The 135592-nt window shown below is 33.2% G+C and overlaps 7 protein-coding genes and 1 pseudogene across 15 annotated transcripts; 5 read left to right on the top strand and 3 right to left on the bottom strand.

Moving 5' to 3' along the window:
- Positions 1-5190: 5190 nt before the first annotated feature.
- On the top strand, positions 5191-6914 carry LOC102627691 (uncharacterized). Its single transcript, XM_006485729.4, has 4 exons — positions 5191-5359; positions 5627-5815; positions 5918-5972; positions 6110-6914. Exons 2-4 carry the CDS (start codon positions 5670-5672, stop codon positions 6392-6394), a joined length of 486 nt encoding a protein of 161 aa, XP_006485792.2. The 5' UTR covers positions 5191-5359; positions 5627-5669; the 3' UTR covers positions 6395-6914.
- Positions 6915-15487: 8573 nt separating this feature from the next.
- Positions 15488-84999, top strand: LOC102627390 (disease resistance-like protein DSC1). 5 transcript variants are annotated; one of them, XM_052436498.1, is made up of 7 exons: positions 15488-16223; positions 16518-17235; positions 80048-80422; positions 81180-81476; positions 83017-83236; positions 83333-84003; positions 84261-84999. In XM_052436498.1, the coding sequence occupies exons 1-7, from the start codon at positions 15727-15729 to the stop codon at positions 84708-84710; spliced, it is 3228 nt and encodes a 1075-aa protein (XP_052292458.1). In that variant the 5' UTR covers positions 15488-15726; the 3' UTR covers positions 84711-84999. The 5 variants fall into 5 exon arrangements, with proteins under 5 accessions (XP_052292458.1, XP_052292455.1, XP_052292456.1 ...); XM_052436495.1 differs by having other exon boundaries at positions 83017-84003; XM_052436497.1 differs by lacking the exons at positions 80048-80422; positions 81180-81476; positions 83017-83236 and adding exons at positions 18229-18525; positions 18645-19384 and having other exon boundaries at positions 15489-16223; positions 16518-17610; positions 83757-84003.
- On the bottom strand, positions 29311-68500 carry LOC102623191 (ribulose bisphosphate carboxylase small subunit, chloroplastic-like; annotated as a pseudogene).
- Positions 78467-80014, top strand: LOC127900967 (disease resistance protein RPV1-like). Its single transcript, XM_052436499.1, has 2 exons — positions 78467-79087; positions 79330-80014. The coding sequence occupies exons 1-2, from the start codon at positions 78594-78596 to the stop codon at positions 79868-79870; spliced, it is 1035 nt and encodes a 344-aa protein (XP_052292459.1). The 5' UTR covers positions 78467-78593; the 3' UTR covers positions 79871-80014.
- An 8946-nt stretch (positions 85000-93945) lies between the features above and the next one.
- On the bottom strand, positions 93946-103058 carry LOC102626520 (kinesin-like protein KIN-14K). Of its 5 annotated transcripts, XR_008053751.1 has the most exons (23): positions 102643-103058; positions 101256-101403; positions 101022-101179; positions 100830-100940; positions 100325-100544; positions 99865-99992; positions 99666-99764; positions 99435-99512; positions 99254-99346; positions 99144-99173; positions 98392-98733; positions 98231-98312; positions 98055-98150; positions 97801-97980; positions 97525-97631; positions 97261-97439; positions 96853-97017; positions 96513-96766; positions 96199-96362; positions 95386-95510; positions 95093-95160; positions 94509-94606; positions 93946-94380 (listed from the first exon to the last, which is right to left on the bottom strand). XR_008053751.1 is itself a non-coding variant. In XM_006485726.4 (21 exons), the coding sequence occupies exons 2-21, from the start codon at positions 101353-101355 to the stop codon at positions 95154-95156; spliced, it is 2718 nt and encodes a 905-aa protein (XP_006485789.2). In that variant the 5' UTR covers positions 101356-101403; positions 102643-103058; the 3' UTR covers positions 95091-95153. The 5 variants fall into 5 exon arrangements, 1 of the variants encoding a protein (XP_006485789.2); XR_008053750.1 differs by lacking the exon at positions 94509-94606; XR_008053753.1 differs by lacking the exon at positions 94509-94606 and having other exon boundaries at positions 99666-99749; positions 102643-103057.
- Positions 103059-108912: 5854 nt separating this feature from the next.
- LOC102626226 (LOB domain-containing protein 41) lies at positions 108913-109646 on the top strand. The gene has a single exon (XM_006485725.3). It carries the CDS (start codon positions 108999-109001, stop codon positions 109644-109646), a length of 648 nt encoding a protein of 215 aa, XP_006485788.2. The 5' UTR covers positions 108913-108998.
- A 2635-nt stretch (positions 109647-112281) lies between these two features.
- On the top strand, positions 112282-115564 carry LOC102625938 (NADH dehydrogenase [ubiquinone] 1 beta subcomplex subunit 10-B). The gene is made up of 3 exons (XM_006485724.4): positions 112282-112646; positions 112743-112801; positions 115295-115564. The coding sequence occupies exons 1-2, from the start codon at positions 112361-112363 to the stop codon at positions 112775-112777; spliced, it is 321 nt and encodes a 106-aa protein (XP_006485787.1). The 5' UTR covers positions 112282-112360; the 3' UTR covers positions 112778-112801; positions 115295-115564.
- An 8690-nt stretch (positions 115565-124254) lies between these two features.
- On the bottom strand, positions 124255-126194 carry LOC102625646 (zinc finger protein CONSTANS-LIKE 6). The gene is made up of 2 exons (XM_006485723.4): positions 125033-126194; positions 124255-124938 (listed from the first exon to the last, which is right to left on the bottom strand). Exons 1-2 carry the CDS (start codon positions 125984-125986, stop codon positions 124681-124683), a joined length of 1212 nt encoding a protein of 403 aa, XP_006485786.2. The 5' UTR covers positions 125987-126194; the 3' UTR covers positions 124255-124680.
- Between the last annotated feature and the right edge of the window lie 9398 nt (positions 126195-135592).

The raw sequence follows: 135592 nt of genomic DNA, 5'->3' as shown, positions 1-135592 counted from the left end.
AAGAGGAGAATTAGTACCCAACAAACGATATTAATTCTTTCGATATTCTCTGCTACCAACACTTCAAGAACAAGATCCGCATTGTGTGGGGGGAAACAAGAGCCCACAATATACGCAAAATGATTCTCCAATCTCCACTTGCATTTGCAAATTGCAATTCTTACTTTTATTTAATTTTTTTAAAATAATCCATCTCAACTTGAACCTTATCCTCTTGCTTTGATTGCAAAATTCCGAACTATAATCCAATAGAATAGTTATATTTTCTAAATTGTAGACTTATAGTTCTAAAGTATTTAGTAAACATTTGTTAATGTTGTTTGTAAGATAAGTTGATTTTGTCCTACACTTATTTAATAAAATATCTAAAATATCTTTATTATTTTTATTAAAATTATTATTTAAAATTCATAATTTATCATATACCCTCAACTCGTATTTTATAACTATAATTTTTTCTGCAATAATTATGATTTTTAAAGTACAGTGCCTCCAATCAAACATGACCTAATTCATTAAAGATCACTTATAGTCTATCTTATGAGTAATAAAAGTGCTATAAATGTGCAAAATTTTAGAATACTAATTACCAATTTTATTTTTTTTTTTGCTTAGGATTTTTCGTGAGGTTCACAAACTTGTACTTTATAACGTGAAACTTATTTATTAGTGGAATAAATAATTTAAGAAGTGCAACAAAATATTTGCGAGTTCAAAATGAGGAAACAACGACAGTAAGATGCACGGACAAAATATTTTCGAGTTGCACGTTCATTCGAATGCCGTTTCATAAACAGAAAATGTTTAAATTTAAGATTTTAGTCCATCTCCAATTAAACATTCTTAATTCTTTCATTCAAATTTAAGTTGAAAAATTGCAACTATTATATTAAGATCTAACTGAATACTACTAGAGTTAGATGCTGTTTTTTTTTAGTCTTAAGTTTGAATTTAATTTTTTTTATAAATTTATTTATTTTAGGTTTTTTTTTAACTTATCACTTATTGTCAGACAATTTTATCTGAATAGCAAAAATCCGCTTTTATCTTAAGTTTGAAGTTTAAATGGGAAATTTTAATTTCAAATCTAAAAAATAACATTAACAATTCATATATTTCCAATATTATGTATAAACATAATATTTTTGTATCATTCTTGAAGTTTTTTTTAATTGCTTTAAATTTTTATTCACATGATAACATTAATTAAACTGAAATATTGAACAGATCAAATTATGTTCATTGTGATAAATAAAAACAGTATTGACTTTATAATAAAAGTTGATGTTATAATTACATTTTTTATTACAAAATTAAAATTAAGATCAACAATGATAGTATTTTTTTTAATGCTACCAAACTAATCACTTGTGAAAATTATATTTTGTGAAGAACAAATATATACACCACTTAAAATAATATTTATGTCAAACTATTAGTTTTTAATTTTTTTTTTAGATGTTGAAAAAGAAAAAAAAAACTTGGCATTTAGACATTTTCATTCAGACTTCAGATAAATTCAGATTTATTCAAATTTCAGATAAAAAAACAAACGCAACCTTAGAGTTAAACAACCTAAATCAATGTGAATATATAAATATAGAGTAATTTTAATAAAGGAATCAATTAAAGGGAAAAATTAAAAAATAGACTGAAAAAAACACATTCTCTATTGTAGTGTATTTTATCTTTAACGTATTAAAATATGTTTTTTTGTTATATTTTAACTAATTCTTTACAAACATATTATTGTAAAAATACTCTACTATATATCATGCAACTAAATTCACAATTCTTTCATGAAATGTGACATTATTACTCCAATTATACAAAAGCTAAATCTGTGGGCTATGCCCAAGCATTTCCCACTTTTGATTCTTTAATTACGGCATCAACTTCCCAACCGTAAAAGCCTTGTGGGGGCTCTTTGCTACGGCTGCATGTGCAGGGATCAGGCAGGGCCAGCAACAAAAATAAATGAATTAAAATGGGCCTTATTTCTTTCCTAATAATAATAATAATAATAATGGGTCCACGTTTGCTTGATTGTCTCCCCACCTTTGAAATTTCGTTTCGTTTTGTCTTCGTTCAAACTCTAGGGTGGAGGCATGGATGCTCTTTTGCTTTTTCGCCATCGTTGCCCAAACAATTAAACAGAAGTCCATTAATTAATTCAATTGTTGCTTAATTCTAATTTATTGATAATATATAGGCAATCTCTATCTTACATGCATGTAAGATACACTCCTCTCACATGAATAGTATATGTGTGGGATCCATATACTATTCATGTGAGGGGAATGTATCTTACATGCATGTAAGATAAAGGGACCCTAATATATAACATATACGCGTCAATAGATATATGTTGATTGAATATAGTTTAGGATGTTGATGTGACGACGATGATTCATTGGGAACGTAACAACTTTTTTACATGGATCCCAATAGCAACACATCGAAATCGAATCGTTGCTGTTACCCGTACACGTTCATAGAATGATCACAGTCCATGTTTTTGTTTATAATATTATATTAGAAAATCGTACTTTTATAGTATTTATATATGGATCCTACATTCAATTGTCTCAAATTTATTAAATATTTTCCCAAATTTTCGTTAAATTTATTACTTGTGCGGTATAACATAAAATTGGAAGGGAAAAAAAAAGTTTAGTAAACAATTTATTAAATGTAAAGAATAAATACTTATGATATACGATAAAAACATATAATAGTTTAATATACAATTATTATAATGTGTTTATTTTCCTTGATTTCTTAGATTGGACTTCAATTATATATTTTGAGCTTTGATTGTAGTGTATTTGTGGACTTTGACATATTAGGTTTTGATTTTACACTATACTATATTAGACTTTGATTTTATTTATAGAATATTAAAAAAAATACAACAGTTATAATGTTGACAAATCCAGAATATTATAGGTTTTGATTTTACTCTCTATGTTCTATTTTCAAAAGTTGCAAATGATTGCTCAAGTAAGATTTATCATACATTTGGATGATTCATCAAATAAAATTATTAAAAAAAATATATATATATATATTAAGATAATTAAAAAAAGTTTTATTTATTTATTTATTTTACAAAATCCTAAAAAAAAAATTAATTTGCGGGTGCTAATGAGTTTAAATGATACAATATTTTTTAAGTGGTACAAAATATTTAAGATTCAAACGTATTTAAAACACAAAAGAGAGAATATATCACAAAATAATATAGATAATAATATTTTAACAATTGCATGGTGGATTGATTAAACCAATGCCGTAAACTTATATAAATTTCTTTTTCGAATATTTTGAAGGTAATGATCTCAATGTCTGGAAGAGGATAATCTCTAATCTAGGGAAGCTCCTTGTTCATATTACACACGCAACTCCAACTTAATCAGCAACCTAAGGTATGGACTAACAACTAATTAAAATTAAATATAAAATCTGTCTTCTTCAATCAAGCCAAGAACTGCTTAGTCTATTTCATTTTCCTACCAAATTATTTAGGTAAAAAATTACTCTTAATCGATGATGGACAACATGAACGGTTGGCGTACAAATTAAAGCTACGCACTTTTGTGTTCTGAATGAAAATGATTTTCAAACACGAAGTAGTTGTTTTAAATGGCCAATCGGTTCCGCCCTCCATGATTGGAGATTCCCGACGATTTTTGGAGTATCAAATAAAGTTACTCGTATTGATGCCTAATCGGCCTGCCTATTATCTTAATTCCATAAATTACAAACAAATTCTTCAGGAAAAAGTCCAAAATTCTCTCTACGCTATGAAACAAAAGAAAACTTTTGTTAGGGATAATCTAGAAATTTCACACTAATGAGCAGGGATAAATAAGTACGCCGGAGATACTTTCAACGAGTATCATTGGAGATGTTCTTAAACATTTTTATAAATAAAATATAATTACTTCTATTAATGTATTATGAGTTATAATAAAAAATCCGTGAGATGCGATTGCGAATAGATAAATTTTCTTTTTTTTTAACATGAGTAATTTATTGATATTATAATTAAAAATTTGTCACACCTTCTAATTTGTGGTGCGATTACCATCCTAACTATAATTCATATTATGCAATTTTTTAAACTGTAGTTGCCGAAAAGGGTAGGGAAAAAAAGAAGCAAATAATAAATACAATTTCTTTTATGGGAAAAGAATTAAGAAAAATCCTACTAGCAAAACTAAATATGGCAAAAGTAGATAATATGATGTATTTACCCTAAAACAAAATATTTAGCTTATATGACAAAATTATTACTTGCTAATTTTATACTTCTTCAATGTATCCGCATAAATCAATACAATTCTAATTCAATTATTTATATATATAGAGATAGAATAAAATATTTCCTTTTATTTCTATAACAAATTTTTATTCTTTCCTATAATTAAAAGATAATAATTCAATCTTGATATTTAAGCTCCGTTTGATGTAACTTTCAAAATAGAATTTATTTAAGTAGAGTTTTTGTTAGTAGAATTTATAAGTAGAACTTTCACAAAAAAAAAAAAAAGTATTTGTTTGGTTAACAATGAAATTTTTAATTAAAAATTATAAAATTACTTTTATAGGTAAGCTTTTAAAGTTACATTATAAAATAAATAAAATAAGATTATTAAATAAATAATAAAATAAATGATATTTTAATGTTTTAAAAAAAATTCAACCTCTATTTTTCAAAGTTTAAAATTTGAATTTTTATCAATAGAGATAAAACAACTTATTAATTTTTAAAAATTTTATTAAAATAATTAAATGATAATAAAAATTAAATTTTTTTATAAAATTAAATAAATACTTATAACAAGTTTATATGATTAATTAATTGTTATATATATATTTTGGGGAATGGGTGCCATTTTTGTACCAACGAAAAAAATATTTATTAAATGCACAGGGGCCAATGAAGAACGGCCATTTTCTTTTTCTTTTTTTTAATAAAAATATCCAAATAAAAGGACACGCGTGTAATGTGTATAATGCGGATAAAATCTTATCTTCACAGCAAGCGAATCCAAGTGCATACGGTTTCCGTTAAAATTTAAACAGTCAACGAGAGTAATCACATCAAACGGTTAAAAATGGTGGTCACTGGAAAAACAGATCAGAGTTGACCACATAGAAGCGGTCTTCAGACTCTGTTAAAAGCTAAAGCCAACCCCATCATCTTATCTCTCTCTCTGTTCTTTTCTCTTCTCTTTAAATTTTATTATTTTTAATTTTTCTTCGCACAAAAATCCCAGCATCAAGATTTGTTCTAAATCCTCTCTATTTTTCCTCCTTGAATCCCTCCTCCTCTTGGGAGGCATCATCCAAGGTCAAATCAAATCCCTCTTTCTCTCTTTGTTTTTCTTTTTATCTATAGATCTGATTTGATTTTTTGGAAGTATAAAGTATAAGTCCAGTTTCATTTTCCGTTTGTTTCCCGAGAAACCTTGGGAAAATACATAAAACAGACAAAAGAAAAGATTTTTCAATCTGGGTATTTTCTGTAATTTCATTTTGTGAGGAAAAAATCTTCACTTGGTTTGCCTTAAGCTGATTGTATTTTATTTTTTTTTCAAATTTTGTTTTTGGTGACTAGACGACGGCGTTTCCGGTAATTGATTCGTGAAAACGGAAAAAAAATGAACCGCTGCGCCGTTATGGGATTGGGAGGAGGCTGTGATGAAGAGAGGAGGATGGGTTCAATGATTTGCCCTAAGCCAAGGAGATTAGGCCTCATAAATCCTCCGATTAACGATTCCATTAGACATTTGAAAAGGCCAGCTAGGTAAGTTTTATTTTCCGTCGTAAGTTTTCAATTTTTCTTTTAATCCTTCACGCTTTATGTTCTAATTTTTATTTTATTTTATTTTATTTTTTATTTCTGTAGTGAGTTTGGAGATTCAAAAGCTGGGACTGAACTTCTGGATTTAATTCTCACCAAGGTCCATAAATTTTCTCTCAGCTCCCTCAATTTTGTTTTTTTTTTTTTAATATTCTGTCTATCTTGTTGGATGATTCTCACAGTTTCAGTTATTATTATTATTACTGCTACTAAATCCTTGCGGCTGTGTGATTTTAGGGAGGCTACGGTACAGAAAAGACTGGCAACCAAGTGGCGTCGTCGCCACCTTATTTCTCCGGATCTCCACCATCGAGGGCTTCAAATCCTCTAATACAGGATGCCCAATTCGGCAATGAGAAGTCAGCCCCGCTCACTGCAGCACCGCCATCTCCGTCCTCGCGGATGGGAGGCGGCGGATGCGTGAGGGTGAAATTCGGGCACAAGCCTGCTGCGGTGAGAATTGAAGGGTTTGATTGTCTCAGCCGAGATCGCCGCAATTGCAGCATCTCTGCTGTGGCTTAAGCAAACAATAATCCAAGGCGTTCACATAACAAACCCAATTTTTAGCCTAAAAAAAAATTTTGATTTGAGGAGAAAAAGGAGCAGCAGCTAAAATGGTACTAGTCCTACTATTATTGTATATACAAAGTCCCCAGTGGTGGTTGGTTGGGTGGTGTGGTATTGGTTTAGTCTTTTTCTTTTTTGTGTTGTTCTCATAATAATATTGTGCATTGTAATGAAGTGGGGTTATTATGAGAAGTTAATTTTGAAGAATAAAAATTGGGGAAGAAAAGGGGCAAGTCTCTTTTACCCTTTTATCAAGTTTTTTTTTAAATTTATATATATATATATATTTTGTATATAGAGAGAGAGAGTTGTTTAATCTTTTGTTGGGGGGATGGGGGTTTCAATTGGAAATTCTGTAATATAACAATATGGTGCTTAGTTTGTCAATCTTTAACCATCCTCCTCCGATTTGTAATTGTAATTTGGAGGAAAATTTGAGAGAAGAATGAATGAATGAAATCTTTTTGATTGATTATATTTTTGTTTAATTAATTACTTTTGTGCCTGTTGCTTTGGATGCTGCCTGGCGCCTGCTGCGCGCCTGCCTGCTTTGTGTATATCTTCTTTATTGATGTGGCTGTCTTTTTAATTATTTATCATCTCAATATTCTATTTGATTCATTCAAGCAGAAACAGTGAAGCCAAAAGCATAACAACAGATCGTGGTGGACACGAACATTGGGGCCCATCGTCCATGCTTTTGTTTGTGTGGTGTTTGTCCTCTCTGTCTCTAGTGGGGATACTAATGTTTCTTTTTATCAGCTAGATAACTTGTTTAACTCAGTTAAAATTGAAATTATAAAATCTAAGAGAAAACTAGTAGGATTCACAAAATTATTGTGTTGGCGATTTTGCCCTCCCTCCAACCACCTTATTGACTTTACCCAGAGGTTATGCTCCATTCACATCCAAAGTTTATAATTATTTGCAAACTATGGGTTATATAATTAGGTTCCATATACATCCAACATTTTAACATAACGATTGGAAATCTACACACTTAATCGTTTAATTGTGCGTTTATATTAATATTCTTGCTCATTTGTAAATAACCCTTTGGTTTTTAGTACAAAAAAATAAAGACGGATCCTAATAAAAGATTGTGAAAGGGACCAGGGTTGAAAAAAAAGAAAGAAAGAAGTGTGCCAGTCAGTGGATTGTCTGATTAATGAAATTGAATGATGAGAGCATATGTTGAATTGGGTGGCCTTCCGTTAGTGGTTGAAAGGTCTTAATGCTGCCGAGTGCTGACTAAGCTCTGAGCTTTCCGAAAGGGTGTGCTATCTCTACAAATTGACAGCAATTCTACTTAAATCGCATCAGCACTTTACGTGTGCGGCTTGTCTTTTGATTTGAACCAACAAACTTAGCTTGCCCATCTGCCATCTTCAATTTTCTCCGGAAAATCTTTATCTATTTCACTTTTCTTATCTATTTTTTCCCTTTATCTTTTCCTCGTGGATAGACATTGTTCAACTCAACTGAAAAAGATGACCGTCAAAACACCCAAAAAAAAAAAGGGACTTAATTTATATTATATTTGAAACTTGATAGAGAATACCGCTAAACACTATAATATAAGTTTGAAATGACTATTAACTTATGAGTTAGTTTTATTATCTCAAATGGGCTCGCAAGAGATGGGTGATAAAGAAAATGTAGTACGGAGTTGATATGGAAAATATCCACCTCCAATGGACTGTAAATAACGAACTCGAGAACCTTAATTCATGAACTAACTTTTGACCATGAGTTGATCTCATGTTCTTTGTACTAAGGCATTATAATTTTTGAGTTGATCCCATGAGCAACTCTGGTAGATTTGCAGCAAAATTTTAATTGGGTTTGATTATTGTCAGCAATTCTTGGTAGAGATGTAGCAAAATGCTGTAAAAATAAATGAACACGTTCATCTTTCTGCCAATTCCCATCAAACAATAAAGAGACCCACAGTTGATCTGTTCATTCTTCTTTTAAATTTTCTGTATTTGGTATCTGTTGGCAAGCCGCTTTGTTATTAGACAACCAACCCTTAGCCTCAATTGGGCTACACATCAAAAAGGTTTGGCTAAACCTAACCGAAATTTTTTACTTCTTTCACACAACCCAGCACCCACCTCATTCAATTGAACTGCATCCGTTTTTAAAGAAGATTTTTAATCTTTCTTTTTCTTTCTCGATCCTTGTTCCAATTTCATTGTGTTAGATTGTTGTTGGATAAAGTAAAGAACACTTAACTATCGAATTTTAGCGATCCAGCTCTGATCAAATAATTTTTGGGCATTAACGTTAGCTGAACTGATGATTTTTTTTTACCTAATATTCCTAATAAATAAAATTGGGTGATACTATTTTCCAATTTATTTTAAAAAAGGTTGAATTTTAATAGATTTTATCATGAAAACACCCAAAGGCCAAAACTGCTTCAAAATAAACAAATCATTCAATAAATAAACTATTACAATGTTAACTGATTTATTATGCTTATCACATAATCATACAAAATACTTAAAGCTATGCTAGTGCTGCAAGAGACACACATTGATTATACTTCTAAGAGTAATAATGGAGGTACATGTAATTTTAATTTTAGTTTGTGCAAATGGATATAACATGATTAAATTAGTTGAATTAAGTATTTCTTAACTTAAATAATTTATTTTTAATAATAGAACTATTTTTAAATGATGAATATTTTAATTTTTTTATTCCATTTAATATTAGTATATGGTTTGCTATCACCTGCGTAGGGGGAAAGATAATTTCAGATGTTGAAAAAATTTGTAGTTTAAAATTTTAATCATGGAGCAAATAATCCTACTCGAGAGATTATCATGAAATAATATGAAAATATTTATTAAAAAAAAAGAAATTTGCTCGATTCATATGTTATGAATTCCATCTTATCAAGCGACAAGCATAGAGTTTATGAGAATTAACTCACACATGATTATTGCTTTTCCATGTTCATAGCATGTGATAGGATGCATGAGACAAACCAAAAAAAGTTTACTTTTCAAGATTCTTTCTTACTTTAAGATATTGGAAGAAATTAATTAAAAAAATTGTTAATTATAATAGAACTTAGATTCTAAACTAGTAAAAGAAAGCCATGATGACAATAAAAGTAGTTGAAATGAAGATTGTTTATTCATTAGCTCAATGCAAATGAATATCGGAACGAAAGTCTGGAGTAAGAGAAAGCTTTGGAACAATATGGTCTTTCTAGTGTTAAGTGTGAAATGATACTCAGATAACTTCAGTTTTCACTTTATTATTTGAGTTGTCAGGAGAAATTATGTGGGTTTGGGGGTAACTTACTTCCAATTTTATCTTCTTCTAATTCAATTATATTGTTATAAATCTTGTTTGTAGAAAGATGAAGAAGGTTTTAAAATTTTGACATACAAGTACTTTTATTATTATTATTATTATTATTTTGTAAAACTATGGGTAGAATAATGATTTTTTGAAATAAACTGTTGTATGTGGATAATTATTAGAATCGTTAGTGGCTTTGATGATTGAGCTTGAGAAGTGTTGAGAAGCTTTTTGCACAGCAATTTGATTATAACTCACCAATTGACGTGTCACTAAGCTGCGTTGAAGAGTTGAAATTAGTTATATAAAATGTAATTGGTTGATTAAGTTTTTCTAAGAATCAATTAAAAGAATTCTCCGTATTGTTCCATTCAAGATTCTCTCTATTTTCTTTCATTTCCTACTTCACTTTCTCATTTCCCAAACACACTCAATTGCAAATTCTTAGTATAAGAGCCAAATATGGCGAGTTCGAATCTGAATAATCAATCAGCTGGATCCTTTAGCTTTGTTACTCCTATCAAGCTAGGTAACAAAAACTTCATTGTGCGGCGCGCACACATTTTAACTTTGATCAAAGGCAACTGTTTAGAAAGCTTTATTAATAGCAATCGCCCGTGTCCCGTGCAATTTCTTCCTCATGAAACTACTGGAGCTAGGTCCTCAACTGGATCCTACTACAATAGAGGTGAATCCAGACTTTATAACCTGGACGGAGGGAGATCAATTTTTTAAGCTGGATGATGTCATCGATTCAACAAAACTTACTCTGGACGGTGATCATTGCACTACCTCAAAAGAGCTATTGGACATGCTCACTGGCATGATTTTGGGCAGCATATCTCAAGATGCAACTTGAAACACTTAAGAAAGAAGTGATCTCGGTGGTGGATTATTTTCTATAATGAAAAATTGGCTAATAATCTTGCTTTAGCTGGAAAACATGTTAAGTTAAATGATTTTGTGCGGCATATTTTAAATGGACTTAATTCCTCTTATTATGAATCCTTCGTCACCATGTCTTAGCCAGAGGAGACTAAATTAGCTTAAATGAACTTTATCCTTTCTTTTTTAAGTCATGAGAACGGAATGGAACTGAAAAGAGGCAAAATTACTGGTGATGTTACACTTAACATGACAACAAATGTAGCTAAAAAAAAATCAAAATTATGGTAAAATTGTCAATGGCTTTCAAAAGAAAAATGGAGGTTCATATGGTGGTGGTTGTACATTTGGCTGTGGAGGTATCAACAATAGAGGTCAAGGTCAAGTCAATGGTGCTACTGCTCTTGATATCATTTGTCAAATTTGTTTTACACAAGGTCATAGGGCTAAGAAATGTAAAAGCACATATAATTCCTCTTTTGTTCCTAGAAGCTTTGGCAGAGGTGGCTTTGATGTTGGTTTAAGGATAGTATGGCAGAGGGCGTTTTGGTTTTCCTAATAATGGAGGCTATAAACCTTTTAATGGTTTTGGAAGAGGCTCTGATCTCTATTCTAATAACTTAGTGATGCTAAGGGTTTCAGTTTTTCAGGGTCATGACATCTATCCAGATCCTTCAGCTATTGCTTTCTATGCATGTCATGCTGCTGTTTTTAGTGCCTTTGCACCTAGCACTGGAAACGCTCTTCGTTTGGCTGGTTTTTCTAGTATAAATAGTGGTTTGTCATCCACTTCTTTAGCTTTAGCTCCTGTTCTTACTCCTGAGATTGTAGAAGATCCTTCTTGTACTGAGACAGTGGTGCAATAAATCATATTACAAATGATTCAGGGAAACTTCTTGATTTAAGAGTATATACTGGCGTTGAAAAGTTGCTTATTGGAAATGGTACAGCTTTAAGTATTGCTGATATTGGATCAGCATTATTTAATACTGAAACTTTGTTGCTAGATCATGTGTTACAACTTACATGTCCCTCTTATTACCAAAAACTCAATGTCAAAAACTGTTAAGTGATAATAATATAACCATTGAATTTAGTCCAGTAGTCCTCAATTGTCAGAATTTTCTTAAGCTTGGCTATCATAAACAGGTGGACACTTAGACAAGCTGATGTCAACAATGAATTTCTCAATGGTATCTTGGTTGGAGATGTATAAATGGCTCACAGGCTCAGCCTGAAGGTTTCATTGCCACTTCCAAGCCTCACCGCATTTGCAAGCTCAAGAAAAGTCTTTATGGCCTTAAACAAGCTTCTAGGGCCTAGTTTAACAAGTTTAAAGATGCAGTGGTTTCTCAATATGGGTTCCAAAACTCTAAATCTAACAATTCTCTACTGCACAAGTGGATAGGCGGTGATATTCTTAGGATTTTTTTGTCTATGTTGATGATATTATCACACTACATTTAGGAGAGCTAAATCCCTTTCTTGGCATTGAGGTTACAAAAATCTCAAATGGCATACATCTTTCTCAAGCAAAACAAATTGTAAAACTTCTAGCTAAGCACAACATGTTAGATTGTAGGAGTACTGCAGTGTGTAATACTCACATTAGATTACCAATTTAACCCAAAAATAAAATAATATATATTATTTTTTGTGGAAGTTCATTTATGTCCAAAAATAAATATTAAAAAAATTAAATTACCAATTTTTTGGACATAATAAAATAAGTTAAAAATTAGATTTATTCTTTTTGTTTCTATTTTATTTTTTGGAGTTAAATTGATAATTTAATTTTTTTCTTTTTATTAATGTCAAAAAAAGTTTTTTATTGTCCCAAAAAAAAAGAAACATTATTATAAGAGGGTAATATTTTAAAAGCAAGCTAAAAATAACAAAAAATAATAGTAGGGTGTCAATAGTTTAACGGTAGAGACGTTTTAAGGTATTTTTAAAAATTAAGAGACTAAACAAGTACTAACCTCAAAATATAAATAGTAAACGAGCTTCTACCTCTCAAAATATTTATTGTAAATTAAATAGATTTTATATAACAAAAAATTATCGTTGGGACATGCCAATTTTTCTTGTATTTTAGATTTTTTTGTGACATTACATTATTACCCTTACCATCACTGATTTGTTTTTGTTAGATTAAACAATTTTTTTAATAATAAATTTGTTTCAATATACAAATTGCAACAAATTCTTCAAATGTTGACAACTCCAGTAACATAATTTCAACTCCAATTTAAGATTGTTTCAATTCGATTGGTAATCAATATTTGTATTTTTGTTTTTAGATTCAGACACCTTTCGAAAATTAAGATTCTGTGATAACAGACTAATCAACGTCAAAAGTACTGGGTACTTTCAAATATCAAGGGGAGTGTGTAATAGCTCTAGTGAGCAGGAGGAGGAGAAAAGATTCCCATGGTACTCCAAGATTTGAAATGTCTTATTATTCTTATTTGCTTTTGGCTTTAACATGCCTACACATTATGTATTGCAGGTGTGTTTGTCACTAATGGAATTTTAGTGTGATTTGTGAGAAATAACGTATATACGCGTTTAAAAAGCTAAACAACGGTCAAATTTTGTGAAATATTTTTTCAGAAAACCTTAGTAATGTTATTAAAAGTTAGATTAATTGACTTCATTCGACTTACAACAAGACCGCTCAATATTTAAATTTCTCCAAATGTATCTCTCTTCAAGTTAGAGTCACAAAGCTCATCATGTTTTTTTTTTTTTTTTTTCACTTATATTCAGTGCATGATGAGGGGGAAGGTGGCGGCGGACTTTAGGCTGGTGAGCTGGTGGCCGCGGAGTCACCAAGGGGCAAGGCTTAGTCTCAAAATGACACCTTCTATCAAGTTATCTGCTTTCAAGAGAGCTTAAACGAGTGATTCTCAAATAATTTTATTTAACTGACTATCTAAGTTTAAGTCCTAAAGAGGTAGAGAATTAAAAAATTAATTTGGACTTCGCCCACTCTCCTACATTTAAAAAAAAAATACTAATTGAAATTACAAACTTAAATGCATCAAATTCAAGTTCAAATTTAATTTAAAATGCCAACTTAGTATTAAGAATCCATTAAAATTATATCTAACCTTATAAATCTTTACCCCCATTAATTTGATTTTCTTGATACGCCACCTTGCGCGACCATGCTTGTTTGAGCTACTGCGGTGGTTGTGGTAACATACAAACATTCTCCGTTGAAACCATTTGGGATGTAATTTTTGCTCTCTTCTTTCTAGTTAGTACAAAATATTCTGGCGAATTAATTTTCTTTCTCTACTCCCTTGTTATTTATATATACTTGTTGCTTCTGTCGGAGTTACATCCGACGGTTGGACTTTGATCAAGAGGAGATGCCACGTGGCAGATGATGTTCATCACCTTATCTAATGGGAAAGGAAAAGTGGCAGTGCATCACCTTCTCCTACGGTTGGACTTTGCCTGCAAATGGACCTCCAAATGTTGTAATTATCAAGCGAAGGCCCCAGTGACTAGTATTGCAACGGACACTCGGATCATTGACTCCTTGAATTATTTTCTTTCATTGATGGTGCAGGCTAATCCCTTTGCCCCATATTTCACAACAATAAGAATGCACTTCAATTTGCTTCATGAGATTTTGTATACAGTGCTGTTTGGGCGCCTGTATTGTTCTTCTATGATTCTGATATCTAAAATATTGGCCATGAGATTTTGTAATGTAACATTAAAAGTCATGTTTACAATTAAAAATTAAAAAAATGATGTAATAAATTCAAGAATTTATGTATTCTAAGTTATTGTAATAATTATTTTTATGAAAATATAAATTTTTACCAATTACTTAAAATTTAATTAAAAAAATTATAATGTAGGACAAAATGCTGTATAACAAGAATATAAATATTCAGCACAATATCAATGTAATACAATCAAATACAACATAATCCGTGTAAAATAATGTAATGTGTTGCAATATAATAGTGTATCGTACGCACATCCTTGATAACTTGATATACATTTTTATTATGTAATCCTTCAAGTATGGATTTGACACATTGTATTGTGCTATAATTTATTGTATTAGTTAATGTAAGATGTATTGTATTAGGTTATATTGCATTAGTATATTGCATCATCTAAATGTTACACCATATTGTATCATTATAATAATATTAAATATATATATCAAATTAATACTATATATATTATTAATGTTTTAACAATTTATATTATTAATTATATTTAATTTATTATCAAAACTTATTAAAAAAATAAAATAATTAACCAATGGTTGCCATTTGCCACAACTACTGTCGACCAAACATGAACTGTCGCTGGCCCAAGAGTAAGGCTTTATTTGACAATATTTTTGGTACCTTTAAAACCCTTATTGCTAGACCTTCATAACGATACATGTATTACTAGTAACGGACCTTTCCTTCGCTAAATACTCACTGTCAAAATTTTGAATCTCAAAACTCTTACCGCAGATTTTTGGCAAACAGATGGTCCTTTTCTGATGAAACATGTACGTTGCAACGCTCTATCGATAAGAATTTCAATCATACCAAATTTAACTCCAACGGATACATTAATCCAGGGGCTGGTGGCGTCTGATAATGGTGGTCGGTGGCCACAATGGTGCTTTGGAGTAGCTGCTGTTGAGTATTAATTTTCAAGATAATAATTTGTTTAAACAAATAACAACCCTAATTTAATAAAACTTAATGAAACAATAACTTAAAAGTTAGCGCGTTGCTGTTGAAACCCGAGGGAAAGACGTACGTGATTATATAATGAGGTAAAAATTGTATTAATTTGAATTTTAAAACACGCCCTAAGTGCACAAACCCGATACGTGCAGACAGTACGGCCATAATCTCCATCACAAAAAATGAAGCCATCACAGTTTTCGCCTTTTGTGTGGTCGGATTTAAACTTTCATTTCTTCTTTTAGCTGTCATCCATTATTTGTTTCTTCAGATGAAGTCAACAAATCAGCTCACCGAAGTTTTCCAAGGAATTAAGTAATTCACATCTGATCATCAAAATCTCTCATCAATCGAACTGTTATGGCTTCTTCTTCTTCTTCTTCTTCTCATCCATATGCTAGTTTGACTAATCCTGAAATCAAGTATGATGTGTTTCTAAGTTTCGGAGGAGAGGACACCCGCGAGAGCTTTACTAGCCATCTTTATTCAGCTTTGTCTCGGGAGACTATAGAAACTTTCATTGATGACGATCTGAGGAGGGGAGATGAAATTTCACAGTCTCTTTTGGACGCAATTGAGGCATCAAGCATCTCAATTATCATTTTCTCGGAAAGCTATGCTTCTTCCAGATGGTGCCTCGATGAACTCCTAAAGATCCTCGAATGCAAGAAAGAATATGCACAGATTGTGATACCAGTTTTCTATCGGGTTGATCCATCACACGTGAGAAAGCAAACCGGTAATTTTGGGGATTCATTTTTGAAGCTTGAAGAACGATTCCCGGACAAGATGCAAAGTTGGAGGAATGCTTTGACGGAAGCAGCCGATCTCTCTGGCTTTGATTCTCTTGTCGTTAGGTCAACAATAATTCTCACTCTTAAATTTGCATGCATATCTAGTTTTCAAATTATATATATTTTTTATAAAATGATCTTAACTCTCTTGTTATCTATTGAATTTAATCATTAATGAATGATTAATTTAATAAAATAACTATGATTAACTCAATAAAGGAACTTTGTATTCTGATCATTTTCCCTATTTGATTAGATATATGAGCAAAGTAACCACTACATTAAATTGGCTAAAAATACACGCTCTGATCCCCTCTCCTACATTTGAACTTATAAATATTGTTACTTTTTTGCTAGTCCTGAATCTGCACTTATAGAGGAAATTGTCAATGCAATTTTGAAGAGGCTGGATGACACATTTCACAGTGAAAACGAAGACCTGGTCGGAGTTAGATTACCCATGAAAGAAATTGAATCATTGTTACGCACTGGGTCAACGAATGTTTACAAACTTGGCATTTGGGGTATCGGTGGTATAGGCAAAACAACCATTGCGGGTGCCATTTTTAACAAAATCTCTAGACATTTTGCAGGTTCTTACTTTGCTCGTAATGTTAGAGAGGCAGAAGAAACTGGCAGATTAGGTGACTTGCGACAACAACTTCTTTCTACATTGTTGAATGATGGAAATGTGAAGAACTTTCTGAATACCGACCTCAATTTTCAGAGTAGGAGGCTTACTCGCAAGAAGGTTCTAATTGTTTTTGATGATGTGGATCATCCAAGACAAATAAAGATTTTAGTTGGACGTCTCGATTTGTTTGCTTCCGGGAGTCGAATAATAATAACAACGAGAGATAGACAAGTGCTTGCAAATTGTGGAGTTGATGAAGTATATCAGATGGAGGAATTGGTACATGATGACGCCCTTAGGCTTTTCAGTCGACATGCCTTTGGAGGAGATCATCCCCATGAAAGTCATACAGAGCTAGCATGCAAGACAATAAAATATGCTCGCGGAGTTCCATTAGCACTTGAAGTTTTGGGTCGCTATCTTTATGGAAAGAGAAGAGAGGTGTGGGAAAATGCAAAAAGTAAATGGGAAACGGCCCCCCCCAAAGGAATTCAGGACGCCTTAAAAATAAGTTATGATGGTTTGGATGACAAAGAGCAAAATATTTTTTTAGATATTGCATGTTTCTTTATCGATGAGGACAGAGACACTGCGACAAAATTCCTTGATGATTGTGAATTCTTTGCTACATCGGCAATAGAAGTTCTTGTTGATAAGCATCTTATCACTATATCAGTCCTTAATAAAATAGAAATGCATTATTTATTGCGAGCTATGGGCAGAGAAATTGTCCGACAAGAATCTACCAATGATCCTGGAAAACGCAGTCGGCTATGGCATCACAAAGAGGTTTATAAAATTTTATCAGAAAACAGGGTGAGCAACAATGGTTTTTCATTTCTACTTTTTTAATAGCCTTTTCATCAGTAATTTTCTTTGCACTCTTGATTACCACAACATTTCTTTCATCATTATTATGTAATGGTCTTTTCATTTATAAGATTCTTTAATTACAATTAAAATTTAAAAAAAAAAAGCTCGATTGGGGTTATAAGTACATTTCACCGTGTTAATAGTAATATATTCTGGGAAAATTGAAATTAATATCAGATTTTACATATTAAACATTTTCTTGAATTTTTCTATTTTCTATTTGCTAAAATAATTAGCCCCATAGTTCAATATAAGATAGAGAAAATGGATTCACTTGTCGAAAAGGTGACCTGGATGATTGTGAAAGTGTGTAGCAATATGTTATATCAACTTGTATGTAATAATTTGCATACAAATATGTTATGTCAATTTGTATATAATAATTTGTATACATACATACATATATACATATATAGTTTATATGTTTAGATTTTCTTGTATTAAATATGCTTCTTTCTACTTTTACAATTACGAGTTTGATTGCCATATAGTAACTACAACTTAAATTAGATATAAAAATTTGATATAACTTTATTTTTTTTTATTATTATTGATAATTAGGGGACTGAAGCAATCCAAGGCATCTCGTTGGATATGTCTAAAGTGAAAGATATCAATATGCATCCCAATACTTTCACAAAGATGCCTAACTTGAGGATTTTGAAATTTTATAGCTCGATGAATGAAGAGAACAAATGTAAGATGTCATATTTCCAAGGCCCTGGATTTACTGAAGTGAGGTACCTGCACTGGCATGGATATCCATTGAAATTATTGCCTTCAAATATTCATCCAGAGAAACTTGTTTTACTTGAAATGCCTCATAGCAATATTGAACAACTTTTTGATAGTGTGCAGGTATATATACATATATCTTAATTACAATATAGTTTTGGTAATAATTTTTAATTATCATACATGCTAATGATTTGTCTTGGTGGCATTTTTTTTTGTTTCTTCTCTTTTCGTCCGAGCAGGATTATGGTAAGTTAAACCAGATAATCACTGCTGCCTTCAATTTTTTTTCAAAAATTCCAACCCCCTCATTGACTCAACATCTGAACAATCTAGTTATCTTGAACCTAAGCGGTTGTAAAAACTTGCAAAGTCTTCCAGCAAGAATTCATTTGAAATTGCTTAAAGAACTCGATCTTTCGGGCTGCTCAAAACTGAAGAGGCTTCCAGAGATCTCACCCGGTAATATAACAACGATGCATTTAGATGGAACTGCACTGGAGGAACTGCCTTCGTCCATCGAGTGTCTATCTAAGCTTTCGCACTTGGGCCTTGCAGATTGTAAAAGTCTCAAGAGTCTCCCAAGCGGCCTGTGTAAGTTGAAATCTCTAGATGTTCTCATTATCGATGGTTGCTCGAATCTTCAGAGATTGCCCGAGGAACTTGGAAATTTAGAAGCTTTGGATATTTTGCACGCTATAGGAACTTCTATAACAGAAGTACCGCCATCCATCGTCCGTTTGAAAAGGGTTCGTGGAATATATTTCGGGAGAAACAAGGGTTTATCATTGCCAATCACATTCTCTGTAGATGGCTTGCAAAATCTAAGGGATTTAAATCTAAATGATTGCGGCATCATGGAGTTACCTGAAAGTCTTGGCCTGTTATCCTCAGTAACAACACTGCATCTAGAGGGAAACAATTTTGAGAGAATACCAGAAAGCATCATACAACTTTCTAATTTGGAAAGGCTCTTCATAAGGTATTGCGAGAGGCTTCAATCCTTACCAAAGCTTCCATGCAATCTACTTTCGTTGGATGCACATCATTGCACCGCACTGGAATCATTACCAGGTTTATTCCCAAGTAGTGATGAATCTTATTTACGGACTTTATACCTGAGCGATAATTTTAAATTGGATCGGAATGAGATTAGAGGAATTGTCAAAGGAGCTCTGCAGAAAATTCAACTTTTGGCAACCGCACGTCTAAGAGAAGCACGGGAAAAGGTATGTCGTTAATTAACTCTCCTTTTTATTTAGAAAAGAAGCTAAAGAAAAAGATGACAGAATGAACAATAACGCGGTGTGTGGTAATATAATGTTAATTGATTACTTTGTCCTCTTTCTTTGACGCCACATAATTTTACAGTTAATTCTAACTTTTTCCGATTAAATTTTTCTGTTTAAATATTAGTGATCTTTATTCTATTAAGTGTTGTTAACAATTTTTTATTTTTATTTTTTTAAAATTATGATTCGTGTGTATATATAGATATCCTATCCATCACTTCGAGGTCGCGGCTTTTTACCTTGGAATAAAATTCCAAAGTGGTTTAGCTTTCAAAGTGCTGGATCTTGTGTAACCTTGGAGATGCCTCCAGATTTCTTCAATAATAAAAGTGTACTCGGGCTTGCTTTTAGCGTTATTGTAAATTTTAGCAGAAAGTTTAACTTTTTCTACACTTCAAAAATAGAAAAACAGTTTTACGTGTACTGTGAATACATAGTGAGACCCAAAGATTATCATCCGCACTGCAGCACGAGCCGGATGACGTTACTTGGGGTAGGTGATTGTGTAGTGTCTGATCACTTATTTTTTGGGTACTATTTCTTTGATGGTGAGGAATTTAATGATTTTCGGAAATACAATTGCGTTCCTGTGGCTGTCCGGTTCAATTTTAGGGAAGCTAATGGTTTTGAATTTCTGGATTACCCGGTGAAAAAATGTGGGATCCGTTTATTTCACGCCCCAGATTCAAGAGAAAGTTTCAGCTGCGACTAATTCTTCACCCCAAAAGACTGAAAATATGCCTTGTTTTGATTGGTTTCTTTTTTCTTTTGTATGCTTTCAATTCTTTCTGTCCGTTGTGTTCAGTTGGTACTTAAGAATATGACCATTTGTCCTGTGTTTAGCATTGTAAAATTGTTGGCCATCATTTTTGTTTTTTGTTTTCCCTTTTCCTGCACATTGAATCTCTCTAATTGGTGTGTTTCTTTCTTCTATTTGTTTAAATGCTAGTGTTTCTTTCATGAAATTTCTTAATCTCTATCCATTATTTTTTAATATTCATTGGTTGAATGAAATTTCCTCGATGAGTAGTCTTAAGCTGCGTCAAGTCAACAAAACCTGAATTAGTCTCAAGCTCAGGTTACATTCAAATCTTAATATTTCTGAATCTCTTATCAATTTATACTCAATAAATTGATAGATTCAATCCTAACATTATTAATATATTATATGTGTTTTTACTGCATCCCATGGTAAGTCATGTTACTCATCTAAAATGTTGTCAATAAAACATCTATCCAAATATTTTGAGGTAATCATCTTAAAGACTTAATTGAGTGGTTTTCAAGTAACATTTTTTTGCTGGCTTCAGTAACATGACTTGGATAATAAGAAATAAAGAGATTCAAATAATTAGTAGGTCTCTAACATTCCCGGCCTTGTATTTGTGATTTTCAACCAACAGATTTTTAACTTGAGTATTTTATGCATAATTTTCCACATATTGATAAATTATACGTTGATAGCTTCTAAAGTCTAGTAACTGTTGTTGGTTTGGCAATCCAATTGAAGCGCATACATATCACATTAACTAAAAAATCATCCTATATATCTCTATTTGAACAACTATGTGCCTTGACTGAACCAAGCAGATTCATCTAGATGTAATTGTTCAAAAAGAGATATTTGTGGTAATTTTTTAATTAATAGTATAAATTAATTTTCTTAATACTATTATTAATTTGTTATTTAATAATAATAACAACAACAACATGAATTTTTTGTTGGAGTGATGAAAAAAATTCATGATCATTAATGAAAATATAGGGGATTTTCGTGACGGCCAAATTATGTTGTGTGTTGTCATCTTTTCCTATATTATTTACAATATTAAGGGAATAAGAATTGTAATGATAACTAGCAATGTTACTTAGTAATGACAAATCAAAATAAAAAAGAGGAGAGGAGAAAATAGGAGAGTGAAATTTAAATCTAATATTTAGTTTGCTATATAATTTTATAAGGAAATTTTGAAAGGAAATTACTTAATTTTTATTTGTACAACTTCGCTCTTTGGGGCCGTGCTTTCAATATTCATTATAAACAAAAATTAGAAAATCTAAGCTTTGATGTAATTTAATATCTTAAATATATAATAATAAATAAATTATTGTAAATTATACTTAAATTTATCAAAACTGACAACCGCAAACTACGTGACTTGACCCATAATTGGATTATGCATTGTCTATCGATTTTTCAGTAAACGACGGGACATCCATATACAAAACATAAAGATGACATGTAGGAAATTTTAATTTTTGTAATTGAAGGAGGTTGGAATTTACCTTCACATGTATTTGTAGTTTATGGAGAACTTGTCACGATCGTTGGCCTCGAATCCGAAGGGGTGAGTACCTAAAAAAGACACTCCGACGCATAAATTAGTGTTTAATCAAGATCAAAGAAAGAAAAAAGGAAAAAAGATGGAGAAGATGAGTTTCTCTCTCTAAGTATGAAAATTGCTTTTGGAGGCCAAAGACCCCTTTTTTATTAGAGATGGGTCTCTATTTATAGATGACGAGTTATGTGGATTTATGGTTTTGCTTTGAATTCTCAATTTAACGACATGTGTAACCCATCTTTTCTGTACACGTGGAGGTGGATTTGATCGAAGGAATTATTTCGCCCTTGTGTGTTTCCTTACTCGTATGACCTTTGGGCGTGATTTCCTTAGACTAATGGATTGTGGAACTAATTCCCCCCTCCTACCATTTTTATAAGTTCCGAGAGAATTTTTTCCTTAGGTGTTATTCCCCCGGAATAGCTTGGGTGTTATTTACCCCAGAATAACTTAAGTGTTATTTCCCCGGAATAGCTTCTGTTATCTGATAGGATGGATATATGGCATGGTTAGGTGCCTTTTGGAATATGGCACCTATAGTAACCGACAAGCGTAAATAGTATGTGTTTGCACATCTATATATGATAACATGTGGTTTATGTTTTACTTATAACCAATGGAACATTCGTATATTTAAAATTAGGACGACATGTTGATAGTATCGCATCCATTAGATGACAAGTTGTTTATCAACTTATTATTAAATGACATGACATTTCAATATTTGATGTATATGTTGTGGAAATGTGGGTTGAGCAATTATCAATATTAAAGTGACCGTGACTTCTGGATAAATATAAATGTGTTGATAAAAAAATACAAAGAAAAATTTAAACATAATAATTTACGTGGTTCAGTGTAAAGCCTACGTTCATGGGCAAAAACTGTAAGGTAATTTCACTAATAAATAGGAATTTACAAAATTGAAAAAAAAATCTTAAAACCCAAAATCTTAATGCACTCAATTGGATTCTCAATAGAATACTCAAGTAAAAGTTCTCTCAAATCTCTCAAATTACTTCACTTATAATTGCTCGTAAAGTGTGGACACGTTCAAATGATCAAATGACTTAGTATTTATAGCCAAAGATCATGCATGCTTTTAATCCTTGTGCCCAAAAGTCTTTGAAAAATGGCAACCAAAATCAACAATTTTCTCAAATTCAACCAGCATCTAGAAAATCGCCACATTTTTCTCCATGCATATGTTAATAAAAACATGGCACTGATTTTTGCATTTTGAAATTGGTAAGCCATTATTTGAGTTTCAACAGGGTAGACGACCTGTCGTCAATTTGCTTTGCCCGAAAACTGACAAACAGAATTATGAAGCCCGTAATCCATTATTGCTTCCAACAGCCGTAAAAGTGACCATAGTCTCTAGCATCCCTCCACCGTATATTGTGATTTTCATCAAAGAGATTCTTAACTTGAGTGTTTTATACGTAATTGTCCACTTATTGATAAATTCGTTATTAGAGAGTATATTATTATTAATATGATAATTAGACGATATTAATTAAATAATGACACATAAATTAGATCGGTTAAGATAGTAAGTTGATATCTTTGTAATTAATCATTCCAGTAAAGGACATGGTTACGTGAGTGTCGAAATAACACAACACCAGCCCATTATCATGAATTCAAGCCCAGCCCTTGAGAAGCTTCTAAGTTAGATTGTGGTGCTAACGTGTGAAGCATAGAATTTGTTTAATGAGAGTGGAAATCATGGTGTGAAAATAATATAGCTTTTTTAATATAAGCGGAAGACAATGGAAAGCCATGTGTAAGACAATGGTATTTTTTTTAATGTGTGGCCTGAAATGCATTTGTAAAGCTATAAATACCCCCTGCTTGTGTTTGTATTAATCATCTGAAGAAATAAAAACAAATAAGGCAATTAGCCTTTTGTGTCTTAGTTTGATAATTATTTAAAGAGTGTTTCATAAGTGTTTTATTCTTTAGATTTCTTCTTTGAATAATTAGAGTTTAGTACTCTATTTATTCTACAATTGGTATCAGAGCGGGACGGTCTCGGATTGTTCTTGGTGGAGCTATCTTGAGTCGTTAGCAGTATAGTCAAAATCTTGCCGACACGATGGGTGATATTCAAGTAGTTGGAGGTATCAAGAAACTCAACAACCAAAACTACAACACGTGGTCAACGTGTATAGAGTCCTACCTACAAGGTCAAGACCTTTGGGAGGTTGTTGGTGGTAGTAAGGCTACACAACCAATAATGGAAGCGGAAGTGGAAGATTAAAGCAGGCAAATCAATGTTTGCTTTAAAGACCATAATTGAAGAAGAAATGCTGGAGCACATTCGGGATGCCAAAACACCGAAGGAAGCATGGGACACTTTTGTTACACTATTTTCAAAGAAGAATGATACAAGGTTGCAACTTCTCTAGAACGAGCTGCTATCAATAGTGCAACATGACATGACGATTGCTCAGTACTTTAATAAAAGTAAAGTTGATATGCCACGAAATTTCAGAGCTAGATCCAACAGCTACTTTTGGGGATGCGAAAAAAAAAAGAATAAATGTCCACGGTTTGAGACCCGAATACCAAGGGTTTGTTGCTGATGTACAGGGATGGCAGACACAACCATCACTTGTTGATTTTGAAAATTTACTTGTCGGTCAAGAAGCTATAGCCAAACGGATAGTAGGAGTCTCACTAAAGGGTGAAGAGGAAGCACTCTATACCAACAAAAGCAAGGGCACTTCTAAGCGGCATACTGGTAATGGATCCAAAAAGGATGGTGACAAGGTAACAAATCACCATGGAAATGGAGGCTCTCGTCCATGGGGAGCTTCAAAGAATCATGGTAATACGAGAAAATTTGATGGTGAGTGTTAACTGCGAGAAGATGGGCCATATGGCGAAAGATTGTTGGTCTAAGAAAAAGCATGTTGAGAGTAATGTTGCTACTTCCAATCCTAAGGAGAATACCAAAGATGGTTGGGATGCCGAAGCAGCATTCGCTATGGAGGAAGAAGAATTAGCTCTCATGGTAACAACATCAGAACATATTAACTATGAGAATGATTGGATTGTAGATTCGGGTTGCTCAAATCATATAACGGGTGATAAACATAAGTTGCAAAACTTGACTGAGTACAAAGGAAGTTGTGTTGTGGTGACAGCTGACTACTCAAGGCTACCAATAATACACATCGGTAAGGCAATACTCACACCTCGATATAATTCTAACCATGTGCCACTTTAAGATATTTATCATGTCCCAAGAATGAAGAAAAATTTGTTATCTGTGGCTCAACTAGCATCATTAGGCCATTATGTCTTGTTCGGTCCCCGAGATGTGAAGGTGTATCATGATCTCAAAATCTCTGAAAAACCAACAATGGAGGGGCGACAATTGAAGTCAGTCTACGTGATGTCAGCAGAGTCTGCATATGTAGAAAAGACAAAGAAAAATAAGACAACAAATCTATGGCACATGCGGTTAGGTCATGTTAGCTACTCCAAGCTAAATGTGATGGCGAAGAAGTCGATGCTTAAGAAGCTTCCTCAACTTGATGTGCGAACAGACACAATCTGTGCGGCGGGGTGCCAATATGGTAAAGCACACCAATTGCCATATGAGGAATCGACGTTTAGAGCAAAAGAACCATTCGAGTTATTTCACTCTGATGTATTCGGGCCAGTTAAGCAACCATCAATTAGCGGTATGCAGTACATGGTGACATTCATTGATGACTTCTCCAGGTATGTGTGGGTTTTCTTTATGAAAGAAAAATCTGACACGTTCTCAAAGTTCAAAGTGTTCAGAGAATCAGTTGAAAGAAAAATGGGAAAGAAGTTTCGATGTTTGCACTCAGACAATGGAGGAGAATATAGTTCAAGTGAGTTCTCTGAATGCCTCAAGAAATGCCAAATATGTCATCAATACACTTGTGTCAACACACCACAACAAAATGGTGTAGCTGAGAGAAAGAATCGACATCTTGCAGAAGTTTGTCGAAGTATGCTACATGCAAAGAATGTACTTGTAAGATTTTAGGCTGAAGCAATGAGGACTGCTGCCTTTGTGATCAACAGAATTCCTCAATCGAGGTTAGTATTTGTTTCACCTTTTGAGAAATTATGGAAAATGAAACCTACGGTTAGTTACTTTCGAGTATTTGGCTGTGTGTGCTATGTATTTGTTCTTAATCATTTACGTAGCAAGTTTGATAAGAAAGTAGTTAGATATATCTTTGTGGGATACGATAACCAAATAAATGGGTGGAAATGCTGCGATCCAACAAGTGGAAGGTGTTACACTTCACGAGATGTGGTGTTCGATGAAGCATCTTTATGGTGGTCCTTAGAAAAGCAAGTGTTGCCAGACTCTAAAGAATTTAAAGACAAGCTGCAAGAAAAGCTAGGGGAGTACATTGTCCAAATCCAGTCCAATCCTGATGAAGCTGATGGTGATGTTGATGATAGTTGAAGAAGAAGCAACTATACTAGAACCTGAAACGTTCGAATCAGCATCACATAATTCTGAGTGGATGACAGCTATGAAAGAATAGATCACTGCACTTGAACAAAATCAGACTTGGGATCTGGTGCCAAAGCCAAGAGATGTAAAATCCATATCCTGCAAGTGGGTTTACAAGATAAAACGCCGTCTAGATGGGTCAATCGATAGGTATAAAGCTCATTTGGTAGCTCGTGGCTTTTCTCAGCAGTATGGACTAGACTATGATGAAACATTTAGTCCGGTGGTAAAACTTACAACTGTACGAGTTCTACTTGCGCTAGCAGCCAATAAAGACTGGAACTTGTGGCAGATGGATGTGAAGAATGCTTTTCTCCATGGAGAGCTAGATCGAGAGATCTATATGATTCAGCCAATGAGTTTTCATAATCAAAATCATCCCGAGTACATATGTAAGCTGCAGAAAGCACTCTACGGATTGAAACATGCACCCAGGGCGTGGTATAGTAAGATTGCTAAATTCCTAACTCAAAGTGGTTATTCAGTAACACTGCAGATTCCAGCCTGTTTGTTAAAGCTAATGGAAGAAAGCTAGCTATTGTACTAGTGTACGTGGATGATTTAATCATAACCGGTGATGATGAGGTAGAAATTCATCGAATAAAAGAGAATTTGTTAGTTCACTTCCAGATGAAAGAACTTGGACAACTCAAGCACTTCCTTGGTCTAAAAGTTGGCCGCACACAAGAAGGAATATTTCTTTGTCATAAAAAATATTCCAGAGATTTGTTGAAGAAGTTTGGGATGCTCGAGTGCAAGCCGATCTCAACACCGATGGAACCAAATGGCAAAATGTGTGCACATGAAGGAAAAGACTTGGAAGATGCAATGATGTATCGACAATTGGTAGATAGTCTTATCTACTTGACCTTGACTCGACTTGACATTTCTTATGCAGTTGGAGTAATGAGTCGGTACATGCAAAATCCAAAGAAAACACATTTGGAAGCAGTTCGGCAAATATTGAGATATGTGAATAGTACAATTAACTACGGTCTTTTGTACAAGAAAGGTGAAGATTGCAAACTAGTTGCCTATTGTGATGCTGACTATTCAGGAGATCATGACACCAGGAGATCAATAACTGGATATGTGTTTAAGCTCGATTTCGGAACAATTTCTTGGTGTAGCAAAAGACAACCGACGATATCATTGTCAGCCACTAAAGCTGAGTACCGAGCAGCGGCAATGGCAGCTCAAGGGAGTACGTGGCTGATACAACTGATGAATGATCTACATTAACTAGTAGATTATGTGATTCCGTTATATTGTGACAATCAGTTGGCAATTCGTTTGGCGGAGAATCTGGTCTTTTATGCAAGAACTAAGCATGTTAAAGTGCACTATCATTTTATTAGAGAAAAGGTTCTGCAAGGAGAGATTGATATGAGGCAAGCAAGACAGATGATCAAATCGCTGACTTGTTCACAAAAGGTTTAAGCACTGGTAAGTTCGAAATGTTTCGTTGCCAACTCGGGATAGTCCAAAGGTTTCAACACAACACCAGCCCATTATCATGAATTCAAGCCCAACCCTTGAGAAGCTTCTAAGTTAGATTGTGGTGCTAACGTGTGAAGCATAGAATTTGTTTAATGAGAGTGGAAATCATGGTGTGAAAATAATATAGCTTTTTTAATATAAGTGGAAGACAATGGAAAGCCATGTGTAAGACAATGGTATTTTTTTTTAATGCGTGGCCTGAAATGCATTTGTAAAGCTATAAATACCCCCTGCTTGTGTTTGTATTAATCATCCGAAGAAATAAAAATAAATAAGGCAATTAGCCTTTTGTGTCTTAGTTTGATAATTATTTAAAGAGTGTTTCATAAGTGTTTTATTCTTTAGATTTCTTCTTTGAATAATTAGAGTTTAGTACTCTATTTATTCTACATTGAGTCTGTCACGTAATTTTTTTTATTTTTATAATACTGGAGATAGATATTAAAGACCCTAAGGTTGATCAACATATTTATGGTTGATAAGCAATCCGTAGTCATTTATTTAAATAAAAAATAAAAAAATTATGTACAATTCAATCAAAATTCAATTCTATTAAATCCCACTAAAATGTACAATCAACTGGATATATTAAAATTTAATACAGTTGAAGATCGTTGGCCTAAATGTACCATTAGGGAGCTCTAGTCAAAACTCAAAGCACATGAATTGTTTACTCTTTATGCTTTTTCATTTTGTTCTATTGAAGAAAAGAAGTCACTGCAAAACCTGATGTTGGCACAAAATCGCCAATGATAATACCTTTTTGCCTTTGTCTCAAAGTCATATATTCAATTCTTATTATAAAAATGAAAAAAGAAAGAAAAAATCGATAATAACACTTCGGTTCCTTATCTTCAGTAAATCCATGAATAAAAAGCACAATTTGAATGTTTTTTTAACATGATTCCTATCATTAAACATTATCTATTGTGACATACATGCAACTCTCCTATTATATAAATCATTATCTAGTACTAGTGAAATGATGAAATAAATAATAGCTTGACATGTGATGATTTTTACTGAAGTCATATTATATTTCTTGGTAGACACAATTAACTATATTTATTTACTAATGTCGTGTTAAATTAAGTCCTTAAATAAACAACTACACAACAATGTCAAATTGATTTTTTTTTTATTTTTTAAAAGTAAACTAACACCAATGCATCTTAAAGTTAACTTGATAGACCAAATCATCATTAATATATTATACTCATACTCTCCATTTCCATTTAAATTGGAGATCCCAAAAAAAAAAAAAAAACCAAAAACTTCGTAAAATAGTACTAAACAACAAATTGATCAAACAAATCACGTCAACAAATTGCAATGATCGGTGATCAATGAAGCCTTCAAAATTAATTGATCAAAGCTTAGTAACCAGTAGGCTTGTAGGCAATGAAACTAATGCACTGCACTTGACGAACATTGTCGAATCCAATAATCCTGATAAAGGAATTGTGGCAAGCTTTGATGGCCTCATCGAGCTCATTCAAGACTTGGATTGCATTAGTGCATCCGAACATCGACAGCTTCCACATTGTCCAGTACCGCCCGTCGTAGTACCCCGGAGACCTGTGGTTCACACGGTATACGATGTTGAAAATTGTGAGGTATTTCAAAATACAAAAATTAAAAATGCACATATAGCCTTCACGGGCTTGGTCCATTTCCTAGCCACATGATGAAAGCTTATATATTCATTACTTTGGATTGAAAAATCAGTTTTAAACTAATTTGAATTGTTCAAGTTGAGCATATCTACTTGCCAGTGGCTGTGGCTTTGTTTTAGCACCTTAGTTGCTTGATATTCGATTTTTAAATCAGTTCATGCACTGATTTGTGGCAAAAATCAAGGAGATGGCTGTTGTACTTCAAGGCTATAAAAAGCCAGCTGCTGTGACTGATTTGTGTATGCAAAGAAAAAAAAATTCTTATCATCCTCTCCATCTTCATTCAAGCTACACACTTTACCTGAAAAATAAAATTAAATCAACTGTTAGAATCACTATAGTTTGGAGTGTGCCATTACAGTTGGAATGCCATTGAATCCTGGAAGATCAGACTGTCTTTAACTCCTTTACACACCCGAAAATTATCCGAGAAGGGACAGAATCAATTCTTTAAGGACAGTGCTTCATTAGAACGCCTTGGCTTTCTAATTTCTTCACTTTCTATGTTTGTGCATATTAACTATTGTTTTACAACTTCTACATTTATTAATTGGATTGTTTGAAGCTTCTACATTTGTTAACTGGATTGTTCGAAGAGTTGTTGAACTGAGGAAAATTGAAGCTACTGGACAGTTGAATTAAATTGGTTTGTTGCAGATTATTGTCAAACTTGGTGGCTTGAATTTTTAAGTTAAATTTGGCTTTTATTTATTAGTGGTGGGCCTTCCTTACAAAGTCACTTTCCTTAATCTTCTTTGTAGTTTTGTGGCTGTAGAAAGATTTCTTGGTGACTGGGGAATTTAGCTTCTGGACTTTTTACTTGCTGAAATTTTTTACAAATATTAGATTTCATTGGTTTTCGTAACACACGAATCCGTCCTGCACACAATTAACACACACATATACACTCGAATTCCAGACAAGGAATCCATCCCATGCGGAGAAGGTATTCAACTTTCCTAGCCAATTGTTCTCTATTAAGTGGTGGGATATGTTAGCTTATATAACTATAAATGTTGATTTTGATGATAACAAACCATATGTTTTTGGTTGAACAAAAATTTACTTATTGCGCTTTTATAATAAGAAAAATATTTTATGGAGTTAAGTTGTTTTTCAAGTTGTGGACTAAAATGAAAGAATTTTACAATCTTTGATTTTAATAAATATTGTTTTCAATTTCAGATTTGGACTATTTGAAAATATTTAAATATTTTGGGCCATTCTATAATTTCACATAGTTTGGGCGATATCATAATTTTAGAAAGTTTTGGGATTAACAAAGTATTACTTAGAAATTCTAAAATTAGACTTATCTGAAAAGATTCATAACGTTTTGAGCATAATACAGTTATATAATGTTTTGAGGTCAAACTATAATTTTAGAAAAATAGTTCACTGTGGCAATTACTGTAGCAAGCGGCTAACTAGATGTGACAAGCGGCTAACCGAATTTTGGGCAGTAAGCTTCTGGAACATAAACGGCTATCCGGATATCGTAAGCGGCATACCGGATATTCTGAAATTTAAATTTTTGTTGTAACGGTAACATAAAAGCGGCTAACCGGATTCCATAAACGGTAAGCTGGTTATCACCAAAATGTGCATAACGGATAGTTTTTGACCTCAAACTATATAAACTCAAATCCAATTCATTGTCAAGCACTCTAGAAAGCAAAATAAAAAAAAAAGCACATAACATATATTGAGCTCTTATATTCACAAAAAAAAAAAAAAATTGAATCATCTTTTGTTCTTCAATTTGTATATCTACTCTTTAAGAGAGTTTTTATTATAATTTTCATTTCCTCATAAAATTTATGAGTGTTTAAGTGTGTGAGACACTTGAGTGAAGAGATTGTGAGATAATCTCTTTGTTGTAAAGGTTCATTGACACCTTAGAAGTCAATTGTAAGCTTTTGAAACCTTGGAAAACTTGGATAGTGAAATCTTCAAGCTTGGATTGATTGGAGACGTGGACGTAGGCAGAGATTGCCGAACCACGTAAAAATTCATGTGTTTGTTTTTCTTTTCCCTTACTCATTTATTATTGTACTTTTATGAAACTTATTGCTTTCGAATTTACTAAGACATTAGATTGGATAATTGTGTGGTTTTGTTAGGATAAATTTTAAAATATCAATTCACCCCCTCTTGGGTTACACAACTTGTATTTTATTTGGTATCAGAGCAATGTGCTCTTATTTAGACTTAACCGTCTAGAGCTAAAGATCAATGGCAACTCAAAATGATTCCACATTTAGGGAAGGACAGTCCACCACTAGACCACCATATTTTAATGGAAACGATTACCCGTATTGGAAAACTATGATGAGAATTTACTTGCAAGCTTTAGATTACAAAATTTTAAAAATTGTTAATGATGGTCATTTCATGCCTTTGACTAAAAATGAAGTCGGGGAAGATATTCGAAAACCTTCATGGGAATGGAATGAATTGGAAAAGAGAAAAGCTTCTCTAAATTCCAAAACTATGAATGCCTTATTTTGTGCACTAGATAAGAAAGAGTTTCATAGAGTGTCAAGTTGTGAAAGTGCTAATGAAATTTGGCACAAACTTGAAGTTGTTTATGAAGGCACGAATCAAGTGAAAGAGTCAAAAATTAGTAGGTACACTCGACAATATGAATTGTTCCCAATGGAACAAAATGAGAGTGTATATTCTATGTATACTAGATTTACGGACATAGTGAACACTCTAGGAGCCCTAGGAAAAACTTTTTCTAATAACGAGAAAGTTAAGAAAATCATTAGGTCGCTACCTAAAGAATGGAGACAAAAAAAGACTGCCATTGAGGAAGCCAAAGATCTAAATGTCTTACCTATTGATGATTTAATTGGCTTTCTCATTTCATATTAAGAAGATTTGGCAACAGAAAAAAGGGCATGAGGAAAAAAATAAAAGCATTGGTCTCAAGGCCTCAAAACGTGAGAGTGATGAGGAAAACAAGATGGATGATGATGAGTTGGCAATGTTGGCTAGAAGATTCAAAAAATTTTACAAGAAGAATAATGAGAAGAGAAAGTTCAAAGGCTACAAAAATAAAAAAGGAGAAGAAAGAGCCAATCACTTGTTATGAATGCAAGAAGCCCGGACACATACGACCAAATTGTCCTCTCCTTAACAAACTCAAGAAGAAAGCTATGGTGGCCACGTTGGATGATAGCGATGAGGAAACAAATGATGATGAAGAGCAACAAGAAATGAAAAATTTAGCTCTCATGGCCTTTGGGGAAGAATCATGTGATGAACTTGATGAGGTACGTGATCTTTCTACATATAATGAATTACATGATGCCTTTAAAGAATTGCATGATGAGTGGATAAAGATTGGTAAAAATAATGTATGTCTTAAAAAGAAAATGGTAGAGCTTAGAAATGAAAATGAATTATTTAGTGCAAAGATTACATGCCTTGAATTAGAGAATAAAAAATTGCATGATAAAATTGCATTATTTGAGAATTCTAGCACTTCATATGAGCATTTAGAATCACATATGAATGACTTGAAAAATGAAAATGAAATGTTTAGAAAGAAGAGCAATGATCTAAATGAAATTGTGCTAAAATTACAAATGGACAAAAGATGTTGGATAACTTGCTTAGTTCACAAAAGTGTGTCTTTGACAAATGAGGGATTGGTTATAAGCCAAATTTTAAACAAAAATATTACAAGAGTTATTTTGTGAAGAGTACCTCCACTAACAATCAAGTTATATGTCATTATTGTAATAAATACGATTATATGAAAAATAATGTTTAGTAAAAAGAAATGCATATTATGGTATCAAATGTGTTTGGGTTCCAAAAGGAACCATTACTAACATTCAAGGACCCAAAATGATTTGGGTACTTAAGACTTGAGATTCTCTCTGTAGGGTTTGAAGAAGAAGAATAAGTGGTACTTGGACAGTGGTTGTTCAAGACACATGACAGGGAATTATTCTTGGCTTTCAAGTTTTACCAAAATCGAAAATGATGGAGATGTATCGTTTGGAGATAATTTAAAAGGAAAAATCATTGGCATTGGCAATGTCGGTAATGTATCCTTTATTCTTATTGAAAATGTGTGTTTGGTTGAAAACTTAAAACACAACTTGTTTAGCATTAGTCAATTATGCGATAAAGGATATAGAGTTATATTTGATGAATCAAAATGTGTTATTGGGAATGCATGTGATGGCAATGTTTTGTTTGTAGGAAATAAATGTGTTAATGTCTATACCATTAATATCGATTGTGCATTTACAAATGATAAATGTTTCTCCGCATTGCATGATGATGGTTGGTTGTGGCATAGAAGATTAGGTCATGCAAGCATGGATTTGATTTAAAAAATCGTGAAAAATAATTTGGTTAAAGGTCTTCCAAAAATCAATTTTCAAAAAGATAGAATTTGTGAAGCTTGCCAATTTGGAAAACAAATCAAAACTTCTTTCAAAAGTAAGAAAAATATTTCTACTTCAAAACCACTTCAATTACTTCACATAGATTTATTTGGACCTTCTAGATATGCTAGTTTAAATTGCAAATATTATGCTTTTGTAATTGTGGATGACTTTTCTAGATACGCATGGGTATTATTCTTAGCTAATAAGGTTGATGCCTTTGATGCATTTAAAGTTTTTTGCAAAAAGTTTCAAAATGAAAAGGGATGTAGTATTTCTTGTATTAGAAGTGATCATAGTGGAGAATTTGAAAATTATGCATTTCAGAATTTTTGTAATGATTTTGGCATTGGGCATCAATTTTCATCACCTAGGACTCCTCAACAAAATGGAGTTGTAGAGAGAAAGAATAGGTCTATTCAAGAAATGACTAGAACCATGTTGAATAAAAATTATTTGCCTAAGTATTTTTGGGTCGAAGCTGTCAACACCGCTTGTTATGTTTTAAATCGTGTGTTGATTAGACCCAATCTTAACAAAACTCCATATTAGCTTTGGAAAGATAGAAAACCCAACATTGGCTATTTTAACGTTTTTGGATGCAAATGTTTTGTTTTGAACACAAAAGATAATCTTGGTAAATTTGATCCAAAATCTGATGTTGGTATTTTTCTTGGCTATTCAAACTCAAGCAAAGCTTATAGAGTGTATAATAAAAGAACTTTGGTTGTGGAAGAATCTACGCATGTTACATTTGATAAGTCTAACCCCTCCTCTAAGGAGAAAGTCGCTGTTGATGATAATGCAGAAGAAGAATAACAAGAAAAACCATCAAATGACAACCAAAAAGATGCACCACCTGGAATTCAAGAGGAACATCATGAAGAAACAAATGTGAGCATGGTGCCTAAGGGTGTAATTTTAGGAATTCAAGAGGAACAAATGTGAAGAAACAAGTAATTCCAAATACTCCCCAAGGAGTGGAGGTATATTTCTTTTCACCCTAAGGGTGTAATTTTAGGAGATCCCTTACGAGGTGTTGCAACTATATTATTTTTTAGGAACACATGTGAGCATGGTGCATTTATTTCTCAAATTGAACTAAAATTCTTTGCGGATGCGGAAAATGATGAATCTTGGATTATGGCAATGGAAGAGGAGTTAAATCAATTTGAGAGAAACAATGTCTGGGAATTAGTTCCTAATCCAAAACATCAATCCATTATAGGCACTAAATGGGTATTTAGAAACAAAATGGATGAATCCGATGTGGTTGTAAGAAATAAAGCTAGATTAATGGCTCAAGGTTACAACTAAGAAGAGGGAATTGATTTTGATGAAACATTTGCACCTATAGCTAGATTAGAATCCATTAGGATGTTGTTAGCATATGCATGTCATAAGGATTTCATTTTGTTCCAAATGGATGTCAAAAGTGCTTTCTTAAATGGTTACATTATAGAGAAAGTCTATGTAAAACAACCTCCTGATTTTGAAAATGAAAATTTCCAAATAATGTGTATAAATTGTCTAAGGCATTATATGGATTAAAACAAACACCTAGAGCATAGTATGATAAGCTTAAGAATTTTCTATTGGATAATAGTTTTTCAATGGAAAAAACGGATACTATTTTCTTGTTAAGCATAAGAACCAAGATATACTTGTAGTACAAATTTATGTTGATGACATTATCTTTGGTTCTACTAATGAATTGTTGTGTAAAGAATTTTCTTCTTGCATGAGCAAAGAATTTGAGATAAGTACGATGGGAGAGCTGAAGTACTTCCTTGGACTCCAAATCAAATAAAACAAGGAATGAATTTTCATAAATCAAGTCAAGTATGTGAAAGATCTACTCAAAAGATTTGGCTATGATAATGGAACGGTAAAAAGCACTCCAATGAGTACTACCATCAAGCTGGACAAAGATGAGAAGGGTAAGGAAGTTGATATCAAGACATATCGAGGTATGATCGGATCCTTACTTTATTTAACTACTAGTAGGCCTGATATTATGTTTAGTGTATGCTTGTGTGCTAGATTTCAATCTTGTCCTAAAGAGTCACAATTGCTTGCTGTTAAACGAATTTTTGGATATTTGATTGGCACCATCAATCTTGGTCTTTAGTATCCTAGGGGAACTCATATTGACTTAACTTATTATTCGGATGCCGACTTTGCCGGATATAAGGTTGAGAGAAAAAGTACTAGTGGAACATGTCACTTCATAAGTCATTCACTTGTCTCTTGGTTTAGTAAGAAACAAAATTTGGTTGCGCTTTCAACCACCGAGGCCGAATATATAGCCGCTGGTAGTTGTTGTGCACAAATTCTTTGGATGAAACAAACTCTTAGAGATTGGTATTAATCTTGATCAAATACCTATCTTGTATGACAACACTAGTGCTATTAATCTATCCAAGAATCCCATTTAACATCTTAAGACTAAGCATATAGAAATTAGGCATCACTTTCTTAGAGATCATGTTCGAAAAAGAGATGTTATGATTAAATTTGTTTCTACTGAAAATCAACTTGTAGATATCTTTACAAAACCTCTTAGTGAAGAGCTTTTATAAAGATAAGACATGAGTTTGGAATTATGAATGTTGCATATTGAATTATGATTTGTTGATTAAGTTAATATATTTGTTATTGTATGCATTTATGGTTCATGTATTGAATGGCTTATTGCAAAGTTTTAAATCACAAAATGATTTAAAATTGATCAAATTTTAAGCCAAAAATAAAATTCCAAGTCTAAACCGGTATGCCGTTTCCTCTCAACTGGAAAACTATTTTCTCATTGATTGCTCTTGGGTCAAATTCCGGATAATCGAATTTATCAAACCGATAAGCCGAATTAGTTTTGAAATATTTCTAGATGAAAACCGGTCAACTGGTTATAAAAACCGAAAAGCCAGATGTGTTTTGGAGTTTACTGGACACAAATCGGTCATCCGGTTATTCAATCTGGAAAGCCGAATTTGCTAAGCTTCTTTTCTGCCTCAAAATCGGACAACTGGTTCTTTAAATCGATAAGCCGAATAAGTTTTAAAAAATTCTGAAAACTATCCGGACAGCCGGGTAAAGAAACCGGCAAGCCGGTTTCAGCTTTCATCATTCTGGACACTAACCGGTTAGCCGGTTAGTGGTATCCGGTAAACCGGATTCAGTTTTCCCCTCACTGGACACTAATCTGCTAACCGGTTAGTGAAATCCGGCAAGCCGGATTCGAGGCATTTTAAATTGTTCATCTTCCATTTCTTTCTTTTGGTAAATCGGATAGCTCATTCTCTCTTAAGCCGTTTCTTCCCCTCTCTCTCTCTCACTCCAAAATCCACTACTTCCACTCATTTTCGATTCAAATCGATCCATAAAATTTATTCCCCATCCATTCTTGTGTCCAAAATCATCTTTCAAATCCTTTTTCAACCTCAAAATCACTAGATTTAAAATCAAATCTAGGGTTTCAACCGAATTTTATCTCTCTAGATTTCTTCCTCTTAAGCCGTTTTTTATCCAAATTGCTTCTCAAAATCTCTTTCAATCCTCATTATCTCCCTTCTCATTGCCTCATTTCACTTCAAATCATTCAAAATCATCATGTCAAGCTCGCGGTTGGTTCGAGAAAAAGGCGAAGAATCAGTTCAACCCACCAAACGATCACGACAAGCAGAGGGCACCTCCAATCAATCCAACTTTGAGTCCACACACTTTCAGAACAACAAACATTTAACCAAACGGTTTCACCAAAGTTTCAGGACTCGTGAGGTACTCAATACATTTTATGTTTTACCGGATTGGCTTAATACTCTCAATATTAGTCATTAAAATTTATTTCAATTGTTGGAAGATGTTGGTTGGATTAATGTACTTATGATTGAGGAGAATGTTTATCCCGACTTGGTGAAAGTGTTTGACTCGAATATGGACGTTTCCAAAGATAACAAGACTCTAGTAATAACCAATGTTGGAGGAGTTATGATTGATTTTGATGTTTCGGTGTTAAACTCTATCATAGGATCATCTGATTTTGGCCTAGAAATTTTTTCGCCTAGGAAATCTCCTAAACTTGATAGTTATGTTCATGTTGACGCTGTTCGTAATAGATGTCGGTGTAATGATCTTTCTGTTGAAGATTGTACCTTTAATTTTCGTACTCGATATCTTTATCTTCAAACTCGTATTTTGTTTCGCTTTATTCAGTCCATTGTTTTTCCTAGATCAGGGCATTTGGATGAGGTTTTACACATGGAAGTTGCTTTGATTGATTGTATTCTTAGACGTCGTCCGGTTAACTTAGGATATACCATCATCCGAACCATGTTGACCATACCTGCATTGATTACCCGCTCTCTTCTGTATGGTCACTTTATTACCTGAATCCTTAAACACTTTAATGTACTGATTCATGAATCATCGTGTAGACCGTTTAAGGGTATATGGGATGACGTTGTATTTAGCTTAGGTTTTGATTGGAGTAATGGCGCTTGGGTCAAGTTAACTGAAAACAAGTACACTTTCCTTGCTCCGAGTGATGATCGGTCACTCAATGCTGTGGTTCCTATTGATCAACTTCCTGATTTCTCGCTTTCGTTTCGAGGCCAATGTTGACGTCAAGATGCTCCAGTGTCTACCTCTGCTCCTGCTGCCTCTGCACCTGCTTTACCATTTCCCGAGCCTCCTATTTATGACGAGGTTACTCTTCAATAGCTTATGGATGAGGTGAGGACACTCTCTGTGCGGCAGACTAAGTTTCAGCAGCAGCTCATTCATGGATAGCGCCTCCTCTTTGTGCATTTCGGCATTCCATATCTGTATCCTCTTCCATCACCACCATCCTCACCACCTTAGTAGTCTCTTATGCTTGTATTTGGACATATTTACATTTCATTTACTGATTTATGTACTTTTATTTTTTATTATATGGATGGTTGTTATGATTTTGGATTATGTATTTGTCTTGGATGATATGGATTTGCTTTGATTGATTATTATGTTCTTTCCTTATGTTTTGGCTGCTTTTGAACTAATGTGCTTGTATTGAGATTTTGATGATTGATAGGGGGAGCTTTAATTCTTTTTCATGATAAAGGGGAGATATAATTTGTAAAGGGAAAATATGAGAAATTTATTTGTTATGAAAAATATTCATATGAATTTATGCAGGGGGAGTCTTTTAAATCTTTTTGAAATTAGTCTTTAACCTTGCATTGATTAAGGGAGAGCTTTTCATAACTAAATTAAATTTTTTTAAATGTGTTTTGTCATCATCAAAAAGGGGGAGATTGTTAGCCTATATGGCTATATATGTTGATTTTGATGATAACAAACCACATATTTTTGGTTGAACAAAAATTTATGTATTGTGCTTTTATAATAAGAAAATGATTTTATGGAGTTAAGTTGTTTTTCAAGTTGTGGACTAAAATGAAAGAATTTTACAATATTTGATTTTAATAAATATTGTTTTCAATTTCAGATTTGGACTATTTAAAAATATTTAAATATTTTGGGCCATTCTATTATTTCACATAGTTTGGGCGATATCATAATTTTAGAAAGTTTTGGGATTAACAAAGTATTACTTAGAAATTCTGAAATTGAACTTATCTGAAAAGATTCATAACATTTTGGGTCATAATACAGTTATATAAAGTTTTGAGGTCAAACTATAATTTTAGAAAAAATAGTTCACTGTAGCAGTCCACGAGCGAAGACAAAAGGAAAATATTACACTAGTGATATGAGGATTACAAGTATTATAATATTTTGGCTCACTACCCAAAATCCCAATACACCTAATCTCTCACTCACTAAACTCACAAGAGCTTTATAATTTTAAGCCCTCAAAATCACTCAAGCTCTCTGCGTTATTTCTCACCAAAATTGAATGCACAGATGAAATGGGGAGCTCCCTTTTTATAGCAAAAAATTAGCTATTAAAATATTAATTTTTTCACTACTATTATCTTCTTTATTCTTCTTTTTCCTTCTTCAAAACTGTTGTTGCTAAATTCCATTTTTTCTTCTTCTTTTTTTTTTCTTTGTTCAAATTTGGCAACTTCAACTCTTTTTTTTTCTTCTTCCTTGCCGGCACCTACTTAGACTTCAATTTAGGTAGCTTTTGCAGCTTCTAGATCTTCAAAATAGACTGCTTCTAAAAGCCTTTTCTTGACATTCTCTCACTTCAATCAAATCTCCACACCAACCTTTCTACTTCGTTATTATCATGTTGCTTACATCTTTTCTAGGCCACAAGAGGATTTACTCCATACAAACTTGTTAGTATTAATTAGCTTGGTCATAACATCTGCTAGGTTCTCCTTAGTATGGATTTTCTGCAAATCCACATTTCCATCTTCTACTACTTCTCGAACGAAGTGGTACTGAACTCTAATGTGCTTAGTCCTAAAATGAAATGTTAGATTCCTTGCAATGTGCAAGACATTCTGACTGTCACAAAACACATAAATTTTATGTTGTTTGTGCCCGAGTTCCTCCAATAACCTTTATATCGAAATAGCTTGCTTGCAAGCTTGTATAACTGTCATATATTCCGCTTCTGTTGTAGATAAAGCCACAACAGTCTGTAGTTTTAAAACCCAGCTTATAGCTCTTCCTACAAGTATAAACACATAGCCAGTAGTAGATTTCCTTTTGTCAAGGTCTCCTGCAAAATCTGAATTAACATATCCCCTGATAGTAAACTCTGATCCTCCATAACATAATGCAACATCTGAGCTTCCTCTGATATATCTCAAAATCCTCTTTACCGCTATCCAATGCTCTCCACCAGGATTCGCCATATATCGACTGACGGCTCCTACTGCTTGTGCAATATCTGGTCTAGTACATATTATAGCAAACATCAAACTTCCCACTGCTGATGCATACGGTACTCGAGACATCTCATTCCTCTCTGCTTCATTGCTAGGACACATACTTGAGGATAACTTGAAATTAACAGAAAGTGGGGTAGAAATTGACTTACAATCTTGCATGTTGAAGGGTCGCAAGATTTTCTTCAAGTAATTCTTCTGAGAAAGCCAAATCTTTCTGTTATTTTCTATCTCGGTGAATTTCCATCCCTAGAATCTTGTTTGGTGGTCCCAAGTCCTTCATTTCAAACTCCCTGGCCAATTGTGCCTTCAATTCTTGGATTCGATCTTTATTGGGGCCTGCTACCAACACGTCATCCACGTACAACAGCAAAAGAATGAAATCATTATCTTCAAACCTCTTATAATATGCACAATAGTATGAATTGAGTCTGTTGTATCCAAAGCACATGATGAAGGAATCAAATCTCTTATACTAACACATCTGCGCCTGTTTGAGATCGTACAGAGATTTGTTCAATCTGCAAACCAAGTTCTCATTTCTTATTTCAGCAAAACATTCTAGTTGGAACATATAAATTTCTTCTTCAAGTTCTCCATGAAGAAATACAGTTTTCACATCTAATTGCTCTAGATGCAGGTCAAATGTAGCACACATCACCAATATTATTCTGACTGTTGTGAATCGAACCACCAAAGAAAGTAATTCATTGAAGTCAATACCTTCTTTCTGAGCATATCCTTTTATCACTAATCTTGCACGATACTGCTCTACTTGGCTATTGCCATCACGTTTGATCTTATACACTCATTTATTTCCAATGACTTTTCTTCCATAGTAGCAGTACAAGTTCCCATGTTTTATTCTTGTGTAGAGCTTCAATTTCTTCTTGCATTACTGGCATCCATAAAGTAATATATGAGCTGTTTAAAGTTTCATGAAAAGTTGATGGCTCTCTATCCTCTGTTAGAAGACAATATGCAACATTGATCTCTGTGACATACTCCAAATGTCACGCTGGCAGTCGTCTCTCACGAGTTGACCGATGAATTTCTGGAGCCTCAGACTCGACTGGTTCTTGTTTCTCGTGCTCTGATGCTGCTTCAAAAGAATCTGAATTTTCTTTTTCCATATTATTTTTCACATATACCGGTATAGTCTTTAACTTTTCTTTTACAGTACTATCATCCTCATCTCTCATTTGTAGTTGATCTTCTACAAATATAATATCTTTGTTGATGACAATTTTATGGGCAGTGGGGTCCTACAAACGATAACCCTTTACTCCATCAGCATACCTGAAGAAGATACATCTCCTAGATTTTCGATCTAACTTTGTTATTTCTTGGGCATTGTACATCACGTACACAAGACATCCAAATGCATATAGGTAGAAGTAATCAGTTGACTTTCCAGTCCACATCTCCATCGGTCTCTTCAACTCAATTACAGTTAATGGAGATCGATTTATTATATAACAAGTAATTTTGGCTGCTTTTGCCCAAAATGAGTTGGGTAGGCGAACAGTTCTCAACATAGCTCTTATCCTTTCTGTAAGAGTTCTGTTCATCTGTTCTGCCACTTCATTCTGTTGAGGAGTGTATGCCACTGTGAATTGTCTCTTAATACATTCTTGCTTACAAAAAGCAAGAAACTCGCTGTCTGTATACTCTCCACCGTTATTTGTCATCAAGCACTTGATTATTTTGTCAGATTCAAATTCCAACCGTGCTTTGTACTGCTTGAGCACTGAAAACACATCTGACTTTTTCTTGATTGGATACGCCCAACATCTCCTAGAATAATCATCAATGAAAGTCACCATGTACTTTGCACCTCCCATGGATATGTTTAGTAATTCCCAAACATCAGAGTGAACTAATTCTAAAATGCATTTACTTATAGCAACAGATCTACTGAACTTTAATCTATGCTGCTTACTTGTAACACAATGCTCGCAAAACGGTAAATTTACCGATTTGAGCCCTAGAAGCAATTTTTGCCCAAAGAGAATCTTAAACCTTATTCCGACATATGGCCAAGTTTGAGATGCCACATTATCATTGACTTTTCTCCATTTGACGCAACACACGTATCAACTTCCTGTAGTGTTTATCCTTTAAGTATAAATAGATTAGCATCGATCTTTTCTGCCTTCATCAATATAAGCGCGCCTTTAACAGTCTTTATAATTTCATTCTCCGCATGAGTTTTGTACCCATGACTATCCATTTGTCCTAAAGACAATAGATTATTCCTCAAGCCTTTGACATGCCATACTTCCTCAATTGTACAAATTGTACCATCAAACATTTTGATTTTGATAGTACCAATACCAACAATCTCCAAGGCATGATCATCACCCATATATACAGATCCTCCTAAGATAGGTTCATATGTGTGAAACCATTCTCTCCAAGAGGTCATGTGCCGGGTAACTCTTGAGTCTATGAACCAGACGTCAGATAGCCGTTTTCTGCCTTCTGAAACAATTATTGCCTTGTTGTAGAGAATTTCGCCATCATCCGAGGTACTTACTACACACTCCTGAGCACTTGATGACTCAAGTTCTTTGTCATCTCTTTTCTTCTAATTGTTCCAACATTCTTTCTTGACGTGTCATTTCTTGCCGCAGTTGTAGCATTTAATATTCTTCTTACTTCTGGATTTTGATCTACCATGATTGTGACTCCCAATAGGGCCACATTTCATTGATCTCCCTCTCGTCACCAATAGTGCTTTTACTTGCTGCGAACTTGCTTGTCTGTCTTTTTTATTTTTTCGTCTGCTCTCCTCATTTAATACAGAGGCTGCAACATCATCGAAGACTAGACTATCTACTTGGTTATTGTTCCTCATATTGATGATGAGTTAATCATATGAATCTGGTAAACTTTGAAGTAAAAGCTCCACACATTCATTTTCCTCTATATTATGACCCAACGTTGTGAATTGTGAAAATAAAGTCTTCAAGGTGTTGATATGGTCAGTCACTAATGTAGATTCCACTATTCAAAGAGTATCGAGTCTTCTTTTTAAGAAGATCTTGTTGTGCAGTGATTTGGCCTCGTACAATTTTGTAAGAGTATCTTATATTTCTTTTGTTGTCTTTTTCTTTGCCATACTGGATAACACCCCATCTGCAAGTGCCAAATGTAAATTAGCAATAGCGTTGCCGTCTATCTCGTTCCACTTGTCATTAGTTATCTCCATGGGTCTTTCTCCAATTGCTGCCAAGCAATTATTTTTCCTCAATATAGTTTTCATTTTCATTTTCCACAACGAAAAATTATTTATGTTGAACTTCTCAATTTCGTATTTTGCCGCCATCATTTTTCACCACGAACTAACTTTGCTAAGATCGGCTCCTACCGTTTCACATGAACAGTAACCGTATAAGTAAATAGTATTGTATACGTGAATAGTGTCATATACGTTAATAGTGCCGTATACGTTAATAGTATCACCGACTCTAAAAAATACAACCAGTAGCAGGGCCACAACTAAAATGAAATTGGAAGAAATATAAAAAAAAGTACAAAGAGGACACCAGAAAATTACGTTGTTCGACTTTAGCTTACGTCCACGGGTGAAGACAGAAGAAAAATATTTCACTAGTGATATGAGGATTACAAGTATTGTAATATTTGGACTCACTATCCAAAATCTCAATACACCAAATCTCTCACTTACTAAACTCACAAGAGCTTTATAATTCTAAGCCCTCAAAATCACTTAAGCTCTTTACTTTCCTTCACACCAAAATTGAATGCACAAATGAAATGGGGAGCTCCCTTTTTATAGCAAAAAATTGACTATTAAAATATTATTTTTTTCACCGCTATTATCTTCTTTATTCTTCTTTTTCCTTCTTCAAAACTGCTGCTGTCAACTCTTCATTTTTCTTCTTTGGCGGCACCTACTTAGACTTCAATTTGGGCAGTTTTTACAGCTTCTAGATCTTCAAAATAGGCTGCTTCTAGAAGCCTTTTCTTGACAACAAGCAATACAGCGAACACTTCCACAAATCTCAGCTCCACAATAGTATCGTCAGTTCAAATGGGGAGAAGTAATCAACAAAAGCTAGAGGTTGAAATTATTCCACTGCCAACCCCGTCTAATAAGGATGAAAAATTAACTATATTTCATTGAAGGATGCGCAGAATAACAAGAACTATAAAATTAATCTACGTATTCCCTTGAAGTATCATCCACAATCTCTCCTCACGGCTATCTCAATTAGTCAGGTGTCCAATATTTGTGCAGAGTCAATTATCCAAGAAATAACAAATTCTTTCTAACTACTCACAAAAGCCACAATATAAACAGAGCAAGAAAATTATTTAGCCACTTACTTGGGCATCATTTCCAGGTAATGATAAAAAGGGGAGGAAAAAACACACACACACATACACAGATGGCTTGACAACTTCCGCAGTTTTTGCCTCCAAAAACAATTTCAAGTGCAGACTTGAATCAACCAAGCATATAAGAGAATGCTAACAGTGGACAAACTAATTATTAGTATTAAACGAAAGTGCTCATCTAAGATTTAAGGAAATAACCCTTTTCGGAAACCATGACCTGATGGTACTGAGATCATACTAGGCGTATTCATCAGGCTAAGGCTTAAAATCCACATAAAACACAACTAACAAATAAAATAAAAATAAAAATCCAATAACCCAAATAGAAGACACAAAAGAACGGCGAGAGAATCAACCCACCCCATAATAAATAATTAAATTTTTCTTACCCATCTCCCAGAGGTCAACTCAATATCTATTGGTATTCTCTAGTCAATCTTCTCTAATTCTGATTGACCCCACTGCCATTCGACACGACCATGCCTATACAAAAGGAGCAAGGTTAAGCTAATGATATCCACTCCAAAGTATGATATTTATTTCTATTAAAGACAAAATTCCCAAAACAGAAGAAAGATCACTCAACTATTAACATTTTCACATTTTACAAACATAACAAGGGAAGATACCCTTCACCAATTAACATTTGCACAGTTGGAAACAAAATAAAATTCAGCAAATTATGAAATAAAACCAACTTTAGACTTCAACGCAAACCCTTCAAACACTTGTGAGAATTGTCAGTTCAATCGTCAACCATCTCATCATTATCATCAATTTCTTCAATCTTCATCGTGTTCACAGCCTGGGAAAGATCAGTCCGTGGCCCATTAAGGTTTTGAATTAATACCTCAGATTTCTGCCCAGTGCCCAGTAGCTGCGTCAACAAACCTTCTATTTTTCTGCACCCGGTACACCAAACTATCACCCTTTGGACTGGCGTCTATGTACACTGTTGAGTTCTCGTCACTTTCTTCGCGAACAAGCATTCTTGATAGCTCAGTCACTACCTTTTTCTCTAGCCATCGCTGAATAGGCCTTGCACCATAAATCTAAATTCACCAAGACAGAAATAACAGGAAGATTTGGCTTTCGCAAAAGAATTACTTGAAGAAAATCTTGCGGTGCTTCAACATGCAAGATTGTAAGTCAATTTCTACCCCACTTCCTGTTAATTTCAAATTATCCTCAAGTATGTGTCCTAGCAATGAAGCAGAGAGGAAGGAGATGTCTCGAGTACCGTATGCATCAGCAGTGGGAAGTTTGATGTTCGCTATGATATGTACAAGACCAGACATTGCACAAGCAGTGGGAGCAGTCAGTCGATACATGGCGAATCCTGGTGGAGAATATTGGATAGCTGTGAAGAGGATTATGAGATACATTAGAGGAACCTCAGATGTTGCATTATGTTATGGAGGATCAGAGTTTACTATCAGGGGCTATGTGGATTCAGATTTTGCAGGAGACCTTGATAAAAGAAAATCCACTACTGGTTATATGTTTACACTTGCGGGAGCAACTGTAAGCTGGGTTTCGAAACTGCAGACCGTTGTGGCTTTATCTACAACAGAAGCAAAATACATGGCAGCTACACAAGCTTGCAAGGAAGCTATTTGGATACAAAGATTATTGGAGGAGCTCGGGCACAAACAACAGAAAATTCCTGTGTTTTGTGACAGTCAGAGTGCCTTGCACATTGCAAGGAATCCAGTCTTTCATTCCAGGACAAAGCACATAGGAGTTTAGTATCACTTCATTCGAGAAGTAGTGGAAGACAGAAATGTGGATTTACAGAAAATCCATACGAAGGAGAACCTAACATATGTTTTGACCAAGCTGATAAATACTGATAAGTTTATCTGGAGTAGATCTTCTTGTGGCCTAGTAGAAACGTAGGTAACATGGTTATGGCGAAGCAGAAAGGATGGTGTAGAGATTGATTGATTCTCAATCAAATCTCCAAGTGGGAGAAATGTCAAAGTCGGTGGTGGCCTAGCCAAAATCAAATTGGTTTTGGCAGCCGCCCAAAGAAATAAACATGGCTTTGGCAACTGCCCAAAGAAGGAAACAAAAGAGAAAGAAGAAAAAGAAGAAAAAAAGAAGAAAAAAAATGGGAGGTGCCGTCCAAAGAATAAAAATAAAAATAAAATATTTAAATAAATAGAAAAAGAAGAGGGAATGAAGCCTATAAATAGAGGCTTCACTCCGCTCTTCAATCAATCCATTCTTCAATTCTTCTCTGCTACTCTGAGAGAGAAAACCATAGAGTTTTGTAAAGCTTAAAATTATAAAGCTCTTGTGAGTCTAGTGAGTAAGAGATTGGGTGTATTGGGGTTCTAGGAAGTGAGCCAAAATATTATAATACTTGTAATCCTCATATCACTAGTGAAACATTTTCCTTCTGTTTTCGCCCGTGGACGTAGGCTAAAAGCCGAACCACGTAATTTCTGGTATTCTCTTTTGTGCTTGTTCTTTATTTCTTCCAATTTTATTTTAACTGCGGGCCTACTTCACCCACCAATTTCCTAACACTCAGTACTACTAATACTTGAAATGAAACGGCATTTTTTATTTCATCCAATAACCGACAGACAACCAACGAGTAATTTACAAAACAAAAACAATGGCAAAGCACAACAAAACAAAGATTGGCAGTTAAACCACCAACCTTTTCAATTTTTAATAATAATGATAATAATTAAAAAAGAACAAGCAACCACAGAAGTTGACATTTAAATTGCGCAAAAGGTTTGATCACGCTAGAAACATTGTAACGGTAACTAGTGCAAGGGAGGAATGACATTTTACAAAGAACGAAAAATAAAGTAAACATCCAAAGATTTCCGATTCTGTTTCTTTTGCAAACCCCCCCCCCCTCACCACAGAAAAAAACCAAACAGACTCTTTTTCCAGAAGAAACACAAAGAACTGAAGAGCATTTCAACAAAAGGAATGGATAGCTGACGGAAACCATTCATAAGGAAAAAACGAAAAAGAAAAAACAAAGATATAATCAAAAGGCTCAAACAATCACGTTGAGTTTGCAAACTAAGAGCAAAGTTATCAGCGCACAAGTTCTGATGAATTAATTTTCTTGCTCTGCCCTTTTTTTTATTTATATATACTTGTTGCCTTTGTCTGAGTCACATCCTGCGGTTGGACTTTGATCAAGAGGAGGTGCCATGTGGCAGATGATGCTCATCACCGCATCTAATGGGCAATGAAAAGTGAATGTGCATGACCTTCTCCTACGGTTGGACTTTGCCTGCAAATGGACCTCCAAGTGTTGTAACTATCAATCGAAGGCCCCAGTGACTAGTATTGCAACGGTGACTCAGATCATTGACTACTTTAATAATTTTCTTTCATTGATGGTGCAGGCTGATCTCTTCGCCCCATAATTCACAACAAGAAGAATGCACTTCAATTTGCTTCATAAGATTTTGTATACAGTGCAGTTTGGGTGCATGTATTGTTCTTTTATAATTCTTATTAGGGGTCTTCGCGGATCGGATTGTACGGATTGGAAATAAATCCATATCCGATCCACGATTTTATGGATTATAAATTTTCAATCCAATCCAATTCATGAATTGGTGAAATTCAATCCAAATCCAATCCATACATCTACGGATCGGATGCGAATTTGACCAAATCCATATCTAATCCACCATTTTACGAATTGGTTTGCGGATTGAAAATTTTTAATTCTGTCCAATCCACAAACTAACTAAATAAAAAATATTTAATATAAAAATAATTTTACTACTGATCAAATTTAAAATTAAATAAGATTTAAATTAATTAATTATTTAAATAAAACTAGAAAATACATTTAAAATTTCAAATTTCAAAATATAACACACCAAAACAAAAAAAAATCTCATTCGTTTAGATCAGTACATGAAAATTAACTATTTAAAAAGTTATATTTGTTTATTTAGTTGTTTTTATTTTATATTATTATTGGATAATATATAATATAGTATTAATGTAACTATATTTTAACTTATTTATTTACTAGTAAGTACTAATATCATATTTACAAGTTTTTAATTAAATAAATACTTTTTATTTTTTTGCGGATTCGTGGTTTTTTACGGATTTACAGAAATAGATCTATATCTAATCCATCGATTGCGGATTATCAAATTTTCAATCCAATCCAATCCACTAATCCACGGATCAGATTTTTATGGATCGGATTTCTATGGATAAGACGGATTGAGGGATCGGATTGGATTTTGAACACCCCTAATTCTGATATCTTAAGTATTAGCCATGAGATTTTGTAATGTAACATTAAAGGTCGTGCTTCCAGTTAAAAATTAAAAAATGAAGTAAAAACTTTAAGAATTTATGTATTCTAAGTTATTGTAATAATTATTTTTTATGAAAACATAAATTTTTAATGAATTACTTCAAATTTAATTAAAAAACTATATTGTATGACAAAATGTTGTATGACAAAATATACAATACAATACCAATGCAATACGATCAAATTCAATATAATTCACGTAAAATAATGTAATGCATTACAATATAATAATGAGATTTTTACAAATCAAAATTATCTAAAACCTTATAAATTTTTACTCTCCATTAATTTGATTTTCTTGCTACACCACCTTGCGCGACCATGCTTGTTTGAGCTACTGCGCTGGTTGCGGTAACATACAAACATGGTGCGTTGAAACCATTTGGGATGTCATTTACGCTCTCTTCTTTCTAGTTTGTACAAAATATTTTTGTGAATTAATTTTCTTGCTCTACCCACTTTTTATTTATGTATACTTGTTGCCTTTGTCGAAGTCACATCCTACGGTTGGACTTTGATCAAGAGGAGGTGCCACGAGGCAGATGATATTCATCACCGTATCTAATGGGAAAGGAAAAGTGAATGTGCGTAACCTTCTCCTACGGTTGGACTTTGCCTGCAAATGGACCTCTAAGTGTTGTAATTATCAAGTGAAGGCCCCAGTGACTAGTATTGCAACGGTGACTTGGATCATTGACTCCTTTAATTATTTTTCTTTCATTGATGGTGCAGGCTGATCTCTTCGCCCCATAATTCACTGCAAGAAGAATGCACTTCAATTTGCTTCATAAGATTTTGTATATAGTGCAGTTTAGGTGCGTGTATTGTTCTTTTATGATTCTGATATCTTAAGTATGTTGGAAAATTTTTAAAATAAATGTGTCTTATGGTAAAGATATGTCCTATTAATTGTGCCTTATCGAAAATGTACCTTTTACTAAAGACATGTATAATTAAATGATATCTTGTTATAAGGACATGTCCATTTAATTGTCTTGTAGAAAAAGTAGAAAAAGTATCTTTTTACTAAATGATATATCTTTTCATGGCAACATTTCACTTGAAGATGCATCATTTCATGGTGACATTTCATTTGAAATGATGATGGTTCAATTTGGACCATTGATTATAATCAAATCTAGATCCAATGGCCATGAAAGAAGAAGTATCATGAAAGATGACAACCCAAATGAGGGGGCACAAGTATATCTATAAATAGGGGCCATGTTTAAGCCATTTAGACATGAAATTAATGATCCTACACCACTCTTTTCTTAGCATTCCTTTCTAGTACGAATTTCAACACAAAACACCCATTTCTTTTGTGCATTCACAATCCAATATATTGTTTTTTGCAGGAATAATATATTGTTTCTTGGTAGGCTTGCAACATTCAAGAGTATTCTGATTTGCTTTTGTCAATGCATAACGCAAGCAAACAAACAAGTGCTTCATTCTATCCTAGAGGCGTATTTGCTTAACCCATGTGCATCACTCAATTGGTGGGGGCAAATAACGTCTTAAGGAAAGCGACATTTGTAACGTACCTTGAAGCACACAAAATTTCTGCAGTTTACTTATTACTATTATTTTTCTTCCTACATAGAGAGTTAGTTGTAAACACATTACTTTACGTAATAAAGTTCCACCATTATTGTTGTATTTCTCTACATTTGCCATTCCCCACAAATTTATCACCAACAAAGTATTAGCCATGAGATTTTGTAATGTAACATTAAAGGTCGTGCTTCCAATTAAAAATTAAAAAATGAAGTAAAAATTTCAAGAATTTATGTATTCTAAGTAATTGTAATAATTATTTTTTATGAAAACATAAATTTTAATGAATTACTTAAAATTTAATTAAAAAAATATATTGTAGGACAAAATGTTGTATAACAAGAAAATAAATATACAATATAATATCAATGCAATACAATCAAATACAATATAATCCACATAAAATAACGTAATGCATTACAATATGATAATGTGATTTTTACAAATCAAAATGATCTAAAACCTCATAACTTTTTACTCTCCATTAATTTGATTTTCTTGCTACGCCACCTTGCGCGACCATGCTTGTTTGAGCTACTGCGCTGGTTGCAGTAACATACAAACATGGTGCGTTGAAACCATTTGGGATGTCATTTTCGCTCTCTTCTTTCTAGTTTGTACAAAATATTTTGGTGAATTAATTTTCTTGCTCTGCCCCCTTTTTATTTATGTATACTTGTTGCCTTTGTCGAAGTCACATCCTACGATTGGACTTTGATCAAGAGGAGGTGCCACGAGGCAAATGATGTTCATCACCGTATCTAATGGGAAAGGAAAAGTGAATGTGCATGACCTTCTCCTACGATTGGACTTTGCCTGCAACTGGACCTCTAAGTGTTGTAATTATCAAGCGAAGGCCCCAGTGAAGCCAAAATGAAGGCAAAAATAAAGTCATCTGTGTGGTCAGATTTACACTTTCATTTATTCTTTTACTTGTCATCCATTATTTGTTTCTTCAGTTGAAGTCAACAAATCAGCTCAACGAAGTTCTCCAAGGAATTAAGTAATTTACATCTAATCATCAAAATCTATCGCTCATCAAGTGATCTGTTATGGCTTCTTATTCTTTTTCCTCTTCTCATCCACATGGTAGTTTGACTAATCCTGAAATCAAGTATAATGTGTTTCTAAGTTTTGGAGGAGAGGATACTTGGGAGAGCTTTACTAGCCATCTTTATTCAGCTTTGTCTCGGGAAAGCATAGAAACTTTCATTGATAACGATCTTAGGAGGGGAGATGAAATTTCGCAGTCTCTTTTGGATGCCATTGAGGCATCAAGCATTTCAGTTATCATTTTTTTGGAAAGCCATGCTTCTTCCAGATGGTGCCTCGATGAACTCCTAAAGATCCTCAAATGCAAGAAAGAGTATGCACAGATTGTGACCCCAGTTTTCTATCGGGTTGATCTATCATACATGAGAAAGGAAACCGGTAATTTTGGGGATTCATTTTTTAAGCTTGGAGATGTAAAAGTCAAACCAAGCATTTTTTACTATGATAAAGACTTGACAAATTTGCAAAAACGTGTTGAAAAATTGGCACAAAAACTTGGAAAATTGGCATATGCATGTGGAGCTTTAAGGGTTGGCTCTGAACCTTGACAATTTGAAAGGAGCTCAAGACTTTTGCTTTGAAAATGGCAAGGCTCAACTATAAATAAAGGAGCAATCATTCATTGAAATCATCCCAAAAATTTGTTAAGCTTATAAGTTTCTAAGTTTTAAGAGAAGTGAGAGAAGTGTGTCTGGAGAATTTATATTTCCTGCAGAGTGTGAGAGTATTGGGTATATTTGGATTTCTGAGAAGTGAGACCGTTATTCAAATATTGTATTCTAATAATTGTTAGTAATATAATTATTTTCCTCTTGCTCCCATGGACGTAGGCATATTGTTGAACCACGTTAAATGTTATGTCTTTTATTTTATGTAATTATTTAGTGCGCTTGATTCCGCATTTCACGCACAATAAGTGGTATCAGAGCCGATGGTTCGTACTTGGGGAGATACGGTACTATTCACGTATATGATATTATTCCATAGACGGTATTGTTCACGAATACGGTGGAGACGACCATTTATACTTGGGAGACAATCTATTGTAAGTAGTGTGTATTTTTGCATGTCTAGAAAAGTTCTATCAATAAGGCAATAAGAGTTTAAGGATTCTGGTTTTTAATTGGGACTAAGTTCCCGTCCAGTCTCCTAGGAACTTTCCTGGTGCATTTATTCACGCGAAATTAACATCATAGAGTCTGTTTTTCAAGTGGAATAGTTCGTTAAGAAAATGGTAGAATGTGAAACTTCCAGAATTGGGGAGAGATCTACCGAGACTATTTCAGGAGACACTTCAAGTGGGAGGCAAGATTTGTCAAATCGCTATTTATCACCAGTTATAAGAGGGCAGAAGATTGATGTTGAAAAGTTTGATGTTGAAAAGTTTGATGGGAAAATCAACTTCGACATGTGGAGGCGCGAAGTTATGGATGCACTTATTCAAATAGATCTCGATGCTACTTTGAAAAATAAAAAACACTTGTATGATGAAGAAATTTGGGATCGTATAAACAAGAAAGCTTGTGGTCAGATCAGATCTTATTTGACTAAGGAAGTGAAATACTTGGTGAAAGATGATGAGTGTGCGATGACTTTGTGGCGTATATTGGAGGAGAAATGCCTGCTGAAAAGTCTTGAAAATCGTCTTCATGCAATGAGCCAAGTATATGGCTTTCGAATGAAACTTGGAGTGTCAACTCACGATCATGTCTCAAGATTTGAAAAATTACTTGCTGATTTGAAAAATCTTGATGAAGATATTAGGGATGAAGTCAAGGCTATGATTATGGTACCTTCACTACTAGTGGAATATAGTCATTTTGTGACTACCTTGATATATGGGAAGAGTGTGATCGTCTTCAAAGATGTTTATACAATATTGACTAACTTGGAGATTTGGAATAATGATAAAAATTTTGAACGAGCATCGTCTGAAGCTTTGGTGAGTAGAGATTGAGCGATGGAGAAAAAAAAGAAGCGTGGTGGAAAGAATTCTCGATCCAAATCGAGAAGTAGAAATAGAGCTCGAGATGAGTGTGCCTTTCGTCATGAAAAGGGCCATTGGAGGAAAGATTGTCCAGAAGCTCAAAAGAGAAATGGGAAGAAACCAGCAGCAGCAAACATGGTACGGAAAGATAAGGACTCTGATTATTCACTGACTATTACTCCTGCAGCATATGTGGCTAGTTCGAGCGAGTAGATACTTGAAACTAGAGCAACCTACCATTTGTGTCCTATTAAGGAACGGTTTATGGATTTTCGTAATCTGGAATCTGGTGCAGTTGTGATGGAGAATGATCAACCTTGTCGCACAATGGGGACATGAACAATTCGGCTCAAAATGTTTAATGGAATTATCAGAGAACTAAAATAGGTTAAATATATTCCAGCTTTGAAGAAAAATCAAATTTCTGTGGGTGCTCTAAAAGCTAAAGGGTACAAGGTTACTATTGAAAATGGCACAATGAAGTTTACACATGGGGCTATGGTGATTCTGCAAGGAGTTCGGCGTCACAATCTGTACTATTTGAAGGAAGGTACAACTAATGAAGCAAATGTTGTTGAGGCGCACAGTGACACCACTAAACTATGGGATGTATTATCGGGACATACTGGAGAGAAGTCTTTGCAAACTCTGATGAGGCACAGACTCTTAAAAGGTACCAAAACTTATAAATTAAATTTACGTAAGCATTGTGTAGTAGGCAAGAAAACAAAGGTTAAGTTTGGTACGGCTAATCACGATACTTGTGAGATCCTTGAATATGTTCACAGTGATGTATGGGGACCAACCAAGACTGCATCAATTGGTGGAAGTCATTATTTTGTTATATTTGTTAATGATTTCTCTAGATGTGTGTGGGTATACTCCATGCGATTAAAGAATGAGGTTCTAGAGATTTTCGTGAAATGGAAGAAATTAGTGGAGACTCAAACTGGCAGAAAGATCAAAGTGTTATGATCTGATAATGGGGGTGAATATACTTCTGATCCATTTTTGCAAGTATGCCAAAACAAGGGTATTAAAAGACATTTTACGGTTAGATATACTTCACAATAGAACGGTGTGGCTGAGCGTATGAATCGTACTTTGTTGGAGAAAGTACGATGTATGTTATATAATACTGATTTAGATAAAACGTTTTGGGCTGAAACTGTGAGCTACGCAAGTCACTTGATAAATCGGTTGCCTTTTGCTGCAATTAGAGGTAAAACTCCTGTGAAAATGTGGTCTGAAAAGTATGAACAAGACTATGATTCCCTTTGTATATTCGAGTGTCCAGCTTATTATCATGTCAAAGACGGTAAATTGGATCCTCGTGTTAGAAAAGCTATCTTTGTGGGATTCAAAGGTAGAGTAAAGGGCTTCAAGCTTGGGGATCTCGAAGATAAAAAGTTTGTATATAACAGAGATGTCATGTTTGATGAAGGTTCAATGATGAAAGCTTCAAGTTCTCAATAGGTGGAGAAAAAGACCATAGAGGTATTGCAGCGGGTGGAGTTTATTCCAACTCCATATGTATCAGTTAGTTCTACATAAGAGAATTATTCAACTATGGAGGTGAGACCTAGAATTGAAGAATAGGTTATTTCTTCTGATGTCCCACAAAATGAAGAAACAATTTATGATGTAAATAACGATGATTTTATAGCAACAATGAGGCTAAGAAGAGAGATAAAGAAACACGGATGGCTTACTAAAAACATGGTGGTAGCCTATGCACTTCCAGTTATTGATGATGACATCCCCAACACTTTAGGTGAAGCATTACGCAGCAATGAAAGTGATCAATGGAAGTTACTCATAGAAGAATAGATGAAATCTCTCCATTAAAACAAGACTTAGGAAATTGCAGAGTTACCAAAGGGGAAAAGGGCTATTGGCAATAAATGGGTCTACACTAAGAAGAAAAGATTTCCGAATCAATCAACTCCTCGATACCAAGTAAGGCTTGTTGCAAAAGGTTTTGCTCAGAAGAAAGGTATTGACTACAATGAAGTTTTCTCTCCAATTGTAAAACATACTTCCATTCGTATCTTACTTGCCTTAGTTGCAGAATATGAGTTAGAGTTGGCTCAATTGGATGTTAAGACAATGTTCTTACATGGAGATTTGGAGGAGGAAATCTTTATGACTTAGCCTTATGGTTTCAAAGTTGCTGGGAAAGAGAATCATGTGTGTAGGTTGATTAAATCTTTGTACGGACTGAAGTAATCGCCAAGATAGTGATATAAATGATTTAATCAATTTATACAAGGGCAGAAATTCACCAGAAGTGAACACGATCATTGTATTTACTTTAAAAGACTACTAGATGGAAGTTTCATCTATTTGTTACCCTATGTCGACGATATGCTTATAGCTTCAAAGAATAGAGATGAGATCGAAAGATTAAAGAAGCAGCTGGTTTCTGAGATCAAGATGAAAGACTTGGGTGATGCATAAAGAATACTTAGAATGGAGATTTGTAGAGACAAGAAGAATAAGAGCATATGGTTTACTCAAAAGTTCTATTTGAAGAAAGTACTAGAAAGATTCAGTATAGATGACAAAACTAAACCGATATGTACACCTCTAGCTCCTCATTTCAAATTAAGCTCTTCTTTAAGTCCTACATCTCAAGAAGAGCGAGATTACATGGCTGGTGTTCTATATGCTAGTTCTTAAGGTAGTCTTATGTATGCTATGGTATGCTCAAGGCTTGATATATCTCAAGCAGTGAGCATGGTTAGTAGATACATGCACAATTCGGGTAAAAATCACTAGCTTATGGTGAAGTGGATTCTCCGATATCTGAATGAGACAATTGATATTGAGTTATTGTTCAAGAAAGATTGTAGTCAACAATGTGTTGGGTATTGTGATTCTGATTTCGCCAGAGACCTAGATAAGCGAAGATCAACAATGGGCTACGTATTTATATCGGGTGGAGGTCCGGTTAGCTGGAGGTCGATTCTACAATTGACAATTGCTCTGTCCACTACGGAAACAGAGTACATGACAGCAACTGAAGCTGTAAAGGAAGCTATATAGTTGAAAGGCTTGTTAGGTGATTTGGGAGTAATCTAGGAGAACATTGCAGTCTTCTGTTATAATCAAAGTGTGATATTCCTTACGAAGAATCAAACATATCATGCTCGGACGAAGCACATAGATGTGAAATATCATTATGTGCGAGAGATTATCGAGAGCAGTGTTGTGTTGTTGAGAAAGATCGATATCAAAGATAACCCATCAGATATGTTGACAAATGTGATTTCTGGAATTAAGTTTCAACATTGCTTGAAACTAATTCAAATTCTTCAAATGCATTAAGTTTGGAGAATTTTAAACTATGATTGGCTTGATCCCAAATTTGTGGGTACGTAGGCAGTCACAGAGATGCAGCCACTTTGAGGATGATGGTTCATTGATAGTCGGCTCAGATTTGAACAAATTTCGCCGAGGTAGAAATTTGTGAAAGTCAAACCAAGCTTTTTTTTACTATGATAAAGGCTGGTCAAATTTGCCAAAACGTGTTGAAAAGTTGGCATCAAAACTTGGAAATTTGGCATATGCATGTGGAGCTTTAAGGGTTGGCACCGAACCTTGACAATTTGAAAGGAATTCAAGACTTTTGCTTTGAAAATGACAAGCATGAATGGCAAGGCTCAGTTATAAATAGAGGAGCAATCATTTATTGAAATCATCCAAAACATTTGTTAAGCTTATAAGTTTCTAAACTTTTGAGAGAAGTGAAAGAAGTGTGTCTAAGAAATTTATATTTCTTGCAAAGTATGAGAGTATTGGGTATATTTGAATTTCTGGAAAGTGAGATCGTTATTCAAATATTGTACTCTAACAATTGTTAGTAATACAATTATTTTTTTCTTGCTCCCGTGGACGTAGGCATATTGCCAAACCACGTTAAATTTTGTGTCCTTTATTTTCTGTAATTATTTGATACGCTTGATTTCGCGTTCCGCGCACAACAGGAGAACGATTACCGGACAAGATGCAAATTTGGAGGAATGCTTTGACGGAAGCAGCCAATCTCTCTGGCTCTGGTTCTCATGTCGTTAGGTCAACAATAATTCTCTCTCTTAAATTTGCACGCATATCTAGTTTTCAATTTTTTTTTAAAGAAAATGATCTTTAACTCTCTTGTTATTTATTGAATTTAATCATTAATGAATGATTAATTTAATAAAATAACTATGATTATTTTCATAAAAGAACATTGTATTCTGATCATTTTCCCTTATTTGACTAGATATATGAGTAAAGTAACCACTACATTAATTTAGCTAAAAATGCACGCTCTGATCTCCCTCTCCTTTTCGAACTTAAAAATATTGTTACTTTTTTTCTCGGCCTGAATCTGCATTTATAGAGGAAATTGTGAATGCAATTTTGAAGAGGCTAGATGACACATTTCAAAGTGAAACCAACGACCTGGTCGGAGTTGAATTGCCCATGAAAGAAATTGAATCATTGTTACGCAGCGGGTCAACGAATGTTTGCACACTAGGCATTTGGGGTATCGGTGGTATAGGCAAAACAACCATTGCGGGTGCCATTTTTAACAAAATCTCTAGACATTCTGCAGGTTCCTACTTTGCTAATAATGTTAGAGAGGCAGAAGAAACTGGCAGATTAGGTGACTTGCGACAACAACTTCTTTCTACATTGTTGAATGATGGAAATGTGAAGAGCTTTCCGAATATTGGCCTCAATTTTCAGAGCAAGAGGCTTACTCGCAAGAAGGTTCTAATTGTTTTTTATGATGTGAATCATCCAAGACAAATAGAGTTTTTAGTTGGACGTCTTGATTTGTTTGCTTCCGGAAGTCGGATAATAATAACAACAAGAGATAGACAATTGCTTACAAATTGTGGAGTTGATGAAAAATATCAGATGAAGGAATTGGTACATGCTGACGCCCTTAAGCTTTTCAGTCGACATGCCTTTGGAGGAGATCATCCCTATGAAAGTCATACAGAGCTGACATGCAAGACAATAAAATATGCTCGCGGAGTTCCACTAGCACTTAAAGTTTGGGTGGCTTTCTTTCTGGAAAAGAGAAGAGAGGCGTGGAAAAATGCAATAGTAAACTGGAAACAGCTCCCCACAAGGAAATTCAGGAGTTGTTAAAAATAAGTTATGATGGTTTGGATGACAAAGAGCAAAATATTTTTTTAGATATTGCATGTTTCTTTATCGATGAAGATAGAGATACTGTGACAAAATTCCTTTGACGATTGTGAATTCTTTGCCACATCAGGAATAGATGTTCTTGTTGATAGGTCTCTTATCACTACATCAGATGACAATAAAATAGAAATGCATGATTTATCGCGCATATCAAGTTGATCAGATTTGACTCAAAATCCCTCAAATCAATGATTTTCTGATAGGAATATCTAGATATAGTAATCAGTGGTAAAATACTTATAACAAATATTTAAGATATCTTTTCATATGTTTCAAGCTCTGAATTAATTAATGAAGATGATAAGATAATAACTTTATTTATTACACTCTAAATAAAAGATTTGTCCACCAAAACAAATATGTTCATATGCTTATTAAACTTCAATAAAGAAAACACCCTGCCTTTTTAGAGGAAAAAGATTAACTTGAATAAGAAAAACAAAACTATAAACAAGACAAGAAAGTCTTATTTTACACGCATCACAAAGACTTAAAGCCTAATAAAAATGAAGAAATTTATTCATTTTTTTAAAGTCACTTTCTAGAAACAGCTCAGGGAGATTACATTATTGAAAAGAAAAAGCAGTTCCCTAAGAGCAGCCCATAGGCCACACAAAATAAAAGGTTACACAAAATGAAAATCCGGGCACTCCAAACTGAGAAGAAAGAACTCCATGGATAGAAGGTGGAGAGATCTATCTGTAGAATTCCATAACATATAAATTGCAAACGTTCCATTGAAAGTTGACACCCTTAAATCCAGCTTCAATAGCCGATGCAGTGTACTCTATTTTTGTTCGCTCCTTTCCTCGAGGAATTTGGATTAACAAAATTGCATCTAAAATGGAGGATTGCCTTGAAGCCTCAGTGTTCTCAGGAACCTTTAGCAAAGTTGAATTAATAACAAGTACCTGTCAATCACTGTGAAGAGCTTTGTAACAATTTCTCAGTAGCATCAAGCAGTGTTCATCATCGAAATTACGAAGTGCAAAATCGAAATTAAGATAAACTTGATATTGCTACTTATACTCGATATTCGCATGCATGCTGACGATGAATTACTGATGATTGCAAGTGCTGATGCATATTTGTAAGTAATTAAAAAATAATAATAACCTTCAAATAAAAATATAATAACCTTCATCAAAATGGCATCCCCCTCAGGAATTTTTTTGTACATTTTGCCACTCACATGTTCCACGCTATGGGCAGAGAAGTTGTCCGACAAGAATCTATCAATGATCTAGGAAGACGCAGTCGGATATGGCATCACAAAGAGATTTACAAAATTTTATCAGAAAACAGGGTGAGCAACTATGATTTTTCTTTTTTTTTTTTAAATTTTTGATTGAGATTAATTAATATTTTGATTGAACTTTTCTTTTAATTTGAATAACAACAATTGGTGCAAAAACATTCTAACCCCTGTACTTCATACTAATGGTTTAAAGTCCACTTTATCCTTGTTCATTAATTCTTTTTTAACATGTTGATCACAAATGAAACTTAAGTTTTTCACATTATTCATCACATTTTGTTCTCTCATAAACACTTTAATTTCCTCATTTTTGACAGCATTTTCATTAGTAATTTTCTTTGCACTCTTAATTAACAAAACATTTCTTTCATCGTTAATTCATTATGTAATGGTCTCTTCACTTTTAAGATTCTTTAATTACAATTAACATTTTCCAAAAAAAAAAAAAACTTCAATGGGGGTTATAAGTACATTTCACTCTGTAAATAGTAATATTTTCTGGGAAAATTGAAATTAATATTAGATTTTACATATTAAATATTTTCTTGAATTTTTCTATTTTGTATTTGCTAAAATAATTGGCCCCATAGTTCAATATAAGATAGAGAAATGGATTCACTTGTCGAAAAGCTGACTTGGATGATTGTGAAAGTGTGGCAATATGTTATGTCAACTTGTATATAATAATTTGTATACAAATATGTTATGTAAATTTGAATATAATAATTTGTATGCGTACATACGTACATACATATATACATGTATGGTTTATATGTTTAGATTTTCTTGTATTAATTATGCTTCATCATACTTTTACAATTTCGAGTTTGACTGCTCTACCGTAACTATCGACTTGAATTATATACAATAATTTGATATAACTTTATTTTTTTTCCTATTATTGATAAATAGGGGACTGAAGCAATCCAAGGCATTTCGCTGGATGTGTCTAAAGTGAAAGACATCAATCTGCATCCTAATACTTTCACAAAGACGCCTAACTTGAGAATTTTGAAATTTTATCGCTCAATGAATGAAGAGAACAAATGTAAAGTGTCATACTTCCAAGTCCCTGGATTTACTGAAGTGAGGTACCTACACTGGCATAGATATCCATTGAAATCACTGCCTTCAAATATTCATCCAGAGAAACTTGTTTTACTTAAAATGCCTCATAGCAATATTGAACAAGTTTTCGATAGTGTGCAGGTATATATACATATATCTTAATTACAACATAGTTCCAGTAATAATGTTTAATTATCATACATGCTAATGATTTTTCTTGGTGGCCATTTTTTTTTTCTATTTTCGTCTGAGCAGCATTATCTTAAGTTAAACCAGATAATCACTGCTGCTTTCAATTTTTTTTCAAAAACTCCAACCCCCTCGTTGACTCAACATCTGAACAAGCTAGCTATCCTGAACCTCAGTGGCCGTAAAAACTTGCAAAGTCTTCCAGCTAGAATTCATTTGGGATTGCTTAAAGAACTCAATCTTTCAGGCTGCTCAAAACTGAAGAGGCTTCCAGAGATCTCATCTGGCAATATAGAAACGATGCGTTTAGATGGAACTGCACCAGAGGAACTACCCTCGTCCATCGAGTGTCTATCTAAGCTTTTGCATCTGGACCTTGTAGACTGTAAAACTCTCAAGAGTCTCCCAAGCGGCCTGGGTAAGTTGAAATCTCTGGGTATTCTCAGTATCGATGGTTGCTCAAATCTTCAGAGATTGCCTGAGGAACTTGGAAATTTACAAGCTTTGGATAGTTTGCACGCTGTAGGAACTGCTATAACAGAAGTACCGCCATCCATCGTCCGTTTGAAAAGGGTTCGCGGAATATATTTGGGAAGAAACAGGGGTTTATCATTGCCAATCACATTCTCCGTAGATGGCTTGCAAAATCTATTGGATTTAAGTCTAAATGATTGCTGCATCATGGAATTACCTGAAAGTCTTGGCCTGTTATCCTCGGTAAGAGAACTGCATCTAAATGGAAACAATTTTGAGAGAATACCAGAAAGCATCATACAACTTTCTAATTTGAAAAGCCTCTTCATAAGGTATTGCGAGAGGCTTCAATTCTTACCAAAGCTTCCATGCAATCTATTGGTTGGATGCGCATCATTGCACGGCACTGGAATCATTCGCAGGTTTATTCCCAAGTAGTAGTGAATCGGATTTTCTGGATTTATACCTGAGCGATAATTTTAAATTAGATCCGAATGACCTCGGAGGAATTTTCAAAGGCGCCCTGCAGAAAATTCAGCTTTTGGCAACCGCACGTTTAAAAGAAGCACGGGAAAAGGTATGTCTTTAATTAACTCTCTCCTTTTTATTTAGAAGAGAAGCTAAAGAAAGCGATGACAGAATGAACTATAACGCGGTGTGCGGTGATATAATATTAATTGATTGTTTTTACATCTTTCTTCAATGCCTCATAATTTTACAGTTAATTCTGTCTTTTTCGATTAATTTTTTCTGTTTAAAAATATTAGTGATCTGTCTTCTATTAAGTGTTATTAACAATTTTTTTTTTTTAATAATGATTCGTGTGTATATACAGATATCTTATCCATGGCTTCAAGGTCGCGGCTTTTTACCTTGGAATGAAATTCCAAAGTGGTTTAGCTTTCAAAGTGTGGGATCTTGTGTGACCTTGGAGATGCCACCAGGTTTCTTCAATAATGAAAGACTATTTGGGTTTGCTTTTAGTGTTATTTTAAGATTTAGCGAAAAGTTTAGCTTTTTCTGCATTTCAAAAAAAAAGTTTAACATGTACTGTGAGTACATAGTGAGCCCCAAAGATAACCATCAGCACTGCAGCACGAGCCGGAGGACTTTACTTGGGGTAGTTTATTGTGTAGTGTATGATCACTTATTCTTTGGGTACTATTTCTTCGATCGTAAGGAATTTAATGACTTCCGGAAATACAATTGCATTCCTGTGGCAGTCCGGTTCTATTTTAAAGAAGGTAATGAATTTCTGGATTGCCCAGCGAAAAAATGTGGGATCCGTTTGTTTCATGCCCCAGATTCGAGAGAAAGCTTCAGCTGTGACCGACTTTTCACCCCAATAGACTGAAAATATGCCTTATTTCGATTGATTTCTTTTTTCTTTTATATGTTGTCAATTCTTCCAGTACGTTGTGTTCAGTTGGTACTTACTTAAGGATATGACTAGGGATGGCAATGGGGAGGGGAGGGGACAAATCTCCCTGTACCCATCTCCGATATTTTGCGTATGTCCCCGTCCCCGTCAAAATTATTTAAGAGAATCTTTATCCCCTCCCCGAATAATAATAGGGGATCTCCAAGGGTCCCCGACCCCTGAATAACTAATACATTTTTTTGTTTTCGATTTGAGTTAATCATATTAAAATAAAAAATTCAAATAAAAGTAAAGTTCGAAAAATATCTTACATTAATATCCATTACAAAAGTCACATACATTAAATTAGTAAGTAACGTAGCATTCAAGGGATACAAACTTCTTTTACAAACTATCATGAACAAATTAATAGTCTAATACAAATTTGTTACAAATAAAATCGAATTTAGATTCAAAATTAACTTTTTCAATGGTGGCGTGAGCACTTTATAAATGTGGATTATTCCCTTTATAGCACAATAGTTAAGTCGGAGCAAATCAAGAGCAAATATTAGATTAGATATTAAAATTGTGATTCGCTGTGGGCAATTATAACATCTAAAAATTAAAAAATATATATTTAAGTTTAAAATATTTAATGAATATTAAAATTAAAACAAAATTTTTGGGCTAATAGAATCTATCCGTTCTTTTTAATGTCCTAAATAAAAATTTAGGACTTTAATTAGTTAATTAGGCCTAAAAGTTTAATAATATAAATATTTTGATATTTGTTATTTTTATCAATTTTTATAATTTTATTATTTATTTACTAGTAATTTTAAAAAATTAAAATTAAAATGGGGAAATGGGTAGGGGATGGGATTCCACATCATCCCCGTCCCCTCCCCGAATAAGAAATTGGGTAAAAAAATTTTCCCGTCCCTTCCCCGAATAAGAAATTTGGTATGAAATTATCCTCATACTCTCCCCGAATGGGGAAAATCCCCAAGGGTACCCGTCCCCGTGGGGATTTTTGCCATCCCTAGATATGACCATTTTTCCTGTATATGTATTTAGCAATGTAAAAGTGTTGGCCATCTTCTTCTTCTTCTTTTTTTTTTTTTTTTGGTCCCTTCCCTTTTCCTGCACATCGAATTTCTCAAATTGATGTGTTTCTGTTTTCTATTTGTTTAAATGCTAGTGTTTCTTTCATGGAATTTCTGAATCTTTATCCATTCTTTTTTAATATTCGTTGATTGCATGAAATTAATTTCCTCGATGATTAGTCTTAAGCAGCGTCAAGTCAACAAAACCTGAATTAATCTCAAAGTTTAGGTTATATTCAAGTCTTAATATTTTTGAATCTCTATTAATTTGTACTCAATAAATTGATAGAATTCCATCCAAACATTATTATTATACTATATATTATACTTTTAATACATCCTACAGTAAGTCATGTTACTCATCTAAAATATTATCTAAGGTCTATCCAAATATTTTGAGGTAATTGTCCGAAGGACTTGATTGAGACTGATCACTGAATTCAAATCATCGAAAAAATAGGGGGCTACGAAAATAATTTTGGCTTTTACCAATCCTTACCTTTTAAAAGATATGAAATACCAGATAACTAGCAATCTCTAACATCGTCATCCCTGTATTTGTGATTTTCAGCAGATAGACTCTTAACTTAAGTATTTTATGCATAATTTTTCACTTTTTGATAAATTATATGTTGATAGCTTCAGAACTCTAGTAATTGTTGTTGGTTTGTCAATCCAATTGAAGCGCATACATGACCCTCCCCCAATCCTTTCCCATCACTCCAACAAAAATTCATGTCGTTATTGTTGATGTTGTTGTTTATTTTTACTATTACCATATAATGGTATTAAGAAAATTAATTTATATGATTAACTAAAAAATACCACACAGATCTCCTTTTGGACAATTATATCCAGACGAATACACTTGGATCACTCGTCAGAGCACATAGTTGTCCGAATAGAGATATATATGATCATTAATGAAAATTGAGGGGATTTTTATGACGGTTTTGCCTCATTACATTGTGTATTGTTATTTTTCCCATATTATTCACAATACATAGGGAATAAGAATTGTAATGATAACTAATAATGTTACTCAACCCTAAGAGATGATGTTTGGTTGTAAGAAATGAGAGAAAATCAAAATAAAAGAGAGGAGAGGAGATGATAGCAGAGTGAAATTCAAATCTAATGTTTGGTTTGCTGAAGAATTTTATAAGGAAGTTGAAAAGGAAATTACTTAATTTTTATTCAGACAATTTCACCCTTTCTAGTTGTGCCTTCACTATTCATTATGAAGAAAAATAACTATTCATTATAAAGAAAAATTAGAAAAATGAGGCTGTAATGCTTTAATGTAATTTGATATCTTAAATATACAGCTAATAAATTAATTCTTGTAAATTATACTTAAATTTATCGAAATTGACAAGTGAATGTGTAACTCGACGTATCATTTGGATGATGCATCATCTATTATTCTTTCAATAACCGATGGGAATTCATCTACCAACATAAAGACGACACGTTGAAATTTTTAATTTTCGTAATTGACAACCATAAATAGTGTGTGTCGGCGCAATTATAACATGTCGACCGTCTCAATTCTGGATCCGACAACGCGTTGGCGCATGGACAGGATCACAAGTCGTTTATCATTTTATCATTAAACGACGTGATGGTCGTTCATTTAAGATGTATATGACCTGGCGCCATTTTGCCTTGCCGACCGACAACAAACGGAATTGAAGCCGTAATTACGAGATTCTTATCAATATCTAATCTAAATAGGTTTTGTATGCAACGGTTTATGAATGCAAACTTATCAAATATGGAATATAAAAAATTTATATTCCAAGTAATGGAGCTAATGATGCAAGATTGTCTCATAGGATTTGATGATAAATAATTATTACATATTAGTGTCACGTCATGAGATACTTATTGGGTATTTCAACTTTATTAGTGTATCCCTATTCTCTTTTGCAAATAGATTGTGGGAGAAAATATCACAATTTGATAGATAATTAGAGAATCATTCATATGATAAGTATACGATATTAAATTAAATAATGACACATAAATTAGATCGGTTAAGATAGTAAGATTATATCTTTGTAATTAATCATTTCAGTAAAGGATTTGGTTCCGTGAGTCGGTCACGGAATTTGTTTAATTTTATAACATGGGAGATGGATGATAAAGAGCCCAGGGTTATTGATAAGCATGTTTTATGGTTGATAAGCAATCCGCAGGCAGTTGTTTTGAAAAAAAAAAGTAAAAGAATTATGTACCATTCAATCAATATGCAATACTATTAAATCCCTCTCAAATGTACAGTCAACCGGACATATTAAAATTTAATACAAATGTATAGAATTACGGAGATCTGTGGTAGAGTTTGGACCTTAGAAGAATGGACTTGTTGTATAGAATAGAATTAATTTTGGGTCTCTTTAGGGGGTCGTTGAGCTATGCTTTTTTACACCGATCTAAAATCATTATAAGCCCCCCGTTTGTAATCTTATGGAAGAAATTGTATAAAAGCACAAATATGAATTTAGTTAAATAAAAATATTTTTATAATTACAAGTCGTTAACCCCCCAATCTTTAAATGATATACATATTTTTTTTAAATCAAAATATTTTGAGGTAATAAAGTAATTAAGATTCTTATTACAAAAAAATAACGTTTAATATTCAATTATTATAATAAAAAGGAAAAAAAATCCAATTGTGGATAGCACTTAGGTTCCTTAGCTTTAGTAAATCCATGAATAAGAAACACAATTTACATGCTTTTTAACATGATTCCTATCATTAAACATTATCAATTGTAATATGCATGGGACTCTCATATCATATAAATCACTACCTAGTGATGATGACATGATAAAATAAATAATAACTTGACATATGATGATTTTTACTGAAGTCGTATTATATTCTTTTGGTAGATACAATTAATTATATGTACTTACTAATGCCATATTAAATTAACTCTACATTTCCATCCAAAATGAAGATCCCAAAAAAAAAAAAATCAAAACTTCGTAGAAAAGTACTAAAACAACAAACTGATAAAACAAATTATGTCAACAAATTGCAATGATCAGTGATCATTGAAGCCTTCAAAATTAATTGATCAAAGCTCAGTAACCAGCAGGCTTGTAGGCAATGAAACTAATGCACTGCACTAGTCGAATCCAATAATCCTGATAAAGGAATTGGGGTAAGCTTTGATGGCCCCATGGAGTTCATTCATCCAATGCGGAGAAGGTGTTCAACATCCCTAGCCAATTGTTCGCTATTAAGTGGTCGGAGATAAGAGAGTGCCTCGAATTTTTTCTTACACATGGGAGGCCGCACTTGCATGCACTGGACCCCGCTGCCTTTTGCCAGGGACAGAGCTGAAATCGGCGTTGCTCTGGCGGGTGACGGGGAAGGCTGCGGTGAACTTGAGGCCGGTGAACGGTGCCACCACTCTGCTTGCCTGAGCTCTGTGGTGGTGGGCGTGGTGGTGGTAACACTTGCTGGTCAAATCATCTGGGATTTTCTTGTTTCTAGCTAGTACAAAATGTTCTTGTGAATGCTCTTGCTCCACTCCCATGTAATTTATATATCTTGTTGGTTTCGGTGGAGTTACATCCTATGGTCGGATTTTGATGTAGAGGAGGAGCCACGCGGCAGAAGATGATTTTGCGTGTAATAACCACAAAATTGAAATAATTCACACCCATGAAGCATTTAGTTTTGAATTCTTGGAGGGGATATGAACTATTGAATACTTCATCACTTTAAAAAAAAAATTATATATATAATTCTATCAAAGATATTTTGTGTAACGAATGGATGAATATTAGAATTCTCATTTTTGTTTTTAAAAAATTGTGGATTCTTATTTGCAAGGAACAGAACAATGGAAGCATGAGGAACCATAACATGTTGCATGTCGTGGGATGACATAGGATTAGGATCCCCACTTTTAAGGACGGGTCAAACCACTACCAATTGCATTTCACATTTCTAGATTCAAACCCCATTTGCCAAACCTTGTATAGGTCAGGTGTTTATGTAGGTCGTGTAGGTCGTGTAGGTCATGTAGGTCATGTAAGTAATATAGTCGTGTAGGTTGTATAGGTCATGTAAGTAATGTAGTCGTATAGCTTGTGTAAGTCATGTAAGTAATGTAGTTGTGTAAGTCGTGTAAGTCATGTAGATCATGTAGTTACTTTATATATGAAATTTGATATTATTGTTTTTATTGTATCAACATATATGATTTTGGTACATGTGCCTATTCTCTTAAATGGTGAAAGAATTGAATAAAATAACAAGTATAATTTCAAAGGTTCTAAGGCTAAAGGGATAATGATACTACGATTAACAACATATGTCGAATTGGTGGAGAAGATAGATCAAGTTATTGATATAAATACTTCAGAAATTTGAAATCACAACGAAGTTCAAGCTTAAGGCATTTAATCATATACCACCAGTTACAATTCAAACCAATAATAACGTGGATTCTTTTTGGAGAAAGTAGCTAGTGGAATGGAGTTTAGAAGTCCGCTCTGCGTTACTTTTGAACGTAGATCAATTTCTACTGTCTAGCAAAATTATATTAAAGGAAACATTTGCAATCATTAAAAAATAAATTGATCATTTACGAATAAATTAACAAATTAATAACTTGATTGTTAATGGGTTAGTGTATGGTGTTGGAACTTGGATTTAACAAAAATTATATAAATATATGGTATTTTAGTTTGGTAAGTATGACCTATAGTAATAGAACCTAATAAGAACCTCGGTTGTACTCACGGTTAAATAAAAATATTTATATACACTAACTCATTAATTATACATGATTTATCATTACTTATAATTTTCCAACCACCCCAATTGTAAATAAAATGAAATCTAAAATTGCAACAAGTCCACTAAATTTGCATGTCCAACATTTTGAGAAATTATTAGAGTAATTAGTATAAACAAACAAAGTTCTCTCGAGATTTTTTAATATGTGGATATGATACACTAATGACCATAGCAGTTAAAAAAATTATAGCTATTTTATTCTTTTTTTATTTTAAAAGTGCATTCTTCCTCTGCCCAAGCATATATGTATACATATGAGGATTGCTTGCATATGATGATTCCATGAAATCAATTAGGAGAAAAGCATATCAATGAGAGGAAATTGACTAGAATAATACATGAAGGTTGTGTAACCGTGTAATACATGAAGGTCGTGAAATCGTACAAGATGTGAAGGTTGAGTAATCGCGCAATACATGCAGGTCGTGTAATACACAACTGAAGTTCGTGAAGATACCGTAATACATGATTGACAGTTGTGTAATATTACAAAAAAATTCATGTCATATACAACTGATGGTCGTGTATTATATGAACTCGTGTATTGCACAACCTTGAATTCCCTATTACATGACCTTACAGACCAAATCAGGTGTTACATGACCAAATTATAATCGGTACAATCCATCGATTTTTCACAATTTACATGCAATAGAACAACTAGAAATTTGTTTTTGAATATGTTATAAGAGACCCAAAACTAATTAATCTATTTTTTTCAATATAAAACCCTATTTTTTTCATTAAATATCAATAAGAAAGTTAATTATAAAGAATTACTTACCTCCAATAGTTAGATTCTGATAATTTTGCAGTAAATGATCAACTCTCATGGGCAATTATACAGTGACGGACTAGGCTTCTATTTCTCAATTGTTGCAGCTTCTCCTTCCCATGCTTGATTTGCTTGTATTGATGTTTGATTTAGCATATATGGAGAATGAGTGTTTGTTTGAACAAAGTAGTTACGTTTGAGTTGAAGTGTTTTAAAATGAGGATAATTTAGTAATTTCATATCATTTTTTAAAGGGTATTGATGAAAATTTGGCAAATCCAATTTTTAGTGTATTTAGATAATTTTCAAAGTATCATGGTGTATATGCTGCAATTTCTTCTAATCTAAATGGATGCCTGAAAAAAAATGAAATAAAATAAAAAAGGAATAGAGCTCACATTTCCAAATTCTCCAACCACTTTGTTCGTTTCATGATAAAGATTATATTATGCAGAGCCATCAGCTTCTGTTCACACAAATTATTTTATGAAGAAGAATCTATTGTCTTTAGGACAATTAAATAGTCATGCATGCAAAACTTATGTGGAGAATGAGATTATAAATATTGTTAAAGGCGCGCTTGTATTGATAAAGGCAAAAAAGATCGATGTTAATCTATTCATGCTTAAAGGGGAAACAATATAGGAAGTCGATGCGTGTGTCGCATCAAATGGAAAAAAATTGGTGATGATGTGGCATCTCAAACTTGGTCACATATCAGAATAAGTTTTGAAGATTCTTTTTGAGCGAAAATTGCTTCCATGGTTTAAATTGATAAACTTACCATTTTACGAGCACTATATTACAAGTAAGTAGCATAAATTGAAATTCAGTATATCTATTGCCAGAAATAAATGCATTCTAAACTTGGTTCATTCTAATATTTGGGAATCACCATACATGTTTATGGAAGGTACAAAATACTTTGACTTTTATTGATGCTTATTCCAAGATATGTTGGGTGTATCCAATCAAGAAAAGTCGGGTGATTATTCCAAGATATACAAATGGCGAGTTTCTTACATATTATAGATAAGAAGGTATCCAGAAACAGTTTACGGTGGCATACACTCCTCAATAAAATGGAATGACATATCATATGAATAGAACTTTTACAGAAAGGATAAGAGTTATGTTGAGAATTGTTGGTTTATCCAACTCATTCTAGGCAGAAACAACCAAAAGTGTCTGTTATGTAGTAAATCGATTACCATCCACAGCAATTGGGTTGAAGACTCCAATGGAGATGTGGACTGAAAAGCTAGTTGATTACTCTCACCTTCATGCATTTGGATGTTCTGTATACGTGATGTACAATGCCTAAGAAAGAAAAGGCTGGATTCAAAATCTAAAAAATATATTTTCTTGGGATATGTTGATGGAATAAAGGGGTATCGTCTATAGAACCTCACTGCCCACAAGATTGTCATCAACAGAGGTGTTATCTTAGCTAGATTCAAAATCTAAAAGATGTATCTTTTTGGGGATATGCCGATGGAGTAAAGAGGTATTGTCTATAGGACCCCACTGCCCACAAGATTGTCATCAACAGATGTGTTATCTTTATAGAAGATAAACTGCAAAGGACAAATAGGGATGATAGCACTGTAAAATAAAAGTCAGAGATTGTGCTGGTATATGTTGAAAATAATCTAGAAAAATAATATTTAAATTCTTCTGAAATAACGTCAGAGCATGAGGAACATGAATAAGTCGAGTTTGAGGCTCCAGAAGTTCGTCGATCAACCCGTAAGAGACGACCTTTAGTGTGGCACTCAGATCATGTCACAGAGATCAATGTTATATATTGTCTTCTAACAGAGGATGAAGAGCTATCAAATTTCCAAAAAGCTTTAAATAGCTCAAATGTTACTTTGTGGATGACAACAATACAAGAAGAAATTGAAGTTCTACACAAGAATAAGACATGAGAACTTGTACCACTACCACATGAAAGAAAAGTCATTGGTAAAAAATGGGTCTATAAGATCAAATGTGATGGCAATGATTAAGTGAAGCGAATCATGTAAGATTGGTGGTGAAAGGATATGCTCAAAAAGAATGCATTGATTTCAATGAGATATTTTCTCCGGTAATTGGACTCACAACAGTCAAAGTTGTCTTGGTAACGTGTGCTATATTTGACCATCATCTAGAGCAGTTAGATGTGAAAACTATATTTATTCATGGAGAACTTAAAGAAGATATTTATATATTCCAACTAGAAGGTTTTGCTAAAACAGGCAAAGAGAACTTGATTTACAGGTTGAACAAATTTTTATACGGTCTCAAGCAGGCGTTGAGATGTTAGTATTAGAGATTTGATTTCCTTCATCATGAGCCTTGGATACAACATATTCAGTTTTGACCATTGTGCAAACTACAAGAGGTCTGAGGATAATGACTTTATCATTTTACTGTTTTATATGGATGACATGTTAGTAGCAGGCTCTAACAAAGATCGAGTCCAACAATTAAAGGTATAATTGGCTAAGGAATTTAAAATGAAGAATTTCGGACTAGCAAATAAGATTCTAGGGATGCAAATTTATCGAGATATAGATAATAGGAAGATTTGGCTTTCTCAGAAGAATTACTTGAAGAAACTCTTGCGGCGTTTCAACATGCAATATTGTAAGTCAATTTCTACCTCACTTCCTGTAATTTCAAGTGAAGTAAAAAGGAAAAAAATGCCTCGAGTGTCGTATGCATCAGCAGTAAAGAGTTTAATGTTCGTTATAATTTGTACGAGACTAGACATTGTACAAGCAGTGGGAGCAGTCAGTCGATACATGGTAAATCCTGGTGGAGAGCATTGGAAAACTGTGAAGAGGATTCTGAGATATATCAAAGGAACATCATATGTTGCATTATGTTACGGAGGATCCGAGTTTACTATTAGGGGCTATGTGGATTCAGATATTGTAGGAAACCTTAATAAAAGGAAATCTACTACTGGCGATGTGTTTACACTTGAGGGAGGAGCTGTAAACTGGGTTTCGAAACTGTAAATTGTTGTGGTCCTATCTACAATAGAAGTAGAACACATGGCAACTACACAAGCTTGCAAAGAAACTATTTATGTACAAAGGTTATTAGAAGAGCTCAGGCACAAACAAAAGAAAATTGTTGTGTTTTGTGACAATCAGAGGGCTTTGCACATTGTAAGGAATCTAGCCTTTCATTCTAGGACAAAGCACATAGGGGTACTGTAACACCCTAGGCGAATCCCACATCGGCAAAGCACGGGAGAGATGCTGGGTTTATAAGGGGTGATCCACACCTTAATTGGCAAGACGCGTTTTGGGGTGTATGGGCGCCCCAAAAACAAATCCGTGCGGGCCTTGTTAAGGCCCAAAGCGGACAATATCTTGCCAGGTCTGGGTTGGGTCATGACATTGTGGTATCAGAGCGGCTCCGCGTGTCCTCTTGAGCGATGGTGGGGCAAACCTCAGCGAGGACGCTGAGTCCCCAAGGGGGGGGTGTATGTAACACCCTAGGCGAATCCCACATCGGCAAAGCACGGGAGAGATGCTGGGTTTATAAGGGGTGATCCACACCTTAATTGGCAAGACGCGTTTTGGGGTGTATGGGCGCCCCAAGAACAAATCCGTGCGGGCCTTGTTAAGGCCCAAAGCGGACAATATCTTGCCAGGTCTTGGTTGGGTCATGACAGGTACAGTACCACTTCATCCGAGAAGTAGTGGAAAACGAAAGTGTAGATTTGCAGAAGATATATACCAAGGAGAACCTGATAACTATTTTGACCAAGACAATCAATACTGACAAGTTTGTATAGAGTAGATCCTCTTGTAGTCTAGCAGAGAAGTAAAGCAACGTGACAATGGCGAAACAAAAAGGATGATATGAAGATTGATTGGCTCTCAATCAGATCTAAAAGTGGGAGAATGTCAAGATTGGTGCCTCTCTTCTAGACATTTCAAACTTTGAATATCAAGTTCAAACTTCTAGATATTCAAAGTTTGAATATCAAACTTTGAATTTTAAATAATAATAAATAATTGAAAAAATAGGTGAATAGTACCCAAAATTTTGGCTATAAATTAAGGGGTTCACCCTTTCATTTCATCATCCAAAAAAAAATCTCTTCGATTCTTTGAGAGAAGTAGAGAATTGTGTGAGAGTTTAAGAGTTTTTATTATTCTTGTGTTTTTTAATGATTTGAGAGATTGAGTGCATTGGGGTTCTAAATAGTGAGCCAAAAATATTATAATACTTGTAATCCTTATTTCACTAGTAAAAAATTTTCTTTCTATTTTCGCTTGTGGACGTAGGCTAAAAGCTTAACGACATAAATTTTTGTGTGCTTTTTCTTCATTTTCTTTTAATTTCATGTTAACTGTGACTCTGCTTCACCCATTAATTTTGTAACATATACATGTTTACAAAGCTAAACAACGTTAAAATTTTGTCCAATATTTTTCCAAAAAACCTTAGTAATGTTATTAAATGTTAGCTTAATTAACTTCATCCAACTTGCAGCAAGACCGCTCAATATTTAGATTTCTCCAACCGTATCTCTCTTCAAGTTAGAGTCACAAAGCTCATCAAAAAAAAAATTTCACTTATATTCACTGCATGGTGAGGGGGAAGGCTGCGATGGACTTCAAGCTAATGAGCTGGTGGTGGTGGAGTCACTAAGGGGCAAGGCTTAGTCCAAAAAATTCAAAATGACACCTTTTACCAAGTTATATGCCCTCAGAAATGCTTAACCAAGTGATTTTCAAACAACTTTATTTGGCTGACCATCCAAGTTCAAGTCCTAAAGAGGTAGAGAATTAAAAAATTAATTTGGACTTCCCACACTCTCCTACCTTCTAAAAGAAAGCAATACTAATCGAAATTACAAACTTAAATGCATCAAATTCAAGTTCAAATTTACTTTAAATGGAAACTTAATATTAAAATCCATTGAAATTATATCTATTACAAATCAAAATTATCTAAAACCTTATAAATTTTTACTCCCCATTTTCATGCTTGTTTGAGCGACTGCGGTGGTTGCGGTAACATTCAAACATGGTGCGTTGAAATCATTTGGTATGTCATTTTTGCTCTCTTCTTTCTAGTTAGTACAAAATATTCTGGTGAATTAATTTTCTTGCCCTGCTCCCTTTTTATTTATATGTACTAGTTGCCTTTGTCGAAGTCACATCCTACGGTTGGACTTTGATCGAAAGGAGATGCCATGTGGCAGATGATGTTCATCACGTTCTCTAATGGGAAAGGAAAAGCGAATGTGCATGACCTTCTCCTACGGTTGGACTTTGCCTGCAAATGGACCTCCAAATGTTGTAATTATCAAGCGAAGGCCCCCAATAACTAGTACTGCAACGGTGACTCGGATCATTGACTCCTTTAATTGATGGTGTAGGCTGATCTCTTCACCCCATATTTCACAACAAGAAGAATGCACTTCAATTTGCTTTATAAGATTTTGTATACAGTGCAGTTTAGGTGCTTGTATCTAGGGATGGTAATGGGCACTGCCCGCAACGAGTTTACTATTACGAAACTTAAACCCGCACAAAATTTAAATTACCAAATTCAACCATAACCCATAGTGGGTTTTTATTTTTTTAAGAAAGCCCACCCACTGCAGGTTTTGACAATTATAAAACGCCCAATGGTATCCGGTGGATTTTTTGCGGGTTAGTACATTTAAAATCATAAATATTCAATATATAAATTTACAATAATAAGCTCAAATTCTACATAACATACTCAATCTTAAATTTGACCAATATAAATGAAAAATTAAAATTTCAACATCAATCAAACACAAATTCTCAAATTTAAGTATAAAATATACAAATCCATTAAAAAACCACAAACTAGTATTTAAAAATAACAATTACATTTCATATTATCATTCAACACAAGCCCGAAGAGAAGATCTTCATTTTATTCACCATCATTAGCACTTATCAAACATGATGCCTACAATAATGATTAAGATTAATATTTTTCAAAAATTAATCCCAAAAAAATTATAATAATGAAATAATTCATGCATTGAGTTAAAGAAAAATAGTCCATGCAAAAACACTTTGGTTATTTGGCACTTTGCTTAATTGCATTATTTTCTTTATATATATTTTAGATTTAAATTTTTTAATTAAATATTTTTAAAAAAATTACGAGTCTAGCGGATATCTATGCATGTATCCGCCGGATATTGAGCTAATGTCAAACTCACTCACATCCAAGTGCAGACTTCAATTTGTAATATCAAACCCGCTCACAACCCGCAAAATTATCCGCAGCGGGCTGGTTTGCAGGCACAATTGTCATCCCTATCCAGAGGCGGATTCACTATAGGACCACTGGGGCCTCAAGCCCCCACTAAAAAGAAAAAAAAAATCTCTATTTCATAAAGAAAAATTAACATATTTCTAAATAGTCTTGTCAAATTATTAGATAACTCCATCCTTTAAAATTTAAACTATTATTTTATTAATTACAAAAGTTATACTTTGACTTAAAAATCAAAGCCCACAGTCCAAAATATATATAGTTCCTAATTATTGAATTGTGGGTGCCACATTTTAATTAGAGATTGCATTAAATCAAAAAAATTATATCCAAGTTTTTAGTTTTATGTTTTAATATTATTTAATTTAGCCCCCAGTAAATTATTTTTTTACATCTGCCATTGTCCCTACTTGTATTGTTCTTTTATGATTATGATATCTTAAATATTAGCCGTGAGATTTTGTAATGTAACATTAAAGGTCGTGTTTCCAATTAAAAATTAAAAAAATGATGTAAAAATTTCAAGAATTTATGTATTCTAAGTTATTGTAATATTTATTTTTTATGAAAACATAAATTTTTAATGAATTACTTAAAATTTAATTAAAAAAATATAATGTAGGATAAAATGCTGTATAACAAGAATATAAATATACAATACAATATCAATGCAATACAATACAATTGAATACAATATAATCCGCGTAAAATAACATAATGCATTGCAATATAATAATGTACCATACGCATATCCTTGATAATTTGATATGCATTGTCATTGAGTAATCCTTTAAGTATGTATTTGACACATTGTATTACGTTATAATATATTGTATTAGTTAATGTAGGATACATTGTATTATTATAATAATATTTTGTATTAATACATATATATATATATAATTAATATCATATATATTATTAATGTTTTAATGTTTTATGTTGTTAATTATATTTAATTTATTGGCTAAATTTATTAAAAATAATAAAATAATTCACCAATGGTTGCCACAGCTACTGTCGACCAACATGAACCGTCGCCGGTATAAGAATAAGGCTTTATTTGACATTATTTTTGGTACCTTTAAAATCCTTATTGGTAGATCTTCCCAACGGTATATTTATTGTCAAAATTTTGAATTTTAAAGATGAATTTCTACGAACAACGGATGGTCCATTTCCGATAAAAAGATGTACGTTGCAACGCTCTATTGATAAGGATTTCAATCCGGGGGCTGAAGGCGCGCGGTAATGGCGGTCGGTGGCGACAATGGTGATTTGGAGTAGCTGCTGGACTGCTGTTGAGCATTAATTTTCAAGATAATAATTTGTCTATACAAATAACAACACTAATTTAATAAAACTTAATGAAATAATAAATTAAAAGTTAGTGCGTTGCTGTTGAAACCCGAGGGGAAGACGTGATTATATAACGCGGTAAAAATTGCATTAATTTGAATTTTAATGCAGTGTAATTTCTTCTACTTTTTTAGCCAAATTTGTGATAGTATTTCTTTAATGAGAACAGTGTTTTTAATGGTATCTGTATTCCAAAGACGCGCTAAATGCAAAAACGTGATACGTACATACAGTACGGCCACAATCTCCAACACAAAAATGAAGCCATCTGTGCGGTCGGATTTACACTTTCGTTTCTTCTTTTAGCTGTCATCCATTATTTGTTTCTTCAGTTGCAGTCAGCCAAGTTTTCTATGGCATTGAGTAATTTACATCTGATCATCAAAATCTCTCTCTCATCAATTGAACTGTTATGGCTTCTTCTTCTTCTTCCTCTCATCCACATGGTAGTTTGACTAATCCTGAAGTCAAGTATGATGTGTTTCTAAGTTTCAGAGGAGAGGACACCCGCGAGAACTTTACTAGCCATCTTTATTCAGCTTTGTCTCGGGAAAGCATAGAAACTTTCATTGATAACGATCTTAGGAGGGGAGATGAAATTTCGCAGTCTCTTTTGGATGCAATTGAGGCATCAAGCATTTCAATTATCGTTTTTTCGGAAAGATATGCTTCTTCCAGATGGTGCCTGGATGAACTCCTAAAGATCCTCGAATGCAAGAAAGAGTATGCACAGATTGTGATACCAGCTTGCTATCGGGTTGATCCATCACACGTGAGAAAGCAAACCGGTAATTTTGGGGATTCATTTTTGAAGCTTGGAGAACGATTCCCGGACAAGATGCAAAGTTGGAGGAATGCTTTGACGGAAGCAGCCGATCTCTCTGGCTTTGATTCTCGTGTCTATAGGTCAACAATAATTCTCTCTCTTAAATTTGCACGCATATCTAGTTTTCAATTTTTTTTTTAAGAAAATGATCTCAACTCTCTTGTTATTTATTAAATTTAATCGTTAATGAATGATTAATTTAATAAAAGAACTTTGTATTCTGATCATTTTCCCATACATTAAATTAGCTAAAAATGCACGCTCTGATCTCCCTCTCCTTTTCATACATGTGAACTTCTAAATATTGTTACTTTTTTGCTAGGACTGAATCTGCACTTATTGAGGAAATTGTCAATGCAATTTTGAAGAGGGTGGATGACACATTTCAAAGTGAAAACGAAGACCTGGTCGGAGTTAGATTACCCATGAAAGAAATTGAATCATTGTTACGCACTGGGTCAACGAATGTTTACAAACTTGGCATTTGGGGTATCGGCGGTATAGGCAAAACAACCATTGCGGGTGCCATTTTTAGCAAAATCTCTAGACATTTTGCAGGTTCTTTCTTTGCTCGTAATGTTAGAGAGGCAGAAGAAACCGGCAGATTAGGTGACTTGCGACAACAACTTCTTTCTGCATTGTTGAATGATGGAAATGTGATGAACTTTCCGAATATCGACCTCAATTTTCAGAGCAAGAAGCTTACTCGCAAGCAGGTTCTAATTGTTTTTGATGATGTGAATCATCCAAGACAAATAAAGGATTTAGTTGGACGTCTCGATTTGTTTGCTTCCGGGAGTCGAATAATAATAACAACGAGAGATAGACAAGTGCTTGCAAATTGTGAAGTTGATGAAGTATAGCAGATGAAGGAATTGGTACATGATGACGCCCTTAGGCTCTTCAGTCGACACGCCTTTGGAGGAGATCATCCCCATGAAAGTCATACAGAGCTGGCATGCAAGATAATAAAATATGCTCGCGGAGTTCCATTAGCACGTGAAGTTTTGGGTCGCTATCTTTATGGAAAGAGAAGAGAGGTCTGGGAAAATGCAATAAGTAAATGGGAAACAGCTCCCCCCAAAGGAATTCAGGACGCCTTAAAAATAAGTTATGATGGTTTGGATGACAAAGAGCAAAATGTTTTTTTGGATATTGCATGTTTCTTTATCGATGATGACAGAGACACTGTGACAAAATTCCTTGATGATTGCGAATTCTTTGCTACATCGGGAATAGAAGTTCTTGTTGATAAGCATCTTATCACTATATCAGTCCGCAATAAAATAAAAATGCATGATTTATTGCGAGCTATGGGCAGAGAAATTGTCCGACAAGAATCTACCAATGATCCTGGAAAACGCAGTCGGCTGTGGCATCACAAAGAGGTTTATAAAATTTTATCAGAAAACAGGGTACGCAACAATAATTTTTCATTTCTATTTTTTTTTATATGTTTGATTGAGATTAATATTCTGATTGAACTTTGCTTTTAATTTGAATAACAACAATTGGTGCAAAAAAATTCTAACCCCTGTACTTTATATTAATGGTTTAAAGTCCGCTTATCCTTGTTCATTAACTCTTTTTTACCATGTTGATCACAAATTCAACTTAAGTTTTTCACATTATTCATCACATTTGTTCTCTCCTAAACACTTCAATTTCCTCATTTTTAATAGCCATTTCATCGGTAATTTTCTTTGCACTCTTAACACGACATTTCTTTCATCATTAATTCATTACGTAATGGTCTCTTGACTTTTAAGATTCTTTAATTACAATTAAAATTCTCAAAAAAAAAGCTCATTTGGGGTTATAAATACGTCTCACCCTGTAAATAGTAATATTTTTCTGGGAATATTGAAATTAATATTAGATTTTACATGTTAAACCTTTTCTTGAATTTTTCTATTTTATATTTGCCAAAATAATTAGCCCCATAGTTTAATAAGAAAATTGTGGAAGTGTGCAGCAATATGTTATGTCCACTTGTATATAACAATTTGTATACATACATACAGCTATAGTTTAAATGTTTAGATTTTCTTGTATTAATTATGCTTCTTTGTACTTTTACAAATATGAGTTTGACTGCCATAAAGTAACTATCAACTTGAATTATATATAAAAATTTGATATAATCTTTTTTTTCCTATTATTGATAATTAGGGGACTGAAGCAATCGAGGGCATCTCGTTGGATATGTCTAAAGTAAAAGACATCAATCTGCATCCCAACGTTTTCGCAAAGATGCCTAACTTGAGAATTTTGAAATTTTATAGCTCAATGGATGAAGAGAATAAATGTAAGGTGTCCCATTTCCAAGGTTCTGAATTTACTGAAGTGAGGTACCTGCACTGGCATGGATATCCATTGAAATCATTGCCTTCAAATATTCATCCAGAGAAACTTGTTTTACTTGAAATGCCTTATAGCAATATTGAACAACTTTTCGATATTGTGCAGGTATGCATACATATATCTTAATTACAATATAGTTTCGGTAACAATGTTTAATTATCATACATGCTAATGATTTGTCTTGGTGTCCTTTTTTTTTTTTTTTCCTGATGAGCATATAATATATACATATTTTACCCTTAATTAAATAATTACTAGTTATATTTATTTGTTATTTTTAATTAGTTGAATTGTTTTATTGAATAGGGAATTAATTGGAGATTATGGATAAAAAGCGCATAAAGAATAACAACTGAACAACATTGAAGATCAAATCAATTTGTAGAAGCAGTTAAGCAAATGTATATGAAATTCAATCCGAAAAAGAAGCCAATAAATTGAATTTTCCATGCTGGTGCAAACAAAGAAGAAATTTAAAGCTAAAGTGGCCTGCACGTGTGAAGCAATTGCATGGCATTACAAAAAGAATGAAAATTCCAAGTGGGCTCCACGTGCATGGGCTCAAAGTCGGTTGTGCTTGACTTGTTTTAAATCCTTTTGATTTGAGGATTTTGGAGGGTGTTACAATATAAAAGCCGAACTTTGGCTCTTGCAAGAGGAGAGCCGCCAGAAGAGAGTGCAAACGCAAGGCAGAAGAGGGGAGAAAAAGACGAGTGCAGCAGTTCGGCTTCATGGCTGATTTTATTTCTTGTGTTGTTCCCAATTCAAGTATGTCTAGCTAATTTTCTTATACTGAGGTTAAGGATAAAACCCTATTCAATGAAATAATTATCCTTTTATTTAATTAATTCCCTATATATGTTCTTTGATGATTATGGTTTTTATTTCACATAATTAATTGGATGTTAATAAAATCTTTTCATCAATTCTGTCATGCATTATTGATTGTTAGGATTAATATTCGATTAAATCTATGCTTGGATTTATAAAGTTTATACATGATTATCTTTGATTCTATGTCTTTCATTAAATTATTTACATAGAGTGCTTAGGGAAACTTTGACTCTTTGTTATTCAATATGTTTACATGAGATTCTTAGATGTCATATTATTAAGCAGAAAAAGAACCTACACAAGATTAATTTTATTTGGGTTTAATTGTTATATCAATGAGATGACATAGATTGATTTCGAGTTGTCACTCTAAAATTGGGGATTAATGAATATTTAGATAATTACTAGTTGAATAGTGGTGGATTCTGAAACCTTGGTAATTTTTATCTCATTGAATTCTCATTTATTTTAATTGCTTCCTTAGTTTAATTGGTTTAATTTTCTTAGAAACTCAATTTGGTCAACTAGGTTAGCATTAATATTAATTTTAGATTTAAATTAGACTTTTCAATTTATAATAATCCATGTGGGATCGACCTCGTTACCACTATTCTATTTTTAGATTCGTGCGCTTGCGAGTATATTAAAATTTTCACATCTTTGGGTTTTTTCTCTTTTCGATATTGTGCAGGTATGCATACATATATCTTAATTACAATATAGTTTCGGTAACAATGTTTAATTATCATACATGCTAATGATTTGTCTTGGTGTCCTTTTTTTTTTTTTTTTCCTCTTTTCGTCCGAGCAGAATCATGGCAAGTTATACCAGATAATCACTGCTGCCTTCAATTTTTTTTCAAAAACTCCAACCCCGTTGTCGACTCAACATCTGAACAAGCTGGCTATCCTGAACCTAAGCGGTTGTGGAAACTTGCAAAGTCTTCCAGATAGAATTCATTTGGAATTGCTTAAAGAACTCAACCTTTCGGGCTGCTCAAAACTGAAGAGGCTTCCAGAGATCTCATCTGGTAATATAGAAACAATGCATTTAGATGGAACTGCACTGGAGGAACTGCCCTCATCCATCGAGTGTCTATCTAAGCTTTCGCGCTTGGACCTTGCAGATTGTAAAAGTCTCAAGAGTCTCCCAAGCGGCCTTTGTAAGTTGAAATCTCTAGATGTTCTCAATATCGATGGTTGCTCAAATCTTCAGAGGTTGCCTGAGGAACTTGGATATTTAGAAGCTTTGGATAGTTTGCATGCTGTAGGAACTGCTATAAGAGAATTACCGCCATCAATCGTCCGTTTGAAAAGCGTTCGTGCGATATATTTTGGGAGAAACAGGGGTTTATCATTACCAATCACATTCTCTGTGGATGGCTTGCAAAATCTAAGGGATTTAAATCTAAATGATTGCGGCATCACGGAGTTACCTGAAAGTCTTGGCCTGTTATCCTTGGTAACAGAACTGCATCTCGAGGGAAACAATTTTGAGAGAATACCAGAAAGCATCATACAACTTTCTAATTTGGAATGGCTCTTCATAAGGTATTGTGAGAGGCTTCAATCCTTACCAAAGCTTCCATGCAATCTGATTTGGTTGGATGCGCATCATTGCACGGCACTGGAATCATTACCAGGTTTATTCCCAAGTAGTAATGAATCTTATTTACGGACTTTGTACCTGAGCGATAATTTTAAATTAGATCCGAATGACCTCGGAGGAATTGTCAAAGGCGCCCTGCAGAAAATTCAGCTTTTGGCAACCGCACGTTTAAAAGAAGCACGGGAAAAGGTATGTCTTTAATTAACTCTCTCCTTTTTATTTAGAAGAAAAGCTAAAGAAAGCGATGACAGAATGAACTATAACGCGGTGTGCGGTGATATAATATTAATTGATTGTTTTGACATCTTTCTTCAATGCCTCATAATTTTACAGTTAATTCTGTCTTTTTCGATTAAATTTTTCTGTTTAAAAATATTAGTGATCTGTCTTCTATTAAGTTTTATTAACAATATTATTTTTTAATAATGATTCGTGTGTATATACAGATATCTTATCCGTGGCTTAAAGGTCGCGGCTTTTTACCTTGGAATGAAATTCCAAAGTGGTTTAGCTTTCAAAGTGTGGGATCTTGTGTGACCTTGGAGATGCCACCAGGTTTCTTCAATAATGAAAGACTATTTGGGTTGGCTTGTAGTGTTATTTTAAGATTTAGCGGAAAGTTTAGCTTTTTCTGCATTTCAAAAAAAAAGTTTAACATGTACTGTGAGTACATAGTGAGACCCAAAGATAACCATCAGCACTGCAGCACGAGCCGGAGGACTTTACTTGGGGTAGTTGATTGTGTAGTGTACGATCACTTATTCTTTGGGTACTATTTCTTCGATAATAAGGATTTAATGATTTTCGGAAATACAATTGCATTCCTGTGGCAGTCCGGTTCTATTTTCAAGAAGGCTATCCTCAAGAAGGTAATGAATTTCTGGATTGCCCAGTGAAAAAATGTGGGATCTGTTTGTTTCATGCCCCAGATTCGAGAGAAAGCTTCAGCTGTGACCGACTTTTAACCCCAATAGACTGAAAATATGTCTTGTTTTTATTGGTTTCTTTTTTCTTTTGTATGTTTTCGATTCTTTCAGTACGTTGTGTTCAGTTGGTACTTACTTAAGAATATGACCATTTTTCCTGTATATGTATTTAGCATTGTAAAATTGTTGGCCCTTTTTTTTTCCCCCTTTTGTCCCTGCACATTGAATCTCTGTAATTGGTGTGTTTCTTTTTTCTATTTGTTTAAATGGTATTGATTCTTTCATGAAATTTTCTGAATCTCTATCCATTATTTTTTATTATTCATTGATTGAATGAAATTAATCTCATCGATGAGTAGTCTTAAGCGGCGTCAAGTCAACAAAACCTGAATTAGTCTCAAGTTTAGGTTACATTCAAATCTTAATATTTCTGAATCTCTTACCAATTTATACTCAATGAATTTGTTAAGGAAGCTCATAACGTGTACAAGCAGTCAGCTCAAGGTTAGCACGTGGGAGAATTTGCTGAGCTAAAGTTAGTTAAGTAAGCAATGTCAGCTCAGCAAATTTAGTTAAGGCTTTTGAGATTTGATTCCTATTGTTTTCTTTTCTGTTATTGATGTATAAAAGGTGTGCTTTGTACTCATTTGATGTTAAGAAAAGAAGAAATAAAACCCAGAAACTCTCTGAAGTTTTCTCAGTAAAACAGAGTAAGTTTTCTCAGTAACCAAACAGTATAGATCAGTAGAATTTATGTTTTCAAACATGGTATCAGAGCCAAACAATAACCAGCAAACAATGATGAGAAATCCAGCAATCAACAATACAAATCAACACACTCAAATCAATTTCTCTTTCACGAATCCAATTAAACTAGATCGATCAAACTATCTGCTCTGGCGTTCACAAGTTCTGGCTTCGATCAGAGGTAATCGACTAGAAGACTTCATAACTGGAATCAAATCAGCACCTGAAGAAAGTATTTTGTTAGCTGGAGTTGATGGATCTACACAACGAATTGAGAATCCTGAGTATCAGATCTGGAGATCACAAGATCAAATTCTTCTCAGTTGGCTGCTGTCAACACTAAGTGAAGGTATCCTCAGTCTTGTTATTAACTGTGAAAGCTCATTTAGTGTATGGAAAGCTTTAGAAAAGAAGTTTGGAGTTCAATCTGAAGCTCGAGTTCTTCAGCTCATATATGAACTGAACACTCTTAAAAATGAATCTCTTAGTATTGAAGATTATTGTGTTAAAATGAAAGCAATAGCTGATAAGCTTGCTAGTGCTGGTAGCTCGATAACAGAAAAGGATCTAATGCTAACCATACTCAATGGATTAGGATTAGGATCAGGATACCGTGATATTGCTACCTTCATAACTGGTTCACGTATGGAATTTGATAATGCTTATGCATTGTTGCTCACTCATGAAACTAGGTTGGAACAAGATCAGGATGATAAGAGTATGTTCAATGCTAACTATGCATATACTAATGCATTTCATCCTAAGGCTTATTATGCTCAGCCTAGAGGAAATTTTAAGAGAGGAGGTTATTATGGTGGTAGAAATGTTTTATCTGGAGAGGGAATATGAATTTTTTTCCAAGAATGTTTAATGGAGGTTTTAGAAGTGGTTTTGGTAGAGGATATTCTAGTGGTAGTCCTTTTAATGGTCATAATTCTTTAGCACCAAAGAATTCACCATCTGTTATCAAGAATGGATCACAGAGAGCTTTCAATAGCAATCCAGGGGACTCTGTATGTCAGATTTGCTTCAAACCTGGTCATACTGCTGAAATTTGTTGGCATAGATTTGTTGAAGATTATGTGCCAATGCCAAGGGGTTTTGGAAAAGGAAAAGCACCCAGAGCAGCATATCTGTCAAATTTTGATGATTTTGTTCCAAATCCAAACTTTGAAGATTATAAGAACTTCAACTATATGTCTTCAGCCTATAATCCTATGACTAGCAGTAGCTATTATTCTAGTTTTGATGCCTGTACTCCTGGAGCAGCATTTATGGCTAACTTTGAAGGAGTTGTTGATGATGGATGGTACTTAGATAGTGGAGCAACTCACCATCTGACCAACAACATGGAGAACTTGCAGATCAGTGAGGAGTTTAAAGGTACTGATCAGCTCATAATTGGTAATGGTCAAGGTTTGTCTATCACTCATGTTTGTTTTGCATTTCTCTCACAAAGAGCATCAAGTTACTTATCTGCACATTCTAGAATATCACTTAAAGATATATTACTTGTCCCATCAATTACCAAAAATTTACTAAGTATTTCCAAACTGACATCTGATAACCCTATAACTGTTGAATTTTGTGGGAATGTTTGTTTTGTGAAGGACATGAAGGGACAAGTTCTGCTGCAGGGACTTGCTGAAAAAGGTCTATACAAGCTGCTGCTGAGTTCTAATTCTTCTTCTTCATTTCCTTCATCTCATCTTTGTCATACTCAACTAAATAAACATGTCTCAATGTTGTCTAGCTTTCAAAGCTTTGATAGTCCTTTTAAAGCTTGTTATCATTCTGTTTCCAATAAATGCAAAACCAAATCTGATGTAATGACATTGTTACATAGAAAATTTGGTCATCCAAGTTCAATGATTCTGATGCATTTAGTTAAGTCTTGCAAGCAATTAAAGATCTCTCAAAAAGATATTATGTCTTGTGCAAATTCTTTGTGTGAGGCATGTCAGTTAGGCAAAATTCACAGGCAAAATTTTCCAGCTACTGAAACAAAAACAAAAGGAGTATTAGAACTGATTCATACTGATATATGAGGACCTTCACTTACTGTATCTAGAACTGGATACAAGTATTACATTAGTTTTGTGAATGATTACAGTAGATACACCTGGATCTATCCACTTAAGCTTAAATCACAAGCATTTGAAGTTTTCAAATTGTTCAAGGCACAAGTTGAAAATCAGTTTAATATCAAGATTAAGGAATTGCAATCTGATCTGGGGGGAGAGTTTAGAGTATTCAATGATTTTCTCAGTCAAAATGGAATCAAGTTTAAACATTCATGCCCTTATACTCATAATCAGAATGGTCTTATTGAGAGGAAACACAGACACATAATTGAATTAGCATTAACACTTTTAGCTCAAGCCAATCTTCCTTTTCATTTTTGGTGGGAAGCTGTTCACACAGCAGCATATCATATTTATAGGTTACCAACACCTGTTCTTAAGCTTTTATCTCCTCATAAAAGGCTCTTTAAGCACAAACCAAATTATTCATTTCTTAAGTGCTTTGGTTGCCTATGTTATCCATATATGAGAGATTTTAATAAACACAAATTTGATTTTCACACCACAAAATGCATCTTCATTGGCTATGATCCTTCTTACAAGGGTTACAAGTGTTTAACAAGCTCAAGAAAAGTTCATATCCTAAGGCATGTTATCTTTGATGAAAATACATTCCCTTACTCAACAACCAAAGTCATTCATTTGTCTGAAAACCAGTGTCAAACTTTTCCCAGCAACAAATCTATCATCTCTCCATATTATCCTTAACTGACAACAGCTTGGAAGATCTTAAATTAGCAAGTTCAGAAAGCAATGAACAAGTACCTTCTGTTTCTGCACACACAAATAATCTACATCAACAAGAGCATTCTCAAACTACAATATCAGAACATTCCTCATCAACCATACCATTATCACCAACACCACAACAAACTGAATCACAACCACAAAATGAACCACGGCTATCTAATTCTCAGCACATAAATCATACTCAAACCAGAAACCTTCATTCACAACCATCACATTCAATGGTAACCATATCAAAATCTGGAATCTTCAAGCTAAAAGTTTACATAACCACCTTAACCAACAAAGAACCCAGTACTGTTCAAGAAGCTCTAAGTGATCAGAATTGGCATCAAGCTATGAGAGATGAGTATAAAGCTTTGCTTAGGAATGAAACACGGTCACTGGTACCATTTTCAGAGGCATACAAGGTTGTTGACAGTAAATGGGTGTTCAAAATCAAACAAAACATAGATGGGAATGTAGCAAAATACAAAGCAAGGTTAGTTGCAAAGGGTTTCCAGCAAACTGAGGGTGTTGACTATTTTGAGACCTTTAGTCCTGTAGTAAAGGCCTGCACAGTAAGAATTATTTTTAGTTTGGCTGTGATGAATAAGTGGAAAATAAGGCAAGTAGATGTCAACAATGCCTTCTTAAATAAAGAACTGACAGAAGATGTTTACATGCGTCAGCCAGAAGGTTTCATTAATGAGAAAAAATACAGCTTTGTATGCAAGTTGAAGAAAGCCTTGTATGGCTTAAAACAAGCTCCTAGAGCTTGGTATGACAAGCTGAAAAACTATCTGATAAGTAATTGGGGTTTTCAAAATTCCAGAGCTGATACTTCTCTCTTCTTCAAAGAGATTCAAGGCTCAATAATACTTGTGCTTATATATGTGGATGATATACTTATTACAGGACCTGACAGTGGAGAATTAAAGAAGTTTATCTTAGAATTCAGTACGACATTTGCTTTAAAAAATCTAGGAATACTATCATACTTTCTTGGGATAGAAGTCTCTTATGCTGATGGTTGTATATACCTATCTCAGAGAAAATATATTAATGATCTCTTGTCTAAGGCTGATATGTTGAACTGTAAAGGGTGTGATAGGTATATACAACCATCAGCATAAGAGACTTCTATCCCAAGAAAGTATGATAGTATTCCTAGATTTTTTAAAGTGACTGGATTGAAACTTCAAAAAGAGGTTAAAGGTTCTTTAAGTCAGTATGTTGAGGATGCAATCAGTTACAGAAGTTTGGTTGGAGGATTGCAATATTTGGTGTTAACCAGACCAGAGATAGCCTTTGCTGTGCACAAACTCAGTCAATATGTGACAACTCCAACATTGTAGCACATAATGGCCTGTAAACGAGTTCTAAGGTACTTAAAGGAAACCATGGATTATGGTTTAAAGTTTTCAGCTGGTGGAAAAATGGAAATCACAGGTTTTACAGATGCAGATTGGGCATGCGATATTGATGACAGAAAATCTATAGGTGCCTACTGTATTTATTTTGGAAATAATTTGGTGTCATGGTCATCCAAGAAGCAGTCTGTGGTAACAAGGTCTAGTGCAGAAAGCGAATACAAAGCTTTGGCTTCTGCAAGTGCTGAAATAGCATGGATTCAATCCTTGTTCAGTGAGCTGAATATAAGGTGTATCTCAGCACCTGTCATCTGGTGTGACAACATGAGTGCAACAAAGTTAGCTAAAAATCCAGTCTATCATTCACGTACCAAACACATTGAACTGAATATGCATTTTGTCAGAGATAAGGTTTTAGCAGAGGAGCTGGAAATTCACTTCATTCGAAGTGAAGAACAAATAGCTGATGTCTTAACAAAACCTCTCACATTCATTCATTTTAATTACTTCATAGACAAACTCAATGTGCAGCCATGTCCCTTGAGTTTGAGGGGGGCTGTTAAGGAAGCTCATAACGTATACAAGCAGTCAGCTCAGGTTAGCACGTGGGAGAATTTGCTGAGCTAAAGTTAGTTAAGTAAGCAATGCCAGCTCAGCAAATTCAGTTAAGGCTTCTGAGATTTGATTCCTATTGTTTTCTTTTCCGTTATTGATATGTATAAAAAGTGTGCTTTGTACTCATTTGATGTTAAGAAAAGAAGAAATAAAATCCAGAAACTCTCTGAAGTTTTCTCAGTAAAACAAAGTAAGTTTTCTCAATAACCAAACAGTATAGATCAATAGAATTTATGTTTTCAAACAGAATTGATAGATTCAATCCTAACATTATTAATATATTATATGTTTTTTTACTGCATCCCATAGTAAGTCATGTTACTCGTCTAATGTATTATCAATAAAATGTCTATCTAAATATTTTGAGGAAATCGTCTTTAAAGACTTGATTGAAGGGTTTTCAAGCAACATTTTTTTTGCTGGCTTGAGTAACGTGACTTGGATAATATGAAATAAAAGATTCAGATAATTAGTAAGTCTTTAACATTCTTGGCCTTGTATTTCTGATTTTCAGCAAGTACATTCTTAACATGAGTATTTTATCATAATTTTCCACATATTGATAAATTATATGTTGATAGCTTCTAAACTCTAGTGATCATTGTTGGTTTGGCAATCCAATTGAAGCGCATACATGTCACATTAACTAAAAAACCAAAAATCATCGTATCTCTATTTGAACAACTATGGGCTCTAACTGACCCAAGTATATATACTCATCTAGACATAATTGTCCAAAAAGAGATCTATATAGTAATCTTTTAGTTAATCATATAAATTATTTTTTTAATACTATTATTAATTTATTATTTAATAATAATAATAATAATAATAATAACAACAACAACAACAACAACAATAACATGAAATTTTTGTTGGAGCGATGAAAAAAATTTCATGATCATCAATGAAAATTTTTGTTGGTGTTGCTATCTTTTCCTATAATATTTACAATATTAAGGGAATAAGAATTGTAATGATAACTAGCAATGTTATTTAGCCCCAAGAGATGATGTCTAGAAAATCAAAATAAAAGAGAGGAGAGGAGATGATAGCAAAATAAAATTTAAATCTAATATTTAGTTTGCTATAGAATTCTATGAGAAATACTTAATTTTTATTTGGACAATTTCGCTCTTTAGGGTTGTGCCTTCAATATTCATTATAAAGAAAAATTAGAAAAGTTAAGCTTTAATTTAATTTAATATCTTAAAAATATAATTAATAAATTAACTACTGTAAATTATACTTAAATTTATTGAAACCGACAATTGTAAATATCATTTGGATGATGCATCTTTTATCGTTCTTTCAGTAAACGACGAGACATCCACATACCGAACATAAAGATGACATGTCAGAAATTTTAATTTTCGTAACTGACGAGCGTAAATAATATGCGCCCGTGCATCTACATATGATGACGCATCGTTTATATTTTACTTATAGCTGATAGGACATCCGTATAATTAAAATTAAGACGACCCGTCAATAGTATCGCATCCACTGGATGACAAATCGTTTATCAATTTATTATCAAACGACATGACAGTCACATATTTGATGATTAGACGATCTGTCGTCATTTTGCTTTGCTCGACAAATGACAGACAGAATTATGAAGCCCGTAATTCGTTATCGCTTACAACAGCCTTAAAAGTGACCATAGTCTCTTGCATCCCTCCAACTTATATTTGTGATTTTCACCAGAGAAATTCTTAAGTTGAGTGTTTTATACGTAATTTTCCACTTATTGATAAATTCGTTATTAGAGACTATATTATTATTAATATGATAATTAGACGATATTAATTAAATAATGAACACATAAATTAGACCAGCTAAGGTAGTAAGTTTATATCTTTGTAATTAATCATTTCAGTAAAGGACTTGGGTTGCCTGAGTCGGTCACGGAATTTGTTTAATTTTATTAAAGACCCTAAGGTTGATAAGCATATTTATGGTTGATAAGCAATCCGTAGTCATTTTTTTAAAATAAAAAATGGAAAAAATTATGTACAATTCAATCAAAATTAAATTCTATTAAAATCCCACTCGAATGTACAATTAATCGGATATATTAAAATTTAATACAATTGAAGTTCGACGGCCTAAGTGTACCATTACAGAGCTCTAGTCAAAACTCAAAACACTTGAATTTGTTTACTCTTTAAGTTTTATCATTTTTGTTTTGTGGGAAACAAAGAAGTCACAGCAAAACTCGATGCTGGAGCAAAATCGCCAACGATAATTCTTATTATAAAAATAGAAAAAAAAATCCAATTGTGGATACACTTAGGTTCATTAGCTTTAGTAAATCCATGAATAAAAAGCACAATTTACATGTTTTTCTAACAAGATTCCTATCATTAAACATTAACTATTGTAACATTCATGCGACTCTCATATCATATAAATCACTATCTAGTGATAATAAAATGGTAAAATAAATAATAACTTGACATGTGATAATTTTGACTAAAGTCATATTATATTTTTTTTGGTAGACACAATTAATTATATGTACTTACTAATGTCATGTTAAATTAATTCCTTAAATAAACAGATATGCAACAATGTCAAATTGATTTTTTTTTAATAGATTTTTTAAAAGTAGACTAACACCAATGCATCTTCACATCAACTTGATAGAGCAAATCATCATTAATATTCTGAACTCATATTTTACATTTCCATCCAAATTGGACATCCGCTGAACGGTGCCGCCATGCTTGCCTGAGCTACTGCGGTGGTGCTGGTGGTAACACTTGCTGTTGAACACTTTAAGGACGAATGAATGAATAGTAGAATTCTCATTTTTGTTTTTAAAAAGTTGTGGATTCTTATTTGCAAGGAACAGAACAATGGAAGCATGAGGAACCATAACATGTTGCAGGTCGTGGGATGACACAGGATTAGGATCCCCACTTTTAAGGACGGGTCATACCATTACCAATTGCATTTCACATTTCTAGCTTCAAACCCCACTTTGCCAAACCTTGTAGCAGATGCAGACCAACTAAACATTCATAATCAAGTGGTCCCTTCCTGTTCTTCTCAATCAAGTTCACTGTCCTTAATCAGAAACACCAAATATATGGCTACAGTTATTTATGTTCACTGAAGACACTGCTTTTGGAAATAAATTAAATCAAGAAAGAAAAGTGGTGAGAGGTAGGGTAGCCAAATTTTTCATCACGGATCATACTAGTAGTTTTGTTAAAGCCTCTCCATTGGGGCCAGCTCTTGACTCTCACGGTGTTTCTTGTTTTGTTATTACATGGTAGCAATTGAGGGGAGATCAATTAAGTGACCCATTTAAATTTTATCATTGAGCAATCAGAAAAGTGGTGAGAGGTAGGGCTGCCCACAAATTTTTCATCACAGATCATACTAGTGGCTTTGTTAAAGCCATACTTACTCAAAATAAAACCAAAAGGGAAGCAAATACCATTCCCCTGCATTACGATATAGGGACCAAAAGCAGTACGGCATTTGCTCTGCTCTGGACATTCTCCATTTTCAGCTCTTACCTTCAGAAGCCTTTCAAAGATATTAAGAACTCTGGCATTCTGGCTCTCCCATATTTCCTTTATCAATTAATAATATACCACCCATCCCCCCGCCCACAAAGAAGCAAACTGAAACAACAAGACAAAGAATAGAATGCAGCAGAAATTGTATATCATCAACAACAAATTTCCACAAAAATTTCCTTGTCATCTGTGCACTGAAAACTTCGAAGGAAAAGTGCGCACTGATGTAGGAGCTTTTCTGCAACTCATGAAAATACAGTGACATTACAATATTTACACATGTACATACTCCGCAATATAATGACCTAAATTACAGTTTCTGACCAAAAGAAAGCACTAGTATTACAAGCATAAACCTGGTAACCACAAACATAATGGGTGAAGAACTTCCAGGCATAACCTAGTGGGAATTTAATTTGCAAACTACGTATGTTGCAGAAAACAGCTAACTAAATGAAGGAAATAAATAATTTATATGTAACATGTATGTAAGTAAATGTGGCCTAATTCACTGCAACCACTTGGGTACGTAGATCTCCCATGTACAGTCTTCTTTTACCTGAAAAAGGCAATTGTTTAGAATGTTAACGCTACATAAAATGATTACTTAGTGGAGATAAAGGCAGTTTATTCTATCCAATTGGATGGACAAACAATAAATTGGGAAGAATTATTGTTTTCACATACATGTTGACACCTGGAATGAGTCATTTGCCACTTGACTTTCCGTTTATGTATGCTATGAATTTTGTAGGTGTTGAGTAATTTTTTATGTTGGTTTGGGCCTGCATAAATTGGATCTAAAGTTATAAAAGTGGGAGTTCAAATATGTTCATTAAATGGCTATGATGCATATATTTATACTGGTATTCCAAATTCAAATGTCTTTTGAGCAGCCAAATGGATATTAATCACAAGCCACAACTGGTGTTTAAGCACTCTGCCGAAACCTGATCTCAGCCCCACCTAGATCTCTCTTCTCCAATTTGAATTTCCAGATGAGCATGACCGTGCAATCGTGTCTATTTATTTATTTATTTATTTTTTATTAGAAAAGAAACTGGAACTATATTAAAAAACCACGCATGCATGTTTATTGCTAAGTATTTTTTAGAATCATGATTTTGTTTCATGAACAGAAAGAAAGTACTGAGAATTCAATTTCGGAGGGATAGTTTTCTTTTGAAAAAAACACTGAATAGTGCGGTACATATAATCTAAAGGGATGCCTGAAAAACGAAAAAATAAAATAAAAAGGAAGTAAAACTCACGTTTCCAAATTCTCCAACCATTCTGTTCCCTTCATGATGAAGATTATATTCTGCAGAGCCATCAGCTTCTGTTCACACAGAAAGACTTCGTCGTCAGTAATATAAAATACAAATTTATATTAAATCATTCATGGACAGCTGTAAATCAACTTTGTAATGCCTATATCTGAACAGCAATTTTGATAGGAAGCTGTTTTCCCAGAAAGTCCTAAGCCACACCTTCTTGATGGTTTTGGGCTTTGCTAAGAGGTGTCCCATCTATAGAACCTGTCTTTGGAAAGAGAGATCTATACCTGAATGAATTCAATCCACGCTTCTCACTATTGACACCAGGATACACGTTTTTTAGATCTTTAAGTAATTGTAATCGCTCAATCTCATCATCCTTTTTGGCAATTGTGTCTTTAAGAGATGCCACCTGCATAGCTAACAAAATTTAGAAAGGGAATGGTACAAGAAGCAAGCAGGATACTCCAAATATGCTCCTCAAAATTTTTTCCACTTTATTTGGCTGTGCAACATTTACTAGGTCTCCTTAATACACAAATGGGGCCTTAGGACAACAGAAGAATACAGGGAAAATTTTCTAGGGCAATGCTATACCAAACAGAATGTAATGACCCATTTGAAATTGAAATATATGAGACAAACAATCAAAATTAACAACCTACAAAAATTATATGCAGAAGAAGACTATTAAACTGGAAATTCTTCACAATCTAATTCTATAAAATCACTCCAAAATCCCTTCTTTACCATTTTTGTTTCTCAATCAATATGAAAAGACCTTCCGAGAAACTCATTATAATAACATTATTCTTTTCCTTTTTGTGCTAGGGAGGCCAAACTACAATTACTTGTTTCTGTGGGACAGAGAAATCTGACAATTGCAAGAAGTGATTAAAGTAGAAGACTGCATGTTGGGAGATCCCCTTCTAGATGCATTGAGACCAGAGTCAAGAACTATTCATAGTCACTATGATCCTCATTGAATTATTTTTCAAGAACGATTTCAGAGATCTGGAACTTAACAAAGTGTGGAATCGTTCATTATTATATTAAAGCGAGATAATATCAAACATAGAAATATATAGAAAAAAACGAACCTGCTCCATCAACTCCCTCACATCCCTGCCCTCTTTACTGCTCCGTGCAGCACCTAGCTCAACTCCAGAGACCCTCTCAGCAAACTTCAAGGTACTCAAACTCTCAGAATATGAATTTACATCTGGATTGAGCTGCACAAACATAAGAGTTTTTGCTTGACCTCCTATAATACAAGAAAGAAAACATATTTTAGATGAATTTTAGTAGTAAGTGCATATCTCAAGATATCAAGTCAGTTTCAGTGGCTCAAGGGTACCAGGAAGAAATTCACAATAATTTATGACTAAAGCAATGTAAGTAACGAAAGAAATACCTAAAGAGCTCTGAAGGATTTGCGTTAGCTTGCTATTCCGGTATGGTACATGAGGACTCTTTTGTGCAAGAGCAAAAATAACATCTCCAAGGGCCGATAACGACTTATTTATATGTTGTGCTTCCTTAAGCCTATCTCCAGTTGCCTCAGACCGATCTACTCTTTCACTTCCTGCAAGATCTACCAGATGGAGATTGCCATGCAAAGGAATTCCAGTCTTCAAGTCCTTGCCGCGAACATGAACAGTAACAACACTGCACACAAAATCAAAATTAAGACTAGATTACACCTAAAAACATCTATTTATAGAGAAAAATATTTTCAAAAGTCATTTAAGAACCTGTGAGAGCGGCTACTTCTTTCATTCAGGGCCGTGGCCCCAATAGCTCTATTCTTGAGTCCAATATCCATTAGTTCCAATACATCTTCTGTCGATGTAACAGGATGCATAGAAGCATCAGGTACAGCTAACCCATTGGGTTGCGAGGTCGACATAATCCCAAGTGTGTGCAAATCAAGGAAACAAATAGCCAAAATCCAGAACACTAAATGCTTCATTCAGATAAATGATATCAGGAAGTGATGCCAGGCCAAATTACAAGGGACACCATCCAGCATAAAATAATTTTTTTATGTTAAAAATAGAAAATGTTTGCATAAAGCAAAAAGATTTTCTTAATAACCAAATCATAACTGAATTTCATGTTATATATTATATAATCGCTTTTATCCAAAGAAAAAAGGATATTTTCTTTGAGAACCATCATTTGTTAGTAAATCCCGAACTTGTTCATTGTATATTTCAACCATTTGAACTGCAACTTCATACATAATGGAGCTTCTTCTATTTTGAGAGAGATTGAAAAGGTCGTTTAGAGCTCGATAGTTAACTCCCCAATCTTCTTCATGTGGCCCACTAGGACCACTCTGAAAATAGCGGGCAAAATGCATCAATATCTCATGAACATCAACATATGTCTAGAGAAGTTACAGATATAGAGGTTGTTTTTACCATTGTATAGGTTTTTCCCGAACCCGTTTGACCATAAGCAAATATGCAGACATTATATCCATCAAGTGCAGATCGTATCAAAGGTTGGGTATCTGAAAAAACCTCCGCTGTGAATTTTGAAAAGAATATAGTTAGACATTACAATGTTTTGATCCAATAATAAAAGAATCCTATGAGTTCAAAGAACAGTTATAAAACCAATGTAAAAGAACTACAAATCAGTCAAAAGTTATTCACACAACGACCAATTTAAAATTGAAGATAATAGATAAAAACCTTGAGTAGCATCTGGACCAAAGACCTTATTAAACTTGAACATTCGTTGTCCATCTTTTCCAGGTTTTGAGGGGTTTGCAAAAATCAGCTCACCATTTTCACCAATATATTCTATGGTTGGCTGTTTTTTGGTCTGTCCAGGCAGAAATGGCCTTATCCGACAATACACTCTAATATTACCTGAAAAGATAAATAAAAATGATGTCAAAATCTGCACCATTATAAAAGGTATGGATCAAAGATATGTGCAGCACCTTTCAAATCCTGAACTTCATTAAATAACCTCCGGTTCTCAGCAAGAACTGCATGATAATTTTCAGCTACACCTGCTAATGCTTTAAGCCTTACACCTGAACAAGATTATGGTTAATGAGGGAAAACCATCACATATTACAAAATAAGGTAGAAAATTTCTGATAACCAACACTACCAAGGCAATATAAATCATCCGCATGGCTCTGTTGTGCTTTTGAAATTTCTTGCTTGATGGAATCTGAAGAGAATCTCAGTTCCTGAATATTTTCACTAATTTAGCAAAATAAAGAATATAAAACAAGAAAATGTAGAGTCAACAAAAAACTCAAAGCATACCCGCAGGGCACCATGTTGCAAATCCATGAAGCTTTGATAGATGCTCTCTTTCCTGCTCCATCTCTGGTACTTTGAGTCAGAATTTGCCTCAAGCTCTCTCACTTTATTCCTTGAAACCTGCAAGAGGTGCTCAAGCTCTTTTATTCTTTCCTCAAAACCTGACTTAGCACCTTTATATTCTGTTTCCATGTGCAAGCAACGCAGTTCATATGTCTTTTTGGCCATTTCTAGTTCCTGCTTCAATGCCAAATTTTCAAGCATCTGTTGATCTTTCTCTTTCATCAATTTGGCCACATCATCATCTTCGAGCTTTTTTTTTTCTTCTAGCTTGGATTTCTCTGTCTGCAACATGGAAAAAGAACAATTAACAAAAAGGTAGAGTGAAATATGTCAACAGAAGAGTCTGAACATGAGATCGTTATCTAATTTCCTTTGTAAATTAACCCTATAATTATAACTAGGTAGAAAACTTAAAAGTTCTACATTGAGGGGGAAAAAAGGAATAAAATAATTGTTTTTGTAGTTATGAAACCAGCTTATTCAAGCACTGTCAATTAAAAAGAAGCAGACAACTCAAAGTAAGAAATTCTCCGCATTTGATCTCTTAATAGGCACTCAAACAACTAGAAATTTGGAAACTGACTTCTCAATAACAAATGACTAGTGAATAAATATGGAGCTAAAGAAAAATGCCTCATAGAGAATCAGATACAAGTAGGTCAAAGGCAGACATGCTTGTCTTTGATCTTTACCTTTATCTGCTGAAGCTGGTTCATCACAATCTGCACCAAATGAAGTCAATGCATGAGTAAAAGATAGATAAAAACATATCAACAAGAAAAATGACAGGCGTTTACCATACCTCAGTTTCCTCTCCAGTACCAGATGCTAGGGCTTCAAGCACTCTGATTCTGGATTGATATTTTTCCTCACGAGTCTTGAAAAGATTGTTTTGCTAAAAGCACAGAACCATAAAGAAATTGGTATAGAGCATCTGCGAAAAATATGTTGAAATAAACTAAGAAATTGAGAAAATATTTTACAGTTCTTAAGTGATCAGCTTGAGTTGATATGCGCCGTTCAATCTCCTGCACGACTTTTCGCAGCAGGCATGCCACACGCTGAACAACAAAGGCAATATCAGAGGATATGTTTTCTTTTTCCCCCCAAACAAAAATATATCCATATGCGTAGGCTTCCATCGTGTACACTTGCAAAACTTTCAAAGTAGTAAGTGCTTTAAAACTAAACTCATATTTCCTTCTGTAACTTACATGAGGTATCTCCCCATTCTTTCTATCAACACTTTCATCCAGAATCCCATTCACAACACTCAAAAGCGACTGAGTTGGAGCATTCTGCAACAAGAGATGCTGAAATGCATTAAATAAGCATTACGTTGAAAATGGGAAAGAAAGGAATTATAGACATTGTGTCTAAGGTCCATCGAAAAGACAAAGAACAAAAACTTACATCTAAACTGGTTGATTTCATCATTTCTGTGATCTTCGCAGCAGGAAGATCCGCGTAGCACCCTTGTTTCAGTTGAAAAACCTCATGGAACTTGTGTCCAACATGATGTAATAATGCAGTTGACGACTCTGTAAGAGAAGAAATAGCATTCATTTAAGATATTTATGATGAAAAGAAATGCATGTTTAACAAAGGCCAGTAAAATGAACAACAATTAATTAGCTATATTTGGAATATAAAAATGTTAACCATGTCTTAAATTTCTTTCAGTAGTAAATCACCTGAAAAACCTTATGAGGCTTTTAGAAAAATGTCCACTCCCCATAAGAACTTTGTAGCACAATTTTGAATATAAAATTTCAAGGTGGATCATTTTGAATAAATGTTTGGTCATTATAAGCAAGTTAACATGTCATTGCTGTAGATTTGTGTGCTGAAGACTTCATGACGTCATTTATACCTGACATGACAGGACTGCGCAAACCACGTTGAAATTGGGAGTCTGAGGAAACCTTCCTCCTTTCTTCTCCAAATAATGGAGAAAGAGAAGCAGGAGACGAAACATCCCCTTGACGGCTTCCAGATTTTGTAATTATGCTAGTCAACGGACGAATATCTCCACCAGTAATATATTCTGCTCTAAGATTTAAAAGGCAGTTGATAACAGGCTTCATAGAACCCTGAAAGATACAGAACTGAAGTTTAACAGAAGAATAACAAAGGTCTCCATGACGCAGATGTTCTATAAGTAGTTGAAAGAGAAAAATTTCTTTGCAGAACCATATAAAAAGAATGCAAAACAATATTCCATGCAAGGACAAGCAGAGTTGCAAACCTGTTTCTTCGTATATTGTAGAACATGTTCAAAATTTCAAGAATTATGTTTGCATATTGTTAAGCAGATGGATGTTCATATGCGTACAAATCTTTCAGATGAAATGCTGGTTCAATTTAAACATCAGTACCTTCTCTAGATCTGACATCTCAAACCTGGATATTCCAAGTTTACCCAGAGTAGTCAGAAACCTTGCTATTTTTCCCGAGCGGGACATTGAAGAGTTATAAGAATAATTGGCCTATGGAAACAAATTGCAGATTCAATCAGAAAATTAATCATATCAATATGGTAACCCACAGACAATAGGTATATTACCGACCTCATCAACAGAAGCAGGTTTAAGCCTCTTCAAAATTTGACATAGAACAGTGCCATCAATCAAACAGGCTCTCAACTCCTCATCTGAAGCCTTAATTGGAAAATTCAAATTAGGAAGAATGCTATTTAACCACTCTATCAACAGTGCCCGTTGCTTGGCTGGAATAGGAAAAAAGAAGGATTAATGAATAACAAATGCATAAACAAAAAATTTAATGATATGAGCTTCCTTTACCTTCAACCTCAGAATTAATGTTTACTGATGACTCAAAAGCTGAATTTGATCTTTTGAGCTCCTCAGGCCCATTCATTTGGGGAGCCGAAACTGAGCTCATGATGAGGTTCAAGAAAGGGTCATCAAGCTTCTGAGCTCAAATGGAACACTACAAAAAAAAAAAAAAAAGGTAGAATAAACTGAAACTCTGGGCAGAGCTCATAAGGCAACTAACAAAAGCAGCTATTACTTCTTAGATTCCTCTGCTGCAATGACATGTCAAGCTATATAACTATCAGCTTATAATAAGCTATTAACCCGCCCAATCTTATAAGAACCTATAATAGGTACCGAACTGCATTATTATTGTAACACAAATGGGTAATAAATGATAACATAAGAATGTGACTGACTGTCGAAAATGCTATTAATCTGTCCAATCTTTTAGCAACTTATAACAGGTGATGAACTGCATTATTATTGTAACACAAACCAGTAATAAATGACAACATAAGAACGTGACTGACTGTCGAAAATGCTACAGAGATGGTGTATAAAGAAACCGTTCGTGAAGGTACCTCGCTATACAAAATGAAGAAAAGGAAAGTTATGAACATGACATGCATAGAACAGAACAAAGATTTAAACAAAGTTCTGATTTTGAAAAACATCTATTAAAGTTTATAAGAGGCAGTATACGACATCAATGTGGTTTTGGGTGATGCTAAGGGAAAATGTGGCAGTCTTTAAAGCTTCTCCATGTCCATCTCACTGGCAGCATTATGCATCTCCGTAACTAATCATTAATTATAAAGGAAAAACACAATTTATTACCTCTAAAAGACAAACTTTGGTCTAATTTTGTAAAAATTTCTATATTAACTTCTCAATTACTATTTGATTTAAGTAAATTTGAGTGTTCAAAATCACTAATCATGACAAACACCTGGGTGCTAATGGCAGACATCAATTCATGGAACCAGGAATAATTTCACTACAATCTATCACCATGAGAAGAAGCTGCAATGCAAATCATAGCAAAACAAATAGCAGAATTTCTTGCAGAAGCTTAGAGTTTATAACCTAAACCACAAAAAAAAGAAAAAATTCCTTCTTAACTGCAATTCCAGTTTTTTTTTTTTAAACTTAGCTGTAAATTTACTTAAATCACCAATATGTACGCACAGAATGTGAATCCAGAGTAGAGTTTCAAAATGCACAAGACATTTCAGCTTCAAAACACAAAATGCAATTTGAAAAATTAGGAACCTGCATTGCGAAAACTTGAAAAAGCTGACGGTTCATAAATTCACACGCATCAAAACTTTCCATAATGAGGAAGCAATCAGATCCCAAAATGTGTATCTCTAATTGTTGGAAACAAAGTAGGGAATGTGAGAAGACCAACCTGAGAGAGCACGTTGAGAGGTGAACGAACAGCCAATGCACGTCAATGAAACTTCCTCATGTCATTGTTGAAAGAGATAAAAAAATATATTAAATGATGAAAAATGAGTTAGTTTTAATTATTAGATTATTAACTATAAATCATACTTTTTCTTTCATTAATTTATTATAATTATTGATTTGATTTGTTTGGTATTCCGTGTACCGTTGGTCTTCTTAACTACTAAGAGAGAGATTGAAACTTAAAAGAGGTAAAATTAAAAGACAGGACCATGAAAGTAGGAGTTTTAACTTTCTTTTTCTCTTCACATTCTCCTATAAATTGGGTGTTTGCCACGTGTCAGGGACCCGGTTGCGACGGTGCATCTTCTGTTACTGCCTTTGGTGCTCAGTGAAATGTGGAAGCTGGAAACTGGGCTGACTCTGAAAGGCTATAATGTAAGTTATGAGGCCCATCAATCAGGGGTTCTGTCTCTATCCATGAGCATTTGTTGTTTTGGGTTTTGTTGCCGGGTCGTCTATTGGACTATCCAACCCGTTTTACACCTTGAAGAGAACGTTGTTAGGGTGCTATTGTGTCGATTGTATATCAATGATTATAGAAGCCTTCATCAAAATAAGAACCTATTTCTTGGAGCAATAATGATAAAGTTATAAATAAGTTTAAACAAATTAATGTGCACAAATTGATGTAGCATAAAGAGATTTGTTGAAAAGTGAGTATAATTATTTTTTTTCTAATTATGTGAATCTATGATGGTTTTATACAACAATCTCATCATGCCATATCAGTTTATACATATTTATTTGCACAAGGTGGTTTTGGTTCTATCATTACTCTGGTTGAATTTTCTTGCTTTACCATTGTAAGCGGAACAATTCTAAATTGACTAAAAATTAATCTTAGAATATAAACAATTTAAATTTGAAGCAATTGTCGACCCTTGAATTAACTTTTAAATATAAATTAGTGTTACAAACTTCTTTTATCTACCACATGAATTGAGCACGGGTCAAACCCTCTTACTTCATTAAAGATAATAGCTCAATTTCTCTAAAAAGATAAAAGAAAATAAATGTCCATTGAATTTTATTGTGTTAAGTTAACACTCTCTAAATTCGGTGCATCTTCTTGTAGTCATAGAAAGCTAATATTAAAGTCTAATTACTCCTTCCAATATTTTTTTTTCCAACCTAATGGATAACCAAATTCAAAACAAGATACTTCAAGGATAAAAATGTCTCTTTTTGTCCTAACGTTGACCTCAAATACTTGTAAATTATAAAAGAGATTTAAGATATTAAGACTTCAGTTAAATAAAGGATCCCGCTATGTTACGTTAAGCGTAACGTACATCCACACACAGCAACAGTTTCTATGATGAGATCCACTACTGTTGCTGTGTGTGGCGTACGTTACGCTTAACGTAACATAGCACCAGCCTTAAATAAATTAATCTTAGAATATAAACAATCTAAATTTAAAGTAATTGTCAACTCTTGAATTAACTTTTAAATATAAATTAGTTTTACAGGCTTCTATAGCTACCGCATGAATTGACCACCGGTCATACCCGCGTACTTCATTAATGATAATAGCTCAATTGCTTTTTAAAAAAAAGGAAAATAAACGTCCATTGAATTTTATTGTGTTAAGTTAACACTCTCTAAATTCGGTGCATCTTCATATAGTCATGGAAAGCTAATATTAAAGTCTAATTACTCCTTCCAATTAATTTTTTTTTTCAACCTAATGGATAACCAAACTCACAATAAGAGACTTTAAAGATAAAAATACTTCTTTTTATCCTAATATTGACCTCAAATACATGTAAATTATAAAAGAGGTTTAAGGTATTAAGACTTCAGTCAAATTTAGATTTATTTATATTTTAGAAAAAAAAAAGGTATCCAAATTTTAACAAATATGTTGTAATAAAATATATAATTCAAATTTAAAAAGTCAATTATCGCCTATGTATCGAGAATGCTTATATGAGTCTCTTTACAGAATTTCATCTAACAAACGTGGGTAGGCATATCTTTTTATGTATTCACATAAATGGATATATCTCCTAAATATGCCGACTAATATTACGGTTATTAAATGCACATTTTCAAGATTTACTCACAGGAGCCGGAAATAAATCGTAAACCCAATAGCGTTCTTTCATTTTGGTTGATGTGTAGGTTAGACAGATGTAGTGGACCTATATTTTTTGACTATGACTAGGAATCATCGACACGAGACCTATTAATTGCTCGGGAACGTGATGTGCTTGATTTCTACAATGCATTGTACCGCAAGCCATGCATCCGCCCGGCACGCAAGATATTTTGAAGGGTCCGCCTAAGTTACATTTAATGTAGCTTACGGCTTGATTGTGAAATTTCATCCAGCCCCCCATATTCGATGTTATTTTATTATATTAATGAATATTATAAACCTTTCTGATTTGGAAAATATCGTTTAATCCCTTACACTCAATTTTATTCTATTGAAACCTTAGAATACGAATTCGCCCCTTATAATTTTAAATTCTCAAAATAACCTTATTTAATTAAAAATTTTAATTATCATTAATTGAATTATAATTATAATTATTATTTTATTATAATCATAAATATATTTATATTTTTTAAATAGATTATTGTTATTATTAGTAACAAGAATAAAAAGTATTACAATTAATTAATCTATTAACAATAATTAATAATAATTTTTATTAAATTAATAATAATAATAATAATTAACGATAATTATTATTAATAATTAATTTTTGAATAATAATAATTAAAATACAAAATAATAATTATGATAAAAATTAATTAAGGATTTTATAGCAATTGGTTATAATTTAACTAATTTTGATTTTAATTCTAAGACAAAATAAACACATAAATGATAATACAACTCATTCTAATTACGATTTCTTCAGTTCAAGTAAATAAATTAAAATAATAATAATAATAATAATTCATTTAATAATATATTTTCTCAAATATTTATTTTTAATTTAATTTTTTTTAACAACCAATATATTTTCATCGAGTTAAATTTGATCTACATCTTATTCTATTGTAAGATTTTATAAAACATGATTATTTTCAAAAGTTAAAAAAATCTACACACACACTCTCTCTCTCTCTCTCTCTCTAGAAAACGTTTCAGAGAAAAATAATAAATAAATAAATAAACAAAATAACATTATAATTTATTTACTTGAACTGAAGAAATCGTAATCAGAATAAGCTGTATTACCATTAATGTGTTTATTTTATTTTAGAAACAAAATCGGAATGAATTAAATTGTAAACCAATTGCTATGAAATCCTTAATTAATTTTTATTATAATTATTAATTTTTATTTTCATTATTATTGTTATTATTATTCAAAAATTAATTATTAATAATAACTATCGTTAATTATTATTATTATTATTAACAATTTAATAAAAATTATTATTAATTATTGTTAATAGATTAATTAATTGTAATACTTTTTATTCTTGTTATTAATAATAACAATAATGTATTTAAAAATATAAATATATTTATGATTATAATAAAATAATAATAATAATTATAATTCAATTAATAATAATTAAAAATTTAATTAAATGATGTTATTTTGAGAATTTAAAATTATAGGGGGCGAATTCGTACTCTATGATTTTAATAAAATAAAATTGAGTGTTAGGATTTAAACGAAATTTTTCAAATCAAAAAATTTTATAATATTCATGAATATAATATATATAACATCGAATATGGGGGGTTGGATGAAATTTCACAACCAAACTGTAGGTTACAAGTTACATTAAATGTAACTTAGGCGGACCCTATTTTGAAATGTGCTCGAATAACAAGAAGATAATGAAACACATCCCCTCGACATCTTTTGTTAGTAGACAATGACGTTGCACTGTTTTAACAGTGAGAAATGAGAATCTCCTTTCAAATTCTTTTATTTTTTTTAATACACCTAATAGCAATAATAATTAAATTATATTTTACTTTTACGACTGGGGTTTGAACTCTTTATTTTATCATATAAAAAATTTTATTAAATATACCAAAAAAAGATACCGATTTGTCGAGATTTTACTTGGTCAAAGGTTAAATAAACAAGTCATGAAACTATAATACCCAATGACCTAATTCTCTCACTATAATTGCAAGTGGGATTTTTCTAAATATATTTATGTTAATATATCATTGTTGAGGTTGATATCTAATTCAAAATCAACTCCATTAAAAGGAAAAAAAAAAAAAGCCGCTCCTACGTCATAGAAATACTAAAATTCAATACTGCACTCAAAATTGTATGATCTATACTCTGTATACAATTTATTTTTCTTTTTTTTTACTATTTGAAGTGAGGATAAAATATCACCTTAGATTTTTGTTGGACCGTCCAAATCATGTCACACCAATTTGATAAGCTAAGTATATAATAGCGGGATAGAAATTTGGGAAGCCACAAAATCAAATCAAATATGAAGAAAAAGTCAAAAGAAAAGTAAAGAAACAAACTGCTTTTATTCCACACTAATTGGATAAGTAAGCATGAGATTCATGAGATTCATGAATCAATCAATCAAACGGAGGCTCAAAAACCAGAGGCTGAGTTTAAAGGGGGCGCCCACGGTCCTGCCTCCAACCAAAACCAGCGTACGGATTCCACAAAACCGGGAGTCCAAACATTCGACGTGGCTGTGGTGGTAGGGAAAAGACGTTTTTCGCAAGCCAAATTACTCACACCACCTCTCCCACGCGCTTTCTCAGTCAAGCCAGTAGTTTTTTCACTGTTTTTGGCGCGTGAACTTCAAAGAGAGTGTGGGGAATAGGGGATCCGTTGTGAAATTTCACGGGTGTTGTGCCCACTCTGTGGCGATTCGTCAGCATGGGAAGTAAAGAAAAGTCCCAACACGTGTTCCCTGATAGCTGTAATTGATTTTGGACGAGTTTGCCCCTCTCTTGTCGATGCGTAAATTCCTCTTTCGGTAGGTGTCTCGTAACCACCACAAAAGGTTATTTCCCTTTTAAGCTGGGGAAGTAAATAAATAATAAAATAACATTATTTGAAAATGATTTTTTTTTTAATCTTTTGAGTTTTGACATGCATGAAACTATCATGCTTTTTTAAGAAACTATCAAATATAAATATCAAATTATATTAATTAGGAGTGCTTATTTACTGTGTTCACTTATTTATTAATTTTTATTTTTATTATTTATTGATAGTCTTTCATTTTAGATAAATTCCCATTAAGGAGTTATTTTTTATGTATATTTATCAAAATTGTATTCTTATGATTAAAAAAAAAATCTATGCCTTAATGCCATTGGTAGCTGTAAATATTCATGTGTCACTTATTTAAAACTTTTTTTTCTTTTTAAATGACACCCAAAGTCTCAAATGAAATGGCATTAACCAATAAAAAAAATACAATTTAGGGGATATGATTTTATAAAAAAATAATACTAAAAAAAGATCATAAACAAATCAAAAGACTCAAATATATAACGAGGGAACCCTATATAACTTTTATTGTTGAAAAAGAAAAACTAATTTTTTTTAATAAAAAGAGTGTTCTACCATTATAATGAAACCAAACCCATATATATTCACAAGTTTATGATTAGTAATCATATTACATACTCAAAAGACATGTGAAAATAACATATAAGCCATTTTTACTTTAATTTAAAAAAAAAACAAAACAAGCAAATATAATATCTCAATAAAGCTTATTAAAACAATTGTGAAGAAAAGATACAATAAAACTATTAGTACAATGAAAGATCAACCTTTTTTCAAAGACAAATTTAATGACACCTACAATAATTTGAAATCCACACAAATAACTTGAGCAAAGGCTTAGAAATTTAAAATTTCTGAAAACACTAAAAATTCTTTGAAATGATCACAAAAACACCTACAACAACACCAAAGAAATCACAATCAAGTGATGATGCTATTGTAATATTTATAATAGTATGTTATATTTGCAAAAGATTGGAAAGCATATAATTATATAAATCATTTCATAGCCCCAACAAAAAAAAAAAAAAAAAGCAAAAGAGAGTTGTTTGAAGGGCACAACAGGAATTTAATATTGAGAAAGAGGACAAACTTTGCCAAGAACTGATGAAAACCAGATATCCCATACACCCTGTTTTCTTGGAAAACCACTGCGCTCCACTTTCAAACAAACCCACGTCCCCCCGCTTTTTCTTTTCTTGACCCCCTTAAATAAACGTCTCACGCTCCACCGGTCTCTCCCACTTTTATTCTTCACATTTTCTCTCAGCTTCCTCTCAACTTTCTTGCTTCCCAAACATAACCAACCATGCGTGTGAGCTGCAACGGATGCCGCGTCCTGCGCAAAGGCTGCGGCGAAAACTGCTCCATCAGACCTTGCCTTCAGTGGATTAAAAGCCCCCAGTGTCAGGCCAACGCCACTCTTTTTCTCGCCAAATTCTACGGCCGCGCCGGCCTCGTCAATCTCATCAATGCCGGTCCCCAAGACCTCCGTCCCGCTATTTTCAAATCGCTGCTCTACGAGGCCTGCGGCCGAATCGTGAACCCGATCTACGGTTCCGTCGGGCTGATGTGGTCCGGACGCTGGCACCTCTGCCAAGCCGCTGTTGAAGCTGTTTTCAGAGGCGAGCCGGTCACTCCTCTTTCGTCTGAGTCTGCTCTTCAAGCCGGTGATATCCGCCACGTGTCCAAAGATGAGAGCTCCGCTGCGGCGGCTGCAGGTTCTGATAAGCTTCATAAGGTCAAGTCTAGGAGATTCAAGCGCTCGGCTCCTAAGCCCAGGTCGAAGCCGGAGCGGGCTGCTGATGCCAAGGTTGTTGAGCCTCTGTTGGATAACTCTGGTGGTGAATCCACGAGTTGCGACCCGGAGCTGACTCAGCGTGACAGCGGAGAAGGTGACAGCGTGTCAGTTGAGACCGTAGAGGCTACAGCGATGGTCGAGAGTGACGACGAGTAGGGCTTCGGCTAGCAAGATCTGAGACTGATTGGATGGTGCGGCCGATGGGCAGTGACGCTGATTAGATTCGATCATCTGTTCAGGGCTTCAGCATTGTAAGCGATTTAATACTTAGCATTATGGCCTCGTTGATGCGCGACTGTGCATTATATACATATTCTTCCACTTATCATTTACTTATAGTTATATTTCATCTATGATCTCATTATCATTTCATTTATCTACTATATTATTCATTCATCAATTATATTTCATATAATATATAATTATACACATTATAGCATTTATATAATATATATTGTTATATACACATATATCAATATTTTAAATAATATAAATAATTAATTAATAATGATACAATAATTTCAACATTTTATATTTTATTATATAAATTCATTATTTCATCATTTATAAATACTAATACAAACAAACAATGAAAAAAAATAAATTCAAATGTGTTAAATCGATAAGTCAATTTATAAATAAATTGTTTAACCTAAATTTAGTTATTAATTATTATTTTTAAAGAATATGTTCAATATTAATTTATCACCCTGGAAGCAACTGGTAATCAAGAAAGCAGAAGACGTCGTTCAACATTATATTGGTTTGCACTCCAAAAGCAACTTGCAATGCAATGGAGAAATATGAAGGAGAATGTGGTTTAAAAAACTTTTTAAGTTTTTTTTTATAAAAAAAATCGAAAAGTAAAGGGTTTTTCAATTTTCACCGCGTACCCATTCTGCTAGATTTGCCCCAACGGTTCGAGCACGTATTCCTTTATCAAAAGGCAATTTTCCCTTCATTTCAATTTCAAAAATGCTTAATTTACCAGAAAACCCTTTTAAAAATATAAAATTACCAGACAATCACCACACCAACCAAATTTCTTCACAACTTTTAGCTTATTAGTTCTTGCGATAAAAAAAAAAAAATTCCAATTTCTAAGACTTAATTACTGCTCTCAGATCCCAATTTCCAAACATTAATAGCTAAATTTACAATCACAAACTAAACAAACAGCCCATGAAAAGAGACCAAACCCCCAAAAACACTAAGGGGCAGCGGATGCGGTGGTGCGATCTGAGAGCAGACTGCACAACGCGGTGCTCCTGCTATCTGTTGTCACGCCGATGCTCGTGCAACCTGTTTCCGTGCTAACATTCCTGTTGTTGCTGCTGTCGGTTCAAGAACCACCAACAGACGAACAAAAAGCAAGGAGGAGAAGAAAGGAAAAGTAAAAAGAAAGAAAATTATCAATCATATACCTTTAAATGACACCCGTATTAAACGTGTTATAATATTTTTTTAAGTATCAAACATGTTACAATACTTTTCAAGTGTATCACTCGTATACTCTAAGTTGATAAAATATTTCTATCGTTCACCAATTCGTTAACTTCCGTTAGAAAGTTAACATAATTGTGGCAAATTGACTATTTCGCCCTTAAAACTCAAAATGAGTTAAAAAGATAAATTTATTCCAAAAATTAATATAAATTTTCAATACATAATTTTTTTATTTTGTTATTAATAATACATTTTTTTATTAAAAATAAATTATTAATGGTACATATTATTAACAATTATCCGTAAAAAATATCCATATTATATCATAAAAATTATTAACAACATATTATTTATAATTATACATATTATACTATAAAAAATTTCAGTTGGAGCTTGAAGGAGTAGATCTTCAAAAATTTAGGTTAAATTTTAAATGAGTAGATTCGGTTGTAAAGTAACTTTTTTTTTTATAGCAATTATTAACAATTATCTGATAAATGTGATGACATGTTATTTTTATCAATATATATCATAAGACATGTTATTTTTTACTAGGTAAATAAGATGACATATCTTTTTTAAAAAAGACAAGATTACCCATATGATGTCAATGCTTGTAAACGGCAGTTAACGGATTGGTAGACGACAAAAGTGTTTTGTCAACTTAGGATATACGAGTGATACACTTGAAAAGTGTTGTAGCAGGTTTGATACGGGTGTCATTTGAAGGTATATGACTGATAATTTCCTTAAAAAGAAAATGCAAAGATAAAAGGATATAACTTGGAAATGTTTTGAATTGTGTTAGTCGTTGAGTGTATTACCAGTTTTGCCCTTTCGCCGTCAATGTTGCGGGCCAAAAGTAACGATTTGGGTGCACGATGAAAACGATCGAAACAAGCGGATGTGCAATGTCATTTGTTGAAATATTTGGGTGCAGGCATAAAATAACCCAAAAGTGAAAATATGCCTACCTTTACAGAATTACAGTTTCTTATTAAAAACAAAAATTAAAAGAGGTTTGACTTTGTTCTTGTTCAACTTAGTATTAGAATTTCAGGGTTTAAAGTCGAAGAATTATGTTATACTGGTTTATAACACAATCACTAAAAAATAAATAGTTATTTTATATTGGTTTATACTAATAATTCACTTTATGAGTAGTTTTATCTAATTAAGTATTTTGTTAATACTATAATGTTCATTGTTCAGGAGTAGTTTTTAAATTTTAGATAGTCTTACCACAGTTACCACTGTTCTTTTGAAAATTAACGATGATCCGGCTCAATGTATAAAGCCCAACAAAAAGCCCAATGAAGATCCAACAATAACAGAACCGGAAACCAAGTGGAGAGCACACCCCACATAGACAACTAGGCTACCGGACTAAACAAATCAACCAATCAAATTGCGAAAAACCGAAAATGGGAAGGAAGAAGGCAACGGTTGAGTTCGATGAAACGGCGCCGGACTTCGATCCGTCGGACCCGTACAAGGACCCGGTGGCGATGCTGGAGATGAGAGAGCACATAGTGAGGGAGAAGTGGATCGACATCGAGAAGGCGAAGATCATAAGAGAGAAGCTCAAGTGGTGCTATCGCATCGAAGGAGTTAATCACATGCAGAAGTGCCGTCACCTCGTTAACCAGTACCTCGAGTCCACTCGCGGCATCGGCTGGGGCAAGGACGGCCGGCATCCCTCGCTTCACGGTCAGTTACATTACTCTCTATTGTTGCTTTTTTTTTTCTTTTTCTTTTTGTTATTAATCTCAGATAGAGACTGACTTTCATTTTCGAAATGCTTAGGTCCGAAGGTGGAGGCTGTGGAGTCTGAAGAATGATGATCTTTTTAAGGAATGAATAAGGTATAATTTTATTTCGTTATGGTATGATGAAATTTTTTTAGTGTATTTTTTTAACTCCAAATTAAATTGCTGCAGTTGTAGGCCTTTTATATGATTATTTCTTGTTTAATAGGACAATAGGTTGTGCATATCTGAAAGGAATTCGTAGTAATTGTTGTTAGTATTGGTGTAGAAACTACAATTACTGCAAATGAGGACTAAAACGAAACAAATTTTCTGGAAGTGAAATTATTTAAGTTTTGACGGAGGATATATGCTCAACATGTCATCTTTGTTGCTTAACTATCTTAGAGCATCGTTAGGGCTAAGTCAAAGTTGGGTTATTGAGTCATTTACATCTTACTTAGTGAAAGCTTAACTGGTGAATATTGGTATGCAGTGAAATTTTTCATTAGGCAATGAGGTCAGTTTGTATGTTACTTGCCAAAATTCGTCCGCAAATCTGTTTGGCTTAACATGCACTTGTACTTGAATGCTCATCAGGTCAGGTGAACTTGTATATTATTGGAATTATATTTTAACAACAGTGAATGGATCTGAGTTGGTTTGTTAACAAGTCTATACAACCCAGTGTTGCGGTAGCTATATATACTTGTTACTAACCGTAATTGAGATGAAGTTGCACTGAATTATAGAGGTATTTTGGGAAAATAAGATGAGTGGTGATTTGTTGAGCACCAAACAAACTTTCGTATTTGTGAATAATTTTATTCTGGAGGTTCAGATGATCTTGAACTGGGGATTTTAGGATTAACTGTTCCTAGAGTGGATTTATGGCCCTTGAAATTGATACCAGTAACTATCAAACCTTAGGTTGTATGGAGCACAAATGATTGTATTTCAACCTTAAACCCTTGGGTCTTTTACCACTTCACATTTCATAGTTATGGTATTGATTCAGAAAACATTGATTCTGTCTGCTAGAACTTGTACATTGGTGAAATAGAATGATTATCTAAACAAAAAGCTTTTAGTTGTTACCATCCAAATACTAATTTAACTAACCATTTTCTTTAGATTCAATAAGTTTTTTTTTTTTTAATTTATTTGGCAACAAGGGAAAAGTCTAAAATTTTCTGTATTCAGATGTTGTTAGGTACATGCTTCAAGCCATCAGGCATGATGTTTGCTCTGAAGCTGAAGAGTAGTTATAAACATAAGAAGTAACAGTCAATCTATACCTGAGAATTCCTTTGAATACCTATACATGCTGGATATTGATTGGAAACTTATTGCAGTTTGGAGTATAGAACCTAACAGCATAGAGGTTTTAACCTATTTCTTCTACAAAAATGAGATTAATCATTTTTTTTTCAAATACATCTAAACAAATCATTGACTTCCTTAAGAGTTCGCTGAAGAGAAAATAGAAAAACGATGAACAAGAGGGACTGGGTAATATACAAATCTGTAAGGATACATGCTCTTAACATAAAACTTGAAATGGCATAAACAAAACTTGAAATGTGAACACAAAAGTTGAAATCTAACTTTAAAACTAAAATGAGTTGAAAATCTACACTTGAAATATGTTCTGTATACTAGTTAGTAACTTAAATAGATATTATTTGGTCCCAAGGATTTTATATTCGTAAGCGAAGATCATATCCATTGAACTTTTGATTAAAATCATAAGTTCTTGTTTGGTGAAACCCAATCCAGACTCTCTCTTGCTTATTGATATAACCCTTTGAGCTTTGTATGCCTGTTTATTGGGTAAAACAACAGACTAGGACCCTTGGATACTTGATGACTTCCGTAGTGGGTATCCAAACCATCACTTCAATGTAAATTAAGGCTGTGGCGCTGTACTTTCCCCAAGGGTATAGTCCAGTTGTTTTGATCCTTGTAGTGGAAGCAATAGGTCAAGGGATTGAGTTCCCCTCACACCAACCTTGGAAAGCAAAATGATTGAATTTGAGTTGTGCATGGGCTGGGATGGGTTTAGGGTGTGGGAAATGCAAAAGATAAATAAAAAATAAAAATTTATGGTTGTACTTTCGAGTCAAACTGCTGAAGTGTTGTGGGTTGAATGGAATTTCACGTGATGGCTTGAATAGATCACCAACTGAAAGCATTTGTGGCATGACATGAATTAATAAATTAGTCAAATGATAAGATCACTGGATATACATGCTTGATGTCTTCTGCGTCCAATATATTTATGCATTGTAATCCTGTATACAATATTAAATCCTGATGGGGATGTTATTAATAGTTTGTTGTGTAATAGTGGAAGAAGCTGGCATCTGTTATTGTGAGATATAATAAGTAGTAATTCCAATAATTCTTTTTGTTCATTTTGGCATCACTGATGTCTGATTGTGATGGCATTATTATTTAAACATTCTTTTTCCTCATTGGCATCACTGATTGTGAGGGGATTTAGTCATAATAAATTCCAATTATTCTTTTTGTTCATTTTGTCATGAGTTTTGTCCACAATGCATGATATAACGGATTGGAGGAAAATAACTTTTTTCTTGCTTTCAGGTCATTGCACTTGGCCATGTGGAGGAATGCCTAAAGTGTAGCAGTGGCTGGGCCAGTTCATCTTCCTGTTTGCCTGTTGTTTTCTGTCTTGTGGTCTACTTATAACATTATTTATTTTCCTATCTTCTTATGTTCAATATGGCAGCCAGATGATACTGGCTTCTGCTTACGTCTTAGATCTTTGCATTGGCATCTGAATATTGGTTGCAATTTGGACAGAGTAAAAAATGAAAAGTACATCAGATAATGTTAATAAGCTTCTTGTCGTCACTTGGTTTTGTTCTCCATCAACAGATTCTAAATTTTGTGCTCTGGTTGGTTATGCGCTAGGCTGATTTGACGGAGGAAAAAGACGTCTTGGTATTCTGATACCCTCTGATTCCGGAAGGATGCTAGATTCCTATTTTTTTTAATAGTTAATGACATTGTATTGAATGATTAGGTTATTAAATTGTATGGCCTTGTTGGATGAGAAGAGAACACCCGTCGCTGCACAGTGAAACCTATGGAATTTGTCAGGCTTGTTATGGATCTTTTGGTCATTTTTTCTACAAATTTTGACCATTCATAGTAGCATGTTGGGTTAGGACGTTGAAACCTTGCTTCTATCAGTTGCAAAATTTGGCTGTTTTTGGAGTCTATATCACCTGACTAATTTGGTCTTTTCAAAGGTTAACCTTTCTCTTTGAGGCTTGGTATTCTTGCCATGGAGGTCCGATGTAAGCTAGGTCTGATTTCTTAAAATTCCGGGGAAGTTAATGACTGCTTTTCAAATATGCAGGAGCTATGTGAAGGTCGTCAATGTTTTATAGTATTCCAATATTATATTAGAGAGTTCATTTTGATTTTGAATATATTTGGCTTCAGTGGACAATGAAAGAGCGTTATTTTATTTTGTTGGTGAATTATTAAAATGTACTGATCTTTTTCATGCATGATCTGGACGCCTCCCTATGAATATGATTTGCTATCTTTACTGCGTAAACACCGTGTGAAGGTGGCTTGTTGGAACCTGGAGGTTGGAATTATTAAATTAAACAATTTAGTGTATTTTTAAAAGAATCGGAGATAAGAATACAAAGCTGAAGGCTTTGTGCAAGTGTTTTTTTATTGGCACAAACATAAGTCAACCGATAATTTAATTCTCTTATATAAGCAGAGTGTGAAGTTTTACCAATCAAATTAGCTGGTGGTGACAAGATTCTAAGCAATCAATTCAAACATATTATCGTTGTTCGTGGTTAATTGAATGATTATCAGTATTTGTATGGTATAATTTATCTAATAGAATGAAATTTTGTTTTTTCAGTATCAAATTTCTTTACAATTTTTTTCGGCTTAGAGATTTTTTTTAATTAAAAAATAAAAAACTCTATTTTGAGGCTATAATTGATACAAAATCTGCTTAAAGAATCTCTCTTACACTCTGTTTGGTATCAAAGTTAATTACCGTGTTATAGTATTTAGTAAACACTTGGTGATGTGAGATTTATAAACTAATATAACTCACACTTATATATGATAAAAAATCGATAATTTATATATAATTTTTGTTAAAATTATTATTTAAAAAATTTAATGTGGCTTTCATAAGATAATCGATTCTACGGCCGTTTTTATTGTACGTGACAACTTTTATTTTATTTTTTCTCGACAACAACGGTCATTTAAAAGCCGTAGCAGGGATTTATAAAATTATAATGAATGTAACGACCAGATTAGTGTTAGGTTTTGCGCTTTTGTGAATAGGTACCGGGCTTCTCTTTGTTGAATGGAAGTAGATTTTATTCAAATTAATGTGTGGATGCCGCCCAACTGAGCTTGTAACTGGATCAATGCAGACACCGTTTTACTAAATATTGGTGATTGGGACATAAAATAAATAAAAATTGTAAGCGCGATTGGACATGATTCTTTTAAACAGCTCGGTTATGTCTTTTTGAAGTTTCATCCTCAAAACACCTTAGCTAAAAATATTGAAAAGATAGCAAAAAGCTTTTGATTTAGCTCTACTAAAATCTCAACTGAACTCGTCATATAATGGAATCTTTACGAAATTTAAAATGAAAAAAGGGCTCCGTCGTGAAGAACAATACAAAGACAGAAAGCAACCATAACAACACGGCAGCTCCAACGAGGAAGCTGGATACACTTCTTTTTTTTTTAATGGTAATAAAAAGCAGAGAGAATTTAATTTGGAATTAAAGAAAAGAGATCACAGGAGCAGCTGTGGCCTGCAGATGTGGGGGAGTTCTTGCTTCCAACTTGAGCTACTCCGCCTGCAAAACAAATGAACAGAAAAGCTAATTCTCTATTTCTGTAAATATATGTCTAAAGCCACAATGACCTACCTGGACAGTTATGGAAATTAAAACATGAATATTCAGAAAAGAAAGCTGAAAAAAAAAAGGGAAAAGATTGATGGTTTAACACAAACTAGAAGCAAAATGCTTTCAGTTAAGCAGGAGCTCCCTTCAGTCCAATTGGTGGACAAAGCAAAGCGGAAGGAGTTGCTCCCACACCATGCACTCGGCTAAACTTAACACCTGTTACGTTGCCAAAGTATTAAGCGTAACCCCGTGCATGAGATGGCAGCTCTTGCCGCAACTCAGCCCTCGGTATTGGCCTGAAAGGAGCTCCTAATTGTATTCATTCATTGCTTCGTCTGCTACATAAAATATATATTTGCTTCCCGTGTCTTCTCTCCCAAGTTATTAAGAGAGAATAACTGTATAATTGGAATAGAAGATTTAAGGCATGTCATGTTCCCTTCACTTCTTGCTTCCTTAAATACAACTGCTTCTCACTCTTGTCCAAAAATAAAAAATAAAAATAAATAAATAATACATCTCTTTCTCTTTCACAAAACAGGTTCGTTAATAGTTAAATATCAAGTCATATGAGATAGAGGAAGCCAATCAAAAGATAACGATTAATAAAATTTTTTTCAATAAAAAAAAAAAATAATCACAAACTCTTATTATAAATTACTTTCATAAAAGTTTACATGATGTAATATGATTGATTGAACCAAAACACAACATGACCCACATATTAATTTTTGTTATTTTATATATTTATTCAACAAGTCATATTATACTACATTAATTTGTATAAGAATTTGTAACCGTCTGTCTTATTATTCAAAACAATTCAATGAGTAATGATCCACTAGGTGATGATGTTTCGTTCTCTTATTAATTCATAATTTCAACACCATTTATTAAAAATCATAGAATTATAACCAGATATTCACCATATAGTGGAAACCGGTACTCACTAGATCAGTTTCAACATCTCAATTATTTCATGGAGATATAATTTAGAGGTGTAAAATAAATAAACAAGACAATTAAATCTTAAAAGTTATTTCCGCCTTTTGCAGTAGCCTTGCTGAAAACCTTGGAAAAGAACACGTTTTATGAAAAACTGAGAATCTTTTTTCATTTTTTGAGGTATTCAAAATGAGTTTTTCGAGGTCTTGTCCTCTTTCAGATTTGCAATTCAGTCCTGCGTCACCTCCTGGGCTTCCTAAATCATAAAATTTCATTTGCGTTTCGCAATTCACAAGATGCCACATATGTTTACAAACATGAAACACTTTTGCTTCTTCCAGAATACAGCTAAGTTTACACCATCCTGATGAAAGATACTTAGTTTTGTTTCTTTATTATTTTTGTTCTTTGGTTTGTGTATTTTGTGTCTTACCTTTTAGCTGGGGAAATGGTCAATGGTTAGCAAAACTATATTGTTTTTGGACAAATAATAATTCTAGGTTATTGCAAAGGCTTGGAACTCAGCTTTGTATGTGACAGTCCTAACAAAAATTGTTGGCATTTTCATGGAGCTGTCATTCATCTCTTTCTAATCGTCCTTGCGTAACATTTTTTTGAACTATTGTACCGTAATTAATCAGAACAATTCATGCAAACAGTGTTATTTTTATTTTTAAATTTTACTTAAACATAATATAATTATAATTAAATTATCTATCTACCAATGTAAGCGAGGTTCGAATCCTAAACCTTACGTATCAATACAACAGTTTTACTAATGGAGACAACTAGCATCCGTAAATATGAACAGTGTATTTGCTAATACTTTCTTTTATCAACATAAGATATTCATGAACTAATTAGGAAAAAAAACTTCAGTCTCATCATATGGTAAGCAACTAAATATGTGACTGATATTTTATATCTTGTAGATTAATCAAGCAACATCACCTGACAACCTTGCACAAATTAGAATAATTACACCAACTTGATCATTACTGTATGTATATATACCAAAAACATTTTCTTTTGACCTGTTCATTACAAGACAAATTCAAGATGTTGCAAAACACAAAACACACAAGTTCTGAAATTTAACAGCTAGCTAGCCCTTAAACTTTTTCTTATATATTTTTAAAATCAATGGCATGTGAACTGTGAAAGAACAGCTAGCTAACCTTTAGGCTTTAGCTTTTATCGTATGTCTTTCTTCGGACTGGATTGTGCAATCTTTGGAGCAGATTCAGCCGTACAGAGTTATTCCCATAAGGTGATAACTTGGTCACGATACAAAACAAAGATCATTTCAGAGCTATTTTTCTCTTCGATCATTCATTTCAATCATGTCAAAAGCTTCGAGACAAAGCCGAAACAGTTGAAAGTTGGAACCTGACCACTCCACTGTTTTGGTTGTGCCCTTCAACGCTGCCCCAACCGTCTGATTGCTTTACCCGCATGGACACACGAACAGTCCTGATGAAAATTCCCAGAAAAGGAAAATTTTAGTTTTGTTGTGAGCAAATTTTAATGTGGCTTTTAGCCGTATAAAATGCCAAGCGTAGATGATGGTGTTTGATGAGTTACGAGGGGCCAGCCTAGGTACGGCTCGTGAATGTTGTATCATATGTATTTGTCATGCTCCAGAGTGGCAAGAGACTCTTATTCTCTCTTACGAAAAAATGCAATCAAGAATTGCTATTACGTTTTAGATGCTGTTTGGTATTTTGATTGGACGGTCGTAAGTTGTAAGTTTAAGTACTAAAGAATTTAATAAATACTAATTTTTGTGATTTAGAAGCTAAGGTGGGGTTTTTTTTTTTTTTCAATCTGAAATATGAATAAACCTGAATTAATTTGAATTCTAAATAGAACTGAATGTCTGAATTTGAATAATAATTTAAATTCTAAACATAACTGAATGTCTGAATTTGAATAACATATTTTTTTTGTCTAAATCACTGAAAATAAGTACTAAGTTATTTTTTTAACTTTAAAAAATTAAAAACCATTAATTTTAGATCTGTACCCCTGCAAATTATAAATGTTAAACAATTAATAACATCTCAAAAAATATAAATAAGATAATATATTTTCATAAATTAATCATGCTCAATTGAATACAACCCTTTAGTATACCAAATTAGTATATGTTAATCAATTTTATTGTTGTTTATGATGTTTTATATGAAAAATATTCATAAAAAATTATAAAGATAAATAATGTTAATTTAAAGAAAATAAAAAAATAAAAACAATAATAGTCTACCACTATATTATCATAAGTTATAGAGATGGGTAACAATGTTAATTATTAAACTTGTTTAGGTATGGATAAAAATTAATTAATTAGATAGAGATATTTTTGAGGATATTTTTTTAACGATGCCATTCAGACTTTTTAAATTAAGTAAAAAGTTTAAAAAAATTAGCTTAATGACTGAAAATTTTCATTAAGTTGAAAAACAAACGGACTTAATGACTTAACTGATTGCAATTAAGTCAATTAAGTCATTAAGTAAGAAAAAAAAACAAACAACCCCTAAGTTAATTTTATCCTATACGGTTGTGATGAAAACCTATATTCTCTTTACTATTTTTATCAAAAATATTATTTAAAAGTCATTTTACCATACATTACTAATATTTATTTCATGGTTACATTTTTTTCGCTAATATAATTATAACTTTTAAGCCACAATACCTCAGTACCAAATAAATCCTTACATGTGTAACCAATTTCACTCGAATACACACAAGTGGAACCATAATCTTTAATTTGGAGGCCATTGTATCTGTATTCTAAATATTGGGGCCATTAATGAATAAACAATCTTATTTTGAAGATTAAATTTGTAAAAATATAGGAGCCATTTTGTAATAAGTAATATACTGTACACATAAATGACTAATGGTGGGGCTATATAAACCCACTAACTTTTTCTGCACTTAAGAATTTTATTATCAAATAATTTTATTCCTTTTTTCTCTTTTCATTCTCAATTCTTATATACATATAGCTGCAAATAACTAGTTTGGTTATGCGCTATCATAAACTTAGAGGAGCAAAATTCATCATTAAAAAAAGAACACAAGTTTTTAACAACTGTGAAAGTTTATGAATATTAAGAAATTAATCTTTTACTAATCATAAAAGGTAGTGAATATCAAGAAAAAAAAAATTCTTATATATAAAAAGCATAAATAGAGGTTATGATTTACTAAGAGAGGTAAATCTGAAGGAGAGTGAAATTGAAAGTTTAATTTGCAAAGTGTGATAGTAGAGAGACTATACAATCATGAGTATAGAGAGAAAGAGATTAATGACGGATAATTTTGATATTCTTAAATTTTAAACTTTTTATAACGAATTTAATTTTTAAAATGAGTTTAAAGATGATTTTGGTGGGTTTAAATAATCCCACACATAACTAATCTGAAGATCAAATTCACAAAAAAAATGATATATTTACTATATCATTTAAAAGACCTACTATTTCCCCATTGTTTGTGTAATCAAACTGGGATGATTTACTTACATATCCATGTCCCTTTTTTTGCCCCCCTTTATAAGGCAATTCACTCTATTCAAAATAATATTGACATTCATCAACAAGCCGTTATAAATCTATATTATACTTTTGTCATCAACATGAACCCAGGGTTGGTCCAGCGAATCGGGAATTGATCAGCCGTCCATTTCAAAATGCAAATAATGATTTTAACAAGACAGAGATAAATTTTTAAAAATAAATTTTGCAACAATTAATTTGATTAAATGAGAACAAATTAATTCCTTACAGTATTGGTTTTCGAGGATTTGTCCAAGAAACATGCTGATTTTGACTGTAATTTATGTTTGTATGTAGGTGGTTTGTACGTAGCTAACCTGACGCATTGCTTCTCCAACTTCTTAAACAATTAAAGCTTCAATTCGAGGATTTAAGGAAACATATTCCAATGATTTAGCCTATGTAATTAATGCAAGTAAGTTAAGGATTTCTAAAACATTATCCCACAGCACTTGAGAATGGTTCTTAGGGTAAGTATTTAAGAACCTAAAAAATTCTCAAATTTAGAGTTTACTTTTGAGTATATGAATCAGATTATGGGCATCTATATGATTGGGGTCCATACTACTCTTTCACATGATAAGAACAAGGTTATTAGTGGCATTATTTCATATTGATTGATAATCAATTTTGGGTGAAGTATATCAAATTTAATCAACCCTCAACTCTGTTCTAGCATATAATACTTGAGTAATAATCAACTCTTGAACTAATTTTTCAATATATTTACGCTCACGGGTTTTAATAGATCTCTCTCAAATCAATTTTGGAGATAAGAAAAAAAAATATTTAATTTACTCTTATATTTGCGCCTGGAGGTGCTTTGAAAAAATTTAGATGCACAAAATTTTTTTACCATTTAGGGAATGAATACTATATTATTTGAGATGATATTTTGGTATAAAATTTTAAGATATATAACACTACTCTTATGTATATATATATATATATATATTGAGCCAATCAAACTTGCGATTAATACAAAATCCCTGGGCTCTAATTGTCTAGACACTCCAGCAGAATTGGTAGATTTGATTCTACGTTTGAATTAACGCACAACTGACAGATTCCAAGAGTTTCTCCTATTGCTCAGCATCAGTTCAAGCTTGCTGTATGCATATATATATAGCTTCACCTACTTGTATTTCAAGGCTTTCTTGCTTCACATTTCAAAATGAATATATCTTCAAGTTCAACCTTTTTTGTAATCACGGGGTTGATTTTAATGCCCTCATAATGGGAATCAATTGCTAATCTATTTAATGATGTTGGACATTCACGGACAGACCTTAAGGGTGCGTTTGGGATTGAGGTGCTGTAGCTTTTAAGTTACAGCTGCTGTGGAAAAAAAGCTGTAATTATGAAACAAAAGTTAATAATATATAGTAAATATAAATTTTAAATAATAATTTTGATAAAATTATTAAAAATATAATAAATTTTATATTATACAAGTGAAAAATTATATCAACATAGTTTAAAAGCTACAGCAACTAGTGTTTACCAAATACTTTAGTGCTGTAGCTTTTAAGCTACAGCTGCCCAACTTCAATCCCAAACGCACTTTAAGTCGGCATTATTTCGGATTCCAGTACCAAATTTGAATTAATAATATACCGCTTCAATAATTTTCAGTTTAGAATCGTAATTGATGTGTCAATTTATTTATAACTGCCACATCATATTAATGATTAATAATTGATGGGACTCAATTTAGAACTCCGACGTTAGAATTTCTAACATTACTTACGGTTTTGAAATCTCATCTACACCAACAGTTAATAACAATCCGGTTGTATGATATCCCAGAGTTTCACTCAGAAATTGCTTCTCTTTGATCTCTTTCTCGTTTTCCAATACTTAATTATTTAACTTCAGTGGCAGTTGTAGCTCCTCATTGATATTTCTCATGTTAAATTAGTTGGGTGAGTTTTAGTTTTACGTCGACTAATCCTCTGCTAAAATGAAACTTCACCTGAAATTTATTGAGGTTTGGTTCGGCAATTAAATATGAAGAATTATATTAAGAAAGAAACACATTACTACCAAATGATCCAAATTCAATAACAATATATGGAGGTACCACTGCTTAAAGAACAAATTAAAGATCTTCGCATTAAAAAGAACAACAGATCTGGATGTATATATAACAAGAAAATGCAAAAAGAAGATGCTAGCTTTTCACTTCATCTTTATGTTACACACTTGCTATGAACATGTATATTCTATCAAGTACAAACTTGTCAACAGCCATAAACTTAATGTACACAACAAGTATATACCAAAGCTGCTCATGGGCAAAATAAAATTTCATGCACATGTACAGAAGATTTTGGAACAAGAAATTAACTAATTAAAATTAGCGAAAGTTAAATAACTTCTTGACAAAGTGCTTGTCAATCAAACCCTTAAGTGCTTCTGCCTTACTAATTACAAAGGGCTTTTTTGCTTCCTGTTAGAGGGATACCAAACAGCTTGTTTTTGTAAACTATGCAGCCAATTAAGCTAGCTACCGTTTACAGTACAATCCAAACTTTGGCTGTTAATGGTACTGAAGAGCATCATTAGCACTCCCCATAAAAGAAGTCCTCTTAACGAACCGGCCTTTCATTCTAGGCCTCTTCTCAGCATTCAGTTTCCTCACTTCGTACCTTATCTTCTTCGAAAACAGCCTCGTTCTTCGCTTCTCTCTGTACCTCGATACTCTGGCTTCCCTTCCGCCGCCGGCTCCCAAGTGGCACCCTCTGAGCACTGCTCCTCCGCCGCAAGTGTGATGATGAACATCTTTGCAACACAAACCCTAAAAAATGTATTGCACAAAGTGAGTGATTGTTGATTAAAAGTGTTTGATAAAATTCAGCTTCAATGGTTCGATAAGTTTTATGGAAAGTTACCGTGCAATGGGGCCAGCAGTGGTTGAGGTTAATTTCAGGGCGGCTTCCTGCTGTCCAAGGACAGCCCTGGCTAGCCCAAGCAGTTATAACAGCGTCATAATTTAGCTTCAAACACACGTTCCTCATCAGCTTCGGCTTGCATTCAGTGCTCATTAGCCCCGCAGTATCGTCTCCGGTCACTGGTGATTGATAATCAAAGTTACAATCTATTGCTTCTCTTGTTGCTGCTGCAATTACAGCTTCTTCCACTTCTTCGGCCTTAATCTTCAAATTCAATGCTATAGTTTCCTCTTCCTTACAATCCAACAACGTCCCAAATTCTTTGACATCACAAGAATCTTCATCAAGGGCGCCACCTCCACCTCCAAGTAAGCTCTCAACATCAGCTGCAAACTCCGCAAGATCCAAGTCGGATGGCAAGAATCCATGTAGATCATCCAAATCACCCGTCCCATCTTGTCCATTATAACCATCAACAATCAAATTTTCATCCGGCTCAACGGCCTCAAATGGATCAAAAACCGGCACCTGATAAAGCAACTGCTCATCAATGACTTGATCATCGGCCTGCAGCGACCCGTCTTCACAGCCAATCTCAGGAACAAGAGGCTCATTCGCCTTTGCTTGTTGCACCAACATGGCCTTATTATTATTATGCCTAGGCGTCCGGGCTTTTCTTGTGAAACCCTGGTGCCAAACTGGCACCGTATCTTTATCAGTATGCTCATTGATCAGCTTATTGTTATTATTACATGATGATGCAGTCTCAAGACGGACCCTTTCATGTCTACTCGCCAGCTGGTTTGCCGAATGAACTGATGCATCACATCCTTGGCAAAGAAAAGCATCATCCGCCACACAATACCAACGTGCACGCTTGAGTAAACAGCCGTCGCAAGCTCTTGCCGTCTTGCCTCCCATGGCATTTGCAGTTCTCTTTTCACCAGTCATCATAAGAAAGCAGCTGCAAATTGAAAAACTTGTTAATTATGATGATGAAATTAACTGTACTGCTGGCTAATGGCTTCAAGCATATACTTTGGGACACCAGTGATTAGAGTTATTGAATTGAGAATTGGGAATCGTCGTTGTTAATGTAGTTTGACCCCACTACATGGCAGGATGATGCCTTTTCACTCAAGCACTACATAAGCTACCTTGCTACCCCATGCGCTTTTTGGTGGTATCTGCTATACAGAATTTTGTTTGCCCTAATTGGGACCCAGAAATTGGTCTTATCTAAGTGTTGATTGGCTAACATTCTGAAATCCATCCTAATCTCTGAAATCTGTTTGGTTACAAGTCTGCATTAGTGGATTCCTTGTGGCCCAGACTAGGGTATGGCAAAAGTCACTCTCCTATGAGTTAAGACCTTTTTGTTTTATTGTCTCTGTATTTCAATAATTCCTGTTAAAACTTTTATAAACCCTTGTTTTTGGTCCCCTATTGTTGTTTTCAATTCTCTCTTGTGGTAGCTTTCATCTCTCTTTCATGTAAGTCATTCTCCTCCAGTTGATTAGTGGCAAAATTTGAACTATTATATATGAACTTTTGCCTGGGCTATTCAGGGCAGTTTACTAGCTACAGATTTTTGTTGCCCTTTCAAGTTTCGAAATGTTTTTTTTTTTTTTTTTTTTTATATACGTTAGCACAATACAATACAAGTATATAAGTATACATACTAATAGATGCATCAAAAAATCTATCCCTATTGTATCATATTGGAAGTCCGGCCTGAAAATATACTACTACTAAAAGTGAAAAATTATTTGCATAACGCTTAGAGAATACTCGAAACCTTCAACCTCAATCACATGGTTTTGCAGGTCTAGAGTAAATTTAAGCCGTGCATATATAAAAATTAAATTTAAGCCACGCATATATCAACTTATCACCACCACAAATAAGCTTTCCTGGAAATAAGCTAAATTTATTGTTTGCTGCGGTTAGATTTTAATTAAAGTGGGACGTGGCTCAAATCCAGTCAGAAAAGAGAATATAGGAGTCGCCGCGTAAATGGAGGAGAGAAAAGGGCCTTTGCTTTTAGTTCTCCTTTCATTTTCATACAATATGAACCAGAAAAACTTCATAAATGATTTTCTTTCACATGCTGCCATTCGTCGTAGTTTTTGTGACGGAGAGGTTTTCGTGCAATTTGGTATTTGACTTTGTGGGCAATTGCATGGATTGCATTAGATTGTCTAGCCAGTACTTGACATTTTAGCATACCCTTCAGATAATGCTTGTTAAACTCAGTTTAAAAGTGATTAATAAGATGAAAAATCAAATTTTTATTAACTTCTAAAAGCAGCCTCGTTTTTAAAATCTAATTATTTGAAAATCATATTTCTAAATGTAGAGCACGAGAATTTCCCTCAATTCAACAAAGTTATAAAAATAAAATAATGCTTTTAATTGAAAGTACCCTAACAACTAACAACAGCGAATTGGAAATATCGTGATCTATGAAATAATAGTATCGTTTTCACAAAACAAAATTATTATATAGAGAGCATAGCGTCGCGCGCACTCCACATATGTGGCAGCTTTTGTGGTGGCCACTACTCATTCTCAGAAGGTGGCGTCGTCGTCGCAAAATAAAACTAAAGGCCATCTACAATTCACACTTGAATGTTAAAATACATGTTGTTAGTGATATATATATATATATATATATATAGGATTAGTAACCATTTGGGATTATTGTAAAGAGGTTTAAAAGTGATTTTGAAAAGTTAAAAATAAATTCAATTATTTGATAAACTTTTATTAAAATCATTCTATAATGAATTTGGAAAGCAGAGAACAATGAAAGGATTAGAGGCTGCTTTGTATTGTTTTTTTATTCTTCATTTTTCATTTTAAAAAAATTAAAAATAGAAAAATACGTTTGCTTATGGAAATTACTGCTTGCATTTTTGGTCATCAGAAAAAACAAGTTGAACTTGTTTTCTAAAAGGAAAATTATCTCTGTACCACCTCTATTTTATCATATGTACATCTAAGCATAATAAAATTTTGACATATTCTCTGCACCACCTTTGTTTCTAAATTTGTATCAATGAACCATTTTGACACTAAAAATAATCTTTTTACCCCGAAATGAACTAAACGACTATTTTATTCTACAATTTTTTTAAAAATTTTTTAGGTTTATTTTTTAATTAAATTTTCATGGGTATTCGTGTAATTATATTTTTTATTTTTTAAAATTTTGTAGAATAGAATGACTTTTAGTTCATTTAGAAGTAAAATAGTTATTTTTAATGTCAAAAGGTTGATTTAAAAATAAAAATAGGACAAAGAATATGTCAAACTTTTATAATAATTAAATGTACATATAACAAAACAATGAAAGATAATTTTTCTTTCTAAAATTATTAAGGAAAGCTAAAAAATGATAACTTTATGTTTCCAACATATCTCGTCTCAGTTAGGTCTCACACAAAGGAGAAAGATAAGATTATAATTAGTCATAGGGCAATGTAGATATTTGTAAATCCTAGCAGAGGTCAAATATATATGATCCCAAGCGAATAAAAAATATTATACACTCCATTTTGCAAGCACGATTTGCTATAATAGTTGATTTTTTTAATTATTTTATTAATATAAACATTTTATTTTCAGATAAACTATCACAAATATTTTTATTTTTCTTTTTCGGATTCTAATTTCAAGACAAATCTACTAAATGAATTTTTAAATTCAATAAAATTTATTCTATAAATCAAATTCAGAAAACATTATTTTAAAAAAGATATGAAAAGCATCTTTGCTTTCCTAAACCTGATTTCTGAATTAGCTTTATCTACATAAATCTTCACATGCATTTCCACATATGTTAAATAAACCTAAAATTATCCTCGAATTAGTATATTTAAGGAGATCTTTATTATTATGATCTTCCTAATGAAACAAAATTGATAAAAGTTTTATTTTAGTTATCAATTATTAAATGGACAGAACTATCGTGAACATACCCTCTTTGGTTTTTGGTGACTGCACCCCTTATTTTCTTTTATATTTACAATTTCCTAGAGCACATTTTCATCTCCTCCTTTTTCCCCTTACCTTCATAATCTAACCAGTTTTCTCATTTTCAAAGTCACTAATCAACCATTTGCAAGGGTTTGTTTGTTTCCTTAACAGCTATAAGATTCATTTGCTCTATAGCACCATAACAATAACGAACTGAATTTATACACACACACACGCACACATCAATATAAGCATATTCTTGTAACCACACGCTATTCATTATCTACAAAGATGCAAACTTAGATTTTGACTTATAATTAAAAATTATCTTAATTTGTCCATAATAATGACTCACAGATTAATACAACAAAAAACAAACCTATGAAACAAAGTATAGTTGTAGATGACCAAACAACATAATGTATTATAATGCAACTCTTCTTCAGCATTTTATCAACATCTTTTGAGCTTAACTTCATGCTGCTGAAATTTTGCATGTGCTGAGCTTCATTAAATCCATTTTGAATTCACATCAACAAATCACAACTTAATTTCTTTGGTGGTTTCTATTTTTGTGAAAGATGTTACATTTCCTCAAATTGGAAGAATCCGACCTAAAAATTGTTGCTCACTCTCGAATTATGATTTACCCATTTATTTGATGCATATTTGGTTATACAAACTTTTGGCCACGTTGAAATATCTTTCCTTGAGGAGTAAGAACTCATGTGGCCAACTCAAGGGCTCATGCGTGTTTTAGAGGCATGGTGAAAGCTCATGCAACAGCAATTCTGTAGTCAATGGAGGTTGTGACATTGGCTCTCAAAATTTTGCAACCTTTTAACTTTTCTGAATTTTCAGCAAAAAAATATGGATATTAATGTTAAAACCAAACAATCACATGTGTACCATTCAAACTACTTCTCCCTGAGATCTAATGACCAAGGCATAAAAAGACAAAATTAGCTAGGGGTACTCTACATCTAGTGTACTGTAGTAGGACTCTTATTATATGTACTTTTTTGATTATGCACATGTATAGCTAAATTTCATTCAACACTATTTTTATTTTAGTCATTTTAATCTTGGCAGTTTAAGAATAAAATTTACTAAATACATATATAAAAACTTTTAAAACTCTAAATACTTTTAAATATAAAATTTACCATACTTAGCTAATTATTTTCACAACCGATACTAACAATAGTTATTTTTAAAACTACAACATTACCAGACACCCTAAAACTGAATCTCAAACTAAAATTTCAACAAGCTAGTTCTTCTCAGTTTTTCATTATAAGCTGATTTTATTAAAAAATATTTTAGAATATTTTATCAAATATCAAAATTAATTTTTACATTCTCAAAATTATTTTTGAGTTAAAAAATTTAGATCAAACACCAAAATTAATTTTTAACCTCTCAAAATTACTTTTAAACCTCCTAACAACAATCTCGAACGGATCATCATTATATACTAGTACAATATCTATTTCAGCTAATGTAAGAGGTTATCTCCTTCACACATTTCTGACATGCAAGTTGATCTCGTTGATCTAAGCTTATATACTATAGACTAAGGATTATTTTTGGCCAATGTAAGATTATCTCCTTGACCCAGCCCTTACGTGCAACTTGGTATCATTGCTTAGCTGTAATATCATATAAAAAATTATTGGTCTCTTTCTTAACTCATAAATTGGGGTTATCCTCAACTTCTATTATTAGCCAATGACTATTACAAGCGGCTAGCGGACGTCAAATTGTCTCCTAATTGATAGGTTTGAAATCATGTTGGTGACTTGGGATAATTAAGAAGATTTCTAGCAAAACCAGCCAGCAAGCTGCGGAAGAAAACAAAATTCATTGATTTATTTACCGACAGAATCTTCAATCCAATTTCTTCCTTGCATTCCTTTACGAGTTATGGAAAGAGAGGCGGGCTGCTGTAAGATTGTCATAATTAGAAATTAACTAATCACGACAACGAGCTTACGTGTCTAAAAAATAAAGAATCTCAGTAATGTCTTATCAATATGATGATGATGCATGGTATAATATCTGAACAGAACTGATGGAACGATGATAAGATTATATGATTTTTCCAACACTTGTTGCATTTCCCTTGGCACAAACTCATAACCCCAAATTTTGAATCATTTCCAGTTGGTGCTATCACGATGTTGAAAAAAAAAATCTACCTTACAAGAAGCAAGATCAAGATATAGGGCGAGATCTTTATATTAATAAGACAAATTTTCCAATATTTTGAGTTAATTTCGTGTTTTATCTGTGAAATGGATGACGCCTTAGTGTTGCTTGATTGATATGTGGAATGTCATTATTTATTGTATCTAATAAAAAAATAAATATCAATTTTTTTTTTTAATTGATACTACCATGCACTTCTTTTTTTTTTGGGGACAAGATTTGGTATAGTCTTTACTTTACCACCAAGCACAAGTTGCGAATGCAACGTGATGTTTGATTCCATAATCATAAACTCATGAAAATCTACTGAGACTGATACAATAATTAGCCATGGATAAGCTCAAATTAGAAAGAAAGAGAAAAATATTGGGTTATTTTATTTTTTGTCCGAAGTCCGAATTGTACTTTTTATCAAATCTTTTAAAAGTTTTGTTTATTTTTCTTTTTAAAGCTTATATGTGACTCTAATACATTTACATCTAAATATAAAATGTAGAAAACTCTGACTATCTAATTTATAAATTAATATTATCTCTCAAAAATGTGCTTATTAATACTTACTCCCTTTTATATAAAACCTAACCTCTCCCAATCTCTCTCTCTCTCTCTCTCTCTCTCTCTCTTCCTCTTTGTAATTTTTGTTCTATTTTTTATTTTATACATTGGATTTTTCTTTTAAATGAACTAAATACAATATTTTGAAGAAATAATAATAATAATAATAATAATAATTTGAAGAAGAAGAAGAAGCAGAAGAAAAAGCAGAAGAAGAAGAAGTTACTATAAAAATCAAAATAATTCCTCATGAATTTTTAATTCTTATTGAAATTATTAAATTAAATAATTATTTTGATCGAGGCTGTGAGAGAGAAAGAGCTTAAGAAGCATGAATAGAGTTTAAATTATTTTATTTTTTCCAAATGCATTTTAATTAAAAATATAGTTTGGCAAGTCAAATAACTGAAATATTTTTATTTAGTTTATTTATTTCAATTTATTTACTATTAATAGTCATGTGACCTACAATTCTTTTATTAAATTTTGATTTACAAGTTACAACAAGTAAATATAATTCTTACGAGAGTATAAATATTGGCAAACCACTAGCTTTCTGACGTTCTTTGTTTACAAAATTCAGACATATTATTCAAACATCTGCATTCAAATCTATTTAAACTTAAAAAAAAATTGATTTATTAAGATTTCAAATTTTAAAAAAAATACAAATGTTGCTTAAGTCACAAGATAAAATAAAGGGCAAACTCTAAAGGGAATACAAAGAAAGATATATATAATTTACTAAGCAATATTCTTCCTGCGCTAGACATGTTGTTATGTTGTTTGCTTGTAGGATTATAAGAGTTGTTGATTCCCTTAGGTGAAGATGGCGATGGAGATGGGGATAATGTTATAAATGGGACTATGGGATTTGATGATGATGGCGGAGATTCCCTTGGTGATATTGCATTATTACTTCGGTTATCTGCATTTGATATATATAATAAATATTAGGCAAGAATTTGTTAGTTAATTAATAAGGGTAGATGCTCCCTTAGTCTCAGTAATTTAAGTTAATTACTTATTTAGTTCCTATATTTTCAAAACTAAACTATTTAAAACATTTATGTTAGTCGTCCTTTCATCTGTTGGATCTAATTATTCAAGAGTGAAATAGTATTTATATCTGTTATAATTCAAAATTAAAACAAATCTGACATACTATAGGTGAAAATAAATGATAATTAAATGAATTTAACATAAACATATATACGATATGTACAAGCGAAGAAGTTATGTTTGACATGTACCATTGGGATAAGCCACTTAGCTAGTTAACTCTATAGGAATTAATCGGATATTTACCCAATTAATAATAACATTCACAATAAGCAAAAGAACTTTGGCATCTATGGGAGACGTAACCTTACTAGGACATCGTACATCCCAAGAATTTGATAAACTGCAACAAAGAGTCCATAACAAAAGCACAAGCATATTGTAAAACAAAGTCGGTACCAGCTTCATTGGACTTATATGGACAAAATTCTGCATGACCTTAATAAATAATCAAGTTGTCTCACCCACTGAAAATTTTACCACCATTATGGCCACGATAAACACAAGTAGTGATATTGCAACCAGTTGCCGATTGCTTCACATAAGCATCACCTATGAAAGGTTTGATCCTTTGCACTGTAAATCAGAGCACGAGACTGAGACTCCAATATTTCCCGAAATTACACATTGCAAGCTTGATACAATCATCAAACCACAGTATAATCAATGTACATAATCAAATGTATAATGCAAAAATTCCATTAAAGGGTTGATATATTATAACACATGTAATAAGCCGATAGATTTTATGGCTTACTTGAGATCACTTGGTCCACAGGTGCATTTGAAGCAGTTGCTAGCAGTAAGAGCGTACGAACCATTAGGAACTATAAGACTCTCATTGTGCCAGTTCAGATTTGCCGATTGAAAGAAATTAAGAACAAGTTTGTTTGGCGAAAAAGAAAATCTCAGAGAAAAGTGATTTCATCAAATTCTAGAATCTTCATTAATTAACTGAATCAATACAACATTGCTCATAACAATTCCATAATTAACTCTGATCACTAATCATTGAGCTAATTACAATTCTTTACACACACATACTATGTGACCAATAACAAATTCAACAACTTATGCTGAGCTATTAGCTGAGTTGTCATTCTTATTAACCACCTTTGAAATGCAAGTTATGCAACCCAAGAGGGGGGTGAATTGGGATTTTAAAATTTATGCAATACAATTCGCACAACAATTTAATCTATTGCCTTAATCAAATCAAAAACAATAAATTCAATCAAGCACAATATTAAAAGAGTAAGGGAAGAGAAAACAAACACAAGGATTTTTACGTGGTTTGGCTATCCCCGCTTACGTCCACGCCTCCAAGCTCACCCGGCTTGAGGATTTCACTATCCAAACCTCTCAAGACTTCAAATGTTTCCAATTGACTTCCAAGGTGTCAATGGACCTTTACAACAAGAGATTATTTCTTCAATCTCTTCACCCCAAGTGTTTCTCATACTTGTACACTCACAATTTGATGAGAAATGAAAATCACAATAATAAAACTCTCCTTAAGAGTGGATAATAAATTATAGCTCAATAATGATTCAATAAATAATTATTTACGAAATTGAAGCTCAATATGTGTTATATGATCTCATTTATGATTGCATTAGTTCTTAAAATGAAGTTGTAGTTGAATTTTTATAGTTAGAGTTCAAAAACTAGCCGTTATAGGTAAATTCCAACAACCAAGCGGTTAGCCGCTTGTAACAGTGATATTACCGTTATTTTTTAATTTTGCTACAGTAATATTGTTTACTAAATTACAATTTAGCCTAAAACTTTATATAATTATATTTTGGCCCAAAATGTCATAAAATTTTCTAAATAGGTCCAATTTCAGAATTTCCTAATAATGCTTGTCAACTCAAAACTTTTTGAAATTATGATATGGCCTCAAATATATTATTATTTCTCAAAAGGTCCTTTTTTCAACATAATACCCATATTTTTCAAAGTTCTCAAAACCTTTCACTTTAGTCCAAAATATTCATAAATTATAGTATGACCCAAAACATTACAAATGTTTGTAAAAATGTCCAACTCCAAAATTCAATAATAATAATACTTATTAAAATCAAAGATTTCAAAACTTTGCATTTAAGTCCAAAATACTCAAATCCACAAAATACTTTATTTTATAAAAATAAAACCTTTTAGTTTATGAAAAGTAATTAATTAAATTAATCTCTTAAGCTTCTCAAATGCTAAATCATGCATCAATTAAATCATACCGGCTTCACAAGAATTTGTCGCAATAATTAGTCCGTTGAGCTCTAAACTTTATTCTTGATCGCGCTGTTGTCTATTGAGTGTCTTGAGCTTGATTTCATGTGATTCACCTTATCATAAATATTATCCTTCAAGAACTAGTGAAATGTGAAATATAATATAATCACTTAAGACACATGTTTGTTATCATCAAAATTACATAATGTGTAGCTCTTTAGGCTAACAACATTTGCTGACTTGTCAATATTAATTTGCTTCAGCTTGTTCTGCTTTTACTTAGTCTCTGCATATTCTCCACAATGAATGTACATTGAGTTTGACTCTTAAGTAATTGAAATGAACAAATAAAAGAGACTTAGTGATAATGTCAACAATTTGTTCTTCACTTGGGATATAATTGATGTTGAGTTCTCTTGCAATTACTTTGTTTCTAATGAAGTGCATGTCAAGCTTAATATGCTTGGTTCTTGAGTGATAGACAGGGTTTCAAGTTAACTCAGTGGCACTAATATT

Source organism: Citrus sinensis, chromosome 3, assembly GCF_022201045.2.
Source record: "Citrus sinensis cultivar Valencia sweet orange chromosome 3, DVS_A1.0, whole genome shotgun sequence".
Lineage (NCBI taxonomy): Eukaryota > Viridiplantae > Streptophyta > Magnoliopsida > Sapindales > Rutaceae > Citrus > Citrus sinensis.
Note: the sequence above shows the minus strand (reverse complement) of the source record. Positions and strands in the feature narration are given on the sequence as shown.

Bases quoted from the DNA above. Each gene is read 5' to 3' on its own strand.
- LOC102627691 (XM_006485729.4), top strand. From the start codon at position 5,670: ATGAACCGCTGCGCCGTTATGGGATTGGGAGGAGGCTGTGATGAAGAG. The intron at 5,816-5,917 runs GTAAGTTTTATT...TTATTTCTGTAG, and splicing joins CATTTGAAAAGGCCAGCTAG to TGAGTTTGGAGATTCAAAAG. The intron at 5,973-6,109 runs GTCCATAAATTT...GTGTGATTTTAG, and splicing joins TGGATTTAATTCTCACCAAG to GGAGGCTACGGTACAGAAAA.
- LOC102627390 (XM_052436494.1), top strand. From the start codon at position 15,727: ATGGCTTCTTCTTCTTCTTCTTCTTCTCATCCATATGCTAGTTTGACT. The intron at 17,611-18,228 runs GTGAGCAACAAT...ATTGATAATTAG, and splicing joins AAATTTTATCAGAAAACAGG to GGGACTGAAGCAATCCAAGG. The intron at 18,526-18,644 runs GTATATATACAT...TCGTCCGAGCAG, and splicing joins AACTTTTTGATAGTGTGCAG to GATTATGGTAAGTTAAACCA.
- LOC127900967 (XM_052436499.1), top strand. From the start codon at position 78,594: ATGGCTTCTTCTTCTTCTTCCTCTCATCCACATGGTAGTTTGACTAAT. The intron at 79,088-79,329 runs GTCAACAATAAT...CTTTTTTGCTAG, and splicing joins TTTGATTCTCGTGTCTATAG to GACTGAATCTGCACTTATTG.
- LOC102626520 (XM_006485726.4), bottom strand. From the start codon at position 101,355: ATGAGCTCAGTTTCGGCTCCCCAAATGAATGGGCCTGAGGAGCTCAAA. The intron at 99,347-99,434 runs GTAAAATATTTT...CTGTGCTTTTAG, and splicing joins AAGCTGATCACTTAAGAACT to CAAAACAATCTTTTCAAGAC. The intron at 98,734-99,143 runs GTAAAGATCAAA...TCCATGTTGCAG, and splicing joins ACCAGCTTCAGCAGATAAAG to ACAGAGAAATCCAAGCTAGA.
- LOC102626226 (XM_006485725.3), top strand. From the start codon at position 108,999: ATGCGTGTGAGCTGCAACGGATGCCGCGTCCTGCGCAAAGGCTGCGGC.
- LOC102625938 (XM_006485724.4), top strand. From the start codon at position 112,361: ATGGGAAGGAAGAAGGCAACGGTTGAGTTCGATGAAACGGCGCCGGAC. The intron at 112,647-112,742 runs GTCAGTTACATT...CGAAATGCTTAG, and splicing joins CCGGCATCCCTCGCTTCACG to GTCCGAAGGTGGAGGCTGTG.
- LOC102625646 (XM_006485723.4), bottom strand. From the start codon at position 125,986: ATGATGACTGGTGAAAAGAGAACTGCAAATGCCATGGGAGGCAAGACG. The intron at 124,939-125,032 runs GTAACTTTCCAT...TACATTTTTTAG, and splicing joins ACTGCTGGCCCCATTGCACG to GGTTTGTGTTGCAAAGATGT.